The sequence below is a fragment of the Rattus rattus genome, chromosome 4, assembly GCF_011064425.1.
Source record: "Rattus rattus isolate New Zealand chromosome 4, Rrattus_CSIRO_v1, whole genome shotgun sequence".
In the NCBI taxonomy this organism is placed as follows: domain Eukaryota; kingdom Metazoa; phylum Chordata; class Mammalia; order Rodentia; family Muridae; genus Rattus; species Rattus rattus.
Window position 1 is genome coordinate 161,085,331 of NC_046157.1, and position 143,617 is coordinate 161,228,947.

The window sequence follows — 143,617 nt, forward strand, 5'->3', positions numbered from 1 at the left end:
TTTAAGGTACCTATCATGGGCTTGTGGTTCTTTCCTTCTCCATACTAGCACCCCAGTGGCAGGAGCAGATCTCCCCATCTCTCTGGGGATCATCCTCTCTCAGGGCCATGCCCAGGGGCTAGCAAATAGTAGAGGGTAAATAAATACTACCTCAACAGCACTTGCTGCTCTTTAGAGGGTAGACATTTCTGGACTGTCTGATGATTTTGCTGTTCAATGATTTTTTTTTTCTAGAAAGGAGGTTATATTTACTTGACTCTGAAATATATGTTTTCCTCCTTGCATACCTGGGATGTCATGAAAATGAGGAAATGTTAAAAAGTAAATTACGGATTAGCGTCTCACTGTTTACTCTGAGAATGGATATATAAAGAAGGAATCTGGATGTAGCTTAGTGGCAAAGGGATTTCTTAGCATGCTAGTCGAGGTCCTAGGTTTGATCCCCAACACACACACTGACAGAGAGAGAGAGAGACAGAGAGAGAGAGAGAGACAGAGAGAGAGAGAGACACACAGAGAGAGAGAGAGACTTAAATAAATATATAGTCATAGCAGCTTATCACAAACACTATGTCTTAGACTTTCATCCGGTGACAAGAAAATATGTAACATTTTAGGCTAAACTTCAAATCAGATTCATGTTTAAAATACGTATAGAATTTGTCTCCAAAGCAAGAAAAGCTAAGGCATGTGAGGGCAGTTGCCCTCTGGTCTGAACTCTGAGAACGCAGCTGTGCCCCTTGGAGTCACATCTGCAGCTGACCTCAGTCCACGGCTATTACTTTTTTAGAACCCAGCTGACTTTCATTGTTTTATTTTTGAAAGTGAGGTTGGAGTTTTATTAAGAAGAAGTTTAACAGATTTAAGTGTGGGTGTTAAGAGAGAAAGAGAACTGCTTTTTAAAATATCGAAATTTATTTTGTGTACTTTTCAAGACAGGGTTTCTCTGTGTTGTGTAGCCTTGGCTGTCCTGGAACTCACTCTGTAGACCAGGCTGGCCTCCAACTCCGATCTGCCTGTCTCTACCTCCCAAGTGCTGGGATTAAAGGTGTGAGCCACCACGGCCAGGTTAAAATATCAATGCTTTAATTTTGTTGCTGTTGTCAGCTAGCTAGCTATTATCTATCTATCTATCATCTATCTATCTATCTATCTATCTATCTATCTATCTATCTATCCATCCCGGCCAGAGATTACAGGCATCAAGTTTATCTGATGCTGGGAATTGAATCTGGGTTTTGTGCCTGCTAAATAAGTAATTTACCAACTGAGCTACATCTCCCAGTCCATTTACTTGCTTGCTTGTTTGTTTGTTGTTGTTGTTGTTGTTTTTAAAGGACTATTTATTTTATGTATGTGAGTGTCCTGTAGCTGTCTTCAGACACACCAGGAGAGGGCATCGGATTCCATTATAGATGGTTGCGAGCCACCATGTAGTTGCTGGGAATTGAACTTAAGACATCTGGTCAGTGCTCCTAACTGTTAAAATTTTAAGCAAGAGCTCTCTGGGTAGCCCAGGCTGGCCTCAGACTTGAGGTTTCCCTGACTCAGCACCCCCACACACATACCCCTGAGTGCTAGCATTACATAGGAGCACCGGCACACCTGGCTCATAGCTGACTCTTTTAACAAGAATTGACAAAGAATAAATTATAACATTATCTTGTTATAAATCTAACTTTCTACTCAAAATATTAGTCTTAAGAATCATGTTGATGTGTTGTCAGTTTAAAACAAACACAAAGTAGGGGGAATTTCCTGTGGATTTGGTTAATCAGACAATCTCTTAAATGTGATTTTTAGGCAGGGAGACATTTGTTACTGAGCTTTTAAGAAGAAAGCAGCTTTGTCGTGAGAGAGAGAGAGAGAGAGAGAGAGAGAGAGAGAGAGAGAGAGAGAGAGAGAGAGAGAGAATCAATCCATCGAGAAAGGAGAAACCTACCAGGAGTTAGATTACACCCCAAAGAATGACTCTTCCTTTCCTGGGAGCTCTCAATTTATTTTGTTCCCCTCCATGCCACTGTTTTGATCCTTATTGATTTCATCCCTCTAAAGAAATACTGTCCTCTTTATCTCATGGCTGAGCATGCACCCTAGATGGAGAGATGCTTTACTGGGCCTGCTTGTGATTCCTAAGCAGTCATTCCCTCGTGTGAAGTGTTTGCCAGGTGGAGGGAGCATTGCGGCTCACTAGAGAGTGTCTACAGAGTTCAGCTCAGTAAGAGGTACTTGCCATTGCTCTTGTTGTTCCTGGTAGGGCTGTAGCTGCTTTACCGAATACTTAGCACAGAGCAGGAGCGGCACATGGAGGAGCACTGCTGGGTTTAGTAATGGCTATTCTGTGTCTACTCTCTTCTCTGCGTCTCACTTTCTTGGATACCGACGTCAAAAGTCAGTTACTTTTGTATCAGTGTAACAAAATACCACTTTCCTGGATACAGATGTCAGAAGTCAGTTACTTTTGTATCAGTGTAACAAAATACCTAAGAAGGAGAATAAGCAAAGGGGGAAGGATTAAATTTGACTCACAGTTTCAGCAGGTTTTCAGTTCAGACCTCAAAAGTCAGTTACTTTTGTATCAGTGTAACAAAATACCAGTTTCCTGGATACGGATGTCAGAAGTCAGTTACTTTTGTATCAGTGTAACAAAATACCTAAGAAGGAGAATAAGCCAAGGGGGAAGGATTAAATTTGACTGATGGTTTCAGCAGGTTTTCAGTTCAGAAAGTGAGGGAGGCAGCTTAGTTCCTGGTGGAGGGGGATGTATAAGAGACGTGTTATCGTCATGGGTAGTCGGGAGGTAGAGCAGAAGACAAGAACCAGGGGCCAGGCTCTCATGGGGGAAATCCCCATCCTGAATGACATACTTCCACTGCTTTCCAAAAATAGCACCACTAGGCTGGGAAACAAGGACTCCAAATGTGGTTCTGTGGGGGTAGATTTCAGACTCAAGGCTTAACAGCATATGAGACATCCCCAAAAGGCAGTTTCGTAGCATGCCATGCACACACCTGCGGAGGATCCATAAAGAACTTAGCTGAGGCACTGCTTTGGACACTGTCACTAACCTGCTTCCTAAAAGCAAAGTGGATGTCCCTTTGAAAAGAACATTTCTATTTGGAGTACATTAAGAACCAGACTCATTCACTTGGATTTAACGTGAACCAAAGAATATTATTTATCAGAACAAGTATGTATAAATAATAGGTTATATGTGTAAGTGATGCACTGTGTACGCAGTACTATGCTAAACAATATTTACACATTATCTTCACTAATTCTTGCATCATACCCGTCTGTATTTTTTACATTTATTTATTTATTTATTTATTTATTTATTTATTTACTTACTTATTGGGAGAGGGTTTACTCATGTCACAGCCTTAGTATATAGTCAAAGGGCACTTCCTTCTACCATGTGTGTTCCTGGGATCGAACTCAGGCTGTCAGGCTTTGCATGACAAGTGCTTTTACCTGCTGAACCATCTTACCTGTTCAATTACACCTAGCCTAAGGGGAGAAAACAGGCTCAGGTGGCCTTGCTTCATGTAGTTGAGTTGACATTTGAGCCCAGACAATCAGATTTCCCAGCCCACCACACTGGGTCTCTTTCTTTCTTTCTTTCTTTCTTTCTTTCTTTCTTTCTCTCTTTCTTTCTTTTTCTTTTTTGCTTTTCTCTGAGTTTCGAGACAAGGTCTCATAGACCCCAGGCTGACCTAGGACCCAGTCTGTAAGAGAAGCTGTCCTTGAACTCCTGATTCTTCTGTCCCTATCTTCCAACTGATGTACTGTAGGTGTGTGACACTGTACCCAGCTCTTGGAATTCTTTAATCCACAAGACAAACAAGTACCATTCTTGTGCTGAAAACCCCTAGTTATCGACTGGGTTATTGCTGCCCCATTTTCACCAGTGATGCTCATTGAATACTTGAACATGGTCACTGCTTGGGGTGGCTCGTTTTCTCCTTTCTTCTGACTTAGAGGTCTTTACAAAAAGAGAAAGCCATAAAAGCTGGTGGAACCACAAAGCATTGGCTCACCAGGAAGCACATCTAGAGACCTCATTCCTTCCAGAACACTCAGAATGCTTCACAGATGACTTAACCTAAACACAGTGTTTAGTTCTTCCGAAGTCAGATCAGACTTAGGGCAGGAAGAAGTGGGCTCCTCTTCCTCTTCCTTATTTTGTTTCAAGATCCTGGATTCTGTCTACTCCTCACTCTGAGTGGGCACTGGAGCCCATGCCTTCTGCTCCCCCCAGGCAAAGCGTCACGTTGCAGTCTTGATTTCTGCCCAGCTCCATACTTTGATGTGCGGTGTGTCTCCAGTAACCCAAGCATTGCCTAGGCCACACTTGGGCTTTCTCACCTACTTGCTCCTTTTTAAGCTTTGTGCTCCGGGCAGCTGAGGAGCCTTTCATGGGCTGGGCCATTTGCAGTGTTTGGGGACTCATCTTTTTATACCTTTGATCATTTACAACTCGCTTGTCTTTTTCAATGTTTTATAAGCTTTTCTTCTTTTGAGACAGATTCAGTCTAGTAATAGATCTAAGCTGTCTTTGAATTCACAATCTTCCTGCCTCATTTTAGCAAATACTGGGATTAAGGTATATGACACCTAACCCAACAGGCCTTTAAAAAAAAGATCTATCTATCTATCTATCTATCTATCTATCTATCTATTTATTTTGTGTAAATGAGTGTTTTGCTTGAACATATGTCTGTGTACCACAGGTATGCCTGGTGTTATGAAGGGCAATCAGAGGTATCAGATCCCCTGGAACTCCAATTAGAGATGGTTATAAGTTGCCATGGGGGAGCTAGGAGCCTCTGATCCATCTTTCCATTCTCCAAGACAGGGACTCACGCATCCCTGGCTGACCTTGAATTTACTATGTAGAGGAGTATGACCTTCAACTTTTGATCCTCCTGCCTCCACCATCCTTCAATCCCCTTTCCTCCACCTCTTGAGTACAGGCTTGAGCCACCGCATTTCCCACTTATTTGGTGCTGAGGACGGGACCCAGAGTTTTGTGCATGTTGGGCAAGCGCACTACCAACGGCGCTATAACCCCAGCCCAGCCCACGTCCATTCATTCTCTCCTTCTCCCTCTTTCTGACATGGTTTAGACAGGAGTCGTTTGGAGTAGCAACAGTACAAATAGCTAATACTTAGTGACTGCTGCTCTGTGCTAGACCCTCCGCTAAGTCTAAGCTCTGTACTCATCTAGGTAAATGACTCACACAGAGGCTGGCTCCTGACATGCCCTCCAGTCTGGATGCTTTCGTTACCTCCACCCCTACCTCCTCCAACCAGGTAAGTCACCTGCACCTTTAGAAGACTGCCTCTTTACAGCTACATTAAAGAGTAATTAAGGAGTAATTGTTTCCATATTCTAAGAGAATAAGAAATTCCACCACGAGTGCAAGGATTGAGGGGAAGGGGAGCATAAAGAACATGGGAGATAGAACACTGGCTAGAATTCTGACTCTGACGCACCCCCCCATGTGATCTTGCTGACTATGATAATCTGTGTTAACATCTGAAGTCACTTTGAAAATAAGAACGGTAACTGTGGCCGGCGATTAGAGTGAGGATGGACTCAATGGGCTGCTGGATTTGGATCTGTGACAACATTAAAGACGATCGCTACCGGCTCCAAGTGGCAGCCTTCCTTCCCTGCCCTCACCACCACCGCAGTCAAAGGCTGGTTTGACCTCACTGAGGCAATCAACCCTACAGGCCTCTGTCTGCTCCGGTGAGATGACTCATGAGAGTAGCCAAGCTTGGGCTGCTTTTGCTCCGTTGCCTCGCAGTGTGATCATTCACTGAGCTCGCACGGAGCCTCTACTTCTGTGTGTGAGCCTAGGCAGAGAAAGTGTAAATATGCTGACTTGTATTCTGTTGCAGCCTGCCCAGTGGACAGCTCTCCTCCCTTTGTAGTAGTTCCCTAAAGCTGAGTTATTGTTGTGTTTTTTTTTTTTAATTCTCCGTTTTACTGCTTAACCTCTCCTGGGGGACCGAAGGTTCCCCCCGAAACGAGCACCGGAGGTCTCCATCATCTTTGTTCTTCTATGGGTAAAGGGGGACCCCCGAGCCTTCAACCCTGCTCCCTCAACTGGCGCTGTTCAGGAAGGAGACAAGGAGGAGTGTTGGCGGGAATCGCGCCGGAGCAGTGGAGGCGCCAGTCAGCCAAGCCTTTTCCCTAAGTAAATCAGCCGCTCAGTCGTCCCCGCCCATCCAGAGCGCCCCGCCCCCTTCAGCCAGGCCCCGCCTTTGCTAAGAACTGCCCTCCCCCAGCTCCGGGCACAGTCCCTACTCGCTCCAGCCTCAAATTGCCCACGCCCCTTTGAGCACGCCCTGCCCACGTCTGCCCCAGTATCGTCTAGGCCCCGCCTCTCCGACAGAGACTCCGCCTCAAAAGTGCGAATCCGTCCGGGGTTCCTACGCCCCAGCCAGAGCTTGACCCCGCCTCTCTCCCGCCCCGCCCACAATTTTGGCCCCGCCCCTCCCGCGGTCTCTGCTTGCGCTCCGCCCTCCTCGAGCCCGCTGTTTGCGCCCCGGCCCCGCCCGCGCTCGCGCCCCGCCCCGGCCCAGACCACCTCTGCGCCCGCCGGCGGGGGCTGAGCGCTCTGGGCTGTCGCGGCGTCTGGGTACCTCACCACCTCCGCTGCCTCGATCGCTGTGGCTGTGGTTCTCGGAGCCGTGCGCGCCCCCGGCCGGGTGAGCCCCACAGGACAAGGGAGCCGCAGGACCCGTGGGGCGCCATGCGAGCCAGGTAGGAGCCCGGGGCCGGACGGCGCACTCTACCCCTTGCGCGCTGTGGCTTCGGGCAGCATCCCGGACGCAGGGGCGCGGCTAGCCCCGAACAGCTCCGAACCCCTTGAGCTCCCGGTGCCCTGCCCTCTGTGGTCAGGGCCTGACCCGGGCTGCGGATCGTGGTCGCTAGGGCCTGGGGCGCAGGAAAGGCGGAGAGGGGTCGCGGCGCCACCCGCGCGGTTCTGGGGAGGAGCGAAGAGAGAGCGGCTCCGGGTTAAACTTGGTGACAATGCACATTTCAACTTCTTCGGAGAGCCCTCCTGGAGGATGAAATTGAAAACTCCAGTTTCTGTCTTGGTGATCGAGTGACCGCGCAGCCCCGAGGTGACAGCGCCGGGGTGTGCGGGTGGGAGCGGTTAGGATAGAGGAGCGTTGTTCTGCAAGTGCTGTTTACCGGGAAGCCGCCCTGCGCCGCCCAGTGTGTCTTGTTAGAGGGCTTGGGGGCTAGGAGGCTCCCCGCTGGGATCTGGCGTTGTAGTGTGCAGGTTTAGGGGGCTTAGTGTGTACTGTGGGGCTGGCTGGCGCTGGCCCTTCCCCGGTGTGGGGCGCCTGCAGATGCCGCGCGGGAGGAGCGGTGGAGAGCAGGCTGGCCGCTCTGCGTACGCAGAAGGTTGTGGAGCCTCGTGGATCTACGAGATTGGAAAGAGAATACCATGCTGGGCTTTATTCATGTTTATTCTTCCCTTGTTAGTGCAGCAGATTCGTGTTCTGTGATTTAGCAGCAGAAATAAAGTTCGTATAACTTTTGCTCTGATTATAAAAGCAATGAGTGCCCAGAGCGGAAATAAACAACACAAGAGATCTACCGCCGATCACATTCGTTGGGGGTGGGGGTGTCCCAGCCTTGTAGATTTAATCATTGAATTATACCTGGCGCCTCCTTGCCTAACCGGGAGAAAACCCTTGCATGAAACCATCCACTCTCCACCTTTCTGATTGTCTCGTGTCCAAAGTTTGGATTTTTTGATCTGCCTTACCACAAAGGCTGTTTCTGATAGTCACGAGTACCCTTTTGATGTACTGGGGTTTCCCATAAGATGGTGGGTACAGATGGAGAGAAGCGGGGACCCGGTACCTCAGCCCAGTCCGTGGTTTTGGTGCCGAGCCTTGTAAAAATGACAGTAATGATTCTCAATCTGCTTCCTAGGCCACCATAAAATTTAATGGATGGTTTGCAGAGCGTTTTTGGCATCCTTAGATGGACAGCGGCTGTATTTCAATGTGCTAGGGAGCATTTAGCTGTTGTACAGTGTCATCTAGGTAGCTAGGTAAAACAAGCTACCTGGAGCTTGGCTCTCCTGCCCAGGAAGCAAGATCTAGGCAGGCCTCAGGGATCCCCAGAGCACACTCCATTCTCCTGTTGGTGCAGGCAAAGCCCTTCCAAGTGAGAGGCTTGAAAGTAATTGGTCTTCTCAAGGATCCTTCCTGTAGCATCTTTTGGACTTGGGGGGAAGGGGTGCGGGGTGTCCTAAAGTCAGGGGGCATTGGTGCCTGGGACATGCAGAGCTGTAGAATGCCCTGTAAACGCCTGCCCAAGTCACCCTCCAAGAGAGAACAGTTGGTCCTGGGAGGACACATGAAGTGAACAACCTGGTTTCCCAGCGATTTGTTTTCGGTCTCACGTGTTTACCGACTGAACAATGACCGGCTCCCAAGCTGGCTGCAGAAATGCCAGCAAGGCCTCTGTGGACTTTCCTTCTTTTCCTGTTGTCCCCAGGACCTGGCACCAGGCTTTACTGTTCTTAACGAACAATTAATAGGGATCCAGACCGAGAGGTGAGGCACAGGCTGCCTTTTGTCCTTACCCAGTCTCCCCCCTCCCAGAACCAGAGCCAGGCTGGAAGCTTTTCTTCAGGTTCCTGGTGACCCTTTGATAGTTTTGTTTCTAATTGTTGCTCCCACCAGCACTTTGATGTGTCCTGGGTCTGGTTGCAGATGTGAGCTCAGACAGGGCCTTGGAAGGGTCCAGAAAGCTGGCTGGATAAATTGTTTATGAGGCACCCTTCGCTCTGGTTGTTGTTAACAGAAGTTGTGTTGCTAATTTTCTGGGTGGGAGTAGAAGGGGCTGGGGGTGGGGGAGTGGGGCTTCCTAGAATTTCTCCTTTGCCGGTTGCTAATCCAGCAGCAGGCTGGAATTATTCCCCTCTGGGCTGTTTGCTTAGACTTTCTTTTTATTCTAATGTTGGTTCTAGTCTGATAATGAGATAGGAGGATGAATGATGAATGGGGTTTACACCCTCGATTCCTGGGAGGCCTCTTGGGTTTGAGTCCTCTGTTCCCAGCCAATTAAGAGCCTTTGGCTTTCTGAAGCCAAAAGGTGTGTGTGTGTGTGTGTGTGTGTGTGTGTGTGTGTGTGTGTGTGTGTGTGTGTGTGCATGCTGTATTGTCTCTTGGGGAAGAAGACCATTGATGTCTCTCTGAGAACCCTTGACCTGAAGGAGTCCAGAGCCACCGTGCTCCTAACTTGCAATCCCAGCTCTAGACACAGCATCTTAACTCCCAGTTGGAATCGTATTCAGTGAGTGGACAGCTTTGTGGCTTCCTATTGCTTTGTTATTTTCAGGGTTGACACCTGTGTGGGATTGTGTTACCATCTTTCTCCCGAGACTTGGAATCAGGTCCCTGGGACATTTCCCAGGGCCCTAGAGATAAAGCACCAAGATTTCTTTGTCCCAAGGTTACTATCTGACGGCCAGGAATGGGGGTAACCAGCAGATAGCTTTGTTAACCACAAGTGCACTGGCTGCTGCATTTGTCACTCCATTTCCAGCACAGCTTCTAGTGGCTTCGTCTAGGTCCTGGCTTTAGAGAAACTTTGCACAACACAAGCCCTACAGCTGCCCCTCTTTGGAGAAGTGACAGGAAAATTATTGACCAAACCCCAAGACACCCAGGGAACAATGCATCTGCATTCAGTGTCCTCCAAGAAGCCTTGGCCAGCTACTCAGTAGGCCCCAGGGCATCTGTGTTGCATAACTCCACACCCTAGGCATGAAGGCCAGCTCCTGGGAGAAGATGTGAGTCTCCAGAGGGCAGAGATTGCACACTGCTTCAGAAATGAAGGCATTGAGGATGAGTTTTAAGGAGGGAGAGGTGACCATCCTAAATGGAAGAACATCTCATCTGTTATGCACCTGCCAGATGCTCAGCACCTTCGCACCTTCAGTTGTCAGGGAAGCTCCTTAAACAGTTAGGTAAGCAACTCAAAATAGCTTCAGGAAGTCCCTGAAACTGACCAGACTCACTAGGTCCCTTTCAAGAGTAAGCAATAAAAGTGGAGAGTCACTCTCAGGCTAGCTAAGCTGCAAAGAGGACTCTGAGATCAGACCTGCTGCCCGGAAGAGGTAGAGACAAACGGAGTTACTTAGAAAGGACACTCCAACCTGTTGAGCTGTCTGCAGGCTGTTGCAGTGTGCCCTGGGTTCCCAGCTCTTATGAGCTGTCACCCATGCTGGGATAGGCTTTGGTGACTCGGCTGTCTTGAGTCATTTTAGCTCCAGTAAGTAAGCCCGATAAAACTCATTGGCTCACCAAATTGGATTTTTGGTGGTGGCATTTATACTTTGGTCTGTCATGGGCTCCCCATCTGTGGTAAATAGACATGTGTAATGTCTCCCCAGGACAAGCCTTGTCACAAAAACATCACTCCAGTGACATTTCTGTATCTTTTTGGAATCTTCAGGGAGTCCACACAGATACTCCTGTTGACAGGGAAGCTGGCAGGATTTTGCTAGCTCTTCCACCCCAATAGGTTGATGCATGCTCGAGCCAGGATTTGAACCTGGATCAATGCTATCAGAACACCCACACCCACACACACACACACACACACACACACACACACACACACACACACACACACACACACACCCCATCCCTCCTCACTGAGTGCTGAAGTTAAAGAAGCGAACACTCCCAGTCACGCATTTGGGGAGTGCTAAGAAACAGGCACGGAGATAGCCAGATCCCCCTTTCTTACACTATTATAAAGGAGCTCACATTCTGAAGGTGATGAAGCCTTCTCCGCCTCGTGGAAGGCAGCCTTTGTGCACTCCACCCCCTCCTGCAGCGGGTGTCTTCACCCTACCTGTCTGCAGGGCAGAGCTTGATGTGTCTGGAAGATCTGAGGCTCTGCAGCTGCAAGAGGGCTGGCAGAACTGACTGAGCCTGCCCCGGTACCACCGAGAGAGGTATTCTGGACTGATGACATCACAGGAGTTACGATTGTAGGAAGGCTGTTAGGTGAGCATAAGATAAGGATTCCACCTTCCTCTTTACAGCCAAATAATGACACACTAACAGACTATTCCTATCTGCTCGGTGGAGGCCTGCCCCAGGAGAACTCTGTGGATGCCTGGTATCTCAGCTCTTCCGAGCCCGTTGAATAACAACAACAAAACCCCACAATCCTTCCTTTCAGAGAGTTTTATGGATCCAAATTCTTTTCAGTCTTCTGGCCACCATGAAGGTCCCAGAGTCTGAATGAAATCCGATGGGCTGTTTACCCAGCCTCTGGTGTAGGAGGCTGGGTGCCAGGTGTGTGCTGGGAACCTGCTCCAGGGAGGAAGACAAAGAGCCTGGGTGGCGGCCTCTGCCAATTTCTGTGGTGTAAACACTCCCACCCGGGCTGATTTTAAGCTCCCAACGTGGGCTGGCAAAATCCCTACACATTTAACCATATGCGGGAGCCAGGCCCCCCAAACGGTTTCAGGCCATCTTACATGTGCTGGGCCCCAACCCCTTCAGTGAGGTGACAGACTTGCCTAGCTTGGGCAGGGTCTCCCTGGATGCCAATGTTGCAGAGGTTTTCGGGGGACACTGTGCAACCTAATTTGACCAGCAAGGGAGCTTCAGGCGGCTTTAAAATCACCAGGGACCTTAAAAATGCGATTTTTGCTCCCACCTGGTAGGAATCTCTCTGAGTGTAGGCCTCCAGGTCTATAGAGGTAGGCGTGTGTGTGTGTGTGTGTGTGTGTGTGTGTGTGTGTGTGTGTGTGTGTGTGTCTATCTGTGTGTCTGTCTGTCTGTTGTACTGGTGAAGGTCAGATCAATCTTACTGTCACGCTAAGGAGCTACCATCACCCTCTTTTTAATTTTGCCCGCCTGTATATATGTGCACCACACGAGTCCCTGGCTCCTGAGGAAGTCACAAGAGAGTATCTGATCCTCTGAGACTGGCATTACAGGTGACACCACCCTGTGGGGTCCTCTGCAAGAGGGACAACCCAAACTGAGCCATCTCAGGTCCTCTACCTTTTTAAGATTTAGACAATTTTTTATTTATTTATTTACCACTGAGCCATCTCCTTGAGCTAAATCCCCAACCTACCTTGCTTTTTTAAAACAAGGTCTCCCACTGGCCTCAGACTCACCAAGTTATGCTGGACTTGTTGGCCAGTGAGCCCCCAGCCCTGGGATTACAAGCGTGCACCGCCACGATGTCAGCTTTTTGCAATGGGTGGGTGGGGATTGAATTCAGGTCCTCCTGCTTTCCAAGGCAAGCACCTTACCTACTGAGCTGCACCCCTGAACTCTCAGCTCATCTGTAACTTTCAAGTGCCCAGGTGATGCTCACATGAAACCAGCCTTCAGTACCACTGATGTATACAAGGAGGAATTTGCGTAAGAAGAGAATTGGACAGGCAGCTTGGGGTGAGGTGTGGCCAAAATCCTGAATTTTGGTGTGTGTGTGTGTGTGTGTGTGTGTGTGTGTGGCGCGGGGGTGATGTTTCCCTGGTGCAGAAGATTATTCAGGGAAGTGCTCTGTTTTGGGGAGGGGTGGGCAGAGGCCAATTTTCCCAGCTGCCCTCTGGAGTCTTGTGTAGCCTTTTCATCACAGAGTAAGTCCTTCCTTGCCGGGTCTTGGTTGCTTCTTCTGGTTTGGAAGAAGACTGGGTAGAAGGGATTTGGTTCTCAGGTATGTGTGTGACGAGGTGATCTTGCACGTTAAAGCAGAGGTCAGGAGGCCCAGCCACCCACCCACTGCAATCCCCACCCACCCACTGCAAAAAGCTGCCTTCCTGGGGACCATCCAGGTAAAGGAGGAAAGAGGTCCAGGGCTCTATCAGGGTCTTTTTGAAATCGTTGGGCTTCACACACATATAAGGGGTGCTTATATTTTTTATGTTAAAATAATTAAAATAATTAAAAAGTCTAAGCACACTCTTTAGCAGCATGGAGAGAAGTACATGGGAGAGAAGTGTCCTCCAGCCATGGTTAGCAAGACATCTTTAACCCCAGCCAGCTATGGTTAGGGAAGACGAATTTTCTTGGTGTGGTATGTGTAGTATTGAAGAAGACACCAGGTCACAGGCTAGGGAAGAGAAGGACCACAGGAAAGGGGACAAGCCTGAGCTCTTCTCTGCTTTGTGGACTCACTGTGAAGCTGCTACCTTGGGCCACCCAGGAAGGTGGGTAGGAGGGCTAAGGGTCTGCCGATGCAGAAGCAGGTGTCATCAGGTGCTGTGTTAGTAAAGGGAACCAAGAACCCTAGGATGAAGGCCTGGAGGCTTGTGGGTTAGGCCTGAAGGAGCTGTGCGGTTAAGACAGGGGAAGCCTCAAGGGCAGAGGGGAAGAAGAATTGTGAGTAGTAACAGAAGCAGACCCATCACTTAAGGGTAATCAAATAGACAGGATGGCCAGGGTAGGACCAAGATGCTCTCAGATATTCAGTGGCTGACATCACATGGGCAGTACTATTGAAGGTCCCAGGGAAGGAGGGAAAGACATTCTTCAGGACTAGCAGGCTAAGAACAACCTCCAGGTACCTGTCCAGGTGTTACAGCTGCAGCTCTTACCCAGCCTTTGTGAGGGCTGCAGGACGGCTTTTGTTTTAAGGACATGGCTCATGGGATACCTTCATCCCCTCCGCCTGGTTTCCTAAGGTCAAGAGCTGCCTTGTGCCATTTATCTGTCTGTCCAGTGTCCTTTTGCCTTCCCCCCCCCTTTCTCTGTAACATACTTATGTGTGTGAGCACATTTTTGTACAGGTGACCATGCATGTGTGTGCATGTGTATGTGGAAGCCAGAGGACAGCCTTGGATATCATTCCTCAGGCACCATCTACTTGGTTTTTCTTGATAAGATGTTCTCTCAGACCTGGAACTCAGCAGGAAGCTCCAGGGGTTGGTCAGTCGGTCTGTCGGTCTGTCTGCTTTGGGTCTCCAGGACTGTGATTATGAGTATGTGTCGTCACACTCTGCTTTTAGTTTTATAAGGTTCTGTCCTTTACGATTGGCCTCCTCCCCTGCCCTTTACCTGTTCTAATTTATGCACCTTCTGTGCACGAGCCAAGGGAACCACAGTGGTGACTCTGTCTGGCAAGCCTCACTTTCTCTTCTAAGGTGTCTTGGCACTCTAAAAATTAAAGTAATGCCTGACTTTAGTAGTCTGGCTTATGAACAATAATCAGCTTACTTATACGTGCAGTAAAGTAGCCATCACAGAGTCATATGCAATTTAATTTTAATTCAGGCAGATATACCCTGCCTTTGTTTACCAGTGTTACATCATTGCTCTCTGTAAAGAGGCTTGAATAACTTTAGGATACAGAGTTGTCTGTGGGATATCCTAAAAAATTCAAATCCGTTTAAGTGTTTGAAATTCACCAAGAATTAATGGCTCTGACAGACAGCAGTGCCAAAAGTTTGCATGTAGCCCACACATACATGGATATGTAATGATCTACCAGAAAACAATTCATGGGTGCCTACGTATCACATATGAAACATTAACACATCGTGTGGGCCCACAGCAGCCTGTGTCCTGTGCAGCCCAGTGGTGCTTCGTGACCAGAGGACAGTCACATAGCCCTGGCTGCTACAGTTTGCTCTTCTCCAGACATCCCTTCACAAAACTTGTGTTTCATTTCAGAAATCTGTCCCCAAAGCCTTTCAAAGAGCAGTTCTCTTCCTGGCAGGGACTGGGAAGCCATTGAATAGCTCACCTTTTAAGGGTTGGGGCCAGGAAAAGGCATTTGAATTTGGTACCTCTCCAAGGCCATAGTGGAGATAAGAAAGACATCAGGATCCATGCAGACGCCATCAGTCACTGCCATCGTTTCTGTGCACACCTGCACACTGAGTTTGGCTTATGTTTTTATCAGAATTATTCGGATAGAGGGAAAGGACCTGTCAATGTTTGGACACACATGCAGACGCATACACAAGTGCACACACACACACACACACACACACTTGAAACAACTGTTCTTTTTAAATGAGTTTTCTGTGATTTCAGGTTCTTCCTGACCTTATTGGGCTCTTCCCTCTAGCAGGCATTGCGACATGTCTGTGACACGTCTTTAAGTAGCTGTTTCTTTGTGGTCAGTCAAATCTGAAATGGGCTAGTTTGCATAACCCCAAGTCATCCAGGAAGATCCTGCTGGGAATTAAGTGACTGCCTATCATGTTCTCCTAGCATGTTGCATTTGCACCAGGCCATTGTGGCAAACAATAGCTGAAAGAAGACTGTGCTGAGCTAGAATTCGAGAAGTTCCCTTTCCCCGGGGGCCTCTCCAGTGGCCTTTTGCTGGGCCAGTTTCGAGTCACAGTGCAGAAGAACCTGGGCTTCCCCGTTCATTCCTTTTGAAGTTGGGCCTGCGAGTGGTGACCTCAGGGCTGACCTCTTGCAGTTGGGGTTTTTCAGATGAGGTCACTGAGAAGCATCCGCACCCTGTCTGAGGTGGACTGAGGATTCATTCTGACTTTGGGCCTCTTGTCCACTGGAGTTTGTTTTTAAATATTGAGTGAATGGAGCATTTTGTGGTCAGGGCAGCGACCTGGTGGAGGTGTGACCTGGTCAGGATGTCTCCTGGTGAGAACAGAGTGCTGGGTTTTGATTCTTTGGATTTCCAGCTGACCTTTAAAGAGCAAGTGTGTTCACCTCGCCCTTTGTTCAAGGTCCTGGGAGGAGGAGGACGAGGAGGAGCCCAATAGAGGTAGAGGAGGGGGTAAGGAAGAGGAAGAAGAGAGATGAGATTCTGCAGTTTGTGCTCCAGGACCCCAGACATAGGTTGGTCTGCTCTGCCTGACAGCATAGAAAGACCCCAGGAAGGTAGGAAGCAGCTTCCTAGAGGATTCTGTGCCTTGCTTGGCTGGGGGTGGCCAGCACCTTTACAGATGCATGAATTGTCGACAAAACAGACGCTTCTTCCTTTTTAAAAATTATCACACACCCCAACCAAAATCTGTATTGATTTCACATTATCACTCAATAACTGTGCATTTCTTTTAGAACAAAAGAGAGTATTAAAGGTGAGGAAGGTCACATCAGCAGTGGTTCACACACCAGGGATGGAGCCATTCACATTTTTTATGTGTGTCAAGGTTCGATGTCATGGTGCTTCTGGCTACAGGGATCTTTTTCGAACAAATACTTTTGGTTTTGTTTTGTTTGTTCTGGGTGCTTGTCTGAAGTTGATGTTTTCCGGTTGATAAACAGAATTTGCATTCCTGCTTCTGACAGCCAGGTTCGTGTTGAGCTCTATTGGGTCCATTTTATATTTATTGAGACAGGGTCTCAGTCTGTAGCCCTGGCTATCCTAAAATTCGCTGAATAGTCCAAGTGGGTCTTGAACTCACAGGAGATTCTCTTCCCTCTTTCTCCAGAGTGAGAGCGCTGGTATTTTTTTTTTTTCTTCTTCTTTTTTTTGGAGCTGGGGTCCAAACCCAGGGCCTTGCGCTTGCTAGGCAAGCGCTCTACCACTGAGCTAAATCCCCAACCCCGAGAGCGCTGGTATTAAAAGCAGGCTTAAACCACGCAGTTCATAGTTGCCCAGATCATAAGCTGCATTCAGGGAACATCTCATAAACATAAGCATCTTTCAGTATAACCTTCCCTCACAATGAGTCTTACTTTTATTCTGTTCAAAATCTATAAAGCACCGTGTTTGACTATTGGTGACTGTCATCCCAGTACAGTAAAGTCCCTCACCAGGCGATACTGCTGGGGGCAGTTTCTGTTTGCTCTAAAAGCAACGTCCCTTGCCCACTCCTCTGAAGGGCTGATTCCCCAAGGCGCACTACTTTTGGAAGTTTGGATTCTGTTGGGACCCTGGGGTGGGATGAGGAAGGGGACAGATGGGTGGTGACTTCCACCTGTTCAGGTTCAAGAGCTGAGGCCTTGAGCTCTTCTGGTCATGCCACAGTATCTGGGGAAATTTATGGGCTCTTTATCAGAAAGACTGCATTGTGATTTAGCACAGGGAAGGGTGCCGCCTTGACTTTGGGAACCTCTGCGTTCATTGAAAGAAGCCCTGGTTCAGGCTGCTGATGGCCAGGTCACAGTTCTCCCTCCAGACTGCAGTCCATTGTCACAGGACTTCTCCAGTCTGGCAAGAGAGGAAAACCAATTTATGGGTGGAATATTTTTCTGGCCTGTCTCCTGAGAGTGGTTTTGGCACTGGCTGATCCTGTGACTCATCTACCCATTGGTAACATGAAGCAGCATTTTGGGGGCCTTGTAAAACTCTAAGGAGGGTCACAGACTGGCTTGCCTGGCGGTCTGGAACGCTCAGGGCTCATTAGCTTTGCTATTTGGTTCTGAGTGCCAGGTGCTGCCTTCACTGGGTTTGAGGTCGAGCTCTGGGTTAACATTAAATGTTAACATTAATGTTAACCCACTCGCTGCCTGACTAGGTAGGTAGAGGCGGTATCAATCCCCAGAGACAGCTCTGCTAGGGTGTTTACTCACCACAGGAGAAAGTGTTAAAGTACACGGGGTAGGGCTTACAGGTTGAAGTTGGGGTGGGAGAGGATTCCCAAAGAAGCCTTATGGCATGTAGTAACGTGTGGGCCAAGGTAGGTGAGGTGGGAGTTTGTGGGCTAGTGGGTAGTCAGGTTCCAGGCTTGGGGAATCCAAAGAGCCAAAAAGGGATGCAGTGGTAAGAGAGTTGTCCCAGAGCAGCCGAGGAGGATGCCAGAGGCAGGTACTTGGTCGGAATGGCCCTTCTGGGCTCCCGTCAGCTTTGAACTTTATTTGAGGACACTGGGGAAATTTGATTAGATGTGTGAGCATGATTTGAAAGGCCAGGGGGCAAGCTGCCCAGCAGGTGAGCAGTCCAGGGGGTGACATAGCTTAGGAGGTGACCTGGCAAGGGACTGAGCCCTTGGGTCCCTTCCGTGAGGACAGGTGTCCTCTGCACACAGAGTTGGGTTCCCTGCCTGCAGCCTCACATGAATGCCACACAAGTGAAACATTTTCCTCCAGTCCCGTTATGAGATTTTTATAAAATTACTCTCTGTTGAAAAGCCTCTCCCTACAGTTCTACAATTTATCACCCGGTTGCCTCTGCTGATGGGAATGGCTGCGTGGAGTCTGCCCGTGTACTGGCTTCTCTGAAATTGATCAGGAAGGAGGCTGGTCCTCTATGGAGACTGTCTTCTCTACCCCCAAGTTTACTGTTAATGTGTAGTTCACCGACTACCAGAGTGATGTCTCTCTAGCACACATATGCCTAGATAGTCTCGAGTGTTCTTTGGGGAATTGGATACAGCCTGCTTCTAAAGAAAGCGGAGGTCCTCAGCATCCTCAGGGAAAGTTCTGAGGATGCTGCCCCGAAAACTAAGAGTGATTGTCATAAACACCTTTTTAAAAACCATCCGGAAATCGACTGCTTGCTGAGTGTGAGTTTGAATCTTATAACAGAGAGAAGGAATGATTCCTGTGAGCTGGGAGAGAATGAGAATGGCAGTGATTATGTGATTCTGCTACACCAGGAGGTGGAGTCACAAGTGACGGACACACTCAGAGCTAAATGCCAATTGACTGCTTAGCAGATGATAAGAAACTGGGCATTATGGGAAAATCTCGGGGCGCCTGTGACGGCGAGATTATTAGTTTGTCTGTAGTTCTCTTTTGCCTTCAGTTGGTGCTGCTGGCAGTCATCCCACAGAGCTCTCGAACAGTGGCCTGGAAAGGAACATGCAGGAATCGGTTAGGTGCAAGCTTTGCCATGGAGACCATTGGGTCACACCTCCCGCTATTTAAGGAAACAAAGCAAAGTGTGCCTTTGAAATGGGAGCAGAGAGGGTCAGAGAAGCGGTGGCTGCTGTTTGCAAAGTCCTGCCAGGCAGTTGGTTACTACTGCAGGAGGATCTTTGATTTACTTAGTCTCCAGGGACGTTCATAGGGTTAAATGGTCCTGACCCTGGTTGACCAGAAAGAACTGAAGCCAGATAACCATGCAGGAACCCAGGGCCTTGCTACTTAGAACACCAGGCAAACATGGCTAACCCAGGCACCTGCGCCTTGTGCTTAACTTCCTGCTCCTCTCCACCTCTTCCACCTGAGCTGTGGAAGTCTCTTGTCTTCCTTTGAACTTCAAGGTTCTTCAGGAACTTCAGAAATTAAGTCATTTTCATGGGATGGCAAGTTCTCCCAATATGGACCAATGTGAGCATCGCCCGTCCAGCGGAGAATCCGGAGCTTTGCTTTGTTAAGCTAGCTTTATGGGTGAGAGAAACCATGACCGTACTGATGTGAGAGGCCAAGCTTGTATCATCTCTCCTCTTGAGCCCGACCTGTCTCTGTTGTGTCAGAGTAATTGTAGTGACAGACAGGGCTTCCTTCATTTCTGACAGCCTGTCCAGAGTCTTCAGCATTTTGTCCAGAAACTTATTTTTCCTGTCCCAGTTGAGGGAGTGGGGAGTCTTACTGTGTGCGTGTAACAGAGAGAGTAAATCGCACTGTTAGAGCTGAGAACCACAGAAGCCGGCAGTGAGGACCAGACTGTCTTCCTCAGGCTGCTCTCTCAGCCTGTCCACAGGTCCTCTGGACTCCCTGGGTGGACAGGCCATTGCTGGAACCAGTCAGAGGAGCACAATGGGAGGTGGGAACCTGGGGTGTCAGGTGACAAGTGAGAGGTGGGTGATCGGAGGAGCCTGGTGTGGTCCAAAGGCAGGATGACTGGGTGAGACCCTGGGTGAGAGCATGTGGAGGTGTTAGAGGGGCCTCCATCCTCACCTTGATGCTTGGCTTTGCCGTCTCTCGCCTCCTGGCTGTCCCTAGGTCACCTGTGCTCTTGGCCTCTGGAGCAGTCTGTATGCAGCAGTTACCATCCTCCACCCTGCTTCCTGTACATCTCTACACTTGAAGCTTAGGGCAATAGGATCAACCCTGTTCTCAAGGTAAAAGAGAATTCTCCTATGCTGTGTCTAGCGTCTGCCCTCACATCACAGCCCCTCCCGTCCCTTTCCCTTTTCCCATAGGCTCTTACCATCCAAGCCCTTCAGTATTCACATAGCTACTGGCACTGTAGCTGCCTCGTCCAGAGCCCTGGTGCAGAGTACTCAGGTGTGATGCGACACCGGCTGCTTCTCCTCATGCCCTCCTTGGCTCCCTCAGAGCCTGCTGCCTGGTTGAGGAGATCTGCTCCTGGCCCTGCCTGGTAGGTGTTGGAGAGGCATCTTTGACCTCAGTGGTGTGTGTCACACATCTCCATATTCTGATCACCCACCAGTAAGAAGCTCACCACTCGGTGGACCAGAGTACCTCCTGCCACTTATACAGAAACCCACCCCTTCCCTGGAGGTGACTTCGGACACCCGGTCCTTCTCACGAGTCCTTGGTGGAAGGAGTGAAGTGTGGGGGCTGTTTGGACTGTGGTGTACCAGAGACTCCGTTCTCAGATTAACCGAGGGATAGTAATGATGTCTGACAGAATGTTCTAGAATGACCTTCCTTTTTCTGACACGGTAGTGATGGCTGATGGAATGTTCTGAATATTTTTTGAACTCTGCTTGGAGTGGGTATTTGGGGTTGGCAGTGTTTTTGGTTATTCTTGGGCACTTGCAAAGCGGTTGTGTTTTCTCTGTGATGGAGAACTTGGCATTGATCACTGGTGTTGTGCTTCCTGTTTGCTGTATGATGAGTGTCTTTATCAGGCAGCCCCGGTATGGACAGAAGGGTTGCTGTGGTTGGTTCACACCTTGGTAATAGCTTCCTCCCTCTGGTCTTTCGAAAGGTAGACCTAGTTGTCTTATATAGCCCAGACCTCCTTTTCATAGGGATTGTGATACCCACAGTGGGCTGAACCCTCCCACATCAATTATAAAGAATCTCTCCCAGACAAAGTTATAAGCCGATCTGATCTGGGCTATTAATTGCAGTTCTGCCTTCCCAGGTGATCCTAGATTGTGTCTGATTGACAATAAAAACTAACCAGGATGGGCCGTGATGCTTACTGCAACCCGGGGTTACACCCAGACTCCTTCTCCTCTTTCCAGGGTAGGGAATGCTGTGTCTGCTAGTGCTGTAAGGCATTTTCTTGTTTCTGATATCTAGTTTATTAGTGTGTGCAGTATTTTATATGGGTTTTCCTTCTGTGTGCTTAGTCTTGATCTGTGAGTGACTTTGGAGTATAACAGGTCTTTCTACCTCAGCGTACAACTCTGTCTTCACGGAAGCTTGGAGATCACGTGTTAACATGAATGCTCATGGGTATCCTGGGACCTTGAAGTCCTGCTACAACCTTTTGTGAGTCACAGTGTGGCCAGTGAGTGAGTTGCATGTCTTTGAGCCCTACCTCCAGTTTTCTACGTTTGCTTCCTGGATTCACCCAGGAGACGCACTCAATACCCTTCACTCATGACACACCATTGAAGTCTTGGCTCTCTTCCAAGAACCAGACTATGGATCTGATGGTGCCTCCTCCTGGCCTGTAGGTGACCAAGGGCCTTGCTGTGTCACAGAGTGAGCCCGGGATAGCATACAGAGTCTTCAGCTGGCTTTCCAGCATCCTGCCTTTAGCCTGCCTTCCCTGCAGCCTCTGTATTTACACAACCTTTCATGGAAGGTGGGAGGGAATGAGCTTCCCCACCATTGCTGCCTGGAGCCACTTGAAACCCTTGCAAATTAAGACTTCGTTCTTTGTTGAGACAGACCTGAGATCGGGGAGCATAAGGCTGTCAGTGATGAGCACAGTGGAAATGCCCAGTTTGTCTGAGTGATCTAAACTCACTATAGACGATTTAGAAAGTCAGAGAAGAAATTAAAAACGTATCGCTATTGCCATGAGAAAATTCACACAGACATTATTTTCAAAGTGGAGTCCTTGTTGTCAGTTTTGCAGCCTACCATTGTTACTGGCCAGGGCACAAGGATAACATCCACTAGTGGACACCAAGGTCACCGGCAGGTCATCCAGTTGTGCAACTGTTCTAGGGGTTAGAAATCACTTTCTGGGCTTCTATCTCCAAGACTTTTCATTGACTTAGGTCATGAGGTTGCCTGCTCTGTACATTCTGGGTAGTAACTGTTTCAACCCACCCTTCCTCTTCAAGACTGGATTAGCCACAGAGCTGTCCTGCTTCACTCTGCCTAGCTGCTTTCACAGAGGCAGAATCATGACCTAAGCCACCGCCGCATTTCTGGGGAAGATGGATGCCCCCTGCCCTTGATTGGACAGCCAGGCTCATCAAGCCTTGTGGTTGCCCAGTCCTTCTTTCTCAGCCTGGGGTCTGAGGACCACGTTGCCGACAGGGACTGCATCCCTGAGTGCTTTCCCAGATCAACTGGGGCTTCAGATTTCAGCAGCTTCTCAGCAGCCTGGGGACACAGCTATAGGATGAAGAATATTCAAGGTCCCGTCCCTGTTTGTGTGGGACCCTTGTGGAAGCACAGGGAACTGTGGGGGATCTTTAGCTTCTGTCTTAGAGATGGTGCACCCCACAGGGATGTTATGATTTGGTGATTGTGGGGTGTGGGGTTCTATTTCTTGCTGTATTTTATGGTGTCGCTCAGAGCACAGGCTAGTGGCAAGTTTCAGAACATGACAAGAACATGGGGCCTGTCCCTCCTCAGACTGTTCACTGGCTAGTACTAGGGAAAGGGAGGAACTTGAGCTGGCCCACATCTCACCCTGAGGTTGAGTTTCACTACCACGGGCCCTGTCTGTTCATGACATAGGCCAATTTGTAATGGGGATGACGATTTGTAATGGGGCTCACAAGAAAACACCCCGATTAGAAGCAGTGTGGAGTGTGCCTAGCACGAGCCACGGTCCTGCCCCTCAGAACCAGCTGTGCCCAGTCGTACAAACAGCCGCCTTTTTCAGGGGTTCAGGAACTGGCAAGGGAAGGGGGTGAGCAGTGGACCTTGGGAGTCAGTCGTGCGAGGGAGTAGAGTATTTCTGAGGGTGAGTGTGTGCACACAAGAGCTCTTTGGATGACAGGTGTTACTGTGGGTTGGATCGTTACCACAAATGGAATTGGTGCCCTTTCTTTAGAGCCTCAGTGGCAGCTGCCAGGCAGCTTGCAGGTCTCAGGGCTCTGCCTCTCTCCTGATGTCGTCCTTCTGCAAGGCCAGGGCCTTTCATCCCCAACTGAAGTTCACAGCAGTGGGACATGAGCCCAGAACCCTGGTTGCACCTGAGTGTGGTGTCCTTTCCTTCCCACACTTGGATGGTATCGCCACCAGGCTTTTACTGGCTGCCCGGGGACTAATTCTAGAGTCTGACCAGCAAGGCATCAGTAACCCAAGACACTAAGCAGTTTGCCCAAGCTTCAAGAGTCAGCAACCGGGCACAGGTAGATAGTCCTGGAACCACAAGATCTGGAGATCCTGCTACCCGAATCCTCCCAACTCCTGTGTATGAGCGTGTATCTGTTCTCCCTCCTCACCTTCCTGTCATCTTCAACACAGTCTGACCCCAGAGAAGCTGGTCTCTGAACCCCGAGCCTTGTTCTCACAGCCATGGGGCCTAAAGCAGAGTCCAGGGCCTGATGCAGTCAGTGGTTGGCTGTGCCTTCTAGTGGTTAGCGTCCCAGTTTACACCTGCAAAGGATACCTGCAGACTTAAAGCACCGCTGTCAGGTGAGCAAATCTGTCAGTAGGAACGACTGCTTCAGGCTGAGTACAGATCAGGTAATGACTGGTTTTGTCAATCAATGGTACACTAACTAGAATCACCAGAGAATAAAGTCTTGATGGGTCTGGGAGAGAGGCTTCTCCGGATCTGGTTAGCTTGTGGGCATGTCTGTGGGTGACGTCTCGATTGCCTTAATTGATATAATTGATGTGGGAAGACCAGACCAGTTTGAGCCCTGGACTGTAAAAGAGTAGAGAAGGCTAGGTGAGTACTAAACACGCATGTTTTTATTCCTTTCTGCTCTTAATTGTAGATGTGGTGGGACTTGCTGCTTCAAGTTCCTGCCGCTTCAACTTCGCTATGATGGAGCTTCTAAGAAATGCATGGATTATCTGTTACTACCTATTATTATTATTACTACTACACTATTACTATTATTATATTAAATCTAGTATTATCCAGTATTACCTACTTGACTAGGTGGCGGAAAGATTCTGGGGAAGGCAGGTGGGATTCAGACCCCCTTTTCGTTGTCCTGTGATAAGCACAGATGTCACCTGCAGACATTTTTTCCCTGCCACTCCCACCGAGGCTTCAGTGAGTTCACAGACCACTCTTTCAATACCGAGTAGCGACTTCAAGTGCATCCAGATGTCAGGGCAGGTGTGAGGGAACTCGGGGTCTCACACATGACTGCCTGCAGTTAAGCCAGGGCTTCCATCCCCTGGATTTGTGCTTCCTGTTGTGTAATCCACGTGGGAGCTGGGTCTTTGCCTCTCTTGCTGGCAGTGGCCCAGAAGCATCTTTGAGCGGAAGGGGATAGGAGCCAGGGAGGGGACAGGGGCCTGGGGGAGGGGTTTAAAAGACGCTGGCCAAGTGTCCACAGTCCACCTAGCAGTGCTAAACCCTGACAGTCTGCTGTGATGACAGTGGAGTCCCCCTGTGTGGTCATCCCGCCAATGACACATAACCGCATAGAGCTAGTGAGAAAAACACAAGACAACTCCCAGCTGCAAAGCAGCTTTTAAAGCACCTGACTGGTCCTCAGAATTGTCAAGATCACCTAGCAGAAATATATGGGGAAATCACACAGTCCAGACGGCAAGATGATGGGTGATGCCCCGAATGGGACCCTGGAGCAGATGAAAGGACCAGAGGGAGGCAGTAAGTGGGGAGGTCCAGCATCTCCCTTCTCTGCAAAGCGAAGCTCAGCCAGCTGGGCCCCGTCCTCTTGCTATCAGCAGCCTCTTTGTTCAGTCCTGACCTGGACATTTAGAGGTGAGCTAAATGTCCCCGCTAGCCGTGGTTGAGCTTCTAAGCAATGCAGGGATTATTTCTTTGCAGAGCGAACCTGAGGGAGGGAGAAGGGTGCTCAAGACAATGGGCCATTAATAAACTGCTCTGAAATTCAGAGCTCAGGGCACCGGGCCTTGGAGTGAGCTGGCAGGTGTATTGGGAACCTGTCAAGGTCCACCACGCTAATCCTGCCAGTGACTTAGGGGAGGGAGGATGGAAAGCGGGATGGGATTAGCTCTCCTGCAAAGTCGACTGGCTAAACTTTGCCCGGAGACTGAGTCACATCAAGCACCTGTTGAATTAGATGGGGTTAGTCAGTGTACAAGTGAGCCCAGGTCTTGGGAGTAAGCATTTGCATGTGCTCAAGTCTGTCTGTCTGTGTCTGTCTCCCTTCCCCCCTTCTCTCGTGCGCACTCGCGTGCGTGGTGTGCGTGTGTGTGCGTGCGTGCGTGCGTGCGTGCGTGCGTGCGTGCGTGTGTGTGTGTCGGGGGGGAGAGTGAACTTAAGTTTCTAATTTTAGGAGAGGGCTTCCTTCCAGGGCCCAGCTCACACATGCTGAAATCCTCCAGCCCATGACTTCTCAGATCTTGCTTGCCTGTCCAGAAACAACCTAGTGATGTTAAGAACGCAGTGTGTAGCCCAGCAGGTCCGGGATCGGGGACAGCTGCTAGCACCTACTGTGCAGAGTTCTGGGTACCTCTCAGGTGTTCCTATCCACAGTAACCTTCTGAGGTGAGATCGCTGAAGAACTGAGGGTGAGCAGGCCTGTGGCTTGTGGGAGGGGTGGCACTAGGTTCCGGTCCTGGAGAGTCTATGGTCTGTTCCGACCTCCACACCTGAAGCATCTCGGGGGGACAGGTGGCCGACAACCTATAGCTTCCACATTCATGAAGATGTCTTGGCTGGATATCAGAGGCCACCTGCCTTGGGCCTCTGAGATGTTATGGTTGGGGGTAGACACCCCGAGGCCTTCCTGTGACTTTCTTGGTATACACTGGGTGCTGGCCTGTCTAGATGAGAGCCACACCAAGGGGAGCTGACTGCTGTTCCGTGCTTGTGGTCCTCAGAGGCAGTGTAACCCACAGACAGCCAGACTTGCCAAGCCCTGGCCCACCTTTTCCCCAGGCACCGTTCTCCTGGGACCACTCTGTCCTGGCTGCACCCTAACTTCACCTTCACCCCACCCCCATCCCCACCCCTGCAGGCTTCCTCCAGAGCCCCAACATCACGTTTTCTTCCTCATGCACGACTCTCTGAGCTTACTGAAGTGTACATTTGAGGTCTGATGTTAGACACAGACCCCTCCCCCCCACATCTGCCTCACTTACCTGGTATGCCCTCCAGGAAGAGCCTGAAGGTTTATGGAGCGCTTTTTCTTTTTTTATTTAAAGCAAAGGCCTGAGTGTTGTGGTGGAGACTTGAAGGAGTTTCACTCCCTGGGCTGCCGTGCACCATGGTCACAGACCTGTAGTGAGCAGCAGTTCCTCCTCTGATTTCTGTTTACACACACCCTTCTTCAGCGCGCACACAAATGCCTAACTCCCAAGATCTGGGCTCACTCAGTATGCCGACTAACCCCATCTAATTCAACGATGCCCTCCTTGGTGGAGAAGGACCACAAGGACCACGTTCATCTGTTCCCTGACTCGGCTAGTGTCCGATGGTGCTGAGGTGTGAGGGGCAGACACAAATGCTGGGCCCCTCACCAGACCCTCGGTCCTTTCACTGCACAGAGGCCCAAGGCTGCCGGTTCATGCGGCACTCCCAGGGGAACCCTCCTGGCCTCCTTCCTCCTTGCAGACTGGCGTCTCTCCTCACGCCTGTTTTGGGAGTGTTTGATTGGACACTGTTTACACACAGAATGCAGCTTTGTGTGACTCCCAGCTTCTGACAGTCAACTGGTGTTTTCAGTTGCCAGAGAGGTACGGACACCCCAACAGGAGGATGCTTCAGGGTCCTGGGAGCTCTGACCCAATGAAAGAAGCCGAGTCTTTATAGCTATGGCACGGTGGTTAATCCAGGTGGGGCGATCGTTGAGTACACTAACCCCACCTGGGAGGAGCAGCCGCGCCTCAGAGAAGAATCTGAGGCCTCTGTTGAGGTTTGGCAAGAAGGGCAAAGAGGATTTCCGGGCAGGGTATGGGCTAGAGCTGGCCTGGTTCTCTTTCTGAGCAAGATGAACAGGAATCAGGGATGCCCAGGAGGAACAAACTGAGTTTTCTGAGGCTCTCGTTGTGCTTAGTATCTGTTGCCCCTGCCGTGCAAGGGACCAGGCCAGGGGTTCCCTATGCTTTGGGTAGCTGTAGACAGAATGCAGAACGTCAGTGTGGCCGTTGAAGAGTCACAACAGAGAGCTCTTGTCCAGACTTACACAGCCACTGCTAGGACAGACGGACTTCAGCCTGTCTTCCCTACCCCCGTTTCAGATGTTTTATTTATTTTTCTAAAAGATTTCAATCTTTTTCTTCATGCCTACGAGCATTATTTTTGCCTGCACGCATGTGTACCGTGTGTGTCCCTGATGTCCATGGAGACCAAAAGAGGGCATCAGACTCCCTGTGGTGAGAATTATAGATGGTTGGGAGCTGGGAATCGAACCCCGGTCCTCTGAAACAGTAGCAAGTGCTCTTAAAGGCTGACCCATTGATCTGGGCCAGTCAGTTCTTTTGTCTGGTGGATCCTAAGTAAGTGCGGCGAGCTATTCCTGTCCTGACTGTGTGATGACCGTCTGCTTGATTGCATTTGTACAACACAGAGTTTGGTCTGGTGTTCTCTCCTGTCTCTGGCTGCCTCCAGTCAAATTAATTCACCAGAATGGTAATAGAGCTTGCCTAGCATGGACAAGGTCCTGGGCTCCATCTCCAGCACCGTTTGGCAGAGCTTAGTGGCTCACACCTGTGCTCCCAGCACCCCAGGTAAAAGCAGGAGAGGCAGATGTTCAAGGCCATCCTAAGCTACACAGCCTGGGTTACAGGATTCTCTGTCTCAAATCAAAACGAAACACAGGAAAAGGTCAATGTCTGTTCTGCCGTTAGGTGAGGGAGCTTGCTTAATAACCCGTTGGCTTTGTTCACAAACTCCCCGTGAGTCGTCTCACACCAGCACAGCAAAGAAGCCACAAACCACTGTTCACTCCAACCAGGTGATCAGGTTGATTCCTCCCGGCAGGGTCTTGATGAGACCTTAGCCTTGCTTGAGAGGCTGAGGACCCCCACCCACCCACCTGGAAGAAGAAGGTGTCTTCACTCAGCTAAACCAACCCTGATTCCCAAACCACTGCAATGGAGAAATGTTCAACCTCTGTTGTCTGGGGTCATTTGCCATGCAATGCTGGGTTCCTTTTGACCCGCCAGGCTGTCCTTGGATTTACCTGTGCGGTGCGTAACTGAATTTCCCCCATTTTCACTGTGGGGATTTCTGTAGCATGCCTTGTCTATGGACTTGTCCCTGCTTCTTCCGAAGGGGAAGGGCTTTGTCCTCCCTGTCTGCCCCAGCGTGCAAACTGCCAGAGGAAATTGGATCCCCTGCACACCTCCACCCTTGAGCTGTTCCTCCGAATCAAGCTCCACACTGACCACCTTGTGCTATCGGAGCTGCCCGGGGTGATGTGTATCTGATAGACTCTCAATGCAGGTACACCTGCCTCCCCCCCCCCAACTCACGGTTCTGTGTGTGTGTGTGTGTGTGTGTGTGTGTGTGTGTGTGCGCGCGCGTGCGTGTGTGTGTTTCCAACCAGAAGATTATGTGCATGGTTTCAGTTCACCTTTCTTATTGAATCCTACAAAGTCTTCGAATTTACTAGAACATGGCAAACTGTTCTTCCCATGTTCTTTCACTGCGGGGGAGAGGGGGTACCCCACCATGGAGGGCTTTAAGACCGAAGGAGACTCATTGGAATCCTCCTGTCCCAAGGGACGCTAGGCAGGATTGTTTTCCAGCTTTTCCCAGCCGAGACCTGGGTGGTCGGGCCCTGGATTCAGCTCTGTCCCAGAGACATCCTCCGAGAGGGCCTGCCTGAGAGCTGCTTTCTCTCTGGGCTCCCTGGAGGTGGCTGCAAAGGAATGTGGGCCCCCTGGCTGAGCGTTCCAAACACACACGCATTCCTGAAGCAAGTTAAAATTAGAAAAAAGGCCGCCACATTTCCTGCCATTCAGGCAGTCGCTGGTGTTTGTTTGCACAAAGGTTCTTCGGTAACAATCTGGACTGGGTTTGGGAGGAACAGAGGTGAAGTCATGATTTTTCAGGAGGGAGGTGAGCGGTTTCCATGGCGACCTTTGTTGTGGGCGTCACCCGGCTTTGAGTCCTTGCGGAATGATCCTGGAATGGAAAAATGCTGTCAAACAACTCCTTTTGATAGTTCGCAAGAAAAAAAAATTAATTTTACTCGATTTATTTCTAGAAGGCAGCTGGAAGGGGAAGAGAGCACAGCCTCTTCTTCCGAAATGCCTGCCTCTCTTTTTAAATGACTCTTGTAAGTTTGCCTGCGGACCTCCGCTTTCTGCCTACTCTGGTGGTGGGAGGGTCATTCCCAACACACTCATCAGACAGAGTCCTCTAGGTTCACAACCTGTCCACACCTAGGGTATGAGAGCCTCGGTCTGGGTCCATGTATGAGCACTGTGAACAGCCAGCGATCATCTCTACAATAATGCCTAGCATCCCGGGGCTTCACCGTGCACAAGAGATGGGGACAAAGGTCTTGTCTCAGGGACGAGGGGAGGTGAAGGAGAGGCAAGTGAAGGGAGAGAGGGCTGGGCAGCAGAGTATGCAGTGTTTAATGGAATGTGTGTCCCGAAAGATACCGGGACCCTGGTCTTTGTGATTGTTACTTGTTAGAGCAAAGGGGTCTTTGCAGATCAGAGGAGCCTGGGGCTGTGAGGATTTCTTGGTGTTTTAGAGAATTGATAAAGAGGAGATTCAAGAGTCTCCCGCCAGCTCAGTTTGGGGCATAGCACTGCTGTAGGAACTTGGGTGGTGAGATCACCAGGAGAGACAGAAAACTAGACAGTCTAGGACAGGGCAAGGCTTGTGTTCGTTTTTAGGGGTGACACTACCACCCGATTGCCTTCTGCGAGGCCCCACCTCTTAATGAATTCATCTTAGCATCTCCAGTCTGGGAGACTTAAGGTTTCAGCATTCAAACCATGCCCCAGCCATACCATGCGTGGCTCCTACTTCTGTCCTACATGCAGACACACATGTCTCCGTAAGAGGTGGAAGAGAGAGGTGCGACCCCGGGAGCTGATGACAGACAGACGCAGATGAAACGAGCGAGCTTTGGGTATGGAGGCAGGGATCTGGGGACAAAGACGTGACCACTACACAGAGCCTTCCTTCCTTCCGGGGTTCGCTTCCCTGCTGATTGGCCTAGGACCATGGCACCTGCATCAGTACCCAGACCTAGCTGACAGCCCCAATCCATGAGCTCTGGTGATCCTTAGCCTGGGAGTGATCCATGGTGATTTTCTGTATTATTGATGAAAAAGCCACCTACTGGAGTGCAGGTGCCCCTTTTTCTTTCCCCTCTGATCTAGCAGGGGTGTCAATGCATCATGTTAATGGAACAAAATATTTGCATGACTTTCTAAGTTGGATTTTCTTTTCTTTTTTTATTTTTTTTTTGGTACCGACAATCCAACGTTGACCAGAACCAGCCATTTTTTTTTTTTTTTTTTCTTTTCTTTTTTTTTCTTTTTCTTTTTTTTTTTTTTTTTTTTTTTTTTTTTTTTTTTTTTTGTCGATCAGCCTTGTGTTTGTGTCCTGGCAAAAAGCCAACCCAGTGACCTAGAGCCAGCTGTACATTTCCCATCTGTTCCAGACTGTGACCCCCCCCAACCCCCTCCCCAAAGGCAGAACCCAGTATTATTTAGATGACAACTACTCACAGGAGCAGGATTTTGAGCCCTGGGAGGATAAAGTGAGAGAGAAAAACAGCAAGGGGTGAACTCTTGAAGGAATGGCCTTGTGGACATGGAGGCTGCACTGGGCTGGGACCTTCTTGAGGAGCTATGAGACCGTGCCTTGGAACTGTTCCTGGGGGCAGGGAGCATGGATCCTAGGATTTCTTTGAGGTATGTACTGAGGCCTGGTGTGCTGCTACAAGGGAGCACCCTCCACAGGGAGCACCCAGCATCTGCACTTACCCTGGTTGCCCCCTGAAAGGGATCTGTGTGTGCTGTGGTGTGATACCCATTATGGTTTGCTGCCTCTTGCAGTATGGACTTCTATTAGGCTGTCTTCGTGACCCCCGAGGGTTGTAAGAAAGGGAAATGTATTGGTCAGGGTTCTCTAGGGAAACGGAACGGACAGAACGAGTATATATGGGATTTATTAGCGTGGCTTACAGGTTATAGTCCCACAGTATAGTCCAGCGATGCCTGTTTCCCACTGGAAAAGTCCAAGAAGCCAGTAATTTTTTTTTCCTTTAATTGCATGCGGCTGGCTGTCTCAGCACAAGAAGGCTCAAATACCAGTGAAGGAATGAAATTGCGGTCAAGAGCGAGGGCAAGCAAAGGGAGAGCTTCCCTTTTCCCCGTCACCTATATAGGCTTCCACTAGAAGGTGTGCCCCAGATTTAAGGTGCATCCTCCCACTTCCGGTAATTCAATCCAGGAAACTCCCTCACAGGCTCGCCCAGCTGCTTGGATTGTAGTTAATTCCAGATGGAGTCAGGCTGACAACCAAGAACAGCCCTGGAAGGGAGTATTTCTCCTCCATCCAATGGGCGTGGGGAAGGTGACTCCAAGCCATCGCTGTGATAGCGCTGGGAAGAACATGGGAGAGGTGAAGTTTGAGCAGCTCGGAGGAGCCTGTCCTCCCTGGTGGCTCACCGTCCTCGTCATTCCGGGATGGGGTTGCCTTTTGTTTTTTTGTCTCGTGGTAAATCGTGCAGGCAACTTTCACCTCTCACGTTCAGCCTCACCCCCCTCTATCTCTGATTTCCAGCACACTTGCTAACCTTGCCAAATTGCTGTTTCACAGAGAGAGGCAAGGGGGAAAGGGAGCTGATGAGGAGGGTGAGGTGGCAGAGCGATGGCCGCCGTAGCTTCACATCCCTTAGAGCCATATGAACCCTGGCTGTGTGTGGCAGGAACTGAGTTCTAGCGGGCTGACCTTTCGTGACTGATTAATGGGGCTCGTGAAGAAGAAAAGTCGGAATAAATAGGTATGTAGAATAGTCACGGGAGAGGGAGAGAGAGAGAGAGACATACAGACAGACAGACAGACACTGAGGCAGGGCCCACTCTCATGGCCACACGGCTTCACTGGAAACACGGCTTCTGTTTGCTTCTCCTTTACCGAAGCCGGGCGGCTGTGGAATCAAGGCCAATAAACGGAGCTAGCTGACAGGTTGGGTGGGTCACTCAGCCCTGTACCACAGATCCAAAGGCCTCCCGAAATACTCCACAGTCCAACAGAGAGATAGCCAAGTTGCTGGTTTTCAAGTTTGCATCACTTTCAATTAAAAAAAAAATGTGTGCTTAAAACTAAGACATTGTCTGGGACGGTGGTACACACTTAACCCCAACACTCAGGAAGTTGAGACAGGAAGACTTCAGATTTGAGTTTTGTTTTTTTGTTTTTTAAATACAAGAGAGTTCTTACAGACTGGAGAGCCAGTTCAGTCTGTAACATGGTAACAAGATAAGCCTGAGAACCTGAGTTCAGTCCTCAGCACGCACATATACAAGGGAACCGTGGTGTGTGGTACGAGTATCCCAGTCCTGGAAAGGTGGCAGGGGCTCTGCCAGTCAGCCTGGCCTCGTTTGGTGGCCTCCGGTCTTGGTGTGAAACCTATCTTAAAAAAGAAGGCCCCTCCTGGGGACAACTCTTGAGGTTGATCTTGGCCTCCACACGCATGTGCACATACACAGGATGCGTAAGTAACAAATAAATGAAAGGTATTCCTTGCGATGTGGGCGTTGCTTTGTGTTCTGGGTAACACTCTGGTCAGCTCCTAGGGATTTCCACTGAAGTTTCATTTGGGAGAAGTTTAAAATACAGACTTCTTACAACTTCACGCAGGTTTGGGGCTCCGAGGGATTTTCCTTTCTCAGTTTCCATCTCCGGGGGGCGTGGTGGATTTGAAAGGAACAGCCTGAGATAACCCATCAGATCAGTTAACCACAAGTCCTTGGAAAGTAAGCATCCCCACCCTCTTCCCACTTTGCTCAGACGTCTGGTGTGGCCTTTCTCAACTGTGACTGTCACTCCATCCTGCCTCCCCCCACCCCCACCCCATTGCGAAGCTAAAGAGGGAAGGAAGGTTCTTGATCCACAATGAGTTAGGCATGGAAAGAATTCGGGTCTCATTGAAAAGCTCGGAACTGTGGCTGCATTTCTTTCTCTTTTGCCCCGACACTGTTGTCAAGGTGAGAGGTTGCCAGGGTGAAGATTTGACCTGTAAGAAGGAATTCTGAAGAGGTCAGCTGACAGCTCCCTCCTGGTGGTCCTTGGTCAGCATGGGACAGGTCCCCTCTCCTGGCCACCCCTTCTATGCTGCTGGAGGGAAGGCTGAGAGGACTTGAGGAAGCTGGAGCCAGTGCTCTGTGAAAACTGTCAAGCCATGTTATCTTATCGCCCGGCCTGGCATCCAGGAGGGAGGATTTCACTGTATTCCAGGGCGGAGCTGGGATTTGAGTGCCTGCTCCTGGATAACCCAAGGTTTCACACACTCACCTTTGCCCGTACTCTGCATCCCCCACTCCAGTTCTGCAGAGGCCCGGCCACAGCTGCCTTCATCTGCCTGAGGCAGGATATTTAACTTTATCCAACTTTTAGAACTGGGAGGTTTTGTCACCTGTAAGGGAAGGAGAAGGAAGGAAATACAACACAGGACTGCATTATGTCGCTGCCTGCAGACATCCGGCCCCTGCAGCCTGCTTTGTGAAGGACTCTCCCCTTTGTACTTCATTCTCCAATTATAGAGGTCGCAGATGTTGGCGGCGTACTGTATCAGTTCACAACCCCAGCTCTGCAGCCTCCGCAAGCCTCTGAAACCTTCCCTACTCGGTGTGCTTGGCGGGGAAGGGGGGCACCTGCCAAGCCGCCTCACGGGCTTGCCGAGGAGAGGACCGATGGAAAAACACATCTCAGGTTCACTATGCCAGTGATTTTCAAAGTGTCGGCTGGGGTTCTGTAAGTAGTATACGTTCTCAGGCTTCAGCGTCAGGAACCTGGGCAGGGTGAGGATGGCCGTTGAGTGGTCTGTGGCAAACAGTTCTCTGATATATGCCAGTGTCTGGGAACCCCAGCTTTACTCGGACGTAAGATATGGAGTTCTGAGCATTCAGAGACGCTTCTACTGCGTCCTTGGTGCCGAGTGTTGGGTAGCTTCTGTTTTGAAGAAATGAAGGACACGTTCCTCTCTCCCAAGTGGTCCATGGGCTTGTTGGGAAAAAAAGACCGAAAATGATAAACTCACGTTGGAGTTTTTCACTTGCTACAGAGAGCCTTGTTTTAACAGATAGGGCTATGGAGGTCCAGAAAATGTGCTGATACCAGACCCATCAGGCTCTTCTGAATGCATACACACACGTGTGGCTGACGGTCACCAGTCCCCCATCCCAGGTTGTTTGTTCTCATGCACACCAAGTCCTGCAAACGGACTGCTCATTCCCACAGGCCCCAGGGGTACTCCTTCACCACTGGTTCCCCAGGAAAGTTGCCAGGTCATAACCAGAGCGCCGGCTGCACTCAGCCTGGGGAGATGGCTTGCTTCTTCAGTGGCTTTTAGACAGTGGTCACAGACGTAGCTGGTGAACGTCTTCAGCCCCAGAGGAAGGCAGAAAGATCTAGAGGTATCCTTGGCTGTGTAGTATATAGACCAACGTGGGCTACATGAGGGCTTCTCTCAGGAAACTGAGGTAAATAAAAACTCTTCTGCTAGTACAGGCCAGAGTATGAGGTGGGTCAGACTGTGAGGGTTCTGAGGGCTGGCGAGATGGAGGAGGCAGTTAAAACCTGGACAAACAGCTTTTCAAGAAATGTCGAAAGCCAAGTATTGGTAGTCCACACCCCAAGAGTGGTGCTGGGGGTTAAATACACAGCCAGGCCCTGGAATTTCAGGGCACTCCTGGACGTCACAGGGGCTGGTGGAGCTGACCTGTACTTAGAGGCTTTGGGAGGCAAACATGTCACCCAAGGGATCAAGGCTGTACCCCTCCTTTATGAAGGACTTTGGGGGTGTTTTTTTTCTCCTCAGGTTGGAACCAACTCAAGATACTAACTTTGAAGTTGGGTTGGGTTGGTTCTTGCTTTCCTCTGTGGCCACGTCCTCGTCTTTGCTCTTCCCGTGCCCTCAGTGTGCTGGCTGCCCCTGGCACCACTCCTGGCCTCCAGCCCGCACCTGTGGGTGGGGGCCCACTTGCCTCTGGCTTGAGCCTGCAGCCTTCTGGCCCTGTGCCTGTTGCGTAAGTAGCCTGGCATGGAACAGGGGCTTGTAAACATCTCTGGAAAGCCAGGAAACAGGTCTTTCAGCTTTGTGGGCCAGAAGGGCTCTGAAGCTGCCCCCGTGGTTATAGCACAGAAGCTTCAGAGAAGACAGTAGCTGACATGTTGGTTTATCCAGTGAGACATCAGTGTAAGGAGACTTCGCTGTGAATGTCATGGAATGCCTACCTCATGAAATATCTTTTGATTCATTCCACCCCATCTCCCAACTGTGTAAAAATATGTAAGCATCCGCTTTTTCTGGACCTTACAGGGGCAGATAACCATGTTGGGTTCAGCCCACAGGCCATAGTTTGCCTCTGGTATAGGGTAAGGATTCACGTATTTCTGTCTTGTGTATTTATTTGTTCTAGAACCTCACCACTTGCCCATGGGAGGATTGGAGATGCAGGCAGGAGACTTGGATCCATAGATGTCTATTGGAACGCCATCTTGGGGTGCTAAGACAGACTATATATAGAACATGAGCTTGGCTGGATTAGAGAGCCAGGCAAGGCCCTTCGTGAAAGCAAGTGGATGGGTGTGAGAACATTAGCTGTCTCAGGCCTGTCTCCGTCAGCAGCATCCAGAGTGGCAGGACCCGGATACCTTCTGTGTTTTGCAGATGAGAATACTGGGTGTGGTAGATTATTTGATTGACAGTTTTAACGGGGAACCACAAGGCACGGGGTAGCATGGACAGCAAAAATTAGTTTTCCTAGAATTCAGCATGTGTGTGGAGGCAGAGTAGGCTCCCTCAGGGGCTGGGCCTTGGACAGCCGATGGCAGCTGGAGGCCATTGGCCATTGCCAGCATCACATCCATTTGTTGCTATGAATGCAAGGCCTCTCCACATTTTCCATTTAGCAAACCACCTTGTCATACTTCGTTAGGGCCTTAATTTCATTTTGCTTCCTTAGAGATTCTCTCTCCAGATGGAGTCACATTCTGAGATACTGCAGCCTGTGTGGGAGGTCATCTAAGAACGTGGAAACAGAGGGACTTGCTAGCCATTCTGGAGTAGGGTGTGGGCAGTTCTGTTTCTCTGTAGTTTACTGTTTGAATTTGGTGGGATGGTGGCCACGAACCTTCACTCAACCTTCTAGCACTGGGCTAGGGTCAAGCTCTGAAGTTTCATGTCTTCCCGGACCATGAGGGATGACCAGAGTGACATGAGCATCTTCTTGTTGGGCAGTGGGAGAAGACTTGAGACTCCTGAAAGCACATCAGTGTTGTCCTCTCGGTGTTGGGGCTTGAAGGAGGCTACCCGGGTTCCTTCCAGTGATAGCACTGATGCTTCTTGAAGCAAGTATCAAGATGTAGGCACCTTCCGGGCTTTATGGTGATTCGGTCTGCCCACATTCATTCATATGGTTGGTTATCTTCAATGTTGTGACAACTGATGGGCCCTGGCTCCCTAGTCTTTGCACAACCCTTTCTTTCCTTGTGCAGAGACCTTGGGTTTCCAGAGAGTCAGAGCAGGAGGAAGAGACATGAAGTGACCTCTGCTCCTGTCCTCTGGGCATCCCGGCATAGTAACCTCCAGCTAACTCTCCCTCCCATCCCCCAGTTCTGGGAGAGCAGGTGGTTAGTGAGCCACAGCCTGGTTTTGCTGTGCTCAGGGTCTGTCCCCGTTTGACATGGGCTTCCTGACTGTGGGCTTCCTGTAAGTACTGTGACAGGGATTACCTGGAACTTTGGACTCTTTTCACTTAAGGAAGCTGGCCCTTCTCCAGCAAGCCCAGCAGCTAGATAGACCATGGTGCCCTGAGTGCTCCCTCCCACTGGTTTCCTTTAGGATTGAGGTCTCTCTTGTTTATGAACAATTCTTCTTACGTTGTCTTAGCCTTTCTAGTGATATACATCAAGCGGAGTGATGTTTTCTCGTGCCCATGATGTCAAACACTGCCTTTGTGTTTACAAGTCCCATCTGTTTCCTCAGGTGGCATTTCCTGGGCGCTTTAGTGGGGCGACTTTTCCCCTTTTGGTACATCTGGGATTTGTATTTCCATTGAACCAGAGGTGAAGCCCATTGGGTGTATGATCTGTAGATGCAGGGACAGGGACTCGGGTGCTGGTTAGTGACGGTATGGGGCACAGATATGGGTCTGTGTGCATGACAGCTGTTGTGTGTAGAGTGGCATTTGAGGTGGGAAAGTGTTTAGAATGGACTCTTCTCCTCCTACACTGCCCAGGGCGGTATTCCTATTAATGTGCACAGCAGTACAACCACCCTAGTTCTCTAACGTTGACCTGGGGTAGATGGCATAAGAAACTCAAGCCTTTAGCCCCACCATATCTTACATGGTGCATAGTGATCAAGTCTGCCCTTGCTGGTGGTCTGTGACTGCCTCACTGTGTCACCAAGATACCACAGGTATGTCAGGAAGGGACCACACTGCTCCATTGGGCTGGAATCTGCCTGGGTTTGGCTGCTGCTCTGATAATAACCAATGGCTGGAGCAGAAGAAGTCCAGAGATGTGTCCTTTCAGCAGGGCAACCCTGGGAGGCCTGCAGTGAAGGCCTAACTGTCTGTACCTACCCCCACCTCCGCAAAGATTCCTTTCAACAGAGCCCTCTCTCAGAATCTTCTCACGCTGCCCTTTCTGTCTCCTAGGGCATCCCTCTTCTCCTGGACGGAAGGTCAGGTCTTGGAGTTCTTCCTCTGACATCAGGAGGCCAACATCCCCCAGCAGGTAAGCAGGCTGCTCCCTTTAATGTGCACCCAGTAGGGCAGCATCTGGTGCCTGAGATGCACAGACCAGTGCATGCATGTCAGGGTTGGAGAGGAGGGATGGCTTCCCTCCACACAAAGACTCGCTGAAGCAAGGGGAGATACCTTTCAGAAGTCTCTGGTGACCCGTGTCCTTTCACAGGCCCCAGCCATCAGCATCTCCCTTATAACCCTCTCTCTCTTCGTCTCCTCCAGCTCACAGTGTGCCCAGCTGGCAAAGGTCAGTTGCCTGAGGCTGGCACCTGTGTGCTTCCGGGATGGCCACGTTCCTGTTTACTTTCTGAGAATTCCCATTCATGTCCTATGGACAAACCAGCCCTGCAATTTGCTGTCTCTGGTGACAGCATGGAGCAGGGCCAGTGGCCTATCCTGCCTTTGCACAAAGGAGCTGTTATTCTAACATGGAGTTTCCCAAGTCCAGGGATACACAGTTGGTCCTGAGGTTATAGAGCACCCCCAAGCCCCACTGCAGGAGCATCAAGAAGAAGGGCTGGACCAGAGGGTTAGTGGGTACTTAGTGTTGTATTCTTTGGTTCGTTTCTGACCTTTCCCATCCGGCTGTCAGTAGGACCAACTGTCACTGTCCCCAGTAGAGTCAGTGGGGGAGGAATTTCCACATGATAGGGTGGCACTTTGTGTCTTTCCTTGTCCAGTGGGAAACAGTGGCTACTGCTAAGCACGAGGCTCTTGCTCTGGAGACTGACAAGGGAGTTGGAGGACCATCTGCCGGGTCATGTCATCTTCCGGTCTGTACCGCGAATGCATTTAAATAAAGCCCACAGCGGAGAGTTGTTCCGGCATTCTCTTTAGATCCACGGTGCCCTCTGTGAAGCCAAGCAAGCTGCTTAATACTTGTCTCTATGTCTCTCCCGTCTTTTCTGTCTCATCTGTGTCCATGTGTGCACTAGGGTAGGCAGAGTGCCTGGGTGTCCTGGGATACCACAAAGCACAGCAGGAGCTGCCAGTCCCGGGGTCAGTGTTCAGGCCCTGAGGTCTGAGGCTTAATGCCCAGGAAGTGGCCTGTGGCAGGCCTTTTCCTTATAAGTGCAGTTCCTTGCCCTGTAGATGCTGATCTGTTTGGGTTGTGGAAGCAAGCTGAGAGCCATCCACATTCCACACATTCTTTGCTCCTGGCATTGGCCAGAGGAGGGGCCAGGGCGCTGAAATTACTATCAGTTGCAGTAGCTTGATTCTCTCTGGATGAACAAAGGGGTTTCTAGAGGGTTGTGCAGCAGGGAATGGGGCAGGGGGCTGCTTCTGCTCTCCCCCATCAGTCTTACTGGTCTTGGCTATGGGGTAGAGGCTGGTTGAGCAGGCCCCTTCTGATCTGTGTTAGATGAGACTAAAGGGCGACTGCTCTTTGGCCCCAACACTTTCCTGGGTGGTATTTGTGTGGTTTGCTTTTTCTGGCACTCTGCCAGATGCACAGGGCCAGTTAGATGTCAGGGGAGAGGAAATAGGAGGTGCCCTGGGTGACTTTTGCCTTGGTGTCTCCTACTTGGGAACTCAGTGAGGTGAGGCAGGCCCTGTGTGCTCACCCTGAGGTGATACGACTTTGAGTGCAGTTCAGGGACTATATGCCGGTCATCTTAACCCTCAGAAAGCCCAGGACATGGTGGCTGTGATTCATTGTGGGCAGTTACTGTGGGTTTTTTTTTTTTGTTTTTTTTTTTGTCCCAGGAAAACAAATGTACTATGTTCTCGGTCTTTACCTTCATAATCAGATTGATTTAGAGGTCATCGTGATAGAAAGCTGCCCAGGGATTCTATACCCAGAGTTCTGCACTGGTGGCCATTTCTGTTGTTTACCTGGAGCCCCTGCTATAGAGGTGCAAAAGCTTAGCCTGCTCCTGACCCCTTTGCTTTTGCTCCAGTTGGAAATATTTTGCCCTGTGACCATGCATGTGGCTGCTCAAAGTGAGGGGCAGAGCGGTCAAGTCACTTCGAGACCAGCGTGATCAGCCCATGTACCAGTGATACAGTCTGAGTGTCTTGCCTGATAGGTTCTACCAAGTAAAGGCAGGAGAAGTCTTAAGCACCGCAGGTAGCATTGTAGACATCGTAGAAACACTGCAAACAGGAGCAGAGAGAGTCAGCGGCCGAAGGAAACGTTTTAGAGGGTTAAAAACACAGGCATGCAGCAGGCACACAGAGAAAAAGGCCCTCTGACTGCAAAGCAGAGGGACAGAGGGACATCGGTCTCTTTAGGGCTGTTTGTGTTTTAAGTCTCTGAAGTTTTCCCCCTCCTAATGTAGGGTTAGTTAGTTTGAAGACAGGTATGAAGGTTGATGGGTCCACAACTGTTGTCCTGATCTAGCTTTGAACTTGCTAAGCTGGACCATCAGCAGGGAGCCTGCTAGTGGGAGACAAAAGCTTACCGGACGTTTGTTATAGGCCACCCGGGCTTTTGACTGCTCATCTTGGAAATTAGACACCTTCATTACCTAGCGATGGCAAACTCCCCCACCCCCTCCTTGTCTACCCGGGAGTCTAATTCTTAGTCTCTCACCCAAGACAGTTAGGAGCTCAGCCCAGCAGGTAAGAACGAGCAGGGAGCCTGAGGTCTTGGAGAACCCGAGCTCTCTGTCCTGTGGGTCCCATCGTCCCCCACCCCAGCCTTGCCACTCTGAGGCCACCACTGTGTTCCACACCTGAGCGTGGCTCCAGCCCCCTGCAGCTTTGATGCTCACCCGCTCCTTTCGAATTGTTTCAGGCCCTGAGCTCTCTGTGTGCCCTGCCCATTTTACAGATGAGAAAATAGGTGTCTGAGAGGGCCTCATTCAGACTTAGCCCAGAGGGTTAGTATGAAGTAGCAGTGCCCAGGCCTAGAACTCCACCAGGTTTGTGTGCCCTCCAGGCTTCCTTGACTCACTTCTTAGCCTGTACCTGGGAGGCCACAGGAGCCATTGGGCATGTCCTATATCCCTGATCCCTTCACACTGTATGGAGAACACAAAGGAGCCACAAAATAGAAATTAGCAGGTGAAGTTAATGTTGGAATGGTAACTGTCTTTCAAAGTCAAATAGACCATTAAGAAATTAAATGGTCTAAAAGGAGGGTTCCATCAATCTATGGCGGCTGGCCTTGTCGACTGTTTTCTTTAGGGGGACAGCTCATGGACATTGCGGAGAGTCACTAACCAACTTTCTGACCCTGTGTTAGACCTTATATCTTGAATGTCCCTTGAAGGCCCATGTGTTGGAGGCTTGACTCTCAGCCTGGGGTACGATGCCCGGTGATAGGACCCTTAGGAGGTGTAGTTTTATGGGACAAAGTCATGGGCTCACTTTTGAGCTGTGAATTAGGATCAGGACACAGGGCAGGAGATAGTGTCTCTCAGACGGAGTCTTAATAACTAATGGCCACAGCCCGGCCTGCGCGGAACCCTCAGACCATCCAAGCAGCTGACATTCAAGTGCCGAGTGGGCCCCCTGGGGGGTCAGGTGTGACCTCATAGTTTCTGGCAGGTGATGAAGGAGGCCGGTGGTTGGCAGCGGCTACAGGAGGTTGTTCTTGGTGTCTTCCAAAACCTCTACCTTGAAATAGCAACAAAATACCTTTGCATCTCCAGTCAGGAAAGGACTTGAGCTGAAGGGGGGCAGGATCAGCAGCAGGGGGTGGGGTGGGGTGGGGAGGCTGGATGGAGAATGGAGCCTGAGCCCACTGACAGCCTCTTCAACCTCCTTCAAGCAGGTGTGCCCTGGGGACAGGGAGGACATTCTTATCATACTTGAGGCGGGTTGTAGAGGAAGAGAAATTCCAGTGTTGTTTATATTAAGGGCTTTAGAATGTCTCGATGAAATATACTTGGACTCGCGGAAGACCCTTCCAGTCCATTCAGAGACACTGATTCCCAGGCCCTGTGCCCTGAGTTCCCTACTTAAAGCAGACCGTGCAGACTGACAGGTAGGGAAAGCAGGGAGGTACAGGACGGGGTAGTCTGAAGGGGTTCTGGGTCTCATCACTCACCCCTGTGGCTACCAGGTGAGCTGTGCACACCGTCCACGCGCTTTCCCTACCTGTCAGTCTGCACGGTCTGCCCTCCGTGGTGGGGTGCCCCTCTCCCCCGCAGTGAAAGAACATGGGAAGAGCCCGTGTTTGCCGTGTTCCAGTAAATTCGAAGACTTTGTAGGATCCAATAAGAAAGGTGAACGGAAACCATGCACATAATCTTCTGGTTGGAAACACACACACACACACACACACACACACACACACACACACACACACACAGAACTGTGAGTTGGGGGAGGGGAGGCAGGTGTACCTGCATTGAGAGTCTATCAGATACACATCACCCCGGGCACTGACTATAATCTAAGTCCTCCAACGTTCTCCACTGCTGCCCTGTGTGACTCTTAGTACCTGATACTGGGCAAACACCATCTACTCTTTACACTGTATTCTTGAGGGAGTAACCATGAAGAAAAGCTATTCATGTCTCTTACAGACAATTTCTTAAAGATTTGTTTTAAAGATTTGCTTCACTTTTACTTATGTGTGGAACGTTTTTATTTCTTCTCTGAGAGCTCCATGTGTGTCTGTAGTGTGTTTTGGTTCTATCTACTCCGTCCTGTTCCCCTTGGACCACCACCACTTCCACATCCTCTTTCCGGCTTGATGGCCTCGTCTTTTCTTGTAACCTAGAGTCCCGTTAGTTCTGTCTATATGCACACCAGTGTGAGACCAGCCCCTGGGGCATGTCCCTCTTACCACGAGGGGTAACAACAGCTTGTGTGTGTGTGTGTGGGCATGCTAACACAACATTTCACAGCATCCTTCTGCACTCTCCTACTTCACATTCTTTCTAACCCTCTCTTTCCTGATGATCCCCGGATCTTGGGGGAAGACTGACATAAATTCCCCATCCATGGGTGAGTTATCACAATCAGTTATTCTCAGCATGTTGGCCATCATGAGTCTCTGAATTAACCTTTGACCTATATACTATTTTTTTTTGTTTGTTTGAATCTGTTTACCTGTGGTTGTTTGGATTCCCGGATGAAGGAGTTCTGGTAAAGAGGTTGGATTGTATTTATTTGTTTAGCTAGGGCCTCACATAGCCCAGGTTAGCTTTGACTGACCATGTAACCAAGGGGATGGCATTGGGCTCCTGACTCTCATGCCTCTGGGTTTATAGGCATGGACACCATGACTGTTACACAGACTGCACGCTGGGCAAATACTCTACCACCTAAGCTACATATTTAGCCCTGTATTTCATTCTTGAATTATTAAAATTATCTATGCAAAGAATGTATAGCGTGATGGCCCATACCTGTAATCTCATCCCTTGGTAGACAGAGGCAGGAGGATCTCTGCAAGTTCAGGCCAGGTAGGGTACTTACATGCACACGCAGTAAGACTCTGTCGAAAACAAAACAATTGTCCTCTAAGTACAGACAAATTTTTTTTTTGGTTCTAGCCACAATAGTATTTACATAAATTAATGTGGATTTACATAGATTAGTTTACATTTGCATAGACTGGTTTCCTTGGACACTCCTTTCCCCGCCTGTAAACAGGAATCCAGAGTCTCGGAAGATTCTCAAGGACTACAAGGGAATCGGATGTGTGCTCAGGCTTGATGGAGAAGGAAGGGACTAGGCAACTGGAAAGATCCAGAAACTTAACACAGCAGGCCCTGGGAACCAGACCTTGAGAAGTGAAGCCGCCCTTCAGGATTTGCAGAATCACATGTCCGCCCTTGTCTGTCATCCTGCCCTGTCACCAGGCCTCTGCTTCTCCCTCTAGGAACACCTGACCCAGGGATGGCTGCCAGCCCTTGCATAGTAATTCTTTGTGGGACATGGTCCTGGCCACTTGGGATTTCTTCCTTTGCCAAGGAAGATACCGGGGCTTATGAGTAAGGGACAAACTTGGACCTTGCGCTCCTGCAGTGTGGTCTGTTGTTTTGGTGTGTGACAGACAGTGGTGAGGCTCATTTTCCCTGGGGCAGAGACAGATCCTGGAGCCTGGTGTGTGGTGTGGACCAACCACACTGTACTAGGCAGTTGAAGAAGCTTGTGCGAAGCCTCATTGATGAGTCACCTATCTTGTCCCTGTCCAGTGCCCTGCCGGGATCGCCAGCAGCCCTGGACTGTGTGCTCAGTGAACACATCTTGGGTCCTTTCCTTTTCCCTTGACATGGCCCACACTCTCTCTACCCAGAGAGCATTCGATGTATACTGGGCTCAGGAACCCTTAGTGTGGTTCACAGAGGGTTCAAAACACCTGTCGTTCCTGCAGACCTTCACAGTACTTCGGTTTCCTATATACCTTCACTAGATTTAGTTTTAAAAAATAGTGTGTGTGTGTGTGTGTGTTGGCTGCATGTGTCTGTGCAGTGCCCTGCTGGCCGAAAGAGGATGTCAAACAGATCTTTTTGGATGGGGGTTACAGATGGTTATGAACTGCTGTGTGGTGCTGGAAACTAAATTTGGGTCCTCTGGAAGAGCTCTTCACTACTGAGCCACCAGCCACCTTTACCAGATTCTTGAAGGATTGCCCTGTAAAAGTAGCTGGCAGCCTGGCCTCAGAAGAAGGCCTTAAGGCCTGTGAAACATAACTGACCATACACCAGTCCTCACGAAGGAATTGAATGTCTCCCAGAAGCCACCAACAGAAGCCATTGTCAAACCTGTGTCCTTGATAGAGTTTATGCCTTTGGCATTTGAAAGGGCATACGCTAATATGTTAATGTGCTCACTTTTGGAACCACCTGCCTTGTGAAATCCCTGTGGATGCTGTTGAACTTGATGGAAATCGGAATGTGAAGGTGCTTTCCAATGACTGACAAGCCCAGGGAGCAGGTCCCGGCCTCTTACTAGAAGGTGGTTTCTGGTCAGCAACTCTTGGTGCTGAGGTGCTAGGGTGGACTTGGGAGGAGATTTGCAAAAGAGGTGGGTTTTTTGTTTTGTTTTTCCGAGACATGGTTTCTCTATCTATCCCTGGCTGTCCTGGAACTCCCTCTGTAGACCCTCAAACTCAGAGATCCACCTGCCTCTGTCTCCCCAATGCTGAGATTAAAGATGTACACCACCAGTCCCCCTAGGAAATGGGTTTCAAGTGATGTTCTCTTTGATCTTGACAAAGGGGGATTCGGGAAAACAGCCTGGGTTTTGTTCAGCATTGGTAAAGTGCTCTGTGTTGGTTTATGATTAAGCTTGGTCTGTGCTTAGCAGCGTGCAAAGCTCCAGTTGATTTGTCTTTCTTGATCTGCTCAAGGCCAGGGGCCCTGGGCTAGGCATTCATTCAAGCTTCAAGTTTACAGAGGAGGGACTTGCGCTTCCAAGTTGAACATCGTTAAATCAAGGCCAGCAGCTGGGAGAGATCGATCCAGACTGGGTCATCTGAGCTCAGCACCATTAGCCAGGACAGCCTAAATATCCATGAACTCAGATGTTGCAAAGTCAGAGAAGGTTCTAAAATGGCCCAGCGTATGAAGACATTGACTGGCAGTAGCCAAAGGCAGAGAGGCTACGCATGAGCCACTGGCTCCGGTAGAACACATGACTCCTGTGTGGCTTTGATCTCTTGGTTTCAGGAGAGCTTGGTGTCCTCTGCTGAGTAGTCTGCATCCAAGTCCCTATGGAGGCCTTGACCCAACCTGAGGTGCTGAGTTTCAGTGGATTGTATAACTTGGCCTGACTTCACATATCCCCTGAAGTTCTTTAGTTCTTTATCCCACATAAGTAGTTTTCAAACTGAGTACCCCAGGGGTCTTTTGGACATGACACCAACCTCCCTGTGGACAGCCCATCCCTGCCACTCGGACCTGATCTGTCTTCAGTTCCCTTTAGAGCAGCCTGGGAGGTGGTCCAGGAAGCACCCAGCAGCTAAGGCCAGCTGAACAGCAGAACTGTTCTCTGGCTGGGGCCTTCAGGGCCTGGGATTCTACAGTCTGGGACCATATAAAGTCAGAGTACTACTTAGCCAGATAGGGTGGCATCCCCACTGAACATCAGGGTCTATGGTACAGAGAGAAGAGCAGCTGCTTGCTCTCCTGCCTGCCAAGAAAGACCCCTCCCCTCAATCCGCACCCACCCCAACCATTTTATGGGACCCCTTTTCCCACTTCCCAAGTGGTTCTTAGGCTAAAGCCTAGATTTGAATTCACACCTTGGCCTCTGGCTTACTTTGTTCCTCTAGAAGACAGGAGTGAGAAGTTCAGCTCTGAGTGGGCCCGTACCAAGGTGAGATAAACCTGGAGTATATAGACATTGAACCCACAGTAGGTGACAAGATGCCAGAGGCTGCCCCTCTTCAATGTCTGTATCCAGGTGGCTCTAGGGCCAGACTCCCATCCTCCTCTCAGCTAGGGTCAGGGTTTGCTCAGCCAGTTTGAGCTGGTCTAAAGGAGAATGTATGCACAAACACTTTAGGAATCTAAAGCTCCAGGGACAGCACCAGCTACTATGGCTCTCAGCACCTAGAACTGGCCGCCGTTTGCTGGTGACAGCCTGGGGAAGCTTCCTGAACCCTCCTTGTTCTGCCTCTTCTCTCTGTAGGGCCTGCCTCTGTATCTGGACACAGGTTTTCTCTCTGCCCATCTGTGCCTTGATCCCGAGAGCAGAAACACGTTCTCACTGTACACGTTTCTCCATACGAGCAACTCTTCAGATGATTCATCCTGTGGGTAAACTCAGGGACTGACAGACTCCAGTTAGGCATGACACTAACCCGTCACAGTCCTGGTGGCACCGCACCTCCTGGGAGTGACTTTGTTAAAAGTATTCGTCAGTGGAGTGACCACCGACACGGTGGTTTTCCTCCAACACATCTCACATACACTCCCGAAGGTGATCCGGTAGGCGCTCTGTTTAGGGTAATGCTTTGTCTGATGACCCCCATCTCGAGAGTTTGACTAAGGATTCTCAGCTCCATGGTCTGCTTGTCCAGACCCACTCCATCATGAGCTGTTAGGTTTGTAGCGTTAGGAGGGTTCATTTGTATTTCAGGACAACCTAAGTCAAAGAACGTTCTCAAATGTTCTGCAACAGTCTAAGACTCTCAGTGAGTGGAGTCTTCCACTTAGCACGACTCAGTTATACTGTGGCGTGCACTAGCATTCTGTTCCTTTCTGAGGCTGTATAATAATTCTGTCTTACTGGTCTGTTCATCCTTCAGGGGTCATGGGTTTTTTGTTTGTTTTTATCACCTCTTGGCTGTTGCTGTGAATGGTGTGGAGTAAGTTGTTTCATTTAATCTTTGAAGAGCTGACTTCTCATATCCAAGGTCTTCGAGACCTTCAGCCGTTGACCCCCTCCTCCCTCCCCCAGGTTTGGCCCCAGTCTAGCGTGAATCCCTAAGCCTTAAGACCTGGTTTGCCCTGGAACTCCGGTTGTCCTATGATCCATGTGAGTCAGTCACATACTCTTTGCTGTAGTCCCCAGTGTGGTGTGTCCCCCAGCCATGTCCTAGTGAGCCCCAGGCTTGTCAGGACAACCTGAGGCCAGGTGTGCAGTCCCGGGGTTAATCACAGGAAGCTTTGTGAGGAAACAGCTTCCTGGACAACCTCTGAGCTGCAGCGTCTGAGTCCACCCTGAGAACCTTGCTGCTCCTTCTGAGGGTCCATTGAAAAGACTGCATCCCAGGCTGATGGGCCTCTCTGCCCAGTGGGTAGAGGCAAGAAGTGAGGGAGGAAAGAATCTTTACAGCCACACCTAGGGCTACCCAGGTTCCTCTCCTGAGGGATTCCTGTCTCCTATAGCCACTTCCCCTTCTTCCTGCCCTCTCCGTTCCTCCCCTATAGCTCCTTCTACCCTGCCCACAACTTGAAAAAAAATGTTCCTTTTCTGTTGGGCCTAGAGCGATGGCTGTTCTTGTCTTTGCTGGATGAAGTCCCCCAAGGTGGGACAGGGAACCTTCATTCTGAATCTTCTTGCCACCCTTAGGTTCCACAGCAGGCTAGGCTAGACTTCGGCCTAAGTTTTGAAGCTTCAGAGGCTGATACATACCTTCTTACAGACAGCGAGAAAAGAAGGCTATAAGGAAAGAAGTGTTATAAGGAGAAAGATGAGCCCGTCTCTGACACAGCCAACATAAGGCATACCTGACTGGGTCCGCTCATGCCGATTACCTGACGGCTTCCGTTGTCTGGATCCCACTGTCTGTCCAGTCTGTGCTTCCGACCACAGAGACGCCTCTGGTGGGTGAGAAGCAGGCTTTAGCTCCTGCAGCTGTCAGTTCCAATCCTCCTGGCTCCACTGCTAATCCTGCTGTAGCCACCTGTCCTGGTCCTGGTGCTGGGCAGACTGGTGCCCGGGAAAGCTGAATGTGGTGCTACCTTTGTGCCCAGAGCATGTGTTACCACCATCTTGTCCTGTTCATGGTACAGAAAAAAAAAAAGGTGGCCTAGGGCAGACAGGTGGGGAGCCGCCTGGTGTCCTGTGTCACCTCCTGCAGTGCAAGTTGCTGCCTTCAGGAAATCTTCAGGCTGCTTGCTTCCCAACTTTGACCCAGTCCCCAGGGAGGAGACAGGCTGGACCAGGATGAACACAGGACATAGAACTCTTAAAAGCAAGCAGAAGAAGGAAATGACAAAAGAAAGATGAAGAGTCCCCAGCAAGAGTGAGATGAACCCCCAAGCAAGAGGGAGCAGAAGGAGGCCTCTGTGTGGCTAGGAGGCCATGCAGACCCTAGAAGGGGCATTGGGAAGATGTCCTTGAACTGTCCCTTTCCCTCCTCTCTGGCCTCATGAGGCCTGAGTTGGGTGCTTGGTCCAGAAAGGCAGGAAAGAGGATGTTTGTGAGCCTAGAGGAAAGAGATTTTTCAGTCAGTCTGGTAGACCACAGGGCTGGGCCAGCCAGCCATTGGGAGGAAGGGAGGGAGGGAGGCCTGCTGCTGTGAGAGCTGACAGGCTTCCAGGGCCCAAAGATGCTGCTGTGAGAGCTGCCAGGCTTCCAGCTCCCTCGAGGGCCCAAAGAAGGGTCAGAAGCAGCCACTGAGAGGTCCGAGAAGACCATATGGTCATAAAGCAAAGGACGCCAGACAAGCCCCTGGCCGAGGCCAAGCCACTTGCTTCTTTAATGACGGTGTCTCCACTGGACCTCGTACCGCCCCTGTTGTGTGTAGCCCTGTTCCTTAGGCACTTTAAAGCTATAGGCAGAGAAGCCTCGAGAAACTGCCCTGTGCCTTCTGACGCTAGGTCACCCTGGCCCTAGTGCCAAGAACCTCTCCCCTTGTTCTTTCCATAAGAGTTGTAAGAAAACAAATCTGGATTGCCAGAAGGCCCCAGGCCTAGCTGGGCCCATTGTCCCATGAAAACCTGTCTGATAGGTTGCCCATCTGTTGGGTTCCAGCCGGGGGCAGAGGCAAGGGATCACGTTGTGCCATGACTCCAAGGGGAGAAGATAAAGCAGGAAGGTGTCTGTCTCTCCACCAAGTGTCCTGTTAGTGCTGATGACCACCACATGCCTGGGGGCCAAGTCGTGGTCACCACAAGTCCGTCACCCAGTGAGGTAGGTCCAAGGGATCAGGTATTATTGGAGGGACCGGCTGGAATTGTTCTTCCAGGACTGGAAGCCAGCTGGTTTGCATGAGACTGTGTAGCTGAGAGCTCTACCCTTCACAAATGACCTTTTGCTGCTGTATAGAAATGGTCCCTTTAGAATACACCAATTTTAAGAGCGCTTTAAGGCCCATTGTTTGAGGGGTTGCGGTGGGGAACGTACTTTTGGAGGGTTGCCTGGCCCTTCAGCCACACACGAATGCTTCTGCAGGCCTGACCAGGCTTCCTGCTCCCACCCGTATTACTCAGCTTGGCTTGCTTGTGTATGTCTAGAATGGGGGAGGGAGGTCTTCTTAGTGGTTCACCCCCTGCCTCAATGAGGGGGGAGCGAGGTCCTTTAGTGGCCCACCCCTACCTTACTGAGGCTGTCGGACCTTGGCCAGGTGGCCTGGTTCTCCACCTTCATTTCCTTATCTGTGGAAGTGCATGTATGAGTCTCTAGCATAGGGTGGCCATGGTGTTTGTGCAAATTTAGCATACAGAAGCACTCGGAATAGAGTCCGGTACATAGCCACCCACAGGTGGTACTCTAGTAGCTAGTAGTAGTTGGGGTGCAGCTCAGTTGTAGGGGGCATGAGCTAGTCTGCGTGAGGTACTAGGTTCTGTCCCTAGTTCAGAAAAAACTACACGCTCCTATTTTATTCTGTTGATCCAGCCAACCTCAGAGTCAGTATTCTGGGGAACAAATAAATATACTCTTCTGAGCTTTATATCCTGGTCAAATTTTTTCCCCTGAACATTAACAACATAACAACATTTAAAGGGTACTGGAGGGTACGTATAGGTTATCTGTAAACATTATGCCCATTTATATAGGAGGCTTGAATGTCTGCCAGTTCCTGGGAGCAGTTCCCTCAGACTCCAAGGGAGGAGTAAACCATGCAGAAATGCATTCTCTCATAACCTGGTGGCTAGAAGTTTACACTGGAAATTTGACAGGGCCCCTCTCCTTCAGGAGTTTTGGGGATCCTCTGTACCTTTGCCTCTTCCTGGCTTCTGGTGATGGCAGGGGATAGCCCTAGTGCCCCAGGGCTTGTGGCCACATCCCTCTGATTCCCATCTCCCTCCTCACATGGCCAGCCTTTCCTCTCTCTGCATGTAATCCTCTTTTCCTTAAAGGGTTAGCCATGAGTGGATGGAAGGCTCACCCTAACCCACTCCGAGCTTGCCCGACTGAACTTGACCACATCTGCAAAACCCTGTTTCACACAGCCCACATGCACACAGCTCACATGCTCACATGCACACAGCCCACGGAATGAGGACTTGGACCTACTGGTGAGGGGCACAGTACAGCTCATGATTGTGGCTCTGTTCCTTGGTGTCATCAGCATGGTGGCTTCCACCAAGTAGGGGAGTAGTGACAACTTGGCTTTTCTCTCTGTTTCTGGTAGATGCCCAGGCCAGCAGCTGTGACTTCAGGGAGCCTCCACTCCTCACAGCCTTTGCATCTTCAGAGCAGGAGCCTGCACCGTGCAGACAGCAGTCAGCAGTGCACATAAGCACTCCTGGCTTGGGGAGTGAGCACCGTAGACCTGTGTGTGCTGTTTGCTAGGTGATCGGTGCTGAGTCTTGGGTGCTGTGTTGTGTGCTGGAGACCGAAGGGCAGACGCAGCTCTGGCCGTGGCCAGATAGATGCGTAATGGAGTCAGCAGTTCCAATGAGGTCCTTTCACAGTAAAGCACAGGCCCCTGGGGCAGGTGACCAAAACCTCGGTGTCAACCCAGAGTAGCTTGAAAGATGTTTCGTGAACCCTTGGCTGCAGGGAAAGTGTCACAGGGTGCTGACTTACTCAGAGCACCCTGGGGACAGCTGGCTGATGGGAGATAGAAATGGCCCCGGACCTTCTTGGACAGGTTCCCAGGGTTCCTCTTACATTGAGCACTGGTCAGTGATCGACAACGGGCATGCTCGGTGGGGAAGGCCAGGGATAACCAGCTGTTCCATGAAGTGCTCTGAGTGGGAGCAGAGCCATCTGCTACTTCTCTCTTTGTTCTCGTTTTCTCGAGTACTTGTGTCACCGTAAAGAAAGCCTGGGAGAGCCCATCCCCAGTGTGTGATGGGGGCCCACATCCCTGAGCATGGTGAGGGAGGACCTGCGTGTCCACAGGCCTTGCTCTCGCCAATCTCCCTTCTCCCCCCGACTCACATGAATGTGTTCACACTCAATCAGACTCCGTGTCCCATGTTTTCTTTTCTTGCTATGCTGCCTCCCAAGCTCAGTCTGCACCATGGACTGGTTTAATATTCCACTGAGGATCAGATGACAAAGCCAAGGATCACACAAGAAGACCATGCCAGCCTTGGAACAGAGTGGGCCCTGCTAGCTGTGTGTCATGATGCTGAGGGCTGACCTGAGTGGATAGGGTCGGGCCTTTCTCTTTTAGAGTGGTGGTAACAGTTTGCTTATCACACAGGCTTTGGGGACAGTCAGGAGACTGGTGTATGTTTGTAACCAGCTCTACAGTCTGCTGGTCTCTCCCAGGATTGCTGTCTCTTGAACGGTGGCGAGGTTCAGTTTGTCCCAGAAGACCTATTTTAAGATCTTGAGGTCCACTGCAGGGCATGTCTAGCCAGCGTGGTAAGAGATGAGTTTTTTGAGACTCCTTGTCCATGTGGCCTTCTCTCCAGCCTATGCCATTGGTCCCCATTGTGGGGACTGTATGCTCTACTGCAGTAACTATGTGGGTGTCCCTTTGCATGGCTTTGTTGGTTGATGTCTGTTCTGCAACAGTTGCCAGGGCCCAACAGGACTTCTGATAAAAGAGCATCCCATAGCTATGCCTGCAGGGCATTGGGGCCCCATTCTCTGGTTCTGTTACCCCAATCCTAGTTTTTAATGGGGTGGTGTGTTCCTACTGAATCGCAGTGTGCAGGCAGCATCTTCCCATAGCCATCTTCAGAGGCCCAGTTACTTGCTTCCCTTCAAATGCCTCTCTATGACTCTTGAAGTAACTTAGCAAGATATTTTAAAATCCCACTCGGGGCCTAGAAGTGTAATTACTGGATGCCTGCCAGCATCATACTCATCCCTCAGGAATTTGCCAAGCAGGACCAGGCAGTGGCTGGTGGTTTTCGAAAATACACCCAGAAAGTGCAGGGCAAGGAAGTCTTACCCTCCCTGTGAGGAATTGTGTCTGGGAGATGTTGTTGAATTAGTTGTGACCCCAGAGAGGGGTTTGCTAAAGAGCAGGGCCACCCAGGGTCCACAAAATAGAGTGTTATTCTGCAGACAAATTATAGTTTTAGTCCCTGAGCAAGCTGTGCAGGCTCCCTGGGCTGGATAGGGCCCAGGCAGAGCTATGAGTTGCTGAACAAGGAAGGTAGTTCTGGGATGTGTGATGCCTTGTGTGACTGTTGTAGAATATGTGTACGTAAGTTAGACCATCTCTGAATAGGTCATAGGTTATGAGACCACATCACACATGCAGTTCATCGTTGACCCTGAAGTACTGTAGGACTCGTGACCTTAGCACATGGTGGCTTAACCAACACAATTATGTTCTGTGAAGGCCAGAGACTGGAAGTTCAAAACCTAGTACCTGCAAACTTGGTTCCCTGTCAGCAATGGAGAGGAACATCCCCACCATTCCAGCTCTGGAGTCTTGGCATCATTGGCACATGGAGGTTTCCTCACTCTCTGTATTTTCTCTCTTCCACTATGTCTGTGTCCACACCCATCTCTTTTCATAAACAAAGGATTGCCCATCAAACTCGGTTAGGGCTACCCTAATGATGTCATCACTTGGTCATCCATAAGGAAGATTGCACCAGGCCTCAGATCCGCGTGCAGGAAAGAGCCAGACCCTCCACGTTTTCTCTGGAGTTAAGATGCCAGACAAAGCCGCTGCTCTCACCCTTATGCTATACCCCTGGTGAACGAGCCCTCGGCCAGTTCTTGAACATCTCAAGCAACCGAGACAAGGGTGCACGAGAGTCTTTAAATCTCCAGTGCACACAGCCCACGGGACAGAAAGGCCGAAGGAGGTCGGGCTTAGAAAGTGACTAATGCTTTATAAAGTCAGCCCGCCTGTTTAATGAAGTACCTAGAAACCCTCTGTGTTTAAACCACAGTGGGGTGGGGCCATTAGGAGGTAACAGAACCTGGCAGAGCAGTCCGAAGCCCATGGAGGTGGGGGAAAGCACAAGGCTCCTCTATGGGTTTTGACGTACTAAAAACCACAAGCTATCTACAGAGGTTCCCTGCCCTGGCCTGAGTTTCTAACACAAGACTGCATTTCCAGGCCTTATACCCTGTCTTCTCTTGTTCCACCTTGGCTCAGATGAGACCACACTAGGGTCTCTCTCCCTGCTTCTCAAGTCGTTTAGCTAAGAGCTAAAGAGTGTGAACTTGGCCCGAGTATGTAAGTGTAAACTTGATGTATTCTGGGGGGGGGGGGCCTCTCTTGGGTACTCAAGGGATAGCTTGAAACCCATCTCAAGCTGTAGAATTCCCCATGAGCCCCTTTAAGTCCCTGGGTCCAGGCAACCCCCTGAATGGTGCTTCAGGGAGGCCATGCTCAGCATGCCTTGTTGTTCAGGCCCAGCTCAGGGTTATGGGAGACGTAGGTGGGCCGCTCCATGGGCTTCTCACACTGTTAAATATCAGTCATAGTCATATGAAGGGCCCTTGCCAGGCTTGGGGGATATACTTGAGTCCCCATTGGAGTTTATTCTTGCAACATTGGAGTCATAGAACCAAGAAAGGAGGGGAGGAGGTTGCTAGAGAGTGGGGCAGAAAGGCATAGCAGATCTGCCTGGAAGCTGAGGACAGCCCCTAGCACAGAATTGCCTGATCCCCAAATGTGTGGGTAGTGTCAAGGCTGGGCAGCCTGGTTCCTAGACGTAGCAGGGCTGGGAGGGAGGGGGTGAGGAGGAACCCACGATGTCCTGCCATGTCTTGAGAGTTGGAAATAAGAAATGCCCTATATGTTGCTCTGCATTTTAGGAGGCGAGGCCATTCTGTGAGAGCGAAATAGTTTTCTGTGGTAGGCACGAGAGCAGCTTGTTCGCCAAGGTTCCAAGAGTTGGGCGGACAGTGGGGCTGAGCCCGGCCTGTCCTCAGTCCCTCCGTCATCCACTGCCAGTTCAGTGTGACCACAAGAGGCCCCTGTGATGCCGGAGAGGGGCACAGGTGACTACTTCCTAGAGTAGGACATAAAGGGATAAAATGATGTTACTTTCCACGCCATGCACAAGAAAGAAATACAGAGCAGGCTAGAATATTAAGATGCTTTACATCTAAATCACTGTGCACATCTAAATTGTTAATGTCTTACTCGAGAACAGGGTCATGGGCCTGAGGCTGCCCACATCTCCATACGAAACCCTGGGGGTAGAGATGGGAGTAGAGGATGATGGTGTAGTGAGTGTACTCTACAGGAAGCCATGGGGGGCTTTCTTATACAAGGCGTGCTTCTAGAGGTGAGGGTGGGGAGCGGAGAATGGACAGCAGGTGTCCTGCGCCCTCCTTGTCTTAGTGGAGGCCAAGCTGTAACCGCCCAGGTTCCTCCTTGGGCTGGCGGGCACAGTTCCAGAGCCTGTTGCCTGCCCTGAACCTGAAGGAATTTCCTCCTCCAACCTCTCGTGCTCTTGGCAAGGGAACACTATTAAGGGTTGTGAGCCGTGCTTTTAATGGGCGTGGCTTGGGTGCCTTTTAAGTTTCCACCACAGAGTACAAGAAGCTGCTGAGGCTCTGGAGTCCACAGGTTGAGAAGAGGGTGCTGTCTTCAGATGGGAGGTTACAGCTTCTTCTCCACCAAAATAGGGAGGGCACAGGACTGTGAGTCGTCAGTTCGCCACTCACGGCTCTAACTTTTAGCTTTAGTTTTCTTGCAGCTGAGCAACTTCCAGCCCTGCACCAGGAGGCTTACTCCAAGTGCTCTGAGGGAGCTGAGAACAGGTTAGACCCAAAGAAAGTGATGGAAGCAAACAGGAGCCAGAAAGGAACCCCCAGCGTAGAGTGACTGCAGCTGCACTGATGAGAGGCTAAGGATCTTCAAGACGGACATTGAATGGAGGGTCAGTCAGAGAAACTGGGGCAAGTGAGGTTCTGGGGGGCGGAGCTTGCCTGCCAGTCAAATAAGTTAAACTGCAGTAGGAGAGCGTGGGGTATTGTGACAGGATGGGGATTGGGAGAGGGCGAGTGGTCTTTGTTACAGAGCCAAGAGTTCATTCAGAGCACCACTACCTGTCCAGATGCTGGAAGGAGAATGGTTTCGAAGTGTGTCTGAGTATGGGGAGGGATTGGCTGAGAGAGAGCAGAGGTCCCTGCTGTGAGCCCTGTTAGAATCCGGTCAGATCAGAGAGCAACAGAAACAAGGTCAGTCAGATCACAGCTGTATCAGAGACCCTCTGCAGGGAGGAAGGAGGGAATCGTTGGAGAACGTGGCACCGTTGGCAGAAGGGACAGATCTTACTGTCACCACTACCTGTCGTACTGTTGCCATCTCTTCAGGAAGAGGCTGGTCCTCGAAGTGTTCTGGACTCACGTCTTTCAATATCTTATTGCAGGTGAGCAGTCTGAGGCCTAAGTCCGCAGGCTACATTTATTCTCTTTAGGGATTCTAAAGATTAATGTTTTAAAGAACACAGCCTGTCTCCACCTCCACTCACGTTACTCATGTGGGATCAAGACAAGGTGCAGGAGTTGGTCTGTTCCTTCAGGATCAATCTCAGGTTGTCCGCTGAGATGTCTCACCAGCCTAAGAGTTGCATTTCAAAGCTTTGGGGTTTGTTTTAATGCATACACATGTGTCTGTGAGTGCGTGTGCATTGTGTATGTGCAGGTGCCCAAGGAGACCGGAGAGGGCAGCATATCCCTTGAAACTGCAGTCACAGGTGACTGTGAGCTGTTACGTGGCTGCTGGGAACCAAGCCATACCCAAACCCAGGTCCTCCAGAAGAGCAGTGGTTCTCAACATGTGGGTCATGAGCCCCCACAGAGATTGTCTGTCCCGAGTATCTGATGTTTACGTTGCAATTCATAAAAGTAGCAAAATTTAAGTCATGAAGTAGCAAGGAAAACAATTTCAAGATTGGGGGAAGTCACCATCCCATGGGGCCGTCGGGTCATACCTCCAACCCCAAGAGCAGACTTTTTAAAAGAAAGAATGGCACATTAAAATTTCTGTTTAGAAATGTTGACCATGATACATATGCATTTATTTTGTTTGGTTGGTTTGGATTTTGAGACAGGGCCTTCACTATATATCAGGGTGACTAGAACTCACTGTGTAGCCCCAGCCACTGTTAAACTCATGTTGCGTCAACCTCCCAAGGGCTGGGGTTACATTCATGAGTCAGCGTCAGACGTAATATTTTAAATCAGTTATTGACTAGACTGTGAGAAAGAAGCTAGCATGGATCAGTGTGCCAGGAGGAGGGTGGTAGGTGATGAGGTAAGGGAAGCGTGGCCATGCCGGGCACACTGGTAGGCCAGGGCACCTAGGCCAGGGCACGGAACCCTGGTATGCACCAGTTGATACTGCTTGTCAGTATCTATGAAGCAGTGGCTCTCCACCTTCCTAACGCTGCCACCCTTTAATACAGTTCCTTATGTTGTGGTGACCCCCAACCATAAAGTTATTTTCGTCATTCCTTCATAACTGTAATTTTACCACCGTTCCGAATCATAATGCAAATATCTGATATGCAGAATGTCTGATAGGCGACCCCTCTGGGGGTCATGACCCACAGGTTGAGAACTGCTGCTCTAGAGCAAGATTTTGGCTACAGAATTTAAACTGGGTAGATACATAAGTCAGTGACTTTCCTTTTCAAAAAACACTCCCCTGGAAATACAAGAGTAAAAGGAAAAGACGCTCACGGTGGCGACTCCATTGAAACCCGGTTTAAAATGTGTCTGAGATGCTTTCTGGACAGGACAAGAGTTGGCTATTTGAGACAGGTCCCATGTAACCCAGGTTGGCCTCAGACTTGCTCTTTAGACCAGGCTGGCCTTGATTTCTGGATACTTTCATATTCCTAACACCCTCAGACAGGGATTAAGGTTTGGTGAGTGCTGGACTCTGAACTGCACATGCTCTTAAACTTGACATTGGGAGGAAGTAAACCGTGGCCCACCGTTTATGTTTTATCAATAACACTTTACTGGGACATAGTCACAGATGTTCGCTTCATGTTGTTTGTGATTTGTTTTGGACTAAAAGAACAGAATTCAGTCTTTGTAACAACATTTGGCCTTCAGAGTTCAATTTATTCTCTGTCCCCTTACAGAAAATTTAATAAATGGAAACCCACCACACCTTTAGACAGAAAAGACAAACTAGCATAAAGATGTCAATTCTCATTGACGAAGTGTCAAGAAAATCCAGTGGGGTCACTCTTTGAGGGAATTAAGTGGTGAGGAAACATTTTATATTGAATTATTCTAAGGCTCGTGGAAGAAAAATATAGGTGTAATAGAACTAAGGTAGGATTTTGCAGAAGGGTGTCCAATGGAAGGGTGCCACAACTGTCAGAGGATATTACCACAAAAATTGTCAGGCCACTGGCATAGAACGGCCCCAGTGAGGACCCTCATGTAGGTATGCATTAAAGTGTGTGTGACATTGAATTAGTCTGGAGGGGACATGTTGTTCGGGAACGTCATGCAGAAGTAATTACTCAGTTCTTTGCTAATTAATTTTGTGACATTCCTCACCGAGAAGCCAAATAAATTCTTTGTACATTAATGTCAGCAACACAGACCAATTTTTTAAGTAAAGGAAATAGATGGGAATACTCAACAAATTTTTCATTAAGAGAGGCCATGCTGTGCATCCAGGGACAGCCAGACAAGAAAGATTGATATGAGTGCATAATTCAGACTTCAAGCCAGCCAGTGGATAAGCCGAAACAGCAGGGTGGGAAGGATGCTGGCAGCTGACTCTGTGTGAGAGTCCTCCACGTGGGAAATAGGGCCAGACAGAGAGACGTGGGCTCTTACTTCACAATTAAGAGCACTGGCTCTTGCTCAGGACCTGGATTCAGCTCCCAGCTTCCACATGGCAGGCAGCACATAATTATCTGTAATTTCAGTTCTGGGGATCTGATGCCCTCTTCTGGACTCCTCAGGTACTATATGCATGTGGTGTATATACATACACGCAAACATTCATATGTACATGCATATGTCATACATTCATTCATGCATACATACATATAGGAAAACACACACATATAAATAACTCTTTTTCTTTTTCTAAAGAGAGAGAGAGAGAGAAAAGAGAGAGAGAAATGGGGCCTGACACATGACAAGGTGTACTCTGAGACACATAGCATGAAGCCATCCTGTCACTGTTCAAACGGAAGCCTGGCATGACCGTGGCCCCAAGTGCTACTGTCACAGAGCCACTGTCCTCTTGGTCCGTTGTTGACTGCTTCAGGTGACACTGAGTTCTGGGTGATGGGGAAGGATAGTGACTCAAACTTGAATGTCTGCTCCTACTTAGCAGATTAGTAGAGCTTTCCTTCAGCTGCCTACGAAGGGTGAGAAACGAAATCCCATTGCTGTTGAGAGGTTGAGCTTCCCGAACCTTTATTGTTCTCATCTACACAGTCGTCCTAACAACATGATTTAGAGGCCAGCTGTGGAAGCCCCGGGTTGTGATACTAGCAGTTGGGAAGTAGAAGCAGAAGGCTAGCCTGGGCTACAGAGTGAGACCCTCCACTTCTCACCCCATTCCCACACAGAAAAGGAAGCAGGGAAGGAAATCATTCAAAGCGCAGTAAGATTGGGTATCAGAATGAGCTGAGCGGAAGGCGTAGGGCGTGACGGCCAGGCCTCTGCAGACCTGAAGACGAGGCTGTTGGCTTGGTCAGCCTAGCTCGACTTGAACTTTGCCCCCGTCTGTCGGGGACTTCATCATCTAAGGAGTGGGATGGTGAGGGAAAGGAAGCATTGAACAAAGTCCTACGGACTCACCCCAGCCACAGCACCGGGTCGGGGTACCTCAGGTTCTACCCACTGAGGTCAGTCCCCTCCATAGGTGTCAGAGAGAGATTGAAATGTTGGGGACCCACTCGCGGTCAGATGGCACGCCTCTGTGCTGAGAAAGTGGCCTTGTCACGTTGCAGAAGACCTGCCAGAGCTAAGGCTTGACGCAGGGGCTGGGAATGGGACTTCCCATTAAATGATGAAAAAAATTAGAAAACAAGGAAATTCAACGTTGTAAAAGGAAAAGGTCCCCACCGCCCAAGGTCAACAATTTCCTTTTCTGTCAAATGTACGCCTCTGGAAATGCAGTAGATTGAGCATTTGCCGTTAGACTTACTGAACTGATTTATTTCTGTATTACGTTGCTCTCTGAGCTATCCTCTGTGAAGGGTGCCTTTGAAGAGAGATGCTACCCTCCAGCTCACGAGGGTGCTAAGGGCATCCCATTTCCATGGCACCGTGGACATTCTATCTCCATCCGTAGTTTCCTAAGGACAGACATGAGGGGCGGTACGATGGGCAGAGGGTCCTCCATTTCCCCAAGTGAGCCTTGGCAGAGGTTGAGTTTGCGATGGGCTTATTGAGCTCGATACCTGGTCAGTGACTCATGGGCAGCTGCTCTCCAGGAAAGAAATACGCTTTCATCCCAGGAATTTTACCAGTTGCTTACTGTGGTAAACGGTGTCTCCCCCGCCTTCTCTAGAACATGGTCTTACTCTGTACCTCAGGCTGACCTCTGCATTTGAGGTCATTCTCCTGCACTATGAATACTACCCAGGGCTACCTTCACGTTAGCTGATAGGTGACATTGAAACTGTCCCCTTCCATCTTGGCTCCCTACCTTCTGGCTGGGAGGCAGACACTTACCGACTAATACCTAAGGCTAAGAGAGGGCCCTTGGGCATCCTGTCCTCGCCTTGCCTGTGCACGGCCTCCACATGCTGTCAGGCACTGGGCAGTGTGGCGAATGTTGTTTTTTTCTTATGCTCTATTTGATGGGCACAGCTGGGCCCCCTAGCCTGGCTTTTTGCAAGGACTGTCGCCGGCTGCCATGGATCTGCTTGGGTTCTGGTAGCCTCCCCCTTAGCCTCAGGGATACCCCTTCCAGTGTGGCCATGCCTGGACTCTCCCTCACTTGTGAAGTGAGCAGAGTGGCTATTCTAAAGCTTCCCAGAGTAATAACCTAAGACCATCTCATAAGAATCCTGTGATGAGTGGGAAGGATGTTTTCAATCCTGCCTGGGTAGACTTAAAAAAAGCATCTTTAAAACAAAGCTAACTGCCAAGTGGATTGTTTTATTTTTATATTTATATTGATTTATGGGTATGGTCTGTATGTGAATGCCACATTGTATGGTTGCCTGCAAAGACCTGAAGAAACTGCTACAGGCTGACACCAGCATTACAGGTGCTTGTGGGCCATTCAACTCAGATGTGGGGACCCAGCCCTAGGTCCTCTGCAAGAGCAGCAAGAACGCTTAACAACTGAACCTCTTCTCTAGCCCAAGTGGATGGATCTATTTAAAGAGCATTATCTAATTATACATGTGTGGTGGGGTGTCTGAACTTTGTGTTTTGAGACAGGGTCTCACTATGTAGCCCAGGTTAACCTTGAACTTGGAATCCTGCCTCAATTCTTTGATTGTAAATGCACATTGTCATGGCATGTAGCTGTGGTTGGTTGGTTGGTTGGTTGGTTGGTTGGTTGGTTGGTTGGTTGGTGTTAGCCTTTTGTTTGTTTTCCAGTATGGAAATCAGTGACTTCTCAAGAGAGCTGACGTCCAGTCTTGAGTAACATGTCAGATGAAGTCTAGACTCCAGTTAGATGAATGGACTTCTCTATTTCTCGACCCTGTGACCACACTTGAGAGATAATTGGGCCTTTTCTTCGGGGTCACTGAATGGAGATCAGAGCTTGGAAGTGTGTGTGCTGTCTGGGCTGGTCACAAGATCTTCCTCATGCCCCGTCTGCCGTCAGCTACACCACACACTGGCGTGGTTTCCCACATGGCTCAGCAGAACAGACCACAGACGTGGTTGTGATGAGTAGCTCTGAGGTCCTAGGAGACAGGCATTGCTGCACTCTCATTGGCTGGCCCTCCAGACTCTGAGGTTCTCAGCAGCATGGGGCACAGGGGTTGCTTTGTCTACTATGGCATGAACAGTGTAGACCAGAGAACTCTCTTGATTTCCACCACAACCCTGTGCTCTCCCAACTCAGTTCATTGAACTTTGTTACTGACCCAGCCCACTCTAGCCTGCTTGGTCACCATTGTTGCAAGGTAGCAATGTCTCTGGCCCTTGGGCTCCCCTTTAAGCCACTGGTAGGTCCTATACATTGTAGGGATGGTTCGTGAAAGCGGACAGGTTACTGCCTTTCCCTGTGGGACATGGAGCCTCAGCTGTGACTTCTGTGACTTTATGCCATGGTGGCAGTGGACATGAAAAGGGCATCCCATCTTTAGAGTCTGAGACAAAGTCTTTAGGCATTCACGCCTCACATTGTCCCCGACTCCCTCAGTGGCAGAGCACAGGCTTCCTGCAGCTCCAAACCACTGCTGCCTGCTTTCTGGTCTCACGTGTTCCTGAAACACTCCACACAGGAGCCAGCATGGGGGTCTAGTCCTCGGGCCCCCTTTGGAAGCCATAGGGCAGCATTGTGCTTTATCTACAGGTGGCTGGAGGGAACAGAGAGGCTGTCTGCCTAGCTGTGGGCAGGGTTCCCATTCCCCTGGGCTGAGCTGACCCCTTCAGGAGGAGGCTTCTGAGCATGCTCTCCTCACCCGCTTCTCTAGGCAAGCCCTGACTTGGAGCCATGCTGTCCCCACATGGGATAGTGCTCACACCAGTCTGGTAGAGGGTTAGAGGCAAATTCCCGTGGCTTTGCCATCCCTGTGAGATCAGGTGCTGAAGTATTAAGGCTGTGGAAGTCTTCTCGTCTCAGAGTGACTCCTAGGAAGCCAAGTTGCTTCTGTACAGCCATTTCTTAGGGAGCCAGAAAGGGGACAAATACTACGTTTTTTGTGCAGAGGCTGGGGGTGTGAATCACAGGGCAGGTCAAAACTTACACTTTTATTGTTGTTTACTGGAAGAAATCTGTTGAAATCAGCCCGGTACTCCACAGACTGCAAGTAGATGTAAAAGGTGAGTCATGTTAATACAACCGGAATTGGCGGGGGAGGCTAACGTTCATGCCCTGCTCTCCGCCAGAACTTGGCTCTTCCTCTCAGACTCCGGGTTTCGGCCCAAGTCACACACAGTCCTGCTAACCCAAGACACACCCATCTTGGTGCCTTTCCTGGATTGGGTAGTTTCATTGTTCCTGGAGCCAGGGTGTTGGCAGAAAGGCCACCACATGCAGATCCCGTGACTGGGGGTGCAGAGAGAGCAAGCTGGCAGCAGCAGGGAGGGTGTGGAGCGCCTGAGGCAGCCAGCAGGATCTGTCAGCAGTTCTGTCTGTGTAGAGTGCTCGCCAGCCTCCTAACCCCCGGGGTCTTGTCTCTAAACAAGTCAGCCCTGACACCCAGAACGGGAAAGCTCAGTAGTCAGAGGAGTAAGACCCACAGCAGCCTTCTGGACCCACAGAGGGATGCTTGCCTTCCCAAGCACCATCTGGAACGTCGGAGTGGAGTTTTTATTGCCTGCCCCTGTCAGTGTCCTGAGAGAGACTAAAGAATAGGCAGCCTACCCTGGAGAAGGGATGGCTGGAGACTGAGACACGGAGGCATCCTCTTGGAGAAATATGGCTGTCTTCTTTGGCTTGGCCTGGATGTCTGGATACTTCTGAGATACTCTGTCAGTGTTTTGGGGGAGAATCAGCAGGGTGGGTTTCCCAAGTTCAGCTCATCGTGGTATAGTAGGAATTCCTGACTTTGAGCCTGCACAGCACACAGGAACAGAGACTGGGCGAGCTCACGTTCTAGGGGCATCTTGCTAAGGAAGTACAGGAAGAGTGTGGGGTGAAGGTGTTCCTCTTTCTACCGGTCAGATGCTATACATGAGTGAGTGAGTGTGTGGATGAAGGGATGGATGGGTAGGTGGGTGAGTCTAGTGATTGCCTGGGGAGAAACCTTTCAGGCCTCCGAAACAGCATGTACTGGGGTCCTGTTGTGGGAAGTGAATTTTGGCAAGACCTATAGGAAACTGACCCAAGAGACATTGGGCATTGCAGGGAGGGCCTGGAGGTGCTGTAAGCACTCCTGCGAGCAGAGAAGGGTGGGTGGAGAGACCTGGCAGCCTCTGACTGCTGATTGAGGTGTGGACTGCAGGATGCAGGCAGCCTGGTGAGAGGGAGCCAATTACTGTAATTGAGCTGAACTGAGGTGGTGTGCTGGTGCTGGGAAGGGTCAGGCGTAGGTTACTCTCTGACAGTAGAAGTGTGTGTGTGTGTGTGTGTGTGTGAGAGAGAGAGAGAGAGAGAGAGAGAGAGAGAGAGAGAGAGAGAGAGAGAGAGAGAGAGAGAGACTGAGAGAGAGACTGAGGAGCATAGGGGGCCCTCTGGCTGGTTGGCTGGTTGGGTGGAGCAGCCAGTAGCTAGTAAAAGCTAGGGGAAGGTGTGAAGCTTTCAATTGGATTTAGACCCAGGAAACCCTATACACCTGTGCGGTCCTGTATTTAAGATTGGTGGGTGTCGAATGGGAGTCTGGCCAGCCACTTGAGCCTTGAAGGACCCAGAGAGTGATAAACAGTGAGGAACTCGGTAATAACTTGGATGAGAGCCCTGGGGACACTGGTTGACTGAGTTTGTCTGATGAAGGCTAGCGCCCATGAGTCACCTAGAACTTGCAGAGCCCCGGGGGAAGGGGGTGGAGTCAGGAGGGAGGGTGCAGAGAAGCCAGGCTTCCTGGAAGCCCAGGTAAGCCGTCCTGGGTTTCACTTGGGCACTGAATGGAGAGTGCAAGGGCAGCTACTAGGCAGGCCGGAGACACAGCAGGTCCAAATGTAGTCAGGAGGGGTGTGCAGCTCCACAGAGCTGGAGATGAAGGTGAAACTAAGCCACAAGGGCGCAGCAGTCCTGGCTGGGCCGCTGACTTGCTTCCTTAGAAACCGGGAATAATCCCTAGAGATTTGAGGGAACAAGATGGCCTAACCTGGGAGAAAACAAGGTTCCCACAAGGACAGATGGTGGGAGAATCAAGAAGCCCCCAGCACCACTGTGAGGCTATGGAAGAAGAGGCCAGCCAGGCAGCGAGAGCCAGAGCTTCTAAGGAACTATTCCTTGTCTACAGGGCCACCTGGCCCTCTCGCCAGCCTTGAGGCTGTCCCAAGGCCTCCTGGGGTCAGTTGTTTCTGCAAGGTGAGTGAGAGGCTGAGGGTTGGTCCCCAGGTCTTGTCAGCTCTGTTAGAGGTCAGGCCAGGACAGTGAGCAGCCCAAGGGTCTTGTGGGTGATGTCACAGAGAGCAAGGCAACTCCAAGTGCTGGTAGCTGCCACACTCTTTGTATGCAGGGCACAAAGCGATGGAGTTGGTCAAGGGGCTTTACGTTCCAACTGCCTGGATTGTATTCTGAGGAGAGAGGAGGGAGGCAAGTGCAGAGGGACTAACTGTCCTGTCTCTTTCCTTCAAGAAAATGTCCTGAAAGGATGGGGCAGTTAGTGTCCCTGTTTGCACTCAGTGTGGTATTGAGAGTACCAGGGTCCAACTCAAGGGCCGACCGTCACTGGAGGGGAAAAATCTTTCATCCTTGAGGGTTTTTTCACCAGGAGACAAGTAGGGTTAGGGGGTGTGTGTGTGTGTGTGTGTGTGTGTGTGTGTGTGTGTGTGTGTGTGTGTGTGTGTGAGTGTGTGTGTGTGTACCCAGCTGTGCCTGAGTGAGCGCTGGGGCCAGTTTAAACACAAGGCATGTCAGGGTACTGGTGGTCACACTTAGGAGCTTGGCTTCTCCATCTGGTGGCAGATCCATAGGTGGAAACCTGTTTGTCCCTCGAATGTCTCCTCTGAAGGTGTCAGGATTTTTTTTATATATATATCCTACTGGTCTCTGCTGACATCCCTTTTGTCCATCCCCTGACTCAGGGCACTAGCTATGTTCCTCCCGTAAGAGACAACTATGATTCATCTTCTTACAACTCTGTGTCCACTCCTGAGGCCTCTCTAACTCAGAGATCTGCCTGCCTCCCTGGTACTGGGATTAAAGGTGTGATCTGCTACACCTGGCCTGCGTGTGCGCTCGCTCGCTCTCTCTCTCTCTCTCTCTCTCTCTCTCTCTCTCTCTCTCTCTCTCTCTCTCTCTCACAGTTATTCAAGGCAGGGTTCCTCTGTTTAGCTCAGACTGTCCTGGAACTTGCTCTGTAGACAAAGCTGGCCTCAAACTCAGAGACCTGCCTGCTTCTGGCTCCCAAGTGCTTGGACGGTCATGAGAGAGCCCCGGGCTATTTTTCTGTATCGATCACTTGTGTTTTCCACTGACCTCTGAGTCCTTCCCGGTGTTTGTGGAGAAACTGCAGAGTCTTAGCCTTGCAGACTCGACGTACGGTGTCCACCCCGTCCTGCCCTGATAAAGCTGCCCACTCAGGAATCTCCCAGTACCTCTGTGTGCCGTGGCCTTCTGTTCTAGACTTTGAGAGAGGCGAGGCTATCCAGCTGAGCCTTCGGTGCTGTGTTCTACCCCTGCACCTGGCCAACAGCGTTCCGCCTTCCTAGACCGGAAGTAACCATTCCCAAGGCGTTTCTCTCAACTACATCGCAAGACAGTTCCCAGCCAGGAGTGTTAGTTTCTTGCCTGTGGTTATGATAAAGCACCATGACCTAAAGTAACTTATGGAAGAGAGGATTTATTTTGACATACGGTTCCAGAGGGATAAGAGTTCATCGTGGCAGGCAGGCAGGCATGACAGCAAGTGTAGTAGAAGGTGCAGGAAGCTGAGGGCTCACACACTGAACCACAAACACAAAGGCAGAGGGTGGACTGGGTACAGCATGGACCTTTTAATCTCAAAAAAAAAAAAAAAAAAACCCTTGATGACAGACACACTTCCTCCAGCAAAGCTGCACTACTGAAAACTCCCCAAATAGGGCCACCAACTGGTGACCAAATACTGGGGCCTATGAGAGACATTTCTCATTCAAGCCCCCACACCTTCAGTGGCTTTTAAAAGTCCTCAGGGAAAGATGAGCTGGCCCATCCAGCCCTGGTCCCCACTCACTTGGCTAAGCACTCCAGGGCCCAGCCCTGTTCCAGACCAGGCTCAGGGGCCCTTGAACAGGGCTTCTCTGAATCCTTCTCCTACGGCCCAGCACATCCCTGGCTGTTTGCATGGGAGCCAAGGCAAGATTCTGCCCATAGGGTTCTAAAGCCAGGAGGTTGCCTTGAAGCTTTAATGACCCCCTTTTGTGCTGTCTGGACTCTGGTTCTTTAACCCTCTAAAAAATCAGTCTTGCGGCCTGGACTGGGACAGTCTGTAAGACACACACACACACACACACACACACACACACACACACACACACACACACCTCTTTAAGGGAGTAAGAGGGGAGGGATGGCGGAGGTGACCAATTCATTTCTGATGGAAGGACTTGTTAGACACAGGCAGGCACAGGTAGTAAATACCTGTGTCCCTAGAGCAGATGAAGTGCCAAAACATATCCCTTTCACACGGGGTCCTCAGAGCAGCTCTGAGCTCCACCAGCATCATCAGGACAAGCATGTCATGAGCTGTCACAGCCAGCAGACACCTCCTAACCTCACCTTCCCTTCTATATTGACTGCACAGTCTGCTGCCTCTCCTCAGACACCAGCCTTTAGAGTCTCGGGATACTTGGCACTGTGCAGCTAGAACACCGGCAAGCTCAGATAATGTACAGACTCTCGCCCATTCCCAAAGTGACGTTTCTCCGGCCTGTTTCCTCCACCCTGATTTTCCCAGTGTCCGTAAATGACAGCGAGTCTTTGGCATAGAGAGCTTGCGAGCAGTGATCTACTGGAGTCTTAAGGTGGGCGAGAAGCTGGAAGCCTTTCTTGGATCTCTGCCCACTGGTCACTGGAACTGAGGCTGGCCTCTGATGCTCTGTCGTCGTAATTGGTGTTCATTGAGACCTTGCTTCACGTTCTATAGCATTTCCGTCGTGCACATCCCTTTAAAACATTGCAAGCATAGTTAACGAGGTTTTAACGCCAGGCGAGGAGCACAAACACTGGGATGGCTAGGAGTCAGGTTGTGCACTGTTGTCAGCAGGAGGTGGGTGCAGAGCCTGTTCCTTCTCTGCATTGGTCTTTTGAGGGGGGGGGGAGTGTAGTGCCTGGGGCTGTGAGCTCACTGTGTCGTAGAGAGAGAGAGCTCTGTGAGGATGCCACCCCTGTGTCAGAGGCCCCATTTCCAGCCGTGTTCTAGATGGAGGGTTGAGAGCTCCACTGTTTGGGGATGATAGTGACCGGCTGAGACAGTATGGGTTGGTTTCTGACAGAGAACCTGCAAAATTCACACATTGAAATCAGCTCTTGTTGCTCTTTCTTGTCTGTCAGTCCTGGTTTAGGGTCTGCTCCAAGCCAAGTAACATCCCGCTACCAACACTTAAAGCCTGGTCTACCTCATCCCACTCCGAACAAACCGTGCTCACAGTTATGCCCGTCACCTGCTTAGGAATGGCAGTTAAATAGTGTGCCTAGTGTCACATGAATTAGCTATTTGGTACCCCTCAAAGACTGGGTTTATGATGTCTGTTTAGGTCCAGTGGAGACTAGGGGTACACAAAGGCAGGGAGCAGCACCTCATCCCATCCCCCTCCACCCTCCCTCCCAAGCCACCATGGCAAGGCTTCAAGAGCAAATGGTGTCACCGGCTCTCTGTTGTTTGTGCCAAGCCTCCCACGGCTACTCCTCCAATAGGACCCGCCACTCTAGACAGACAAGGACTGTTTTCTTCCTGAGTTCTGGAAGTGGCAGTGTACCACACAGTCGGTGGCTGTCCTCTTTGACTGCATTGAATGGCCATCCAGGTGCTGGGACACAGTTCACAGACCCCATTGTGCCCTAGGAAGAGCGTCTGTGCGCGCCCAGTGGGCACGGGATCTGGGCAGCTTGCTGCTTCTGCTCCCTGGCCAGAGCAATGAATTGGGCCTGTCTTCACCGGAATGGTCTGGAAGGAGGAGGACACCCTCCTCCCGTAGGATTACCCTGGAAGCTATGCTTCGCTTGTTCAGAGGAAATTATTTCTCCTCTCCCTTCAGGAAGAAGCACACTGCCAAGTGGAGCCCGCCGTGTAGCGTGACTGTATGAGACAGCAGCTGCCGTCCGTGCTGGAACTAGGGGAGGAGACATGAGACCATAGTACCTCACCCACCCAAGAGGTTCGCCATGGCAGCCCAGCGCATCCGGGCAGCCAACTCCAGTGGCCTCCCTCGGTGCAAGTCGGAGGGGACTCTGATCGACCTGAGCGAGGGCTTCTCGGAGACAAGCTTTAATGATGTCAAAGGTAAGCTCCAACCAACCCCTGCCCGAGGGGCACACTGACTCTTAGGTTTACAATCTAACTCTCCTGCTAGTCCTTCCTGAAACGGTGCCATCTATCTCCGGGAGAAGGGAGAAGGTTGTGTGTACACATGCACGCACTTACTAACTTATGTGTGCAGGAAACACGTGGGTTAGGAGACACGTGGACGCAGGTTCACTTGGAGGCCAGATGTCACTCAGATGCCACCCACCTTGGTGGTTGAGACAGGGTGTCCTCCTGAACCTGGAACCTATGATAGAGTGCACTAGGCTGGTGAGCTTACAGAATTGGGCTGTTGGGCGAACCTTTCAGCTATACGCATGGATCCCACCCAGGATGTCATTTGATTCCTGAAACTCTGCTTTGACCTTGCTGGACCACATCCAGTGACTTGTGCCTTGCGATGCATTGGTAGCATCAGGGTCCCTGAGTCACTGTGGTCAGCCTTCTTACCGCAACGGCAGTTCATTGCTGATGCCATACGTGTACACACACACACACACACACACACACACACACACACACACACACACACACACACCCTCCTTGAAGGGGACCAGATAGCATCGACTGCTCACTCTGAAGTCACTCCTTGTCTTCTTTCTCACACTGAACACTCAGAACTTTATCTCTGTTCCTTCTCCCTTGGCAAACTCAGAACTGTGTGATCCTGGACTGAAGCCACGGCCCCCGAGCCTTTTGCACCAGTTCCCTGCTCCCCTGCCCTGGCTTAGGCGAGCAGTATGGAGGGCCGCCCGCAAGTGTTCTTTGAAAGAAGGAGAACGAGCTGGAAGGTGTTATAGCAACAGAGTTAGTGGGAGTTGCTATAAATAATGGAACATTTGGGGTTTTGTGGGTTGTTTTTTTGTTGTTGGGGTTTTTTGGGGTTTTTTTTGTTTGTTTTGTTTTTTTGGTTTTTGGCAGTCAGGTGATGGGCAGTGTGTTCTTACTTTAAGCTTTAGGGGCAGGGGGATAGAAAAAGGTGAGTGAAGCATGCATGCCTGGCTTGTGCTCAAAACCTAGAGGAGAGAGCTGAGTATTTGAAAAATAACAGCAGTGACCCAAAAGCAAACAGCCTTGACCAAGTGTGCAGAGCCGGCGAGCTGCAGGGAGAGCATTTGAGAATCTGAGGTCACTCAGGACTGAAGAGCTTCAGTCTGCCCCGGAGGTCCTTAGGCCTTGATGACAGCTTCTCCCACCTGGTGCTTACCTGGTGCCTACATCAAAAGGCACGCAGCTCTTGCCACAGCACCTGCAGACAGAGTCTTCTGTCCACCTTCATGTTTTACCTACATAAGCACTTAGGCCAGGGCATAGAAAACCCCAAAGTTGCAAACACCCAGGGAGGTATTTTGCACTAGAAAACGACTGATCTAGGCTGTACTCCCCACATCCCATTAAGATGGGATTCCAAGACGATTTGGAGGAGTAAAATCTCTGTCCCCAGGTCCTCTTGTTCCCAGGTGTTGTCAGCATTTGATGGACGTGATGCATGTATGTCCTCCAGAAGAGAACTGAGGACACAGTCCACCGTGGTCGTTCTCCAAGGGACGGGAGAGCCAGATCTCTGAATGAAATGTATTTTCCTGTGTCCTAGAGGGAGAGTGCTCAGAATTTTAAGTCAAACCCGTTCTTATGCTTCAGCCTGGTAAAGCTAAGATGATAATTTGTGTTGATGTGTTTCAGACTGTGTGCAAGCATGCTTTAGTGCCTTGGCCCTTCTCTCTTTTTAATTTCAAAAATATTGCTGTAAGAGAATTAATTACTCGAAGAGAACACAACAGGAAAGAACTTTGGAGGGAGCTGTGTACTATTTAATTTTTATCTATGGAGTTTTTTGTTTGTTTGTTTGTTTTGTTTTGTCTTTTATTTCTAGTATATGCATCAGGGAAGAAATTGCGTATCCTGTCACTAGAGGGCACAATGGGCCGCAGATGTGGGAGAGAAGCACTTCGGTGGCCTCTAATCCTGCCCAAGTCATTTCCCTTTTCCCACTTGTCCTGCAGAGTCTCTTGGGGCCGAGGATGAAGGCCTCAGAAGCACAGTGTGACCAGCCCCCCTGTCTCTGCCCCCTCTTGACATATCAAAGAAAGAACTCATCAAGAAAGAATTCCTCCCAGATGGTCAGGGAGAGCTCAGAGCCAGGAGGAAGGCCTATGACTCCACCTAGCCTTCCCAAGTCTCTGATCTTAGTCAGATGTGAGAAATTAAGACGCTTATTCCAGAGGAGCCCTGCCCCACGCCTCAAGGAGAAATGACAGAGCCAAGTTAGGAGATGGGGTCTTGCTAGGGCCTGGCTTTCCTTCTCATCCAGCTGCATCTCCCTGCTTGGCCGTCCTTCCAGGGTTATCAGTCATCAGTTCCCTTGGGCTGAGGTTCTAAAGCTTAAAGACGTTGTGATTTTGCATCTTCTTGTAGACTGGGCTCCCATAGACAGGAAGGTAAGAGCTAAGTGTGACTTCCCTCGGGTTCTCATGCCCTTGACTGCTACCTGCAGTGTTCACATTAGCACACTCCAGAGAGGAAGCTGCTCTGTCCTTTGGGGGCCTTTGTTTCCTCCTTTCAGTGGCAGGATTTGTGTGACGGTTCAGCTTGACAGAATTGAAAATCACCTACGAGACAATTTAGCCAGTAAGGGAGTTCCCAGACTGAGTTAGGTCGGGTTAATTAGGCTGACGACCTAGCCTAAATGTGGGCAGCACCATCCCCTGGGCTAGATTTAAAAAAAGGAGAAAATGGGGAAGCCCGCTGAGCACCAGCATTCATCGCTCCCTGCTTCCTGATTGCAGACCAGCTGCCTCACAAGGCTAACCGTGCATTCTCTGCCATGGTGCTCTCAAACCAAGAGCCAAAACAAAGCCTTCCTCCATGTCATTGCCTTGGCTGAGTATTTTGTCACACTCGGTAAAGGGAACTAATGTAGTTTGTCACTGTTGTGACTTGTGGCAGAAGGGCCCAGAGTCAGGGGAATTCTGACTTGCTTGTCTACCAGCACCATGATTCAAACATTCTGGTCCTACTATGTGACTGTCGGCTCATGGGTGTTCCCTGCCCACCTACTGTGCGCCAGGCTCCTGTGGCGCTTACAACCTTCTGAGAGACGAAGACTTCCGCCCTTTCAGACATGGTCTCTTTAACAAAGAGATTGATAAGTGTAACACATACAGACAATCTTCAAGTATGCTAGCAAGACATGGGAACCTTTAGGGAGAAGTGAAGACCCCCAAATTCGAGGCTAAATTTGAAAGTTTCTAGGCAGGTTTGATGTATGAGGAGTCGTAGGAAAGGGTGACAGGACAGGAAGGTAAGAGTTAAGTGTGCAGTAGCCCATCCGTGTGAGTCCCATGTCTGGGGTTACATTTGCCTGAGGCAAAGGAGGGTGCCTCCTGGGACTCTGCACCGGCCGCTCCATACCTTCTCAAGGACTCCAGGCGCTGTTGTGAGATTCCTAAATCTCATCAAGTCTGCAGTGTGGTGATTGTGGTGACGGAACGGGGCCGGGGGTGGGGGGAGTGTAGATAAAGGGAGAGATTCCTTCTTCAAGGAGTCCAGACCCAGGAAAATTGCTTCCTTCCTTCCGTGGTTCCCATTGCTAAACTCACACACTTGGACAGACTTGGATCGACCTTGTTGGAGACTATGGCAGTGTTTCCAAGCACATGGTTTTCCCTAAAAGTCATGCACTATTTTCCTTAAAAGTTTCTGCCTCCCTGTCCACCCCACCCTTTCCCTTTAGAAAGGAGAGAATTCCTTGACTCCTCTTTTTGCACACTAGTGAACGTTTTTATCTTCTCTTCGATTTAAACTTGCCCTGTTTATTCCATGGAACTTTGAGGGTAAAGGAGAAATTTCCCCCTTACCCTAGTAAGGAGAAAAAAAATGAAATTAGAAGGGAGTGAATGGATTTCAAATGGCTTATGTATGACTCCCAACTTCAGGGTGAGCACCGTCAGGCCTCACCACAGCCTACTGAGAAAGATGGGGCTCCCATGGTTACATGGCACCAAAAGAGCGATTCAACTAAGGTCTGGTGAGGCAGCAGCAGCAGGGAACTGGTGTAGGCTTTGTGTCCTTCTAAAAGTGAGAGGGAAGGTTCCAGGGCCCAGGTAAGCCGGGTGCAATCCTACCAGCAAAGAGATTCCTTACTGCTTCCCCAGCTTGACCAAGGAGACAGAATCTGATTTGTTGTGTCCCCTTTCGAAGGAAAAGGAACCTGGCAGGAAGTGGTGTCTGGGCAGCCAGTGCGACAGATGAAACCCCAGTGGCCTCAGACTTCATCCTGTATCGAGCAGCTGTTAAGTTGGTTTAGCTGAGAATTTTGTCCTTTTGCTTGTTTCTAGATACACAGTAGGTTTTAGAAAATATTTTCTTTGCGCTAACAAGATGGTTTAGTGGATAAGAGTGCTTGTTGCTTAAGCCTGACTATGTGAGATAATTCCTGGATCCCACAGTGGGAGGAGAGAATCTAGTCCTGGAAGTTACCCTTGGTTTCCCGCACCCTCACCATGTGCATGTGTGTATAGACAAACAACTTAATATCATTTTAAAAGGAAAGAATGTTTCTCTCTGTTAGCTAAGGAGACCATATGTCTATAGACTAAATAAGGCCCTGGCAGAGGGCTTGCCTTGGGGGATATTCCCCTGTCTGTTTCCGTCAGAAACCATTCTCTCTGTCCCCTGAATAAGCATCTCCCCTGGGCCTGGCACACGTGGGAGGTGAACACATTCATTATTTTTCCAAGTACGCATCCCCAGAAGATGACTTACTTTGTCTGTTCCAGGTGTTGCCTGTGGTAATCACAAGCACAGTTGGCAAAGAACCATGAATTACCCTGGGTTGTTTCTAAAGTGATGGTTTCTTAGGCTGTGTTTAAGTAAAAGTAGTTATTGGGTAGTAATACGATGCATGGCTAGACTTCTGATTGTCAAAGAGCCGGGGGCCCCAGGCTTTAAATAGTCATTTAAAAAAAAATCAAAAGTGTGCCCAGGCGGTGGTGGTGCACGCCTTTAATCCCAGCACTCGGGAGGCAGAGGCAGGTGGATCCCTGAGTAAGGTGCTAACCTGGTCTACAGAGCTAGTTCCAAGACACAGAGAAACCCTGTCTGGGGAGGCGGGTTGGGGACAGACTCCAAACAAACTCAAAATCACTGTCACGTAGTCAGTGAGGGATGGGTGGCGCTTTGAAACGGAGTTAGTCCTAGTTGTCGAGGACTTGCCCTGCTCCTCTTCTGTCTTCCATACCAAAAAAGACAAGGATTTGGTGATCTTCACTTCCTCGTTCCCGGTCTGTACGTGCAGCACGCTGCTGCCTAGCCCAGAGCCTCAGTGTTGTCCAGCATTTCACATCTGTCCTCTCTTTCATCATAACGATAGTCCTGGCCAGAAATTAGGTAACATCAAAATGAGATGTTCAGAACAAGGGGACATGTCCACCACCTGTCATGTAGTCTGTCTTTCCAAGGTGGCCGAGGGACATTCTTCCCGGTCCTCTACTTCAATTGGAAGGTTGGCTCGGAAGGGGTTGAGTGGCTCCTCACCGTGGCTGGTTTCTGTTGTTTTCCTGGCCGGGTTGGTGACTGCATCATGGCACCGTCTGTTTCTAGCTGGTCCCACCTACCTGACCCCCCCAGTCTGGAAGCGTCTCCCACACCGGTGTGCCCGACCTCACCCTCTGTCTCTTTATGTTTTACGCAGTGCCTTCCCCCAGTGCCTTGCTAGTAGACAACCCCACGCCTTTCGGGAACGCAAAGGAAGTGATTGCGATCAAAGACTATTGCCCAAACAACTTCACCACCCTGAAGTTCTCCAAGGGCGACCACCTCTACGTCTTGGACACGTCTGGTGGGGAGTGGTGGTACGCTCACAACACCACTGAGATGGGCTACATCCCATCCTCCTACGTGCAGCCATTGAACTACCGGAATTCTACCTTGAGTGACAGTGGCATGATTGACAATCTCCCGGACAGCCCTGATGAAGTTGCCAAGGAGCTAGATCTCCTAGGGGGCTGGACAGATGACCAGAAACAGTCTGGCAGACCCTATAGTAACAACCCCTTCTGGAATGGAGTCCGAACAAACCCCTTTCTGAATGGGAACGCACAGCCCAGTATGGATGAACTAAACCCCAAGAGTACTGTGGATTTGCTCCTGTTTGACACCGGCACATCTTCCTTCACTGAATCCAGCTCAGCGACCACCAACAGCACCGGCAACATCTTCGACGAGCTCCCAGCCACCAATGGAATCCACTTGGAGCAGCCTGTCAAGCGAGACAACCCCTTCTTCAGAAGCAAGCGCTCCTACAGCCTTTCGGAACTCTCCGTCCTGCAAGCCAAATCAGATGCTCCCCCAACATCCAGCTTCTTCACAGGCTTGAAGTCACCCGCCCCAGAACAGTTTCAAAGCCGAGAAGACTTCCGAACCGCCTGGCTGAATCACCGGAAGCTGGCCCGTTCCTGCCATGACTTGGACCTGCTCGGCCAAAGCCCAGGTTGGGGCCAGACCCAAGCAGTGGAGACAAATATCGTGTGCAAGCTTGATAGTTCTGGGGGCTCTGTGCAGCTTCCTGACACCAACATCAGTATCCACGTGCCAGAGGGCCACGTCGCTCCTGGGGAGACACAGCAGATTTCCATGAAGGCCTTGCTGGACCCTCCGCTGGACCTCAACAGTGACAGGTCCACCAGCATAAGCCCCGTGGTGGAGGTGAAACTGAGCAACTTAGAGGTGAGTACCTTCATCATCTTGGAGATGAAGGTCTCCGCCGAGGTGAAGGGCGACATCTTTAGCAAAAGCACAGTGGTCCTGCAGTGCCTGAGAAGCGACTCAAAGGAGGGCCCTTATGCACCCATCCCCCTCGCCTACAGCTACGGGGACACCATACAGGTGCAGCTGGACAACCTGGAACCCTGCATGTACCTGGCCATCGTCGCCCAGGGCTCCAACATTCTCTACCCTTCCACCGTGTGGGATTTCATCCACAAGAGGGTCACCGTGGGTCTCTACGGCCCCAAACACATCCACCCATCCTTCAAGACGGTGGTGACCATTTTTGGACATGATTGCGCCCCTAAGACCCTCCTGGTCACTGAGGTTACCCGGCAGGCTCCCAGTCCTGCCCCCGTGGCCCTGCAGCTGTGGGGCAAACACCAGTTCATCCTGTCCAGGCCTCAGGATCTCAGGGTGTGTATGTTCTCCAATATGACCAACTATGACGTCAAGGCCAACGAGCAAGCCAAGGTGGTCAGAGGGTTCCAGATGAGGCTGGGCAGGGTCAGCCGTCTGATCTTCTCCGTCATCTCCCAGAACCCCAACGAGCTGTCCGACTTCACGCTGCGGGTGCAGGTCAAGGACGATCAGGACGCCATCCTCACACAGTTTTGTGTCCAGACTCCACAGCCACCCCCTAAAAGCGCCATTAAGCCATCCGGGCAGAGGAGGTTTCTTAAGAAGAATGAGGTTGGGAAGATCATCTTGTCCCCATTTGTTGTCACTACCAAGTACCCGACGTTTCAGGACCGCCCCGTGTCTAGTCTCAAGTTTGGCAAGCTTCTAAAGACAGTGGTGCGACAGAACAAGAGTCACTACCTGCTGGAGTACAAGAAGGGCGATGTCGTGGCCCTGCTCAGCGAGGAGCGCATCCGGCTCAAGGGACAACTGTGGACCAAGGAGTGGTACATTGGCTACTATCAGGGCAAGGTGGGCCTGGTGCACACCAAGAACGTGCTGGTTGTCGGCAAGGCCCGGCCCAGCCTGTTCTCAGGGCCCGAGCTGAGCACCTCGGTGCTGCTGGAGCAAATCCTGCGGCCCTGCAAGTTCCTCACCTACATCTACGCCTCCGTGCGGACCTTGCTCATGGAGAACATCAGCAGCTGGCGGGCCTTTGCCGACGCCCTGGGTTACGGAAACCTGCCCCTCACCTTCTTCTGCCGGGCAGAGCTGGACAGCGAGCCGGAGCGGGTGGCGTCTGTTCTGGAAAAGCTGAAGGAAGATTGCAACAACCCTGACAACAAGGACCGGAAGTCCTTCCAGAAGGAGCTGGTGATGGTGAGTCCTAGGCAGGCGTCCAAGCCTCGGGTGAGCTTCCTGAGGCAGACAAGCATGGGTTATACGGGGCTGAGTCACGAGGGCACTGTTGGGAGTGTCATGGGGTAGGATCCTTAAGGACCCCCAAGGAAAGTGTCTCTCCCCTCTTCTACCACAGTTCCGAGCCTCCGAGGTTTCCTGTGGTCCTGAATTCACTGGTTGGTTTTTTGGCAACTTGACACGACCTACAGAGTCCCTAAGAACTGGGCACATAAACTGAGAAGTTGCCCCGATCAGATTGGCTTAAGGTCAATCTATGGCGCGTTTTCTTGGTTAATGAATGATATGGGAGGGTCCAGTCCACTGTGGTGTGTGATGTGCTGTCCCCATCAGCTCATCCTGACCTGTATAAGAAAGCAGACTGAGAGACTCATGGGAAACAAGCCCATAGCTCCATGGTTCAGACTCTGTTCCTGCTGGAGTTCCTGCCCCGGCTTCCTTTGGTAATCAGGATGTGTAAGCCAAATAAATCCTTTCTTCCTCCAGGTTCCTTTTGGTCACGACGATTATCACAGCAATAGAAAGCAAACTAGGACATCATGGGAAAAGGGCACAGGGCTGTGATCCAGAAGCTTCTACCTGGGTCTTTGAAGGATATCTCTGTCTCATTACATTCCCCGGTAGGCTGTGACGGAGAGGTAGAAGCCTTTGCCCCAAAGCCTGGCTTTTGATGTGTGTTCTTGCCTTATGTTTCCTGGCACCTCCAACATACTGGGGTGCCTTCTCGCTGCCTGGGGTTCATTTGAGTCCATGGGGGCCAGACTCTTGGCTGGTATAAAACAAATTGTGAGTCTCAGAAATGCTTTAGAAAGGGGAGATTCCATGCCTGGTTCTGAGACGCACTGACCTCAGACCAGCTAGGGATGTTACTGGAGACCTCCTCGGGTCAGGCAGCAACCTAGGCTTTGGAGCATAAGGTAGTGGAACAGCCCGGTGTTTTCCCACAGGCCGCTCACCTCCGTTGAGTGGTTCTAACGTTGTCAGTAGAAACACTTGGTGAGCTCCTGATCCTTCCTGCTTCCACTGTCCTCAGCTTTTTGGCCCTTCTCCTCCCCACCTGCCCTTCTGTATGACATCATCAAGCATCTCACTGAGTCAGTACAGATGACCCTCCAAAGTAGAACAGGGCCTTTGAATAGGACCCATGTCATGACACAGCATGGGACGAACAGGCCTGAGACTCCCCGAAGAGAGCAGATGGCAGCATGGATTGTGGTTAGGAGGGGTCTTGACAGTTAGGTCCCAGGGGATTTTGATGGCAGCAGTTTCAGTGGGAAAGAAGCCAGAAGTGAAACGGGACAGCCATGGGCTCTGCATGTAGATCTCCCACAGGGGTGGAACAGGTCTCTTTCATCTATAATGCCATCTGAAGTGGATTTCCAGAAGGTCGTGGAGAGTCCCCCTTGCCCTGGCCTTCCTGGCTAGTTGGAGCTAGCATGTGTTCCCTGGGAGCCCTTTGACAGAATCCTTCATTGCCTGCAGAATTAGGCGCATCTATTGTCCCTCCCACCGCTGAAGAACATTTGCCTGGAACAGGTCCAGTTCCTTCCTCTATGGGAGATGGGAGCTCTGCGCCCATCTCCTGAATACTTTCATGGTCTCTCTTACTCAACATGGCAAGTTTGGAGAAGGTTTTTTGGCTTTTTTGGTCTGTGGAAGGGGTTGGGAGGGTTCCAACACTGAGTCCCCTCTGCCTTCCAAACTGGAGGAGATACAACTTGGCCTTGCCTGGAACTTGGCCCTGGGGCAAGGGCAGTTTTATAATAAAAAGGAAAACAGGTTTCTCCGTTTTCTGCCCTTCCCAGCTATCTCAGGCATTGTCTCCCGAGGAGCTGAATTTTAATAGCTGGCCAAACCTTAAAAGCCCACTGCTGGCCAACCCCAGCATCATCCACCTGCTGGATTTCTCATGGATTCATGACCAAGGGTCCGTTAGGTTTTCTATAGACTTGGCTGCAGCCAACAGGTCAGCTAGGCCAGTGCCCTCTTGTAAACTGCCTTAGCATTGTCGCCACCTCTGCTCTGGCAACCATAACCAGAATAAGTAGGAAGTTGCAGGCTTCAGGTGTCCACTGTGCAGAGTGGAAGGGAGAGGTCTCACCAAGGACTAGAGGCTCCTCTCCATGGCCACCAGGCTCCTCCCCCACACTGTAGACCTGTGGCTGCCCATGCCTCTGCCTGTGGCCTTTTCTCTGTGTCCTCCACGCAGCAGCTGTCCCCTTGCTGGGAGCCCTGGAAGCTGGTGTCTTTCTTGCCTAGAACTCCTGACCATGAATTCTCGCAGATGTCCACCCCAGTGTTCTTTCCAGCCCTTAATGGAGCAAACTTGTGATCCTAGACCTTCATGGTGCTCTCTCAAGTCAAGATTGCTATGTATTTGCTTCTCGCTACTGCCCTCCATTATACCTGAACTCCATGGAGGAAGGAGGGCACAGAGGAAATCCTCAAAGACAGAGCGGGTGGAGGAGTGAACGACTGGCTGTGTGAGCAATGGCTTCAGCTAAGATGCATCTGAGCCTTCTGCGCTCTTGTGGGTCTCATGGTGCTTCCTTTCTCTCCTGTCATTCCTGCCCTGTGTGTATCGAGGGCCTAAGGCACGATGGGTGGGATTTTGCAGTGGGAGTTCCACAGTTGGCTTTTCTGGGATAGCCTGCACTCCGGTACCTTTTCGTATTTGATGGGAAGCACTGGTGTTTTGATGATCAAAGCGGGAGAGCCTCTGGGAAGCCTGTGTGTTGTATTCTAAGTCACAGGCTCTTCCCAGGGAGCAGAATGCACTGTTGGGGACATAGATAGCCAGTGTCACTTTGGAGTCAGCTGGCTGAGAGTGACAGGAGACACTTCGAAGGCTCTGAGAAGCACCATCCCTGAAGTCATTGCCCAGATCCTGGCAGGGGTGGGGGACTTGGTTCTGTAGCCTGAAGTTTGGTATGGGGATTTGGGGTTGTTTCTGTAAGGAGAGAAACCGCAGAATGTTCTGTTCTGAAGGTGTTGGAAGCCTGGTACATCTTCTGTTGTACAGTGTGGGCCATGGGAAGAGGGTTCTCTGAGTGTGTTTGAAAGCCATGTGGGAACACATGTCCATGTATGTATATTCTGTGAATACACTGAGTGAGGAAACAGTTTGACTGCAAGCTGGTGTGCACATTCTAGATCTGAGTTACTGTCATCTCGCCAGCATAGGTCTGAAGTGGCCTGGGGAGAAAAGGGTCATAGGCAGAGAATGCACAAGGGACCAACTCTAGGGACTGTGATGGGACTGTGATGGGTTGTAGCCAGTAATATGCTTTTTAGTTTAAGGCTTTTAAAAATATATTTGCTTGTATTGGGTCTGTGTGTCTGTGTGAACACATGCTTTGGTCCCCTTGGAGACCAAGGAGGGGGAGAGGGGCATCAGATCCATTGGCACTAGAGTGACAGGCGTTTGTGAGCTACCTGATGCATGTGTTGGGATCTGAACTCTGGTCTTCATGACAGAGCAGCAGAGTAAGTAGACATACTTACTAAGCAGTCTCTCTAGTCCCACGCAGCATGCCTTTGGTGTGAAACACTGTTTCCCATTTTAAGGACACCACCTTGAATGGCCCCTGTGGTCTCTGTTCTTTTAGGGGGAGAGAAGTTGTTGGTTGGAAATGAGAGGAAAAGAAATTTAAGTAGAAAGAACCCACAGTGACACCATTAAAACCCTGGGAGGACTGTGAAAGCCTATCCCAAACCCCAAACCGTATCCTGAAGACAAAACCCCCAGCAGTCCACCGGATCACAACATGGGACTTATAGAAAGAAAGCTACAATGGGCACATTGCAGGAATGTGTGTGAGAAAGGAGTGAGATTGTAAGGCAAAAACTAGGAAGGCAGTTGTCTCCAGCAGGGCAGTGGATCGAGCTGCCCAAGAAACCAAGGTGGGTGGCTATCAAGAGAATAGAAGAGTCTGGGCTGGAAGAGTGGCAGGGAGACTCAGGATGGATCAGGAGGAAAAGCCCACCTTACAGACCCTGCAGACCAGGAGACCACAGAGACTGAGCTGCTAGCTGTGTGGTTAACTGGGTGAAGACACAGCTCCGTCAGTCATGTCCCTTGTGTTGTGAGGAATCTTTTCCTTCTAGACTGGAGCATCTCAGGAGCAAACACACTAACAAAAGCCCAAGTACCAGCTTACCTATTTTCCTAAGAGCTCGTAAAACGGGTCAGCAACAACATAGCCTGTGTCCAACTCTTACTGTAAATAATATCTCACAGTGACAGCGTGTCCCTTGACCTTCCAGCTGTCTGTAGTGGCTGTGATGGTTAATTTTAAAGTCAGCCTACCACAACCTAAAATTGTTTGTAAAAAGAGTTTCTGTTGAATTGTTAGATGCAGTGGTCATGACTGCAGGGGGATTGTCTTGATTGATGATTGATGTAGGAAGACCCACCCTGCTGTGGGCGGTGCCATTCTCTAGGCATGGAACCCTGAGACTGTATAAAACGGAAAGCAAGAAGCAGACAGACAGGATGGGTGCGTTTGTTTCCCTCGGCTCTTGACCATGAGCATGATATGCTAGCAAGTTGAGTTTCCTGCCTTGACGTCCCCTCAGTGATGGACTGTCACCTGAAATCATAAGTCAGATAACCCCTTCCTCCCGTATTTCTCTAAGTCAGGATGATTCTCACAGCAACAGAAATCAAAGTGGAAGAGCTGCTGTCTGGCAGCGTCTTTCTGCTCCCCTTGAATGCTGGGACAGAAACCAGTGGCCTACAAGCTATAGTTTCAATCTGTCCCTTCACTCATGTTAGCAAAATTCTACCTGAAGTCAGTATCGTGTTTTGTTTTCTTTGGTATTTTCCGGCATGCCTTTGTATACTTGAGTAAGCCATGTGAGGGGTGGGGACCTCCCCACCTGGAATCCTGAGGCGAGTTTTCCATTACTAGTACTTGCGTGTTTCCAAAGCTCACCTATTTGGAGAATGCGCTCAAACACACTGAATAACAGGCACAGCCAGGGCTGGGCTCAGAAAAATTGGAACGAGAGGAGTAGAGCACAGGATAGGTGAGACACCCTCATAGCTTACGTCAAAAGCACTAGCCTAGTCGTTAATGGCTACTCCCAGAAATGGAGACTTAGCTGCCCTGGACCTGGCCCTGTGTTCTCTTGACCAACAGTGGCCAGAGAGTGGCCTGGATTTCTCAGGACCTTTGTATTCCGTGCCCAGAGCCCCAGGGGACAGAGCTGGTTTACTGGCTCCTGCCAAGAGTTGACTTGAATCAGAAGCAGGTGATTTTTGACGCACTCTGTCACCTAGGATATAAGGTCACCTCCAGAGCCAGGCACCCAAGACTTGTTTGATGTGACTGAGTGACTTGCTGTCAGGCCATCTGTTCATTTGCATCCTCTCCCCAGGGCAGCACATGGAGCTGAGGTGACCTTTCCTGCCTCTGTTTATCCCTAAACTCACAACCCATCAAACAAAGCTTACACCTGACACTTGACCACCAGCACACCACACATCTGCTCCGAGACACATTCATATGATCATAGTTTTCTTTCTGGAACATAAACACATACTTAGTTCTATTTAAAACAGTTTCTTTCCTGCCCACAGCAGGGTGGGTCTTCCTACATCAATCATCAATCAAGACAATCCCCCAAGCAATAGTTAGCCCCTCTCAGGAATACATAAGTAGTTGACATGAGGTATAACCCTTCTACCCCGGCATCATGTTTGGGTCAACACCCGGTGTCATGTGCCCAGCATCATGGAGAGAACCTCAAGAAACTGGGACCTGCCTCTGCCGCTGGTCTCCCTCTGGTCTCTGTCTAAGGGGCTCTGGACTTAGCCAATCAGCATCTGTCAGTGTGTCCTGTCACCAGCACAACAGACACACTTGGCCAGCTTGAGTCAAGCCTTCCCATGGCTGGGAATACCACTCACCTTCCCCTACTGCCTCTGGGAAGAGTATCAGTCCGGCCCTGGTTCATAGGCAGGTGGCTCTTATAAGGACACTGGCCATGGTGGCCTGCCACTGTGACCTTACCATTGTTCATGTTATATCCCAAAAGCCCTGTAAGGCTCCTCTTGCACATGCACGGTGCTGGGCAGGGGGCCTGTACGCTCCACAGGCCTTAGAACTCCTAGGCGAAAGAGCATCATCAACAGGTTGACCGTCCCCCAAAGCCAAGCCGTCCCTGGCCTCATGCTGCATTTCATCTTCCCAGGCTTTGCTGAAAATGGACTGTCAGGGCCTGGTGGTCAGACTCATCCAGGACTTTGTGCTCCTGACCACAGCCGTCGAAGTGGCACAGCGCTGGAGGGAACTGGCCGAGAAGCTAGCCAAGGTCTCCAAGCAACAGATGGACGCCTATGAGTCTCCTCACCGAGACAGGAATGGGGTGGTAGACAGTGAGGTGAGTGGGGCTCCAACCCCTTGGTTACTTTCCTTGCCCCTCAGTTTATCCTAGGACCATTGGGATACAACAGTAAATTATCTACTTCATAGCACTCTGGCAGGGCAGGCTGAGGTGAAACGAGTTTGCCCAATACAAAGTATACCCTGGCTAGGCGGGAGCCATAAGCCCGTCCTGTCTTCAGAGCCTGGTGTAGAGGGATCAGGGCTGCTCTGCCACCATCTGGGAAGTGCGCGCTGCCCTCTCTTGCTAATTTTACTTTTAAATGACCTCCTGTAAGATCAATGGGTATATTAACAGAGCCCTGGGGGGTCCGCTCTATTGGCTGAATCCCTGCTCTGTTACCTAACTTAGACAAAGGTGGGTGTGCTGAAGTCATGCCCATGCCCGACACTACCTGTTTGTGGAGGTGACCCTGGAAAGCTGATTCAGACCCACCAGACAGGGAAGCAGCAAGTCCCAAGCATGAGTGTGTGCTTCCTTTGCATGGGCGCTTTCTGATACACGGCTCAGGTGAAAGCGGTGCTATGAGGCAGGAGAAGTCCGTCCTGTGACTCAGACACAGGAGGACACCACCGTTCCCCCAGTGCAGGCCGGGTAGCAGCTCGCCCTGCTGCTGTTACAGGAGTGACTGAGGGACCTCACCATCCTGACTTTTCTCTCTTCCTTTTTCCATGTTTCTGCTCCCCGCATCACCCAGGCCATGTGGAAACCCGCCTATGACTTTTTACTCACCTGGAGCCACCAGATTGGGGACAGCTACCGAGATGTCATCCAAGAGCTGCACATAGGCCTGGACAAGATGAAGAACCCCATCACCAGGCGCTGGAAGCACCTCACGGGGACACTGATCCTGGTGAACTCACTGGACATCCTGAGGGCAGCTGCCTTCAGCCCTGCGGACCATGATGACTTTGTGATCTGAGCAGGGCCCCTGCCCTACTGCTCACCAGGGCTGGGGCTCCGCCCAGTAGTACTGGGACTCCGCCTACTACTGCTGAGACTCCGCCCACTAGTGCTGGGACCCCGCCTACCAGGGCTGAGACTCTACCCATCATCTGTCCACAGGGGGCGCCCATGCCATCACCTGGTGGTGCACGGAGGGATGGCTGCTCAGGTCCAGGCCCATCTACCAGCCATGCGCAGGAGGGACTGAGGACTTTGACTCTCTTCCCCTCCCCTCTATCCAGGGGCAGGTCCCAGGGGGCTTTCTACTTCCAGTTGCCAATTGTGTTGCTTTCTATATGTTGAAATGTACTTTAAATTTAAAATCACTTTTTTTAACAGAAGACTTAGAGAGGACGTGAGAAAGGCGGTATCTAATTTTTTAATGGACTGTAAAGGTTATTTAAAAAAAAATTCACCTTAGTAAAAGCAAATGCTGTTGAGGTCTTTGTGTTCTTTAAAGGCCTTTGTAAATTATGTCCCAGGTGTATATGGATATGTTAAGGCCATGGGTGTTTTCTGAGCCCCAGACATATCTTGCATTTTGACATTCAAAGTGGGAACGATACTGGCTTCATGCAGAAGTCCATGTTCCACTTGTCACCTGTGAGAAGGCAAGTTTGTGGACCCGGTGGCTTTCAGTAGGTGGCCCTGAGGCTGCCCACCTTCCTTCCTTTCTTGCTGTCCTCAGCGGCCATCCACACAGCATGTTGGTCTGTGTGCTTCGGTGAGCTGCAAAGTCCCTGCACGGTAGCTTGGTACCATTGAGATTCTTCCAACAAATAAGAAATCAGCTGGAGTTGGGGGTCCCTGTCACCCCTGTGTGTTTGGTTATTTGCAGTAACGTCTGAAGAACAATGCCCCGAGAGCAAGGTGGTCCCTGCCACTCTGGGCCATTGAATGCTGCCTCCCTCAGGGCAGTCCCACCTCTGCTATAGGTGGGAGGGACACTCTAGCACCCAGCCAGAACCTGGTGGCCCCTGGCTCTTCCCAAGTCCACCACGGTCACCTGGTGACTTTTCAGGTGACATCACATGCTGGCATGTAGAGGTGTCATCTGCCGTTGCCAAACTCCACACCTGATCTCTCACGTTTAACCTCCTCCTTCCTGGTGCGCCCACATCTCCTTAGGATAACAGTACAAGGGGATAGTGTAGTTGTATAAATGTTAGCAGGGGGAACGTTTTCCCTAATGATGCTCTCTGGAAAGCTGGGAGCTTGCAGACGATTATATTGAACATCAAGGTGATGGGTCATGTGACCCATGTTGACTTCCAGGCTCACACAGAAGCCGTGGCATTTGCGGAGGAAACAGAGAGTAGAACACATACCAGAAAGACCAGCAGTTAAGTGACCTCTGGTAATGGGAAAAACTCGAGCTGTCTGTTTACAGGGCCAGTTCCAGACCTGCCATCTGCTCTGCAAGCGCGGGCTGATGACCGGTGTACAGCCTCCGCACGGAGCTGAAATGTCTATAGCTTCTGAAGCGGCACCTGCAGACCCCGACTCAGACGTAAACAGTGGGCATTAGTGCTGCAAGAACGAAGTCACAGGCCCCCCTGGTCACCGCAGTAACGAAGGCCTGTCACGCTACACCTTCATTTTGTCCAGAGAGCATCTCTTTTGGCCTTTTTCCCCCAAAGAAGAAACAAAACCAGTCGCACCTTAAACCATGGATATTTTTCCTCAGGGGCTTTGAATAGTTTCCTATGCAACAAGTCTTGTAGCACAAATTAAATTCTACAAAAGTTGCAGTAAATTTTATTTGGATATTTGAACTGGTTAGTGTGTGTGTGTGTGTGTGTGTGTGTGTGTGTGTGTGTGTGTGTGTGTCTTTCTGTGCCCAGCCAGACTTTAAATAAAACCTAGCATAAAGTCAGTCAGTGAATAGGTTCCTGTCAGTCACTCTGACAGTGTGGCGGTTAGTATATAGGGGACGTTTTCTCTAGCTGTTAACTTAATTGTTCCTGAGTGGGTAGTGTAATCATTCATGACAACCAGGTAGGCGTCAGTGTTACCCAGGGCACCCAAATGAAGGAGGCAGATGTCTCCTTGTTCCTGGTTCCTACCGCCTGGAACTGGTACCATCATCCCGTTCACAGAGTACAAGACCCAGCAGTTTCTGAGTGTGCTTGGCATCTCTGGGGCCTGCTGAGAGCAGCCAGCAATGGAGGCCTTGCCCTGGTTACACTTCCCGTTGTCAGGAAAAGTGGAGCAAGGAGTGAGTGTAGGCACTGGTCCTGGGGACCAAACCCAGCTAGAGGTGGTGGGGAGGAGCTGGGCTCATCAAGAGCCTGTCTGAGAGGGTGTCTTCAATTGGACAGCCCAGGACAGGCCAATTAGTCCTGGACATCAACCCCTGGTTTAGTCCAGATAAACCTGTTCTCAATTTAGCATGGTTTGATGAGTTTTTGCCTATTTGGTAGTTGAAGGCCAAGTCCCAGCTGGACCAAAAACAGGCCAGACCTGGGAACTGTGACTATAGGGTTGACACATGGGCAGCATTGAGAAGCTAAGCCTCTGAATGGTCTAGGCTTGTCAGATGGCCCAGAGCCCTGTGAGCTCAGCCCCCTCCACCGTCTATGTCTGTGTTAATTCTGGTTACTCCTTCCTGGATCTCGAATGTCCCCCACAGGCCCTGGAGTTAAAGGCTTGGTCCTCAGCAGGTCACTGTTGGGGGGTGGGGGTGCAACCTTTAAAAGGTAGGACCTGACAGGAGGAGGCTAGGACACTGAAGTGTGCCCTCGATGAGCACTGGGAGACGAACTCCTCCCTTCGGTTTTTGTTGTTTGGGGATTTTGTTTTGGTTTGCTTTTAACCTGGCCATGAGGTGGATGGCCTCTTGGGCCATGTAGTCCCTACTGTGTATGTTTTCAAAGGCTCCTTAACGGCAGAGCCAGTCAGTCCTTGACATCAGCTCCTGATTTGTGAGTCTAGATAAACCTGTTCTCATTTCAGAAGGATTTGCTGGATTTTCACCTATTTTGCCGTTGAAGACGTAATCCCATGTTAGCCTCATAACTTACGTGTTACACGTGGCTAATAGGAAGATGGATTTTTTTTTCCAAGCGATAAGTGTGGAAACTATTAGAGCCTTGATTAGGTTGGGCAAGTGCTGTGCCACAGAACTATACCTGGGCCCCAACCCCACCTCCCGCCCCAGGCCAGAAGCAAGGATTTTACCCCAGAGCAGCCCTAACAGATGCTATGAACTTGAAAACTGCAACCTCTCACCATTGCAGAGCCCAGAAATCCAAAATGAAGCTATCAGATGACCTAACCAGTTCATTCCCTCATTATTAGGACACCAATAGCTGGACTTAGGTCCCACCATAACCTAACGTGGTTTCATCTACACAGACTAATCCAGATGACTCAGAGGTAGCGGATTTCGACACATTGCAGCTTTCGGACACCATGCAACACAGCATGCCGCATCTCGCCTTCCAAGCCGCTCGGTGAAAACCGGTGTTTTAATTCTGTTGACACAGATACTATTGATATTGACAAGTGGCACACAGCTTGGGAATTTGTAGGTGTCCTTTGGGACCGAATACTGAGAGAAGATGTAAAAATTAGATACAGGGCTTGGTAGCATCCACCTTTAATTACGGTAGGTGAATCTCTGAGTTCAAGGCCAGCCTGGTCTACGTATCGAGACCCTGCCTCAAAAAACTAAAAACAAACAAAAGCAGGGTGGGTGGGGGTTGCTGGAGAGCTGGCTCAGTGGTTAAAAGCCCACACTGCTCTTGCCGAAGACCAGAGTTCAGTTCCCAGCACCCATACTGGACAGCTCACAACTGCCTGTAACTCCGGCTCCAGGGAGTCTAGCCCCACTTGCCCCTTCAGGTTCTTGCTTTCACACAAGTACATACCACATAGCACATACCACATAGCACATACCACATAGCACATACCACATAGCACATACCACGTACGTAATTACAAACAAATAATAAAGCTTTAAAAGAGATAGGCTTGGTTTCCAAGAAAGCAAGACGGGTTTTACCCGTGCTAAGTTTTTGTTTTGACCTCCACCCTTGGTACCTACCGAGTCAGACTTTAGAAATTCTTTTCTCGAGTGTTTATCACCGGGCCACAACACCCAACTTGTCATAGAACCTGATCAGGTCTCACTAGAGCTTACCAGCCAAGCAGTGAGGCTGGAAGTAAGATCTTTGCTCTCACCATTGCCAACCCCTCCCCCAAATGCACCGAATCCTATTTCCTGTGCACTCTAGCGTCTCTCTTCTCCCCTATGGAACACAGAAGTCTTCTTTAAGGGAATTACTGGGGATCGAACCTAGCCCCTCACCTATGCCAGGCAAGCACTCTACTGCTGTGCTAATGTCTCAGCTCTTGATTTTTTAAGATACGGTCTCGCTAACTTGCCCAGGTCATTCTTGAATTCCCTCTGGAGACGAGGTCTTGGACTTCCTGCATCCCTCTGCCTCAGCGTTCCAAGTAGCTGGAATTTCCAGGCCTGGCTCCAGAAATCTTTGCTTCCCAGGTGTTCCCTTCCCTCCCTCCTGGCAGGGTTACATACTGCGCTCTGCACGGAAGAAGCCTGTCTGTCTCTCAACCCCAAGATGATTGTTACAAGAGGGGGGTCATTGCTATGTGTAATAGATTTTAAACTGAGACGGCTGTAGCTATTGGAGTGGGTAACAGGCTTCGTGCTGTGCTTACTACCAGCACAAAAGCAAGTGGAAACTTGAATAATGAATGCATCAAAACTGGCTCAGATCCGAAGAGGTCAAAGAACATTTTAGGAATGGAACTCGGCAAACCGTATCCCAAGAACAGGCGCACCAAGAACAGGAGACCTTTCTATTAGGTACCTGATGCTGTCACAGAATTCCATGCTTTGCAAACTAGCTTGAAAGGAACTCAATTAGCTCTTTGTGCCACAGGCCCCTTGACAATTTAATGAAGGCAAGAGACACCTCACAATTCTATAAATGCTTAAAATAAAACCTGGGAGGACAAAGAAAGGCACTCCCCCCGTATATGTAGCAAAGATTATGACTACAGGTTTTAAGTATGCTGCTTTACACATTAATAACACCACCTAGTGAAAGCACTCATCTGCACCAGATGCTAAGCACAGTGATTGGAGGTTTGGGCACCACACTCCACAGAGCACACAATGGTTGGACTTCCTGCATCTTACTCAACCAGACAAACAATGGCTGCAGTCTCGTCAGCACCAGACATGTGGCACACTGATGGAGGTCTCATCTGACCAGGCATTCAAGATAGCAATGGAAGGTCTCATCCACGCTAGACACTCAACACATCAGTGGAGACTATTCAATCAGACACAAAATAGTGGAGGTTTTTATCCCACCAGACTTGCAACACAGTGATAAGCATTTAGACATCTGCAAAAAACATTCACAGACATAGAGGTCTGAAAATTCTCTGGAGTGTCTATAACATTAGCTCCTTGAAACTCTTGACAGAAATGATAATGCCCAGAAGATAATAAAAATAAAAAGTCAATTTTTCCTTCATTAAAAAAAAAAAAAACCACTCATTCTGAGGAAGCCAGTCTCCCACACTTTAGCTATCCACATTGTTCTAAAAATCTCTTGTGTTAGTATTTTGCTCCAAGCTAGGAAGGGTGATCATTTAAATTTTTTGATCCTCTAATTTATTATTTTGCCTGATGGGAGAGAGGCTAAGACCTGAAGAAATTAATTGGGGTGCGAGATCAGGTATCTAAAGTCATTTTTCTTAATTTTCCATTTTAATTGGCTTGTCTTAAAAAGATCGGTACTCATATATAAATACATTATACACATACAAATGCAATATGCATTATGCATTCTTATATGTATACATATACACATATACATATATAAGTAATGCTGAGTATATTTCTCATCTCGGAGAACCAACACAGGGTTCAAGGATGTCCCAGCAGAGGACCATCAGTTCTTTTGGGGGAGGTCTTACACAGGAGCAAGCAGGTGAAGGCATGCTCAGTGGAGTGGATAGGGAAGGGGGAGGGGCCCATTGAGGGGTCTCTAGAGCAGGAAGAGCAGCTGTGGGGAGACAGGCAGAAGAACAGCACCCATAAGATATGTACCTGTACCCCTACTAAGAGTACGGGGTATGGGGGAGGCCATGGAGGAGAGAGCTGTCCTGGAGGCTCTAAGAGAGAGAAAGGTGCTTTAGTGGTATTTACTAGGCACTGCCCTAGACTCAAGGGGTGTGCTGTCCCGAAGGAGCCAAGAAGCTGATAGGAGCCAGTATCTACCAGATCAGTATCCAGGGTTAGGTCAGGAAGAAGCCAGAGCTGAAGAGAAGAATTTCAATCCAGGGCAAGAATAGAGGGTAGCCTTGGCAGGGAGGGGGAGGTATCTCTGGGAAAGTGCTGTGTGAAGAACAGTGACTGCAGTTGGTTCTAGGTAAACCACACACACACACACACACACACACACACACACACACACACACACATGCCTGATAAAGTGATATAAATTTTAATGATTCTACTTATTATACATTTATTATTAATTTTAATTTTAAAAATTAAGAAAATCAAATACCATGTGGTTTTGATAAATGTTTACACTGTATCATGGTTAAATCCAGTTAAGTACTTACCTCAAACATTTTTCTTCTTTTGAGACAGACTCTTGTGTACCCTCAGACTGGCCTCAAGCTCAATATATAGCCAAGGATACTTAGGAACACCTGATCCTCCTGCTTCTGTCCCTCGGGTACTGGGGTTGCCAGTGTGCACCGCCTCACCCAGCTCTCAAGCAAAGTACGTTGTGGTGAAAATTCTCCAAGTCTTTCCAGCTCTTTGAAATGTGTAGGGCACTGTTGCTCTATACAGGCAGCCCCTGTCTAACAGCTCACCAAGCACCCACTCCTCAGCCTCTTCCTCCTCAGCCCTTAGCTCCTGTGAGATAGGAATTCTCCATTCCATGTGTGGGTTTGAGAACACATATGTGTATGTGTGTATAGATATGTATGTGCATATATATATGTGAGATAGGAATTCTCCATTCCATGTGTGGGTTTGAGAACACATATGTGCGCATGTATAGATATGTATGTACATATATGTATGTATATGATACATATAGATGTATGTGTGTATGTGTGTGTTGCTGTCGGCATGTATGTAGACATGTGTTTCCAGGGTGTATTCATCTTTGCATGCAAGTGGAGGCCTCAAGTCCAGAGTCTCTCACTCTCGATCATACTGTGTAATCGCTATTCCTGGTTGTCAGTTTGACTATATCTGGAATGAACTAAAGTCCAGAATTGGGGGGCTCAGCTGTGATCCAGATTTTGAGGCTGAAAGACACAAGTTCCTGACCTGGATCTTGGCATGGAGATCTTGAGGCACAGTAGCCATGAAAATCTTAGGCCCAGGCAAGGTAGTACAGGGTTTTAATCCCAGGAGACTGAGGCAAGGAGATCCATGAGTTCAAGGTCAGCCTGGGACAAAGCAAAGCGTGGTCGCACGCACCTTTACTCTGGGCCTCATCTGCTGTAGACTTAACGTAAGGACATTGGAAGAAGGAAGACTCACTCTTCCTCACCTGCTTGTGTTTACTTTGCAGCACATCTGTTGGAATCTACTGAAGCCCAGCTGAAACAAGGAGCCCAGTGGGACTGAGCAACCACTAGACTCTCAGACTTCCCATCCACAGCTGCCCACTGTCAGGTTAGCTGGACTGCGGACTGCAAGTCCTCACAACAAACTCCCTCAATGTAGAGAGACATTCCATAAGTGCTGGGACTCTAGAGAACCCTGACTAATACAATACCCCACCTTATTCATTCATTCATTCATTCATTCATTTTTTACAACAGGGTCTCTTGATGGACCTGGGGCTCCCTGTTTTGCATAGACTGGACGGCAAACAAGCTCCCAACTTTACCTGTTCCCCAACCCCCAGTTCAGGGTGACAGGCGCATACCATAGCAGCTGGCTTTTAAGTGACTTCTGAAGATCAGAACTCTTGCCGCGTGCTGCCCCCTTCCCCAAGACCATTCTTTGCCTTTGCCTTTCATTCTGTAGCAGTCACATGCCCGAATTCACACGCATGTGCACACAGGCATGCACACTAAACATATGCAAAGAATAGAGAACTAAGTGGCAAAGTGAAAACAGGGTATATGTGCTGTGGTTTGGAATGCACCGCTCAAATGTTCAGACATTAAGCCAAGTGCTGTATGTAGTACATGGCCGTGATTTGGGTGTTCAGAAAGTTGAGGCAGGAGAATTATGGATCTGAGGCTGTGGACTACATAATGAAACTCCATCTCAAATTTACTTATTTGTTTGTTTGTTTAAAATTCACGTACAGAGCTGAAGAGTTGGCTCCCTGGTTAAGAGAACATATTGCTTTTGAAGAGGACCCAAATTCAGTTCCCAATATCCACACCAGGCGGCTCACAACTACTGTAACTTCAGTTCCAGGGTATCCTCTTCAGTATTCCATGGGCACTCTATACACACACACACACACACACACACACACACACACACACACACACACACACACACGCATGCATGATTTAAAATAATAAAAATTTAAAAATTAGATGTGAAATATAATGGCCAATGTATTGATCACCTTTAAGAAGTGATTGGATTAATGAGGGCTCCTCCATAGCACTCAACTCACTGGCTCCTCTGTGCTCACCCCCCTACCCCATCCTGAGAAGCTCTACAGGACACAACGCTCATGGCTTCATCCTGAAAGAAGAGACCCGTTCTTCTCCATAACCGTCAGCTTCCGGTCTCCAGAATTGGGAGGGTCTTTGGTATTTTGTCATAGCAGTTCTCCAAAAAGTGAGTCGGATGAGCAATCTAGGCCAGTGACCAGTCTCCCACCTCAGACACAGCCACAGAGGATGTGGGACTCGGAGGAGAATCCATTCCATCTGTGTTAGATTAGGCAGGCGGCTGTGGGTCTCTGAGAGAGTGGCAAGGTCCCCGGACTGAGAAGGCATTAATATAGAACTTTCCTGGAATGTGGGGGCAATAAGGTCAGACGCTGTGTCTGGGGAGAAAATCAGACTAAAATGTAAGTAAATACAATACGAAGGGCACCATGTATCTAGAACTCCGGCTCCACCTTGTAAGACTGGGACAGTACTGAAAGAGTAGAACTGAAAGAAAGCCAATACGTAGGAAGTAAGATATGAGACTCTTGTCACATCCATCGCAATGGACATTAGGCTTTAAAATCAACTACTGGTCATTCTGCTCCTTCTCAGTTCCCTGTGACTGTTACTCGAGTCTTGTCTCCTCAGCTCATTCTCTGACAGAACGGTCCTTATGAAAATTAGCCTGTGATCCTCTCTGCTTAACCTGCCTCTTGGGCTCTCCCCTTGTCTCCAACGGAGATTTCTGTGCCACCACACAGGTCATTGAGGACTCAGTGTGACGTCTACCTACATACATGAGAGTTTGGACATCGCCCTGTAATTATCACTAAAACACATTTTGGCAAATTGGTCCTAACTCTAAAATGCATCCCTTTGTTTCTTTTGAGTGGTGATGTGCCTTTTATCTGAGGACTGACATTGGTTGACAATGGGTGCCAGTGATGGCAGTTGTTCTAATGCCTTACTTGGCAACGCAGAAGGCTGGGTGGGGGCAGGCACCACACATCTTTCAAGACTTGAACTGTGGATTCAAGGAGGGCTTTGTGAGCCATGCAGCTCTCGGTGGTCTGGATCACGCCTTCTGTATGTCTTTCATCTTGCAAACACTCTCACTATATCTGGAACCCTCAAAGCACAAATTCTCAGCTTCCTTTGCAGCTAAATATATACTCATGACCAGCTTCCGCCATGCAGAGCTCTGGTTTGGGAGCCAGCGACTGTAGGAGCAAATGACTTGAGAGAAGTCTCCAACTTTCCAACAGGCGTTGAGATGATCCCGCCATGGGGTTACAGGAGACTGTGACAGTTTACTGCTTCCCTAGTGCTGGGCAGGGCTGCTACTGCAGAATGTTCCTCTTGGGGACAGTTCTAGACATTCCCTGGCTGTTTAACATTGAGTGGGGGACATCCCTCCTGGAGCTCCAGTGCCGGTCAGCCCTTGACACTTGGGTTGCTGGTACCTAAGCATCTGCCTGAGGATTGCTGACCTCTTCCAGTGTCAGCTCTGTTGGTCAGATTCCTCTTAGGGCATCTTCCTTTAAGACGCTAAAGTCCCTTCCATTGCTTTCCACAGATGTCCTTGTTTTGCAGTAACTTGGTGTGACCCACACTGTGAGTGGAGCGGCCAAAATACCCAAACACAGGCAGTCAGTTTGTGGTTGATTGAACAGTCATGGCAGGCAAGTGCTCTGAGGAAAATGAGGCCAGGTATTCATGCCGGGAGATCTTTGGGTGCACCTGGTTGTATTTTCTAGTTTGTTAAACAGATATATGGGGGTTTTTTGGGGGGGAGGGTGGAACTTTCTATGCTGTTTCTAGAAAGTTCTGTATCTGCTCGTTTTTGGTTCCCTGGTCTTTCCGCTGCAATATTGCATATGTTCAGCCCAGCCGAGATTCGCACATTGGGAGGAACCAGTGCTTGCTTTAGTTTTCACACACCCACATGTTTTTCTGCACTCCTAAGTGCAAAATCAGCTCGCGCCCAGGGTGCAAGATCATCCTTCGTGGGTGTGAACAGCAGATGCGCGCTGGGGAGCGCCAGCAACTCAGGTCCTCTCTGAGTGGCCAAACCCTTTCTGAGTGTTGGCCCATCACATCCAAACAGTCGGGAGATGGGGAGGGGGCCTGAGGGGATGCAGGTAGCTGCCTGGCATGCAGCAGCTCAACTTCCCATGTACTAGAAAAGCAGAGCAAGTGAATTTAGTCCCTTCCCTGTTTGACTCCCAGCCTAGTTGGAAAACAAATACAGAATGGATTCCCGCTGAAGTCCACGCTCACAGCAACTTGTAACAGGAGCCCCCTGTGCACGAGAGTCAAAGCATGCTGTGGAGGCAGATTCCTTATGCGGCCAGCAGATGCCTAGGAATGTAATTATGCTTCAAAAACTTCAGAAGATTGGATTAGCCTTCTCCGAGGCAGCCGCACAGCACCTGTATATAACCCTAATTATCACATCCTCCAATGTGACAGATGAGTTGAGAAGCCGAAGGGAGAGGAGGTGAAGCCTGTGTGCCGGAGACCTGGAGTACTTGACCTAGTTAGAAATCATTCACACAGCCCTGGGGATTTAGGTACAATTCCTATGACGTGGGAGACACTATCATGTTCAAACGTTAGATCTGTACGAAAAACATAGAGATGTTCTGATGGCTAATGTCGCTACCCCACTGAGCAACCAAAAGAAGAGAAAATGTGTTTCTCGGGAGGCCTCGAACATCTCTTGCAGAAGAGTCCTGACCTCTTGTTTTCTTCTTCCTTTTAGTTGGCTTAGGGTTCCTGATGCTGTGATGAAACAACATGACCAAGGCTTGGGGAGGAATGGGTTTGTTCTGCTTACACTTCCAGGTAAGAGTTCACCACTGAGGGAAGTCAGGGCAGGAACAATAGAGACCAAAGACTGTGTTTTATAAAAAGAAAGAAAGACAGAGCCAGGAATATGTTCGGTAGAGGCACGGTATGGTGAGGTGAAAGGGGGTGCCTCTGTGGGCCCATACTGAGGCATCCCTTCCCCCCTGAGGGAGGGAGGGAGGGAAAGAGGGAGGGAGAGGGAGAGGAGAAGGGAGAGGGAGGAAAGGAGTAGAGGCTGGCATGAACATGTGGAGTGGAGAAAGGGTGGAGAGAGAAGGGGCAGAGAGGGAAGAGGGTAAGAGGGTAAGAGAGTAAGGGAGTGAGGAGGGGGCAAGCAGCCCCTTTTATACTGAGTCAGGCATACCTGGCTGTTGCCAGGTAACTATGGGGTAGAGCCTAGAAGGAATGCTAACAAAGACCACACATGTGCAGGCAGTTGCTCTTGGGTTTCATTGTTTCCCAAGAAAAACAAGAGAATGTAGCTGTTGACTAGAACCCTAAGCTGGAGGGAGGGAGGGTCTCCTGAAGAGGTGTCCCCTTAGCCCCTGGAGGAGACTGTTGATTGAGAATGAATACTTCACATAAAAAAGGTCTCCAATCCCCAAACAGAAATTGACATTCGAAAAAGGAACTTGGTTTTGTCACGTGTGACTGTATTCTGGAATATAGTTCCCCTCCCTCAGAAGTGAGCTCTGCCTTGCAATTATATGGTACTTCAAACAGGCAGCTTTTCCCTGTCCTTATTGATAGGATTGTTTTCAAGATGTATTCAGCATACAGTACCTCTCTTTGCATTATTTAAATGCTTACAATAGGCCGGGAACAGTGACATAAACGTTTAACCCCAGCACTCTGGAAGGCAGAGGCAGGGGGATATCTTCTTTGAGTTCAAGAGCTGCTTAGTCTGAGTTCCAGGACAGCCGGGGCCTCATCCAGAAAATCTGTGTCAAAACCAAACAAACCAACAAAAACCAAAAAAAAAAAAAAAAAAAACCCAAAAGTAATGAAAACCATTTACAATAACTGATCTTATTTTGCAAGGCATTCAGATGACAACAGATGTCCGGCTAGTTATTAAACATAATTATTATTATTCTCTTCTCGCAGCTGGGGGAGGAGTCAGCACCAGCCTGGTAACCTGGGGAGACAGAGGGACTTCAACCAAGATCTTTTCTTTTTCCTTTTTAATGGAACAGTGCAGATCATGGATCAACATTAGACCCAATAGGAGGTACACAAGAAAAGCAATGATACTGGGATGTGTCTGTCTGTCTGTCTCAGAAGCGGGGTGGTGCGCATCTGCATTTGGCGAGCTTTCCACCTCATTCTCAGGAGCACTGAGGTGTGAAGACAACTTTGGTTCTAACCCAGTGCTAAGACACTGGGCTGGAAAGGAGGCTGTAGAGTGCGAGTCTGGGAGGGGGCCGGGCTGTTTCTGATGTGCTTCCTGTTTCACTAATATCCCCTGCCAGCCGCTCTCCCTGTCCCTCTGAACTTCAATTAAAGCCAGGCCATTGTTTTCTGGGAGTTTTCTCTGATATAAACTACACAACTGTGACCCCAGCTGCCCCCACATGAGGGAGAAATAGCCCCAGGGTTTTGCAACAGGGCCTTTATCGCCTTTGCTGGTGACTCCCAGCAGCACAGTGAGCTCCCAGGGGAGGAGAGAAGCCACCTCAGGGTGTGAACACAGGACTGACAGAGAGGCTATTTTCGGGAACAGTGGCCTTGCAACGTGGGCAGCTAGCTGTACAGGGCTGGAAATCAATGCGGACCAGTCTACAGTTGGGGCTTTGCAAAAGGGATTTTCCACAGCAGGGCAGGCTTAGCAGGTCCTCAGTTTCAGGGAAGAAGTGGCCTGTGTGTTTCTACAGGATGTATCAGAGCAATCCGGCTCCTTACTGTGGGCTATACATTCAGTAGGAGCCCCCCTGCCGTCTCTACTGGGGCATCTCAAAACAAGACAGCAATGCCCGCAGGTCAGTAAAAAGCGAGAAGATAAATCACTCTGAAGACAGTTCAGGCGACTGCATCTGCTTTAGTGCACACAAGCAACCACTTACATGGAAGGAGCCTGTTGACCGTGATTGGTTAGCACATTACCTGGATTGTGAACACTCAGACCACCAGGGTCTCTATGCAGAGGAAGCACATGGAGGAAGACTCATCGACAGGCCCGCTTCCTGCTACTCACACTGTTTCAGAACTCAGAGCTCTGACTTCCGGGGCATAGTGGGCCACTTCCGGGGCATGGTGAGCCACTTCCAGGGCATGGTGGGCCACTTCCGGGGCATGGTGTGCGGTGTTTCTTCTTTAGAAGCACGGTGTGCCAGGTAGGCTGTCTGCCAGGCCGTGCCTGAATTTTCTCCTACATTCACTCCCCTCTGCCCCTGTTGAGTGTCCTTCGCAAGCACCCAGGCTAATAAAAACCTCAGATATTTGCTTAGGGCTTACTTGATATCCATTCTTGGGGGAAGGGGGGAAGGGGACTTCAGAGACAATAGCTTATTGGACCCTTATTGGCAATGCCTTTTGTGGTAGGCACAATTATTGCCCATGTTTCATAGATAAGAAAGGAAACTGTTGGGGTATGTTAGCTATGTAAGTGCAGGCCCCCAAGTTCTGGTTGCCCCAGAGACAAAAAAAAGCAACAAAAAAACCCAAAAACCTGCAGATAGACCCAAGTCATGCAGTGTGACCTTGCCCCCAAGTTATTTCTGACTGGTGAATAAAGATGCCTATAACTGGACAGAATTGGGATAGGTGGACCTTGGTGTTCCTGGCCTTGGGGTCAGGAGACTAGGAGGGGAAGAAGGTGGAAGAGAAAGAGATAAGACGCCATGGGTTAGGAGTCAAGAAAGCATGATCCTGAAAGTTGGCCAATTGGAGTAAGTTATAATTTGGGGTTATTGATAGAAAATAGATTTTAATAATATACAGGGTTGATTATCTGCCTGCAGTGGCGAATTAATCTGCTCTATGCTCTCCGGGGGTCACACTTCTAGCCACCCACCAGAGCCCTCTGAATTCTCTAATGAAAGGCACACATACACACACACACACACACACACACACACACACACACACACACACACACACACACATGCTTAATTTTGAGATGCCTTGACTAGCTCAATGATTGGGTACTTCTAAAACTCCCTGGAGCCAGCAAACACTCTCCTCCAGTATTCCTGGTTTAACACTTCCTAAATCTATATTTTACCTTTACTTCCCTGTCTCTTTCTGGGCTACCCTCTATCTTTGCTGCCCAAGACATTTCTGGGCAGCCCTTCTGGGGGCTGCTTTCCTTCTGGTACCTACATTTCAGTCTTTATTCCTTTCTGGTCCTTCCCAGCGTGGTCTTTCCTACCCCTTCTCCGGTCTGCACTTTCTTCCTCCTCCCTCATTCTTACCCCAGGAACCTAGAAGTCCCACCTCCTTCATCCTGCCCAGCCACTGGCCATTGGCTATTTACTGATTAATCAAAAACCAGCTGGGGACCGGAAGCTTCAGTGGTTGGACATGCAGATACCCCATTTGGGGGGCTGAATTAAGACAAAATATTAGAACCAATTCCTAACATTTGCCTAGTTCTAGTGTTGATTAGGGCTTATTATAAGTATAAAGGTTATATGTGTCTTTTATTCAGAAACTAAATGTCAAAGGCAGGGAAGAAACTCCCAGACTGGGATTAAATATTATCAACAATAAGAAACAGAAAGGCTAAGCAATTTTCCCAAGCTCACACAGCTAAGGCACTGAAGTCCACTTGTAGCCAGCCAGTCTCTCACGGCATGCAATGTCCCTTTCTCAGTGTCTCGGTCACTGTTCTATGGCTGTGAAGAGACACCATGACCAAGGCAACTCTTATGAAAGAAAGCATTAAATTGTGGGTTTGCTTACAGTTTCAGAGGTCAGTCCATTATCATGGCAGGGAGCATGGTGGCAGCAGGCAGACATGGTGCTAGAGCAGTAGCTGAGAGTTCTACACCCTGACCTGTAGGCAGAGAACGAGGTAGATGGAGAGGGAGAGACTGAACATAGCTTTTGACCCTAGGTCAGCTTCCTCAAACAAAGCCACACCTCCTTCTAATCCTTTCAAATAGTTCTAACTCCCTTGTGACTGAGCATTCAAATCTATGAGCCTATGGGAGCCATTCTTATTCTAATTCCCATACCTAGCATGCTCAGGTAGTGGTTAAATGTGACACGGAAACCCCTGGCTTGAACTGAGCAAGGTGTCTGCCACACAAGCAGGAAGACTTGGTTCTCCAGTAGTCATGTTAAAAGCTGGGAGGACATGGCTGCCCACCTGTTGTCTCACTTGGAAGGATGTGGAGATAGGGGATGCCTGGAGCGATTTAACCTGCTTCGAGCCCTGGGTTCAAATGAAAGACTATACAGAGGGTGGAGAGTGTCAGAGGACAGTATGTGACACTACACACACAGAAATACACACACACACACACAAACATAGACACACAAACAGACACACAGAAACACACACACATACATGGAAACATACAAACACAAATAGAAATATAGACACAGACACACACAGAGAGAAACACACACACACAAACACACAGAAAAACACTCAGAAACAGACACACAGACACAAATACACAAATAGACACACACACACAGAAACATAGACAAATACACAGAAGCACACACACAGAAACACACACTCACACACAGAAACATAGACACGACTTAGAGTTTCTATTCCTGCACAAACATCACGACCAAGAAGTAAGTTGGGGAGGAAAGGGTTTATTCAGCTTACACTTCCACATTGCTGCTCATCACCAAAGGAAGTCAGGACTGGAACTCAAGCAGGTCAGGAAGCAGGAGCTGATGCAGAGGCCATGGAGGGATGTTGCTTACTGGCTTGCTTCCCCTGGCTTGCTTAGCTTGCTCTCTTATAGAACCCAGGACCACCAGCCCAGGGACGGCACCACCCACAATGGCTGGGTCCTCCCCCCTTGATCACTGATTGAGAAAATGCCTTAGAGCTGGGTCTCATGGAGGCATTTCCTCAAGAGAGGCTCCTTTCTCTTCGATAACTCTGGCTTATGTCAAGGTAACACACAAAACCAGCCAGTACAGCACAGAAACATAGACACACACCCAGGTACACACACACACACACACACACACACACACACAGTCACACACACACACAGAGTCACACACACAGAGTCATAAACCCAAACAAAAAAATAATCCTTAATGCAAAGCAAATGGTGAGATTAATGGTAATATCTAGCTTTGGGATGTTTTAAGAGAAGGAAGGGGTAAGCAAAACAAAGCTTAAAGGTTTTTACTTATTATTGGAGTGTGCACTGTGTGTGTGGGGGGGGGTGATTTGTGTACTACAAATAGGCATTTGAAGGCTAGAGGGTAACTTTGTAGAGTTCATTCTCCCTTCTACCATTATGTGGGTTGGGGGATCAAACCCAGGGGGCCAGGTTTACACTGGAAGCATGTTCACTTACAGAGCCCTGTTGCTCAGTCCAGAAGAAGGGTTTGCTGTAAGCTTTTTGGCTTTTTTAAAAAATTCATTTCAGGGGTTGGGGATTTAGCTCAGTGGTAGAGCGCTTGCCTAGTAAGCACAAGGCCCTGGGTTCGGTCCCCAGCTCCGAAAAAAAGAAAAAAAATTTCATTTCATATGCATGAGTGATTTGCCCACTTGTGTATCTGTGCACCACATGTGTGCCTGGTGACAAGAAGGTCAGCAGAGGGCCTCAGTTTCCCCCCACCCCCGGAACTGGATTCATAGAGAGTTGCGAGCCATCCTGTGGGTGCTGCGAGTCAAACACCAGTTCTCTAAGCAAGAACTCTTAACCGCTCAGCCATCTCTCCGGGCCCCTGGCTTTTGGGCTTTAGTTTTCTCTGGTGGGGCACACTCTGGTGGCTAACCAGGAGACAACCATGAGGCCAGCTGCACTGAGGGGACTTCCTAGGACTTTAGTGAGCATGTCGTCCACTCATAGCAGGGCAGGAAAATAGATTGAAGCACATTTATGCAGCAAAACGCTATTGGCCGTGACTTGAGGAAAAGCCAATCTCTATGGGGTAAGTAAGGTTCTCCAAGATACAGTAAAGGAAGTATGCTTGTAATGTGGAAACTCACACTTCCGCTGAAAGGAACACATTTGGGCCTAGACCCCTGAGGTACCTGGCCCTGCGGGAGACTGGTATTTGAGGGGAGCCCGCTTCAGCGATACCTCCTTCGTGCTGTTTCGTTTGTTTCTCTGAGCCAACGCTAGTTTCCCAATCCTCCAGCTATTACAGACAGTAATTTATGAAATGACAGCAATTTGGAATTGGCTGTAAGTACTCAAGAAATAGAACGAATACCCCAATTTGCAAAATTAAAAAAAATCAAAGTACCTAATTTGCATGCTATTAATCAACAGAGTGGGCATGTATCCGCAGATAATCAGAATTAAGTGTATACAACTAGAACAAGATTATTTATTTATTCTCCCACCCAGGGCCCATGCGTGGCTTTTAAGGGTCTGTGAAACCCCAAACGGTGTATACATTTTTGTTAAATTGGTTTCTGTCTTCTGAGGAGACTTGCAGCTTTTTAGAGACCCCCTTTTTTTTTTTTTAATTTTCCGGAGCTGGGGACCGAACCCAGGGCCTTGCGCTTGCTAGGCAAGCACTCTACCACTGAGCTAAATCCCCAACCGTTTTTAGAGACCCTTAAACAGACTCACCATCCACAAAAACTTAGCTTCTAGCCTAGGACTGGGGAGGAGAGGACGCCATGTTGGGAGAAAGCCTACGGTCTCCTCAGTCGTCTTATCAGCGAGAGAGGAGTCTGTAGATGGAAGTCTGAAGCAGCTGGAAGTGTCTGCTGTTCATGCCGGCTGAGCCCACCTGCACCCCCCACTTGTCAGCAATACATCTGTGCTCCCTGCTCGTGAAGAGCATCATCTACAAGCTGCCAGGATGGCACTGGTACCCAGAGCAGCTGTGCTAATGAAAGGACTCTTTTTTTTTTTTTTTTTTTTTAAATTATCAACTAACTGGTTATCCCTGTGGTTGAATGGTCTGGGTTAGGAGACCAGTCTCCTGTTTCTCCCTGCATGCGCATTCACCCACAGGGTGCGGCTTTCCTCCATGGTGTAGGTGGTTGGGCACCTCCAGACAGGAGCCCCATCTGCCTTTACCAAGGAAGTAAGGACTCTGCCACAGAGGTTCAGCCAAGGCCCTATGGCATCTCAGCTGGCAGGGTTATGCAGTGGACAGCTGGGGTTATCAGAGTTTCTTGGGCAGGGACATAGGTTCGGAATGCAACCACAGATCATTAGGGACTCCGTATGTGGAAAGGAAGGCCCAGCGGGTACAGTAGGGCAAACTGGCTTCCTGAGCCAATGGAGAGGGAGTGTGTTGTGGGGAATCCCCTGGCCAATGGAGGGATGGGGAGCCGGATAAACTGGTTTACCTGGCCAATCGGGGATTGGAGGAGCAGCCTTGGGCTTGGGGGCGTGGACAGAACAAACTGGCTTCCCTGGCCAATGGGGAGGGGTAGGGGGCCGGACAAACTGGCTTCCCTGGCCAATGGGGTTTTGGGGGTGTGGCCCGGGGGTGCAGTACAAACTGGCTTCCTCCACCAAACAGGAGAGCGTAGAGTACACATGCTTGGGAAACACAAACCAGAACTAGGCCTGAAAATTGACATCCTAGTGTGGCCAGAGGTCAAAACTCACCATTTCACTCATGATGGCTGAGAACAATTTATGACTTCTGTTACCGCCCAGATAACAGAGAAGGGAGAGGGAGAGACACATCTGGGGCATCCTAAAAGATTCCCGGATGAAAGCAAAACGTGCCTTTTACTTTTATTCTGTGCTTGCTTACTTTTTTTATTCCTTTATTTCAGATAGGATGTTGCTGTGTTACCCGGACTGGTGTCCATCTTCTGGGCTAAAACAACCCTCCTGTCTCAGCTTCTCTGAGAGCTGTAACTGTAGGTAACTTCTACCCTGCCTAATACACAAGTGGGAAAAAAGACCTCTTCTGTCTGTCTGTCTGTCTGTCTGTCTGTCTGTCTCTCTCTCTCTCTCTCTCTCTCTCTATATATATATATATATATATATATATATATATAATTTTAAATGTATTTATTTACTTAGAGAGCTTACACCACGTGGCACACGCGGAGATCAGAAAGCCGTTCTCAGGAGTCTGGTGTCTCCTTCAGTATGTGGAGTGCAGAAATCAAACCCAGGCCGTCAGATTTGTTGACAAGTACCTTTACCTGTCATCTTGTCAGCCCTAAAATGTATTTTTAAAAAAGGAAGGAAGAAAGAAAAGCCAGACAGCGATGGTGCACACCTTTAATCCTAGCACTCAGGAGGCAGAGGCAGGCTGATCTCTTGAGTTCAAGGGCAGGCCCATCTACAGAGCCCTACCTTGAAAAAAGAAAAGAAAAACAGACAAACTACAACAAAAACCAAACCAATAAAACAAACAAAAAACCCAAGACAGAAGAAAATAATATTCAAAATAACCAAATGCACTTCATTCATCTGGAGGTACAAAGTCACAGTTTTGGGCGCAGCCCGTCTTTGTGGGTCTTTGTGATCAGCAAGCAGCTCAATATGGCTGACCAGGGCACACCTTGCCCTACTCTTGTCCTCTATGGCCAGGAGAGGTAGGAGGCCTCTCCTTGCTGGGTACCCTGAGTGTCTGAGAACGCCCTTGAGTGTTGGATTGTCTCCTAACTAGGTGCTCAAGAAGGGGAAGATGCCCGCTCACCAGCACTGAGGCAGGCGGAGGGCAGCAGGAGATGCTAGACTCCCAGAGGGAGAGTCTCCACGTGACCAAAGAGGTGCCCAGGGCACACAGGACTGCCAGTGCAACCCTCTCCTTCAACATAGAGTTCAAGTCCATGCAGTAGACTGACTTCCTCTCCTCCTGTGATGTTCCCTCGTCTCCGTGACAGGCTTCTCTCTCTGACAGCCTCTCAAGGCCATGGCATCTATGTCACCTCAGGCACAAACAGTCGAGGGTCCCACTACACCCATTAAACTGCCAGCAAACGTCTAGACTGGGCTGGGCCACTCCCTGCAGAAGCTTTTAGGGTTTTTTTCCCCCCAGGGAAATTTGTGCCACGTGACAATTTTCCAAAGACCAAGAACTCGTTAACTGTTAGACAACCGACAGAAATTTGATTTCCTATTTTTTTAGCCCCAGGTATCTTTGAACTTAAAGCCATCCTTCTGCCTCAACCTCCTAAGAGCTGGGATTATAGTCATGTGCCAGCAGGCTCTGCTAAACTATTTAAAACATAAATTAAAAACGTTTTCCCCTGGGTTGGGGATTTAGCTCAGCAGTAGAGCGCTTGCCTAGCAAGTGCAAGGCCCTGGGTTCGGTCCCCAGCTCCAGAAAAAAAAAAAGAAAAGAAAAAAAAAAGTGTTTTCCCCGCCTCCCTTCCTTGTTCTTTACATTAACTATGGAATCTTAATTGGAGAACCTTTAACCTTAAAGAGATGTAACTGGAAACATCAGCCTTCAGATGTCCCCTTATTGTGACACAATGGCTGTCTCGAGCACGCTGGAGATCATCTCGGCTCGGCTAGAAGGGAAAAATTACTGAGTCTATCTTCAGAAAAATACAGCTGAAGAGAAAGAGTAAAATTCCATCTCTGAAAGAAACTCAAAACACTCGACTCTTGGCTCAGTCTTTATTAGAAATTATTAGAGAATAGTTTCAGACCCAACCTCCCTTTCATGACTGAGCAAGATGGTATTTTTTAAATCATCCAAAGTACCTTTGATCTACGTTTTCTACACACCCAGGGGAATAGCTGTGCACTTCTGAGAAGCTGTAACTCTGGGGCCTGTCAGCCCTTTCATTAAAGCTCTGAGGGTGAATCGGAATCCGGGTCTCTTTCCCATAAATCTTCTTTGTTTATCGTTCCTCTGACCCATCTTAAAGGGAGTATATTTCACGAAGTGTGAGTCTTTAGAATATGTTAGGCTTTCTTCCAATGACGTGTGAATTTTAAAGTGTCTGGGGCTCCATCAAAAGTTAGAGAGGCACTCCGCGGGCTGTGTAAGAGGCCCTAGCATCTCTGTGGAAGTTGACCTACAGTCCTGTAGAGAAACTGGTACAAACCCCAGACACTCAGTAAATGGCCAGAAACTGTTATCAAACAACTCAGGAATGAGAGTCGAGTCTGCCAGCTTGCACGACTCTTCCAAAGCAGGGCCTCTTCGGAGACCATGTGAGTTCACAAGGGTCACAGCTGGCAGCTGAGAAAGCTAAGCACAGAAGTGTGGTCTGGCCGTGGACCCCACTCAGAGCACAAGGTGGCAACTCCTTCCACGGAGATGTCTCTTTTCCTTATATCTACGCTCACCCCTCCTGTGGGCGCCGTCCCCAACAGCATCCTAGAGTATCTCCCTGGCCCTGGCTTTGGTTGAGCTCTGCTAATAAAACCCCCCTAGCGGGGTTGGGGATTTAGCTCAGTGGTAGAGCGCTTGCCTAGCAAGTGCAAGGCCCTGGGTTCGGTCCTCAGCTCTGGAAAAAAAAGAAACAAAACCCTCCTAGCTCCATGGGATATGAAGTTACTTTCTGATTGTGCCTCCCTCACAGGGACCGTTGTCTTCAATCGTCTCACCAGGAGACTGGGGGTGGGGTGCTCTGTCTGTCTCTGCTATAACTCACATCCCTGATGGCTAGTAGAAGGGGGCAGGGATGGGCACACTAAACCTAGCATGAGGCAGGGTGTGACTAGAGGGAGAGAGAACTAACGTGTAGGGGAGGGGTGGGGAGAGGGAGGGGGAGGGGAGGGGGGAGATGATGGAAAAACACATGGCAGAGTTTGTGAACAGAAGCCGGGCACAGGGCTAATTCTGCTGGCTATATTCTAATGCACTGTTTCTCCATCTTCCTAATGCTACAACCCTTTTAATATAGTCTCTCATGTTGGGGTGACCCCCAACCATCGAATTCTTTCTGCTGCTACTTCACAACTGTAATTTTGCTATTGTTATGAGTCGTAATGTAGACATCTGATACTCAGTTGGTCTTAGAGTGACACCTGTGGAAGGGACCATAAATTCCAAGGGGTCACAACCCACAGGTTGAGAATCACTGATCTTATTATGCAAAGGGCTGGCCACAGCCAGTGCTGGCTGGCCAGAGAGCTTCTTTCTCCAGAGAACTCAGCCAGCCCAGTGCTGCCTCTTCACTTCGTTCATCGCTGTATTAAATTGTTTATGTATATGAGTGTTTTGCCTGCATGTAAGTCTAGACCACATGTCTGCAGTGTTTGCAGAGGCCAGAAGAGGGCGTCTGAGCCCCTGGAGCTGGAGGCAGAGATGGTGGTGGGCTGCCAGATCTAAGCAAAGAACAGCCAGTGAGTGCTCTTAACTGCTGAGCTGTCCTTCCACCCTCCGCTTATCTTATTAATATCCCTTAAAGCAGCTTCCTTCACTGTGATTGCTTAAAGGAACAAAACTGCCACCATAATATATATATTATGAGTATTATATATATATGATATATATATTATATATATCATATATATATCCTCATAACCCCAGCTCTAAATGTTTGTCCTGGTCTGGAAAATCGCAGGAGCCTAACATTGTTACCTGTAGCTTTAAGGCCCAGCTCTGTCAAAGTGAAGGGCTTTGTGGACCCACAGGCACTTGGGCCACACCATCACAGTGCTAAACAGACCAAGGTCTGCCTGGGGAGGGAAGAAGGGTGGCAGCCAGTCTGTTGGACAGTTGCTAGAATACATGGTTCTGACCAGACAGGCAGAAGACTACACCAAGCAGCCAGGGCCTCCAGGAAACAGTTCAAAAGGTTATACATTAGTCACAGGCAAGAACCATGTCGGGAGCCAAGGCAAGTCTCAACTAGATCAGCCTGATTCAAAAGTGATGCAATGCCAGCCACAGATGCTGAGTCACTTCCTAAAGGAAGACAACGGAGTGTAGACCCTCCGCGATGTAGGATTCTCTGCACCCAATATCCAGCCTGAAGAGGGGGGGAGATGGTGATACACAGTTACAAAAGCAGACTTTTATTTTCTTGTCTGCTTGCCATGTTATAATGTCCAGTCAAAAGCAATTTAAGGAAGGGTTTGTGTTATCTCCCAATTAGAATGGAGTTTGAAGGAGATCAAGGTGGCAGGAGCTTGAGGCATCTGGCCACTTAAGCCAAGTATTAGAAGAGAGCAATATGTGCTTGCTAGTGTTCAGCTTTGTTTCTCTACTATATACAGTCTAGGATCTCAAGCCTAGGGAATGACGGTGCCGCCCATAGTGGGCAGGTCTTCCCACCTCAATTAATGTGATTAAGAGAGTCCCCTATAGACATTCCCTGAGGCTTGACTTACAAGCTAACAATACTAAGAATCACACATACCCAGGAAAGAAGTAAATGATGGGACAAACATATTTAGCAGAGAAAGACTTTTTAAAACAGCTGTTATGGGGCTGAAGAGATGGCTTGGCCGTTAAGAGCACTTGTTCTCCTAGAGGACCTAAGATTCCCAGCACCTATTATCAGACTCATAGTTCCAGAGGATAAAACATCCTCTTCTGGCCTCTTCTGGCTGGCACTGTATTCACATGGTATACATACATACATACACACACACACACACACACACACACACACACACACACACACCTATACATACATAAAATAGATAAAAGTTATTCCATGGAGAATGATAACATAATGAGACATGGATTCAAAAATAATAGGAAAGGGGGTAGAATTAGAGCAGAAAAACAAAAATCAACCAACCAAACAAACAAACAAAAATGGGACGTGAGAGCTAGAAAATACAATACTTGAAACAGTCTGAGTAGATGCCAGGGAAGGGAAGATTAATGAACTTAAAGATAGAGAGGAATGACCCAAATGAAGACCAGGAGGAGGAAACCGTTTTAGTGAGCCAGCGAGCAGGACTGAGCAGTCCAGTGAGCATACAAACAAAGCTCCAGCAAATGGACTCTGTGGGGAGGTGGGCATGGAAGTGTGTGACAAAGTGTCGGCTGGGATGCTGTGGGATGCTGTGGGATGCTGTGGGATGCTGTGGGATGCTGTGGGATGCTGTGGGATGCTCTGGGATGCTGTGGGATGTTCTGGGATGCTGTGGGATGCTGTGGGATGCTGTGGATGCTGTGGGATGCTGTGGGATGCTGTGGGATGCTGTGGATGCTGTGGGATGCTGTGGAATGCTGTGGGATGCTCTGGGATGCTGTGGAATGCTGTGGGATGCTCTGGGATGCTGTGGGATGCTCAGGATGCTGTGGGATGCTGTGGAATGCTGTGGGATGCTGTGGGATGCTGTGGGTTGCTGTGGGTTGCTGTGGGTTGCAGGATGCTGTGGGATGCTGTGGGATGCTGTGGGATGCTGTTGGATGCTGTGGGATGCTGTGGGATGCTGTGGGATGCTGTGGGATGTTCTGGGATGCTGTGGGATGCTGTGGGATGCTGTGGATGCTGTGGGATGCTGTGGGATGCTGTGGATGCTGTGGGATGCTGTGGAATGCTGTGGGATGCTCTGGGATGCTGTGGGATGCTCAGGATGCTGTGGGATGCTGTGGGATGCTGTGGAATGCTGTGGGATGCTCTGGGATGCTGTGGAATGCTGTGGGATGCTCTGGGATGCTGTGGGATGCTCAGGATGCTGTGGGATGCTGTGGAATGCTGTGGGATGCTGTGGGATGCTGTGGGATGCTCAGGATGCTGTGGGATGCTGTGGGATGCTGTGGGATGCTGTGGGATGCTGTGGGATGCTGTGGGATGGTCTGGGATGCTGTGGGATGCTGTGGGATGCTGTGGGATGCTGTGGGATGCTGTGGATGCTCTGGGATGCTCTGGGATGCTCTGGGATGCTGTGGGATGTTCTGGGATGCTGTGGGATGCTGTGGATGCTGTGGGATGCTGTGGAATGCTCTAGATGCTCTTAGATTTTACAAAACAGCCAAGAAACACAATGACTCTATCATGATACACAACAAAAATAGCACCAAAGTTCACAGATGCCAGTCTATATCTTGCCTCTGTATCTATGCCTACATTGAATCCACATGCCTCTGTCTATGGGTGATAAAAAGAGACTTAGAACATCTAGGTATGGTGGTCCATGCCTTTAATTCCCACACTCAGGGGACTGAAGCGGGCAGATCTGTGAGTTCCCGGCCAGCCAGAGCTACATAAAACTGATTAACGAAATTAAGACAACCACCAATCAATCAGGAGTTATGTCTAGAATATACAGGGGCAGGTGTGGCTAGAGAGGAGGCCCAGTGGTTAAGAGCACTTGTCACTGTTGTAGAGACCTGAGTTTATGCCCAGCACCCACAAGGCGGCTCACAGCCACCTGTAACCCAGTCCCAGGGGGTCTGAAACCCTCTTCTGGCCTCCTCAGGCACATGGGGTGCAGACACACATGCAAGGAAGCACTAGTATACAATAAAATAAGTTTTAAAATATTTAAGAAGGACTATCCAGTTGCCATATTGTTTGGAGATCTGCCAAGTAATGGATAGGATTTGCAGAATAAGAGAAAATTAACATCAAAAAAATCTGACAAAATTTGATGTTGATGCTGGGAACAGTAGAAAGTTCTTCAGCTTAATGATAAAAGGTCTTTGTGAAAATTAATATCAAACTTACACTTAAAGAAAAGAGACCGAGATGTCTCCTGGGATCTGGTACAAGGCAAGGACATTAGGTTTAACCACAGTCTAGCCATGAGATAAGGAAAAGGAAGGCCATGTAAATCCCTTACTGCATAAGCTTGGTGACCCGAGTTCAATCCCCAGAACTCAAGATAGAAGGAGAAAGCCAGCTTCATAAAGCTGTCCTGTAAACTCCACACACATGCCATGGCATTGTCCCACATACACACATGTGTGCACGCATGTATGCACACACACACGCACACATACACATATATATTCATGCACACTTGGAGGAAGGCAGGCAGAAGGTAAACTTCTATTGTTCTCCGATGACAGACTTATTTGTAAGGCGAATCCCAGGGAATTTATTAAACCAGTTGTTAGACCCCATATGTGAGTTTATCAAAGCCTTTTGTATTATGTTAATTTGATCCAAGTACTATCATCTTATAGGTAATGGAAAGACATTGGAAAGTTAACAAACAAATCCTGTTTATGGCACCACGAAAACGCATAAAACACCCAGGAATAAATCAAGTAAAACATTACATTGACATAATATAATTATGAGTAGAAGACTCAAGCCGTTGAGGTGGCACATGAGGTAAAAACTGGCCTGGATTATTCTTTCTTATCTTTTAATGGGAAAAAATAGAAACACACATAAAAGAATAGAATATGAAGGCCTCTCAGTGCCCGCTCCAACAGTCGCCCACATCCTGCACTTCCTAAGACTGAGCTTTACTCCTTTGAAGCATTTAAAGCAAATCATGTCAGCTCATCTTACAAAACAGAACAAAAGAAAAAAGAATCCAAGGACTTACTTGCAACCAGAAAGTGATTAAAGTTTAAACACACAGTATTATTATCACAGCTGAAGGATGAGAAGTAATTCCTTAATACCCTCTAATAACCTGTCTCTGCTCATTTTTTCCTGATGGTCCCCATTTATTCTGCTCTCGGCTTTTGGGTTTCTCATTCTCCTGTGACTGTGACAGTTGTGACCGTACCTCTGGCTCTTCTGTGCTCCTCATTTGCTGGAAACGGCCTGCTCATTTCCAGGTTCTTTGACTCTCTACTGGATTTGGCTGGTTGAGTGGCTGGGGGTGAGCTTAGGCTAGTCCTGTCCCTCCGTGTCACAGAGGGCTGGATCTAGAGGGGCCATGTGGGCTCAGGCTGTCCGTCACAGCTCTGAAGGTTGGCAGGAGCCATGAATTCTGTATGTCCAGTCTTCCGTAATGCGTGAGTCAGCTTTTTGTCGCTGTAACAAAATTACAACTCCAGCTAATTACAAAGAAAGGGGGCTCATGGCTTTGAAGGTTTGAAGTCCAAGACTGGTGGCCCTGTTAGTCTGTCCCCTGGTGACTTTACATCATGGAAGAAGCAAGTGGTCACTCCTGAAACAGGCATTTGAAGGGGAGAGGGTACCACAGGGGACAGGAGAGGCTTTTATGACAACTTTCTCTGGAGAACTGCCCTCGTGGTTATACAAGAGATTCCTCATACCCCAGTGACCTAAAGACCTCCTGTGCAGTCCCATCTTCCCACAGAACCACTCTTGAGAGCAAGCCTTTGATCACAGTGGACCCTAGGGAGTGTACACCATTTCTAAACACAGCAAAGATAATGAAAAGATAAAGGAGAAGCAGCCCCGATCCATCTATTATTTAGTTCCCGTCAGTTTGACACCCAATTTCCTCAGAATTATAACATTAATATATCTTAGCTGACACTTCATGACTGAGAAATTACATTGTTTGTTGACTGACATTTGTTAATTGGTTGGTTAGTTGGGTGATGTTTCTTGGTCCCTTGTCATCATCCCAGGGGAATCCCTGTATGTCATCTCCAGGAGATTCCTCTACCATTCAGCTCCCTCCTTACGAGGCCTCTGCACCCTATCTTTGCCTCTGGTCTGCTCCTTGATGTCCCTTCCCATCATCCCTTTGGGCTGCTCCATGCAGAAACGATTCCATGTATAACTCTGACGAACTCTCCCGGTAGCTATGATACCTGGTCCTGATCCTAGTTTCCTCTTGACAGGTCTGCTTGTTTGTCCAAGAGTCAAGCCTTTGAAGCAGCCGGTTCTACATCAGACTTGCTGATGTCACCATGTAATCATATTGACAGGCCTGAGGCTGAATACAGTGTTGGAGGCTGAAAGGCCAAGATTAGTTCTATTTTCCAGTGTTTTATTACAATAAGGCATCAATCATTCCTAGATCTGTACAAACATGCCAGAGAGTGAACCTGTGGGAGAGAAGGGAACACACTGAGCTGGCCTCCTCACTGGCCCGGCCCTCAACGATCTGCACAGACATAGAAAGAAAGGAAAAACGGATCAGCAGTTAGGTCATCGAGACCTATGTGCATTCGAATCAGGTGGTAAGGAAGTGCCTGGTTATATCCATGCATGGGAGCGTGGCAGAGAGGACTTTGGGTAGGGAAGTGCTGCCCAGCTGCTTCCTGAGGAAAACAGCAGAAGGGTTAAAGAAGAGATATACAAAGAAGAGACCGGGTGCTCTGCCCTAGATAGAACATCTATCTCAAGTTCCCTTCCTTTCCAAGGCTCAGGGACTCCTCAGAAGAGGAGGTGGAAAAAGTAAGAATGTGGGGGTAGGGGCAGGGGAGGCTGGGAAAAGCTGCCATCTGGACATAGTGTGGCTGTCCCACTCATGAACTCACGGTAGCCAAGGTTATGTGCACAAGACCCGTGTAAGACCAAGCCAGGCGGGATTCCAGGGCAGACAGGGAGGAGCAGTCCAGGCTTCACCCTTAATGAGGACTTACTGGTACTTGATGGTGGCAGGGGGAGGGGGAACCATTCCTTTGTGAGGTTTCTCAGTGATAGCTTGCCTCTGTGCAAACGGGATAGCTTCACACCCATGAATTCATTAGCTTGTATGGGTTCTCTCTCCTTCTCTCTCTCTCTCTACCCCACCCTCCCTCTCCCCTTCTCCTTCCCTCCCTCCCTCCCTCCCTCCCTCTCTCCCCATATATGTATATATGTTAGGAGAATATGGGGGTGTTGAAGAAGGGAAATGGAGAGTAGGTATATTTCGTTGTATATATGTGTGTAATTCTCAAGAATAAATAAAAGTATAACTAAAGAAGAAGACACAGACCCAGGAGATGTTGATCATGAATAACAGGAGACATGCTCCTTGCTGGCTGCACTTTTGACCTAAACAATAAAGCAATGCATGCTGGTCTCAGGGAGTGTGGAAGAAGAAACCTCTCACCATTACACACCAAGGAACTACAACCTATCTGCACAGGACAGCAAGGAGGGGGCAGACCCCAAGACTGTGGAGACCAGCCTCAGGCTGAAGAGGACAGGCGGACCGGAGGCACCGCCTCTGCCAGAGGTGCTTTTGTTTGAGGAAATGACTTTCTCAAGTGGCTAAAAATAAGTCAAGAACTACAGAAACAGATTTAGGTCATCCATGGACCTATGAGGCGGGCGTGTCAAGACCATTGATTCATCCAGATGAGGGTCCTGAGGCCCCGGTCAAGGGTAGGAATCGGGAGGAAGGAACTGCAGAGGTCTCAGGGGGATAATCTTCTCTGAGGTGGCGCTCAGAAAGGAAGTCATCAGAGTGGACAGGGCCCGCATGTTTTCTGTGTGCTTTTCATTTCTTTGCTAATGGAAACAGGCTGACACGGTGGGCCTTGGTACAGGAAATGGTGAATTTCAGGACAGATTTGTGAGGAGGCGAGCAGGAAGGTGATGAAGCGGCAGACAAGCCCCTCTCCTTGGGAGTGGGGACCCCCTCCTCTCCCATGCAGAGAAGCCGCAGCACTGCCCAGGTGCTGATTCCTATGTGGCCTCAGCCTCACAAGGCAGCGGGTCAAATGAGAGCTGTGTGGGAACCAGGTGTGATCCAAGACGCCGGCCCTGTGCCCACTCGTCTTACAGACCCAGCCAGGGGCACGGGATGCATCCTTTCATTTGGAGCTGGTGTGTCCACTTGACCCAAACTAAAGTCCTCTGAGAGGAGGGACTCCCTCCGGAAGCCTGGGCTCTAGGCAAACCTGTAGAGCATTTTCTTAGTTGGTGTTGGGTGGGGAGGGCCCAGCCCATTGTAGGCGGTGCTATCCTGGGCTGCTGGTCCTCGGTTCTACATGAAGGCGGGCTGAGCAAGCCAGGTGAGCAAGCCAGTAAGCAGCATCCCTCCATGGCCTCTGCATCCGCTCCTGCCTGCAGATTGTACCTCTGCTTGAGTTTCTGTCCTGACTTACTTCAGTGATGGACTACAGTGTGGAAATGTAAGTCAAATAAATCCTTTCCTCCCCAACTTGCTTTGGTCATGGTGTTTCATTACAGCAATAGTAACCCTGACTAAGACAGAGGGATTTGGGAAGCCAGATGAAGTACTGCGTCTGTGGTTCTCCAAATCCTTGTTCCTTGTCCCTTGATTTTAGATAACTATAAGGCACAGAAAGGGTCAGGGGTGGGGGAATGGAGGTGGGGAACAGAAAGGGGGGGAACCAACAGGGAAGTGAGGCAGAGATAGAAACCCGGGTGCTACACACTGCAAGGCCATGTGTTTTGCCAGAGTTTCTGTCTTTGGTTGTATTGGAGGAAGTGGAGAATAAGGGTGTAGCCTCCGGCCCTTTACAGTAAGTAACAAGGGGGCAGAGGCTGGACTCCACCTAGCAGTGCTGGACCTACCTGAGGGTCCTGGTCCCCTCCCCCCAGGGGGTGAGCTTGTCTTGGAGACCCACTTTTGCCCATAGCATGGGAGTCCCTATCCTCTTTCCTCCTGTAGCCAAAAAGAGGACCGTGTTTCCCCAGCAACCAGGGAAACATCTCAGAGAACAGTTGTATTGTTTTGAAGTGTTTTGAAATCTTATCAATGGTTTCCAAGGAAACATGAGATGATGAATAGTGGCCTTGCTAGGTAAGTTCAAGAAGCAGGGGGATGGGGGATGGGAGTGGGGGTAACAGGCTGAATTCTCCAGCCACAGGCGTTTGGCTGTTTTACGGAGCTGGAGAAACATTTTAGCAGGGATGTTTTAATTTTGTTGCCCATTCAGCTTTCCACACAGTCACTCCTCAGGGATGTAGCGTTATTTGCACCTCCATTAAAGAAACACTACAGTGTTTAAAACTCGGGTCTGGAGAGAAGCTCACCAGCAGCATGTGCTGCTCCAATAGGAAAGCGGAGCTGGGCTCCTGGAGCCTAAGTCAGGTGGCTCACAATCACCTGTAACTCCTGTCCCAGGGATCTGATGTCCTCCCAGGGCTCTAGTATCCACATGCATACCCACACACTGACATACACTCAGAAAAATAACTTGCATAATGTTAATTGATCTCGAGCGTCATTACATTCAGGGGAAATAAAGGTCGAAGTGGCAACCCGGATGCCAAACTTTGGTCACAATAGTTTGTCAATCAAACGCTGCTGCAGGGTCCTCATGGGACAATAGCAATCATCCCAGAGAGAAATAGCCAAAGCCTGGAAGTTCCTACCCTTCCCATGCAATAGACACAGTTCCTGCCATCACCAGTTTAAATGCGTGCTAAGTCTGAAGCCCCAGCAGAGACTGGCTTTGCCATCCTTTAGATATACATCCTGAAGGGCTAGCATACTTCAAGCTTGTTCCTGTGTGTGGACCACAATGGTGAAGCATTTAAGGCGTGGGGACCAGTGAGAGGTAATTAGGTCATGGCGTCTCTAACTTTGTGAATGGATTAAGTCTGCCTGTTGGATTGGATTAGTTCTGGAGAAAATGGGTTGATCTAATCAAGTTTGGCACCTGCCCTGAATCCCTCTTCCAAATGCATTCCCGCAATCATGAGACCATCTGTCACGAAGCCATCTGCTATGGCCTCGCCATAGCCAACCAGATGCTGCCACTCTGAAACTTCAGAATGGTGAGCCAAATAAATCTCGTTTCTGTTTAAAGTACTTAGCCTCAGGCACTTTGTCATAGCACCGGAAAGCATACCAGGTGTATCGTACTTTTCATCACTCTGATAGAATATCCAAGAAAACAACTTAAGGAGAGAAAGATTGTTTTGATGTTTAGTCTCGCCATTTTTGATCCATGATCTTTTGCTCTGTTGCCTCTGGATCCATCATGGTAAGGCAGAGCACCATGGCCAGGAGCCCATGGGAGAGCAAAGCAACTCCGCTCACAGAAGACTAGAGGCAGGGAGTGACAGAAAAGGGCCAGGGTAAGGCACACCCCTAACACATATCCCAGTGACCAAGTTCCTCTGACCAAAGCCACCTCCAAGTTTCCATCACTCCATTCAGGGGACCCGAGTTCTTATCTCAGCACCCACATCAGGTGACTCCCAACCACCTATACCTCCAACTCAAGAACTATATACTGCCATCTTCTGGACTCTGCGTGTAACTGCACTCACATTCTCTCTCTCACACACACACACACACACACACACACACACACACACACACACACACACACACACACACACAGAGTCTCAGTAAACCCTCACTTCCCTAAAGCCCCATCATCTGGCAAGCAAGCCCTCGGCTCTCAGCACACAAGTTGTCGCAGATATTCAGCGTCTCTTTTGAATTTTGATGAGCTCACAAAATGTTCCACAGCTGCCTCACCAGGCAACATTGTAACTTGCTGAGTTCATCCATGACCTACCTCAGGGTTCATTTCAACTCTTACTTGCTTAAAAGAACAGTGAAGAGAACTGCAAGCACTCACATTCTGGAAGTCTGGTCCAGTTTACACGACATCCATTTCATCCTTAAGTGAAACGAAATCTCCATTCTAATATCCTGGGAAATGGCCTCCATCTAGTCCCCATCTTTGCTTTCTGCAAAGAAATTCTCTTCCATTTCTATTACTTTTTAAACATGTCTCAGTTAGAGTTTCACTGCTTCGAAGAGACACCATAACTAAGGATAATATTTAATTGGAGCTCGCTTACAGCTTCAGAGCTTCAGTCCATTATCATCAAGAGGGGGAAGCATGGCAGCATCCAGGCAGGCATGGTGCTGGAAGGAGCTGAGAGTCCTACATTGTGATCCAAAGGCAAACAAGAGAAGACTGACTTCCAGGCAGCTAGGACAAGGTTCTCAAACCCCACCCCCACAGTGACACACTTCCTCCAAAAAAGTGCCTCCTCATAGTGCCACTTCCTGGGCCAAACACACTGGGACTGAGTGTGCATTCTGGAGAACGTCCGGGTGATGCGGGGTAAGCTACTTCTGGTGCAAGACTTGCCAGAGCTGCTGGGGTGTGCAATGGTTATGCAGAGTTCAACTGTTTAACTCAGGGTAATCCTCACCTGACTTCTGTGTTTCCACTCAAAACCCCTTCCCAACCACTTCTCCCCCCAAGAAGTTTTTTGCGTGACCCCAGATACTTAGATATATGTACATAGTTGCGCATGCCACACACTTACCCATAATGTGTCATAAAGCAATTTAATATCTGGGTGTGCTGGCACATGCCTTTAATCTCAGCCCTAGAGAGGGAGAGGTAGGTGGATTTCTCAGAATTCAAGGCCAGCCTGGTCTATCTAATAAATGCCATGTGAGCCAGGGCTACCTAGTGAGACTCCGTCTCAAAATAAAACTAAAGAAATAGAGGAAACGTATGAAACTTAATATCTATGTTTTTACTTTGTTACCCGTCTCTTTGAGCATAAGCAAAATGCTGGGTGACTGTGGTGGTTTGAATAGGTTATGACCCCCACAGACTCGAGTGTTTGAATGTTTGACCCATAGAGAGTGGCACTGTTAGGAGTGGCCTTGTTGGAATATGTGTGGCCTTGGGGGAGGAAGTGTGTCACTAGGGGCAGGCTTTGAGGTCTTATAAGCACCTGTCTGGCCAGTGTGACACAGTTCCCTTCTGCTGCCAAGATGTAGGGCTCTCGGCCCCTCCAGCACCACGTCTGCCTAACCATTGCCCTGCTTCCCACCATGATGATGATGGACTGAGCCTCTGAAACTGTAAGCCAGCCCCAGTTAAATGTTTTTCTTCATAAGAGTGGCCTTGCTCATGATGTCTCTTCACAGCAACAGAACCCTAACCAAGACAGTGATTTATGTGCTCAGGGTTGTGTGACTAACCGGGTCAGTCTTTTTGTGAGGGCAGGCAGCCTGTGTAAAGTACCCATATGTCACCTATATCTGCTCTGAGGACTTGTGACTGTAAATTGATTTCTCAAACATGTCTCCCCTTTATCCTCTCAACTCCTCAAGGGAAGCTGGGCAGGAGGCACAGTGGGAATGCTGTATTGAGTTATGTGATCCAACAAATGCCGTCGCTCCGTTCAGTCAAACCTTAGGCTAGCCCGAGGCTACTGAGGAGGCAAAATGCAAAAATGAAATAAATCATAAGGAGGGCGGGGTTGATTATCGGAAGTCAGCGCAGAGCAGCTGTGCGCATCTATAGACAAGAAAGAAAGAAAGAAAGAAAGAAAGAAAGAAAGAAAGAAAGAAAGAAGGAAAGAAAGAAAGAAACTCAGACCGCAGCACATGCAACCAGTCAAGTATATGGCTTGAATATAAGGCAGGGACCTTTCAGATGAAGGAAGGAGAAGACAGAAACTTTAGGATAGAAGTCTTCTTTGATTTGACACCCAAAGCAAATTCAGAAAGGGGGAAAACAAAATCAATGCAGTCGAAAACAAAGAGCACTACATTTATTGGGGGCTAATTGGGCTTGCAATCTAGGAAAACACAGGCTTCAGCGGCCTTGAAAAGAAGTCTCTGCGTTTAGCTTTGAACCTCTGGGGGTTGTCGATGACATCATCTATTAGTCAGGGGTTTGTAGTTAAGCTCTTAAGAAGGGCCTCTGGCTTACTTGGTGGGTGGGAGCGAGTTGTGGGGGTGGTTAGGATGGGGGCTGTCAGAGGTGCTTCAGTGCTGAGCTATCTTCTGGGTGGGTGTGCATGGCCTCCTGACAGCTGCTTAATTGTCCGAACCCAAGCACCTCCATTTTGAATTCTTCTTCCTTGAAGCCCCCTTCACAGACAGGCTTCTCCTGGAGGTTCCACAATTTATCTGGAATATAGAATGTAGCTGCTAGCTAGCCTGGGGGTACAGGCCTATCACCCCAGCGATTTGAGGACCTGAGATAGGAGGACTGCAAGTTCAAAATCAGTCCTGGGTGACAGGGCGAGTTCAAGGCCAGCCTGGACAGCTTCTGGAGACCACGTCTTAAGATTTTAAAAAGGGGGGGAAAGGATGGGATGACTAGTTTTATGTCAACTTGACACAAGCTAGAGTCAATTTAGAAGAAGGAAGAGCCACTGAGAAAATGCCTTCAACACACGGACCTGTTCGCAAGCCTGTGGTGTGGGTTTTGTTTTTTGTTTGTTTGTTTTTGATTGACAACTGAATTGGGAGGGCCCAGCTCATTGTGGGTGGTGCCAGCCCAGGGCAGTTGATCCTGGGTTATATAAGCAGGCTATATAAGCAAGTGAGCAAGCCAGTAAGTAGCATTCTTCTGTGACCTTTGCATTAGCTTCTGCCTCCAGGTTTCTGCTTTGATTTCCTGCCCTGATTTCCCTGAATGATGAACTACAAGCGATAAGCGGAAATAAACCTTTTCCTCCTCACGTTGCTTTTGGGCAGAGCAACAGGAAAGTTAAGTAGGACAGAGAGGTAGGGGGTATAGCTCAGCAATGAAGCGCTTGCCTCAAATTCTCTGTGCCCTAGGTTCAACCTCTAATACTTACCCAAAGAATAAAAAATATAAATAAGTATATAAACTGACGTTAGAAATGGCCTGTTAGCAATCAGGCACTTGTTCCGCCAGCCCAAAAAGGACCCTGCAACAATGTTGACAATCAGGCACCTTCCTAACCAGTCCCTGAGGGACTTGGGACGAGACACGTCATCACTAGCTGCCCAGAGGAGACACATTTCCATATTACCCCTGTCACGTCCTCCTGCACATGCGCTATGGCTCCAGCCCTTCCCCCCACCCAGGCAGCCTCTGTACCTCTTTCTTTTAATAAACCTAATAAACCCCCACGTGAGACCTGTTGCATGTTGTGATTTTTGTAGAACCTGCCACTTAGTTCCATCGTGGCCAATCCCAAGTTCATGTATCATGATTCCAGCTCTTGGGAGAAATTGACATCTGTGTCTATTCCTCAACAGCTAAGGAAGAGTCCCCAGTTCTCAGGTTCTGTGGGGGCAGTTGACATCCCTGCCACAGCCAGAGGACTAGACCATTTTGTATAAGAAGCCAGCACCAACCTTAGTGTAAAAGGCAGTTTAAGGAGTCCATTCTGGGCCACCGTCGAAGACGCCCTATCACACAAAAGCGTTAATCTGTTCTGTTCAGCCTATCAAAGTTCATGTGTCAGGGCTACCCACACATTGTTTTTCAGAAAGGGAATCCACATTTCCAGCCCTAATTCTGAACCAAGAATTTTTAAGGGGCCGAGAAAAACCTCTGGATTAGTGTTATGTATCCAGAAAATTAAATTAACTAAAGCGTTGGCCCCTGAGGCAGCCAGAGAATCAGTTTCATTTTGTAAATCCAGATCTCCAATAGCAAAACGCATGCTCTGTGAATGGAGCCCCCCGTGACTCTCTTCCAATCCCTTAAACTTTCTAAAATCATTATGTATTACACCGATAAAATAATTTACCCAGAGCTAATTCGTGGTGGAATGGTATCTCAGTGCACAGCCATTTTCTTAGTACCGTTTCTTAAAGACAACACAGTGGTCAAGGCAAACTTAGATGGGATAATTTAACACCCTCTCTACTGTCAGGGAGATTTGCTTAACAAGTGGGTCTTTGGCTCAAGGTCAGGTGACTGAGACCCGGGAGTTGCAGAGGAACCCAAGCCAGCCACGTGGTAGAGCATCAAAGCATAGATTCGGAAAGGGGGCCTCTTGTGTACAAAATTCCTTGGGAAGGATTTCCCATCTTGTAAGAGCATTTATGCAGCCAGGTCTCAGCACCACACCAGGTTGAATAAATAAACAAGCCTCAGAACATCTGCTTCCTGGCTTAATCCCATAGTTTGGCCCCGGGGGTGGTTTTTTTTTTTTATTAATTAAAAGCCGAAGTATGTATTCTTTCACCATGGAATTTTCAAAACATCAAAAGCACACAAAGAAGTTACTAGAATGGCTTTGATTCCCCCACCCCCACCCCCACCCCAGGGCATTCAGCACTGAAAGAGGCCAGAGGTCATTCAAGGGTGGAGGGATCCAGAAGCAACAGGCTGAGACTAGAAGAGAGGTGGGGGCAGGCTACGGGCAAGTTCGGCCTAGAGGGGCTTTGAAGGTAGAGGTTTCTGGAAGCCTAGGAGTTTAGCTACTGCCTCGGCAGCCAGGGAGGAGGCAGAGAAGCTGAAATCACATTCCAAGCACGTCATCTGGAATGGTAAATATGCTTAGCAAAGTCGGCTTCAAAGAGGGGTCTGTATCTTATCTGAGTGAGGAATTGCTGAGAGTTGAAGAACCGCTAAAAGCCAGCCCCGTTACAGATTTCTCTGTCAAAATTTCTATCAGAAATTATGTCAACATTGCCCTACAGAGAATCCCAGTGGCCGGCTGTGGAAGACAGACTGAAGGGTTGGAGAGATGGCTCCCCGGATGAAAGCACTTACTTAGTGCTCTTAGAGAGAGGACCCCAGTGGATTTCCATCACTTAATCAAGATGGCTCACAAACGTCCCAAACCCCGGTTCAGAGGGATCTGGCGCCCTCTTCCGGCCTTTGGAGGCACCGCATGCACACGGTCCACTTACGTGCACTTAAATATTCATACAGGGCTGGAGAGATGGCTCAATGGTTAAGGGCATTGACTCTTTTTTCAGACAACCTGGGTTTAATACCATCACCCACATGGCAGCTCAAAACTGCCCAGAAACTCCAGTTCCATGGGACCTGACTCCCTCTACTGGCCTCTTTGGGTGCTAGTCAAGGGAAGCTGTGCAAACATGGTTGGCAAACACACACACACACACATTAAAAAAAAATCCTCATAAAACAAATGAACCTTAAAAGAAAATGAATGCCTTGTCATCAGACTCTATTGTATCCTAGAGTGCCCTGTGACAGCAGATGGTGTGGCGTCCCCTCCCCTAAAGGACGAGAGACCCTTTCCAGATCAGCTGTTTTAAGATAAGATAGCATATCTAGGTGGCCTTGAAGATCCACAGCTCCATGGAGTCGTCAGATGACCACATGGCTGGGCCTGAACTGCAAGTGAAGCCTGGGAGAAAGGTCTGCCTTCAAGCCTGGGAGCCTTTAATTGGCCCTCAAAGCAGGGTTAAATCAAAAGATCTGTTCTCTTCTCAAAGACATTGCCATCTGCATCTGCATCTCCTAGGAGACTCTAAACACCAGATCTTGAGAGGCTGGGCACTTCTTCCAGGAATCCTCTGCAGCAGAGTTGAGCAGGAGGTGTGTGAAACACCGTTTGCCTGCAGCTAGACTTCTCTGTTTGCCTTTCACAGCAGACAGATAAGACTGGAGATCTAATCAAGACATTTTAAGTAGCAAGAAAGGAAGACAGTCCCAGACACTTCTATTTGGGACATGACTCTCAGCAGCTGAAGATAAGAGGTTCAGCCAGTCCCACTGAGGCAGGGTCTGTGGGAATCAGGGCTTCTATTCAGGGCTGGGGCTGGGTGAAGCCAGTAAAGAACTGTACAGCAAGCACACTCCGGAGGAAGCAGCTTGTGAGCAGAGCTTCCCAGCCAGAAAGTGATAGGGCCCCAGGGCACTGGTAGAAGCCAAAAGGGTGGATCGCCTGCTAGCCAATCAGACAACAGAGGCTCTGCACAGATGTCAGCCTGGGTCCCTAGCTGAGCTGCTTGAACTGTGGGAATTCAATGTACTCACTTCTCCTGTCCCCTCTCCTCCTGTGTTAACAACTGCTTGCTTGCCTTGGGTCATTGCTCTTCGGTGAACCATCCATCTACTACTAGACCTTTGAGATTCTTCCTAGCTTTTCCTTCCTTTTAAAGAATACATATTATGGGACCCCAACACCCCAAGTAGTACACATTGTACTCATGAAACATGATCATAGTCACCAAACATTGGGGGACTCAGACACCATGGATGCAGTTCCTTCTCTTACCATAAGGTGGCGATGTCTTAAATCCAGCCCTCACCTGAGGCCTCAGGTCCATGAAGAGGCTAAGATCTGGACTTGGGCCCCATAGCTTCTTAGGAATGGGGAACTAGACCCTCTCCCTCTCCTCTCCCCCTCCCCTCCCCCTCCCTCATCCTCTTTCTTCTTTGCATCGGTTGCCGCTTTGTTTCTTTCTTTCTTTTTTTTTTTTTTTTGAGACAAGATCTCAAACTGGCCTTGACCCCCATTAATGGGGGAACTGCGGATCTTTCTGCTCCCACCTCCCAAATGTTGAGACTAGAGGTATGTGCCACCACACCCAGGTATCTAAGCAACATTTCAAGGTTTCCAGAGGTCCTAAGCTGCCTAGGAATTTGCATTTTTAACGAATCCTTTAAGTGATTTCTAAATAAAATCAGTCTCCAATGCGGGAATCAAGCAGCACCCACACACACCTCAAGAAATCGGGTTTTAGAAACGTGAACAGCTTTCAACTCCAAATAGCAGTGGGAGAGTGGGTGGGTGGAGGAGGGGCAGCTGTTGATGATGAGAAGTGGGGGGTCTCCATGGAGAAGGTGACAGTCATAAAGCAGTGCTTTGAGCAAATGAAATTTGCCTGTGAAGTAAGTCAATGATCTTAAAGAGAAAACAGAGAAAATAAGTTATGGCCCAACCCTACAACCCCACCCCCATCCCTGCAAAGCGCATTCCACCACCCATCTCCTCGTGCAGCTGGAATCTACTTAGAAGAAAATGGGGGAGATATTTTACAGGTCGTGATCCGTTTAGAAAGAACAGATTCATTATTTTATCACCAAGGTCTGTGAACTCTTCCCCCGAACCCCCTGCAGGCAGAATACCTCCCACCAATGACCTCACTATGGTCCCCAAGACCCATAGATATATGATGTTTCCTGGTAAAGGAAGTTTTGCAAGCGGGGTTGAGTTGACAGAATTTAAAATAGGAAGGGTGAGCCTAGACTACACGGATGAGCCTAACTGAAGGCATAGAGTCTCTGTAGCTGCAGTCCAAAGAGTGCACGTAAAAGTAAATGTAGGAGGGTGAGAGGCATGAGACTGACCCTCTGCTGCTGGAAGGACCACCAGAAAGGGGAAGGAACATGGGCAGCCAATAGGAAACACATCTGAAGAAAGGGGTCCTCCGTGGCACGCACATAGCTGCTGGCCCCTGGCTTCCAGGGATTGCGACCCTGACCTGTGGGACTACGAGTGATAAATTTTCCACACTATGTTCACGATGTTTGTTTATGTGCTGTGAGGGGGTGAACAAGCGAAGCCTGCAATGCACACTCAACATGGCCTCACCGAAAACCGTGAACTCACATTAAACTAACTCCTGGGTGGTCATGTGGCCAGGCCATCCCTCCATGGGAAGGTCTAGCTCCACCTGCAGGACCATGGAGACTAAAGGATTCCCATGATGCTTTGGGAAAGACCCGATGAGGGGAGGGGCCACAAATTGAAGGGTTGGATGGGCAGCTCTGTAGTACAGATATTGACCCCAGCCCAGGCTGGAGTTTGTCTTAGGAAGGGCCGATGGAGCTTGGATTGTCAGATCCAAATCCAGCCTTTCCCTCCAGAAACCAAGGCCTTTGTCATTGCTGGCTTCTTGTGGCTATTGTCCATTTCCTGGCCATTCCCTACCAGGGTTCAGGGTATGGCTGGGTTGTTAATAGGATAGCATTGGATCTGAGTTCTAATTTTACCCAGACGACGTAACCAAGTCTTTACACTTGGTGTCCTTACTTGTGAAATATGGTGACGGTACAACAGCCTCCCACGCTCCCGAAACTTTTCTTCCTGAGGTTTCAGTGAAGCCATGGTTGGCTGAAGTTCAAAAGCCTTAGATGGAAAGCTCTAGAAATAAACACTTCATACGTTTTCAGTCGTATGCTCCTCTCAATTGTGTGACAAGATCTCATCTCTAACTAAATCATCTCTTACAGGACGTGGCTTTAACCTCTGGCCACCTTTTAATCACCCAATAGTTGTCTTGGCTATCAGCCCAGTTGTCATAGTAGCAAAGCGCTATGTTTGGGTAACCCCTTATTTTACTTAACGATGACTTCACAGCTCAAGAGCGATGATACTGACAGTTCAGAAATGGCAACTTCAGGTGGGTGATTCTGGGAGACTCCCCAGGGAGTCACGTGACTCAAGAACCAACTTGTTCCAGCGGTTCCTTCAATTGTCCTTCTAGAATACATGACCTTTGACTTGGACTCCAAACCCCAAATCTAGCATCTAGCTCACAATAACCTCTTTTCCAATTAATTTTTTTTCAATGTTAAAGATTAAACCCAGAACCTTGAGCATTCCAGGCAAGCACACTATACTGATATAGGATATATCCATATATCCCCCAGCAATATGGAGTACTAACAAATATTTGCCTGTTTATTTTATGTGTGTTTTACCCTTATGTATGTCTGTATACCACATGTGTACAGGTCCCACGGAGGTGAAAGAGGGAGTCAGATCCCCTGGAACTGGATTTACACAAGGTCATGAGCCACCATATGGGTGCTGGGAACGGAACCCAAGTCCCCTGTAAAAACAGGTGTTGTTTTTAACTGCTGGGCCACCTTTCCAGCTCCAAATGGAAGTTTTAAAAATGTTTTTCTTCTGTATCTCCAGGGCAAATCTTCAGGAGGAACCTCCTCGAAGGTTCCCTGTGGCAACTGTGTCGCACCAGGATTCTTCAGCTTGATTTCTCCAACAGCCCTTACTCCAGGTTTGGGGGCTGGAGTTCAACAAATGCCCAACATTCTCTCTCTGTTGTTCAACAGGGTGTCAGGCAGTGCTCAGGGTCGACCTAAATGTGAACAATAGTGAAAACCCCGTCCGGGCCCCCTAGCCCTCCCGCAACTCCGCCACCTCAGCATCCAGAACCTTCCATCTTTTCACCAAGATCGCTGTCCTGTCCTCTCCAAGTCTGAACAGGGCGGGCCACTGCAGTTGACTTGTACCTGTTGTGGCCAGCCACTGTTTAGCTGGAAAGCGAGCGCCACCTGCTGGCCCAGACGTCCCGTATTTGGGTCGGTTTCTATGCCTACGGTCGGGACCTACAAATAACTCCCCACCCATCTAGGGAAAAGTCCCCAACCTTCTCGACAATGTTGACAATTACATCTATCTTTGATGTCCACAAAAGGAGCCCACCCTTGAGCAAGCTTTAGAATCTCAGTATCATTCTAACCAACTCCCACGAAATACGGCAACGCCCACATGGACTCCGGCACAGAGTGTCCCTAATGCTAAACCTCTTCTCCAGTGAATACTACTACACGGAACTCAAGGAACGACTCCTCCACAGGGCTGTGGCCTTGAAGCCACAGGCTTTACCCCAGAGCTGATATGACTTGCAGGCTGTCGAGCCGGGAGCATTTGGAAAGGAGGCGGTTCAAAATAGTCTGCTTATTAATCCTCCTTTTAAAAACAAAAACAAAAACCGAGCATCCGTTTCCCATTGGTGAGTCCAGAAAGTCCCCCAGAGGAACAGCACACACATGGCACCTGCCTCTGGTGTCTAAAAAGCACTTTTCACTGTTAAGCTGTTTGCGCCACTGTAAGGTTCGTTTGTTTGTCTTTAATTACCCTTCATCCTTTGTGGCAGGGGACACATCCAGGCGGAAGTTCTTCCGCGGAGCTTAGAGCACAACTCTTAGTATTTGCTTCTCCTTCCACTGTGATGGTCCTGGGGGACCAAACTCAGATCCCCTGAGACCAGCAAGCATCTTTTTGCCAGCTGAGCTACCTTGGTGGTCCGTTCGTGTCTCTTTAAGATTGTGTATGTAGATCTCGGGGACCCATGGGAACGTGACTCAGCTGCCTAGTTCTGATTTGATTTTTGAGACAGGGTCTTACAGTACATCCTGTGCTGGCCTCAAACTCACTATTTAGCCCAGGCTGGCTCACAATGGCATCTCAGATGAGCCTCACCATACCCAGTTCGTTATAGCTTCAAGGAACAGTGACAGGCATGCAAGCAGTAATAGTTTCAACGATAACATCGAAACACTTTTTGTATTTTATGCTAATCTCTTTCATGGAACCCTCTGGCCATATTAAATCGGATGTGTGGGTTCCTGGTATAATTCAAGACTCACATTGACCATTTTAACTGCCATATTAGCTGGCTGGGGTATCTTGAAGATGGATATTATGCAAACAACCTCGATGGTTTAGGACGTCCAACCTGACTGCTGTTCCCATCTGCAGAAAGGACCATGTGACAACACCGTGTGTAGCAGCAGAGGCAATGTTTCTGTTGTGGTGAAGAAAAGGCCAGTATGGTTAATAGGAGCCTGAATCACAGAAGCTGCCATGGGGTGGTGGTTCATTTGCGGACCCACGGAAGCGGCATTGAGGCACAGGCATCATTGAGTCAGCACACATGTTCTATGGTTGTTTTGTCAATTTGCAGGCATTTGAAACAACAGCTTTTCATTTATTGCTCTGTTTTGGGTGTTATGAAGATATTTTTTTAAACGATTAAAAAAAGGATTATTGGTTTGTTAACTGTTTTTGTCTTTTGAAATGACAGCGCATTATATTTAACTACACACACACACACACACACACACACACACACACACACACACACACACACACACCCCGTACGGGTTGGTCCCCTTTGTGGAGTTGCCTCAGGCATGGACATTAGGAAACTATTACTATTGAGTTTTATAAATCGAAAACTTGTGTAAGTGGCCCCAGTAAATGGCATTCTGGTTTATAGAGGGGCTGGGGAAAACATTCCTAATATTCCCTCCTCGAGCTGGGAGGGAGCTCCAAAGGGAGTGCCCCGACTTGGGTACAGGGAAGACAAAGATGGCCAGCTGACAACACCAAGATCAAGAGAGCGTGGCGGAGGGGCCTGAGCTGAGCTTAAGAATCCCCAAGGCGGCCTCCAGGAAACTCCCGTCCCTTCCCCAGCTGAACCTAGGAAACTGCAGCTGCTCCTTTGACCTTTCCCCTTTGACCTATTGAGGTGAACTGCCCCAAAGAACTAAAATTTCCCCAAGATTCCATGGTAACTTCCCTTCATACATCAGCCTATAGAAACAAAGGGGCCCAAAGAATGAAAATGTCCCCAGATATCCCATGCTTGGGGGTTGCCCCTGGTGTCAGCCATAGGATGAACTTGCCTCCCAGAAAGAGATTTTCCACAGTGCTGGCAACTAAAATCAACGAACGTTTCTTGGCTGTTGTTTAATTTTTACTGAAAAATGTTGGCTGTGTACAGGAAAAGCAGAGAAATAAAGGGCTCTGTGCGCTTTGTTCTAAACTATTCCATAGCATGCAAAGGGGTGTTTTCAGGGGTACACCTTCCTGAGAAACCTGATCTTGCAGGCATGTATTTATTTATTTATTTATTTATTTATTTATTTATTTATTTATTTGGGAGATAGAGTCTTAGGTAGACCAGGCTAGCCCGGAGCTCGCAGAGATCCATCTGCCTCTGTGTCCTTAGTGCCAGGATTAAAGGTGGGTGCCATGACACCTGACGTAGGCAACCTTTGACCCATTTAACATTTTATTTCTTTTTATTTCATGTGTTTGAGTGTTTTGCTTGCATGTCCATGTGTGCAACTCACGTGTGCCTGCTGCCTTCGGAGGTATCAGGAGAGGGAATGTGGCCCTTGGAACTGAATTACAGAGGGCTGTGAGCTAGCATGTGGGTGCAGGGAACCGCACCTAAGACTCCTTGTCAGAGCAGCAAGCAGTCCTAACCACTGGGCTACCGCCTCTGGACTCTGTCTTGAATGTAAACACATAGTTAAGACGACTCTTGGCCTTGATGGGCACAACACCACCGTCTGTCCAGTGCCACCCATGAGTCACTGGTAAGTAACTTATGCCTAGAAATAGAAAGAATTCTGCTCTATAAATAAATGCACCAGGGTAATTTGGGGCCATATGGGCACATGGGTGCATTAAAATCCCATCAGGAAATCCAGGCCCCGGAACTATCAGATGCACCAGACCAAGAAAAGGCACCCCTCCCTCACCTGCTCCCATGAAGAAGAGGACTCAACAATGCCGTGGCCACGGATCCACTGGCCTGCCACCTGCCACCTGGTGGATATGCTAAGGGACCAAGAGGCAGAGACCACCTGACCCCTCCAGAGGCTAACTCTGTTCGTTCTCCCATTGCTTGCTTGTCTGGATCTGGTCTGTCCCTTTCCTTATGGGCTCTAAGACCCCCTACCTTACCTCTGCAGCTCAACTCAACCCTGAGACTTGGCTGAAGCCTGTGCCTCTGTGGTGTCTCCAACAAGAGGTGACCCAGCAGGTTCACCCTCTGACCCAGTGCCCTCTTCCCCAGACTTCCTCCTGCAGGCCTAGCAACCTCCTGTGTCTGACTGTCAGGTAGGCTTTCTTGGGCTCCGTGGCAGCCTCTTTAGCCTTCGGTAGCCATTCTTTTGCTGTCAATAATAAAAAGCGATTAGGACAACACAAAAACATTTGGTAAGCGTTTTCTCACAAGAAAAAGAAATAAATGCTTGCTGCTGATTTCCACATGTCGACCCCTCCCTCAAACGATTTTATTTTAAAATGTATTTTTCTTCCTCTGTGTATGTTCATGCACGGACACGCACATGCGTGGCTGCATGTACATGCACATGTGTGGAGGTCAAAGGTCAGGTGTTCTCTTCCCTTGGGGACAGGGGGTGTCTCTCAATGGATCTGAAGCTTGCTGATTGGCCAGAAGGGCTGGCCAGCAAGCGCCACGGATCATCTCTGTCTCCCCTGTGCCAGGATAGCAGATACTCATGGGTGCACGGAGCTTTGTATGTGGGTGTCACAGATCTGAACTCAGGTCTTCATGTTTGTGCAGAAAGCATTTGACTGCGACGGCTAACGTTACCTTTAAAGTTTATGCTTACTATGCCTGAAAGAGCAAAAGGAAGAAAAATGCCTCGAACATACAAGCTTGTAGCCTGTCAGCCCACTGACCTTTCCCCCCAGACGTTGAAGATTGTCTTTCCGATGTGATCAATACAGAAGCCAGTTGCACCAGGGAGAGCAGCCGACACTCTAGGATGTGGGGACGCCTCACTCACTCAGTTGAAGGCTTTGAGGAAAGTCCAAGGTCTCACAAAGAGGAAGAGAGTCTACCTGGTGCCAGCCAGAGGGCTGGGGACTGCAAGACCAGACCCTGCTGGAATTTCCAGCCTGCAGCCCGTGGCCTGCCCTCCGACTTCAGACCTGCATGTCATATAGCATTTATACTTCAGGGTCCTTTGGGACTTGGACCCAGGGACTCCTCTACCCCTACCCCTTGGATGCCTAAACCTGTAAGACCCCATTCCCTTAGGTAAAATGCTGTAGTATCTGCATGTAACCTTCAAGCGTTCCCTTGTGTATATTAAACCACCTACAGATTACTTTCAATATGCAATACATTGTAAGTGCTGTGGAAATGGAGTTTAGAGAAAATTAGGAAAAAAGAGAAATCTGTCTGGGTTTTAGTACAAACATACCTTTTTTTTTTTTTTTTAGTTTTTTCTCCCCCAAACTAGGATTGGCTGAATCTGTCAATATGCACTATCGTATGTGTGTGTGCACTGTGTACATACATACATGTGCATTGTGTACATACATGTGTGTGTGTTCTATGGTTTTTTTTTTTTTTTGCTCTCTGGGTTTGTTTGTTTGTTTGTTTTTTGAACCTCAGCAATGTTTGGAAGATTTTCACTGGTCTTTGTAAAGACCAGTGAGACAAACTGGTGGAAGAAAAGATTTTGCTTTTATTTATTCATTATTTGGCATTTTCTTGGGATTAAAACCTGCTTAATATAAATGGCAAATCGGTCAGTTCTCGGCTTTTTCTTTCCTCTTTTAAACCTTGACAATGTTTAAAAACTGATCATTGGTATTCAAGAAAAAACTAATCAAACTAGTTGATGAAAATATCTGACGTGTTTATGGGTATTTTATTCACTTTTTTGGCTTCTCATACCCGTTTACTTTCTAACAGAACCTGCTTACCATAAACACTGCGCTAGTCCGTGGCCCGGGCTCCTCTGAACTGCAGGATTTTCTCCAGCGACTGCGAAGTCCTTCTGGGCTTCTCCAACGCTCTTCCTCGATGTCTTCCTCTTGTCGTCCCCTTCCCTTAGTTCCTCCCTCCCTTCCTCCCGCCTCTCTAGACTCCATTCCCTAATCTTTTCCTGGCCATTTAGTCCTTCCAGACCGCCCCTAGTTCTGCTCCTTGTGGAAGACACCTTTCTTTCTGTCTCTCTGTTCCCTCTTCCTCTCTGAAGTCATCTCTCAAAAAGCCTTCCCTCCTGTGGGGGCTGCAATGCATGGCCGGGAGCACCTCCCTGTTCATATGCACAGTAGCTCGTCCCAGTAGCACGGACCTCATGACTCTGAGGTACGACAAGGGTTAAGAGCCTTGCCTTGTCTGCTTTATCCCCATGACACCTTGTAGGCCTCACCACTGTTTGGATGGTAAGGACCAGGTTTGGTAAGTGTACACATTTCTACAAGAAGCCAATCAGTGGCAAGGAAGAATCTCAGTCAGAGTGGAGCCAAGACCTCTCTTTGCAGCGTGCAGCTGAGGAGGGATGGATTTCTGCACCAGACCATAGGCTGGCTCACTGCTGAGAGAGCATGGGACCGGAAGAGCAGGACCCTTTTCTGTGCTCTTTGGTGTTCCCCTATGGACTCTTTTCTTAGCTCTCTCCTCTGTGTCACCAGGCAGAGCCCTGAGGGCTGAACAGCCCCGTGTTTGGGGCCAGCCAAGGGATGTAATGTCGGATGTTCTTGGGCTTTCTCCAGGACCCCCACCTCCTTATATTGTGAAGGAAAAGCCACCACGCAGCGTCCTTCTACGTTCTCGAGTCATGTGATGTGGAAATGACGCCTAGTACGCAGTGAGGTGGAGCCTCCCGGATGAGAGAATGACATCACTGAGAAATGCTGCTCGTCATTCAGAGCCAGCAGGCAGAGTAAATTCCAAGTGATTTTTCTAGGCTATTGTCATATGGTATGTCATATGTCAACAGAAATTACTACCTGTCTCGTCAAAGAGTTATGCGAAACACATGCCTGTTTATCTGCACCCAAACTTCTATGAGCTGTGCCAGGAAACTGACTGGAATGCTTACCGATCAGAAGTGTCTAACCTGTCACTGCCTACGGGGTCACACATTGCCATGGTGGTTGTGATGTATCCCAATGAAAATGCAGGTGACAGTAATGGACTGTTAAAGGCCAAAGAGACATGATGCTAAACACTTGTGACTTGTAAGAAGAGAGCCCTGAAAAATATTAAGGATGATTCTGTAAAAGGAATGAATGAACGAATGAATGAATACACAAATACTTTACAAATAAATAAACAGAAGCACCTTGGAGGTTGGCGAAGCCCGTTTTGGTCACTTCTCTCATTGTGCGATGTAACTTTAAGGGGAAGGGTTTATCCTGGCTCGTGGTCGGAGGAACACAGTCCTTAAAGATGGCGGCTGCAGTGGAAGCAGCTGGTCACACGGCACCAACAGGAAGCACACAGAGATGAATGTTGGCTTTTTACTTATCACTCAGTCCAGGACTCCAGCCTATGGGATGGTGCCGCCCACAATCAGACACCTCCACCGACACACCGGGATGTGCTTCACACACAAGTCTAACACCAGTCTGGCTGATAATGAAAAGTAACCATTACAAAGCCTTACATCTAAAACACAGGGAGTAAAATCCTGCTGGCTGCAGGGCATGTGACTCGATCGACCATAGTCAAGAGCCAAGATTTATTTGGGTTTGGAACGCCTGGCAGTGGTTAAGAGACCCAAACCAAGGAGTGAGAAAGGTCAAATTGTCCTATAGGTACAGCCTGATGGGTGCTGGAGAAGGTTTGGGTGATGAGCAAAGAGACAAGGAGAAAAAGGATTTTTAAAACGATGGCCGTCTTGGTGAAATCCATGCCTCTTTGAAGGCACATTGTGGCTCACCCTAGAGCTATGTTGAGCCTCTTCTGGTGACTGTGTGGTGAGGAGGAACAGTGTAGACCAAGATGTATTTGGGTCTCCTGTGGCAGAAGTTAGCTGTGTTATCATTAATGGCTCTCTCTTTCTCGGTAATTTTTTTCTTTTTATGTGCATTTGTGTTTGGCCTGTGTCGGGGTGTTGGATCCACTGGAACTTGAGTTACAGACCATTGTAAGCTGCCGTGTGGGTGCTGGGAACTGAACCTGGGTCCTCTGGAATAGCATCCAGTGCTGCTCTTAACCACTGAGCCATCGCTCCAGCCCAATGAGGAGTCTGTTGGGGAGGTTCTGCACTTTTGGTTTGCTCCATCTTTGTTGTTTTCTGAGATAAGTATCTCTGGTCTCCCTTCTGATATAACCCAGGCTAGCCTTGATTTCTTGACAGACACCCCTCCCCATCCCTGGCTTCTGCCTCCCGTGCACTGCAGTTACAGTGGAACACCCACCACAACAGCTCAAGGGCTCTGCTGTTGTATATGAGGACGTCCTCCAACCTGGTCAGAGACCTAAGCTTGAGAAAGAACCGGTTGAGCCTACTTCTCTTGTTGGTGTCTGAGCCTGGCTCTCTCACCAGTGATCCCTGGCTCCCGCCCCTGTGGCAGGCCGTGCACGTCTGATGTCTTTCTCCATCCCTGGCCTGGCTCCTCCATCATTGAGACTCCTCTTCCTCTGCCCCTGGAGGGAATGATCCTCAGTCTGTGGTCCATCCTGGTTCTTGCTTCCTTTCTGTTCAGCTGCCCTCTCCCCTAAGCTGCTGTTCACCTGACCTCTGCTTCCAGCCCCTCCATCCAGTTCCTGTCTTCCTTTGTCACCAACATCGACGCAGGAGAGTCCATTATGTCCCCTGACACAAGTACATCTGTACACACACACACACACATATACACACACACACACTCACACATACTCACACACATACACACACACATACACACACACATACACACACACACACTCACACATACTCACACACACACTCACACTCACACACACTCTCACACACACACGTACACTCACAAACACACACACTCACACACATACTCACACATACACACTCACACATACACTCACAAACACACACACTCACACATACTCACACACACACTCACAAACAAACACACACTCATACACACACACACACACACACATACACACACACACACCGTCCTACGACATTCTTTCTATCTCTTTACATCCCTTGACTCTGCATCTTATCAATAAGGCTTTCTAGGCAGCAGGCATGATTCATGCGTGGTTGTATCCTTATCTCACAAAAAAAAAATAGACTCTTTAATAATCACTAAATCACTTTACCAAAGTCCCAAAATCCACAGTGACAGTGACTATTGGTTCACACTTCCCCCCTAGTCAGAAGCCTTGCCAATCCCAGCCGAAAGGGCTGCACATCTCAGGCAGAGGCAGGAAAAGGAGGGTGACACCTGTGTGCATCTTACTTCTCCAAAATTACAGGGTGAGGTCATTTTCAGAAGATGCTGTGCTCTCTGCAGCATCTTCCAGCATCTTCTGTGGTTCGAAGCTTCAGGAATGAATGAAGCCAGCTAAGGCGACTCAGAGTCTTAGAGTCCCTCACTCCCTGCAGTCCCCAGCAAAGGAGCTAGGCAATCGGACCTACCTAGGTCTATTCTTTGCTTGTTAAATGAGATCTCTGTATTCGTAACACTATACTTCCCCCTGGTGGAAATAAACAGGCTATGCTGATTGTAATCCCTTTCCTGAGGCCCCACCCCCACCCCCACCCCGCAACAGGCTCAAGAAACTAGGAAGGAAAATCAAATTGGCTAGAGAGCACTCAGCGGGAAAGGCTCTCACTGCCAAGCCTGAGTTCCCGTTTTTTTTGACCTCCACATGTGCTCACACAGGCAGCTGCACTCACAGTCGGAAGTAAATAAATGCAGCAACAGCAATAACAGAAAGAAAAGAAAAAAAAACAGACCTCTTTATTTGCAGGGTTTTATTTATCCCAGAACTGCTAACTTCTGCCCTGTTGGTTCTGTGTCTGAAAGGTATTCCCTCCTCCCCTCCTCTCCCTTCCATTCCCTTCCCCCTCCCCTCCCTCCCCCTCTCCTCCCCTCCCTTCCCCACCCCTTCTTCTCCTCCTCCTCCCCTCCCTCCCCCTCCCCCTCTTCTCCTCCCCTCCTCTTTCTCTCATGGCTTTGCTGGAGTCTTGCAACTTAAATTCCTTAAACCCTCATTCAAACAAACAAACAAACAAACAAACAAAAAAGCGTGGTTTACACCGTGTTTCACTTCCTAGTATTGCCGCAGGTTGCATCTTGGCCTCTAGGACTCAGTTTGGGATGATCTGGGTCATCTGAGCTGACCAGCTCGGGTTAAAATACCTCTGCTTGGGGTTGGGGATTTAGCTCAGTGGTAGAGCGCTTGCCTAGCAAGCACAAGACCCTGGGTTCGGTCCCCAGCTCCGGGGGGGGGGGGCACCTCTGCTTGATGTATGCCCCAGCTAAAACCTACAGATTCAGCTACATCATGCTTCAATGTTTTCATTAAGACCCATCATCAAACATTAGGCAGAGCTTGGGGAATCCTGCAAAAGAGGGGGAGGAAGGATTGTAGGGGGCAGAGGAGTTAAGGATGCCACATGAGAACCCATAGAATCAATTAGCCTGGGCTCACAGGGACTCGCAGAGACTGAACCAGCAACCAGGAGCCTCCGAATGACTGACCCAGGCTGACCCAGGCCCTCTGCCATGCTGCTTGGTCTTCTCGGGGACTCCTAACAGTAGGAGCAGGGCCGTCTCTGATTCTGTGGTCTGCTTTTGGTCCCCCTTCTCCTACTGCGTAACCTCTTCCAACATCTCATGGTTCTATATACTCTAAAAGTAAAATAATTTCCCACACAATGAAGCTGAAAAGTGTACAAAGAACACTAAAGACGGGAAGGAATCTTCATTCCTCGGTGTGAAGACCGGTTCCCACAACAGCGAGAAGGTAGCATTTGACACAACAAATACAGTTGGTGGATAAAATACAAACTGGTCACTGGCATTCTTTCTCCACCTCAAAATATAACCTTAAGAGAGGAAAATTTTAACATCCGCAAAATGTGTGTTTGGTTGGAAAGCATGCGGTCAACCAAAGGTTAGTATCTGAGGAAAACAAACAAACCAAAAATGTGACAGAGAATCTTCCAAAATTTCCTTTAAAAAATTTAACTTCATTAGTCATCAGGGAAATGAAAAGTAGAGGAACAAAATAGGGAACTACTTTCTTGGTAAATTTATTTATTTATTTATTTATTTATTTATTTATTTATTTATTTATTTATTTATGCATTCAGGAGCATGTGTATGAGCATGTGCAGAGAGGTCAGAGGATAACCTATAGGAACCAGTTCTCATCCTTCCACCATGGAAACCCTGGGCATAGAATTTAGGTCATCATGCTTCTTGGCGAATGCCTTTTCCCTGCCACTGAGTCATCGCCCCAGCTCTGGCTAAGTTCTTAGACTTATTCTAGATTAGCTAAAATGAAAAGACTAATTCTACGAATTCGACGAGGCAGTGGAGAAACAAATTTGCACACACCAAGAAGGTAGGTGTAAGGGGATTTGTGTAAACACTTGAGCAGCTGTCAACACTGAACATGTCCCACACCTCTGCTTCACGCACGAGTAAACTATGCTACAGAGGCAGGGCCGTTCATAGCATCGTCAAGCATAAATTCCCAACCCAAACGAGACGAATGTTCTATAAGACTAGAATGATGAGTCCTAAATTGTATTGCTCATGGGATGAACTATAACGGAAACAGGTGAGCATCTTACTAAATACAACCCGGATGAATCCACCAACTGAGGGGTGGGGAGGAAAGCCAGTCACACATGGTGATGATTGAAAAGAACCGAACACATCCCGAGTGCCTGGACACCACAGGAGCAATTGTGCTGAGAAGAAGGTGGTGTTTAGGGGAGGGGGCACAGGGTCCCTGGAGGACTGACCCTGAGGCCCCTGGAGGGCTGACCCTGTTTAGTGTTCTTGCAGTAATCACAAGGCTCTAAGCACATAGCTTGACTGCTCACAGGAGTACTTGTGAGATGTCAATTACAAAGTCATTAGTGGTAACATTACAGCCATGTCTTACACCCTGATGTAAGACTCGCTTTCAAACTCTTTATTTGCTTTCAAACTCTTTATTTGCATCCGAAATAAAGTCGAAAACTTTTTCAGTAAGCAGAGCTCATACCGTCCAGATACTGACACCTCAGTTCAGGCAAGCCAGAATTCAGTGCCAGTCTGAACCACAAAACACCAACTTAAATGCTCTCCCTGACCCCCATAAACCAAACACTGCAAAATATGAACACTGACATCACAAAACAGCCAGCAGTGGTTTGTGAAAAAGGCCGGGCTCCGTGGGCTCCGTGGGCTCCGTGGGCTCCGTGGGCTCCGTGGGCTCCGTGGGCTCCGTGGGCTCCGTGGGCTCCGTGGGCTCCGTGTTTAAGTGTGACTCTTGGAGCAGCCGGAGAGGGGCCAGACTCAGAAATGCTGTTGGCAAACGCGATCATAGGAAGCCAAGTGGAGAGTCGAAATGTAAGCTTTGTTTTGTTTAGAAAACAGAGGGGTTGGGGATTTAGCTCAGTGGTTGGGGATTTAGCTCAGTGGTAGAGCGCTTGCCTAGCAAGCGCAAGGCCCTGGGTTCGGGCCCCAGCTCCGAAAAAACAAAAAACCCCAGAAGTTTATTCACTAAAAATATAGATTCATATGCTAGAAATAACGCCTGTGACTTTCTGCTTGGACTCCAGGAGCTGAGTCACGAAGTAGCCATCTTCCTGGGCTGGGGAGACACTGCAGCCAAGGTTTCCGTGGGCTCCCTTTTGGCCGTTACTCATGCGTCCTCTTACTTCCGCTCCCCATCTCCATCACATGACCCTTCAGTCCTAGATGAAACTCCCTGCAAGATTTGAGGCCTCCTTAGAAAACATGTTTGTGGGAGTTTGTGGGGGCAGGTGCAATTCACACAAACTGTGTGTCACTCGCCTTGTGTTAAACAGTTCTCGGTTCATCAGCGATCGCTCTGTGATACTGTGGATACCCAAGGCGCTTCTCTCTTAGATGGCGGTCAGTCAGTCAGGCTGTTGCTAACCTCCACCCCTCTCTTTTTTAAACCCGTTCCCTTCATGCCTCTAGATATTCTAGCACACGAAGAACTCCTTCAACATGTGTCCATGGGGAGCTGGGTGAGAACCATGTTGGTATATGACTACAAGTGAGAGTGTGAGGCAACAGAACATTTGTGTGTGTGTGTGTGTGTGTGTGTGTGTGTACGCGCGCCTGCGTGTGTGTACGTGTATTTGAGTATATATGAGAGTGTCTGTGTGTCAATATATAGTGTTTACATGTATATGTATATGTATGTGTGTACATGTATGAGTATATGAGTGAGAGTGTCTGTGTGTCAAGTTATATGAGTGTTTACATGTATGAATATGTATATGTGAATGTGTGTGTGTACTAGTGTACGAGTGTATGAGTGATAGTGTCTGTGTGTCAGCATGCATGAGTGTTTATATGTATGAATGTGTATATATGAATGTGTGTGTGTGTGTGTGTGTGTGTGTGTGTGTGTGTGTTATATTGTCAGTGTTGTTCTGTAAAAGCTCCAACTCTAATTGCTTCCTGGATTCCTGCTTAGTCAGGGCTGAGGGGCCGTGGTCTAATTCACATCTCCTTCCTAAGATGAAAAGTTTGTGTATTTGGTTGCTGATTGGTTATTGGTTATAAAGCTGTTTTCCTAGGTATAAAAATAAGACTCAGTAACTACTTTCTATATTAAAGTCATAAATTGTTCAAAGCATATTCTTGCCCCCAGGAAGTCCTGAATAAAACAACCGGTGTTGTCACAGCCTCCTTCACGTCCCCCAGAGCCCACACAAGTCACTTTTATCTCTTCCAAGACAGTAATTCTCCATGGAACAATTGTACATGTAGCCCAGTTTACTGGAAGATTCTGGAAGACCAGGAAGGCAGTGTGCAGCAAGACCAGGTCTCAGGTCACTGCCTGCTCTCACGTCTATGTCTCAAGAGCCTGAGTCCTTTGTGCTATAAGGAGGGAGTTTCTTTGTGTTTGTCCCTCTGAAACCTGAGCCTGACTGAGGAGCAGGGTCCATGAGAGAAGCCAGAGCCTTTCTAAGACTGTGACTGTGGTCACTGCTGCCTCTTGTCAGTCACAGGGGCCTGGTTTCAGAGACTGTGTCTGCTTCGTTCCTCACTGTGTCACTGGGTTCTTTTCCTTACTTTCATGGCTTGTCACCAGAGTTAAAGTTGTTTAGTGGTGAATTACCAGGTCAGCAGGACAGGAGACTGGTCCTTTCCTGTGGCTTTGCAGAGCTGCTGTGGGGGCGCCTCAGCAGGCAGGCCTAAGGTAGCCTCCACTTCCCCCACAGATCTTCTCTCTTTGTGCTCTGTAAGAAGCCATGGCAAGCTAGGTCCAGGAGCCAGCAGAACTATTGAGAACCTCTTCCCCTGATGTTTGAGGTGAATTTGTTGTGATAAAAAAACTGAGCTGCATAGCTTCTCCTTCGGTGGAAGAGGGAGCCATTGTGATGAGGGTAAAGACTGAGAATACAGGAGGAGCTGTGGGAGCCAAGAGGCATCACATAGGGAGGGAAGGGACTGCTGGAAAAAGATTCAGTAATGCTTTGAAAATAGACTCAATTATCTGTTTGGCTTGGTAAATCAAAGGTACTCTACTAAACCATGAATCAGCCCAGCATCTGAACCATCCCATAGCTACCTGGTCCTCTCAGGGGTAGAATAGACCGTTATCCTTTGTGTCATAGTGATGCTTCCCCCTGGGAAGGCTGCAGAGGAAGCTGTCGCTCATAGACCATGCAAGCTCACGTCAACGCCTTCAGTGTTGGCGAACTTGGGTGAGGCCCTTTCAGTTCACACTCAGGCAAGCCCTTGTTGATCCACGTTTGAGGGTGAACCCCACTAACTCACACTTGTGTGGACTCCCCCACTCACTCTTGGGAGAGCCGTTTCTAATTCACATTTAGGCGAGCCTCCTCTGTCAGGCACAGATAGTCCCTGTTGGTAGTTTGAATAAGCTCAGCCCACGGAAAGGAGCACTACTAGGAGGTGTGTCCTTATTGGAGGAGGTGCAGCCTTGTTAGAGGAATTGTGTCACCGTGGAAGTGGGGCTTTGAGGTTACATACATACATACATACATACATACATACATACATACATACGCACTCAAGTCTGGCCATTGTGATCCAGACCCTCCTCCTGGCTGCCTTTGGGTCAAGATATAGAACTCTCAGCTCCTCCAGCACCATTTCTGCCTGTGTGCTGCATGCTTCCTGCCATGATGATAATTGACTGAACCTCTGAACCTGTAAGCCAGTCCCAAATAAATGCTTTCCTTTATAAGAGTTGCCTTGGTCATGGTGTCTGTTCACAGCAGTAAAACCCTAAGACAGTACCAGAGCTTCTATGTCTGTTTGGTGTTCCCTAGACCAACATCTGACCCAGTCAATGCCTACTTGCTGGCCGATACATCAAGGCTTCAGTGTACACCCCATAGTTTTCTCCTATGATCTCTAGGGTCCTTTTACTCCTTATAGCACCTCGCCTGTAGATACATTTCAATATTGCTGAGTCTGAAGTAGAGGGGAGGAAGCCCCAGTGCCTTTGTCCCTGGGGTAATTCTCCTTATAAAGGTAAGTGTAACTTTTAATTTTTTTCAAGTCCTATTTTTAATGATGGTTCTTAAACACTTTAACCTTCCTTGTAACCGACCACCTACCAGAGGTAGTGGAAAAGAAAAGATACAGGGGAAGTGGACCTGTTTAGAAAGGTTCTTTGGAGCAGCAACTCCTCTCTGTGTTGTCTGGAAACTGGCAGTTCAGCTCACAGGTTAGCAGGCCATGACAGCTCCATCCACTCGCTAATACTTCACAGATACCCAGCAGCCCAGTTTGGTAGAGCTGGGCTAGCCTCAGCACGGCTCTTGCCTCAGCATGTGCATGCAATGAGCCCAAGTCCTTGGAAGCATCAGCAAAATGCAGTATATCACCAGAAGTTTTTTGGTACATTTCTCCCTATGGAGTGCCGGCAACCACACGATGTAAGGTGGACCAAAACATGCATGTTATTAGCAAAGAATCTTTCGTCACACATCTTTTCACATGCTTTCTTCAGCAGAACATCCTCTCTTCTGGGTCTGCTTTAGGGAAACACTCCTTCACGAGGCTATGTTAGCCATTCACACTTGTGTCCACTTTAACAAAACGATCCTTCACTTGTTTACCCCATCCAAGCGGCCTTCCAAAGAACCCTTAAGCTCCCACTTCAGGTAACTGGAGACACTCTGCCTCATCTGAGGCCCGGATTATAGTGGTGGAAGGAGCCATGATGCTTGGCTCCTTGTGATAGTAGGTAAAGACCAGGCTGTGAGTTCCACTGAATGCCTTGTCTTAATTACTTTTCTATTGAATGTGGTAAGACACCATGACCAAGGCAACTTCTAGAAGAGTTTTAAAGTGTTAGAGTCCATGACTGTCTTGGCAGGGATCATAATAGGGGCAGGCAGGTATGGATGGGTCAGTAGTTGAAAGCTTACATTGCTATGCATAAATACAAAGCAGATAACTAGGAATAGCATGGGCTTTTGAAACCTCAAAGTCTTCCCTAAGTGACATCTCCTCCAACAAGACCGCACCTTCTGATCCTTCCCAAACAGTTCCACATACCAGGGATCACATATCCAAACATAAGAGCCTATGGAGGTCATGTTTATCCAAACAACCATGCATGTAACATGAGAGCAGGGGTATGGGGGTTCCAGCTCTGTGACTCTCTGTCACCACCATTGCCTTGTCCACAGGGTACTCTACCCTAGGCTGGTGAGTAGTCTATGACTGGGGAAATACCATCCTTGTCCTCAGTGACTGTGAAAGATGGAGCAACTGAAATTTGGTAGACCCAGAATATTTGTCCCCAAGAATGGCTTGTTATGTAGATCAGCAACATGGCTAAGCCAGTAAAGACGCTTGCCGCCAAATCAGAAAACTGGAGTTCAATCCCCAGGACCCACATAGAAGAAGGTGATAATTAGCTTCCAAAATTTGTCCTCCACATATGCATACTCCCTTCACCACACAAATAAGTAAACATATGCAATAAACTTCAAACAAATAAATATATGTAATAAACTCTAAGCAAATATATGTAATAAGAGAAGAGTGGTTTGTACCTCATAATTCTTCTGTCTCCATAAGACAAATTTATATTTCTTTTTTTTTTTCTTTTCTTTCTTTCAGAGCTGGGGACCGAACCCAGGGCCTTACGCTTGCTAGGCAAGTGCTCTACCACTGAGCTAAATCCCCAACCCCAAATTTATATTTCTATAAAGCATTTAGAATTAAAAAATTATGAACATATGTATGTGTGTGCTTACTATATTCAGTGTGTGTGTGTGTCTGTCTGTCTGTCTGTCTACACACGCACCACAGCATCATATCAGTAAAAGATAATAGAAAGGAACAAACACTGAGCTACAAGAAGGCACTATGCCCACTCCTGAAGTCTTCATAATGCTCTTCTGTCTGTAAATGCTTTGTCATAATGCTTCACACTGTCCCATATTTCTAGACATCAAACAAAAAACAAAACTCTGAGTGGCATAGAGCTGGCAGGAGGTAGAATACACGTTGAAATGTCCAGTCCCTCAGTCCCCTGACACTCACAGTTCCTGTAGACTGTGGGTCCTGTAGTCCTGGAGGCCTGAGCTGGGAGCTGCACCCAGCTCCAGATAAAATCTGCCCTCATCACCGTAAGCTCCCCCAAGTAACCTGTGGGGGATATCATGTTTAATAAAGCATGGGTAAAGTTAAATGACTCATCTGAAGCTAAGAGTTGAAACAGTGACCCCAGCAACTGTTTCCCACTTATAGGCAGGAAGAACCAACCTCACATATGTGTCATGGACATTGA

General features: G+C 49.1%; 1 protein-coding gene across 1 annotated transcript; it reads left to right on the top strand.

The window, feature by feature from the left end:
- Positions 1-6,548: 6,548 nt before the first annotated feature.
- Sh3bp4 (SH3 domain binding protein 4) lies at positions 6,549-86,151 on the top strand. Its single transcript, XM_032901590.1, has 6 exons — positions 6,549-6,778; positions 37,972-38,050; positions 68,710-68,954; positions 74,668-77,021; positions 83,259-83,447; positions 84,148-86,151. Exons 3-6 carry the CDS (start codon positions 68,837-68,839, stop codon positions 84,370-84,372), a joined length of 2,886 nt encoding a protein of 961 aa, XP_032757481.1. The 5' UTR covers positions 6,549-6,778; positions 37,972-38,050; positions 68,710-68,836; the 3' UTR covers positions 84,373-86,151.
- The last annotated feature ends 57,466 nt before the right edge of the window (positions 86,152-143,617 follow it).

Excerpts from the sequence above, each read along its gene's own strand:
- Sh3bp4 (XM_032901590.1), top strand. The coding sequence starts at position 68,837 with ATGGCAGCCCAGCGCATCCGGGCAGCCAACTCCAGTGGCCTCCCTCGG. Across the intron at positions 68,955-74,667 it reads AAGCTTTAATGATGTCAAAG|TGCCTTCCCCCAGTGCCTTG; the intron begins GTAAGCTCCAAC and ends TGTTTTACGCAG. Across the intron at positions 83,448-84,147 it reads ATGGGGTGGTAGACAGTGAG|GCCATGTGGAAACCCGCCTA; the intron begins GTGAGTGGGGCT and ends CGCATCACCCAG.